The 144,179-nt window shown below is 39.0% G+C and overlaps 1 protein-coding gene across 3 annotated transcripts; it reads left to right on the top strand.

Annotated features, from left to right (window-relative positions):
* The first annotated feature begins 23,822 nt into the window (after positions 1-23,822).
* On the top strand, positions 23,823-141,411 carry sema3b (sema domain, immunoglobulin domain (Ig), short basic domain, secreted, (semaphorin) 3B). Of its 3 annotated transcripts, XM_088332253.1 has the most exons (19): positions 84,676-85,154; positions 93,041-93,142; positions 106,067-106,472; positions 110,224-110,381; positions 110,542-110,604; positions 124,965-125,084; positions 125,775-125,862; positions 126,764-126,883; positions 126,968-127,110; positions 127,996-128,110; positions 130,470-130,539; positions 130,623-130,767; positions 132,304-132,523; positions 133,182-133,273; positions 133,372-133,413; positions 133,493-133,650; positions 133,734-133,789; positions 133,981-134,120; positions 137,296-141,411. In XM_088332253.1, the coding sequence occupies exons 3-19, from the start codon at positions 106,307-106,309 to the stop codon at positions 137,797-137,799; spliced, it is 2,400 nt and encodes a 799-aa protein (XP_088188379.1). In that variant the 5' UTR covers positions 84,676-85,154; positions 93,041-93,142; positions 106,067-106,306; the 3' UTR covers positions 137,800-141,411. The 3 variants fall into 3 exon arrangements, with proteins under 3 accessions (XP_088188378.1, XP_088188379.1, XP_088188377.1); XM_088332252.1 differs by lacking the exons at positions 84,676-85,154; positions 93,041-93,142 and adding an exon at positions 23,823-24,070; XM_088332251.1 differs by lacking the exon at positions 93,041-93,142.
* The last annotated feature ends 2,768 nt before the right edge of the window (positions 141,412-144,179 follow it).

The raw sequence follows: 144,179 nt of genomic DNA, 5'->3' as shown, positions 1-144,179 counted from the left end.
GCACCTGTATGATGCAGCAGGGGTAAACCAGTGTAAGCTGTCGGGCTCTGCTGTTGAACAGAAGATTGTGTTGTGTCACCCTGACCCGAGTGACATGTCCGCTTTCTGTGTCCCGTTTAATCTATAGGGACGAAAGCTTGACCGACTTGGGTGCCGAGGTGCTTAACTTAATGTTTGGGTATTTGGGTTGGCCATGGTCAAATATTTTGTCTTTTTGCTACTTTTTTCATTTTTTTTTTCATTTTTTTTTTTGTATATGTGTTTGTCTTGCTGTCTGTCACCCCTCTCGAGGGATATGACCAGGGTAGATAGATAGATGGATAGATCTATAAATTTGCCCCTTTCTGGGTAAATAGGCATAAGCACAATAGCCCCCTTTTTTCCCCATCAGAACTTAACCCACAAAATGCCCGTGCACACCCTGTCTAAAATTTTAGGCGACACCAAAAGCAACATGTCCTTTCTGGAAGCTTCCTCGTCGAAACAATTTTTAAATGGTCAAAATGTAATTGGCAGCTACACCAATTGATTAACCACCAGTAAACAATTTATTTTTTGTTATGTTTAAAGACACTGAACTAATTAGGTTGCTAATTGCAGCAATGATTACAACAAATAATGGAATTTGAGTTTTTAGACTAATGGTCAATGATGAATCAAATAACTCTGAGAAAGGTCTGAAATGTTCATAAGTTTATTCTGTTTTTTAATATTGTACACCTGCAAAGGAGATGGCATGGAATGACAGTTTGTGATTTTAATTATTTTTTACTGTTTACATCACAGTCACTATTGGCTAATCATGTCTCTATTCTTTGATTTTCCACACCCTTTAGGACTGATCTGCTTTTGTAACCGGGGACATTTAATAAAAAGAAAGGGCGCAGGGGAGTTTTTTTTTTAGAACAGGTTAGAATTTCTTGTCCGAGGTTTGGGTCATCACCAAAATCCATTGGTGTCTTCTCTCCTTCCTTTGAGAGTGCACTAAACTATAAACTCATCAAACGTCAAGCTGAGTTTATACTAAAAGTAATGCGGATCACAAGATTAAGTACCTTTTACTTCCAATCTATATGCAATTTAACAGGACAATGTGTATTTTTTGACCACTAGATGTTGCTGTATTATGTAGCGCAGTGGTCTGACTTCAGGACTTACCATTCCACACTAGTGATGAGCTAAAACCCAAACCAAGAAAAAAAATGTCTCTCCAATTTATTCAATGAAAGGATTGTGTACTTTAAAGCGGATATAGAATATATTTACCCTTTTTCCAAAAAACAAAATGACCAGCAAAATCAAAACAATTTCAAGTACCATATATACAAATAGCCACATACTCGAATAGATTCAAAATGTTAATAAAATGTGTAATAATTAAGATTACTATACTGGCAAAAACGTTAAAATATAACATTTTTAAACCATTTACTATACTTTCCAGCAGCGCTTCAATGCCACTTGTACATCATTTTGTTTTTTTCGCAAACATTTCCTTTTTTGACTCGAATTCTGTGTCACATTTCCCACTATTCCCTACCCTTATCAGAAACTGTCTTGGGACCCATTATCATGGGAAGAAGAAGGAAATAAAGAGCAATGAAACGAGATGTGGTCCAGGGTACTCCAACATTATTCAAGCTGAGAGCTTGTTCTTGGTACTTAATTGCGCGAAGGACATCCACTTTGACATGGATTTTTAAAACAACAACTTATCTTGTACTACTTACTATGTTATTACCAGGTTAATAATTGGAAGTAGAAAGAAGAGAGAAAGAGAAAATAATATATAGAGAGAGAAAAAAGAAGAGAAAAAGAAAAAGTGAGAAGAGAGAATGAGACAGAGATAAAAAAGGGAGAAATAAACAGAGAGGAAGTAAGAGAAAAGGGATAGTGAGAGAGAGAGAGAGAGAGAGAGAGAGAAAGAGAGTTAGAAAGAGAGAGAGAGAGAGAAAGAAAGAAAGGAAGAAATTAGGTGAAAGAGAGATGGAAAAGAAAAAGAGAGAGAAAAATAGAGAGAGAGAGAGGGAGCAAGAAAGAGAGAGAGAGACAGTGAGAAAGATAGTAAGAGAGACAGAGTAAAGAGATAGAGAACGAGAGAAAGAGAGAGAAAAGGGAGAACAAGAGAGCGATAGAAGAAAGGCAGAAAGGAAGAGAGAGCGAGGAACCGAGAGAATGAGAGGAAGAGAGAAAGAAAGAGAAGAGAGAAGGAAGATGAGAGAGAAAGAAAGAGAAAAAGGAGAGAAAGAAGATGTGACAGAAAGAGAGCAAGAAAAATAAATAGAAAATAAGAGAGAAATGTAGCAAGTCGGCTAAATGGACTCATTCGACCACTAAAAAAAAATTATTTTACTGTTAATCACATCGACCCAGCACTGATGGGCACCTCAGCTGTCCTTATGGGGGCACAGAGGTGCCCACGGGCTCATGTTGGAGTACCCCGATTTAGACAGTGCAGATTGCTCAAATAGAAAAATGATGCCCCTCTCAATCTACTGTTAAGGAGTGTAATTGACCCTCTGTTTTTTCTCCTTCTCATCATTATTTTGTTAAGGAAAAGACTTGCAACTTAGTGAAAACGGGTCAGCCAGTTGAGAAACACTGGTGTTATCCACCCTAAAATGAGTGCTAAAGAGAACAAGAAAAAATACAAAATGCGAGGACTCAAAGTCTCCAACCGCAGCATTATCTTCCAATTTTTTCCACCAGCCTTTTGTATGGCTCCTCATTTATGGGAGTACCCAAGCAGCAATGACAGACTATCATGTCACCCCCCCACCTTTGAGGCTTATGTTATGTTAAACAAATGCAAATCTTGAACAATGAGTATTTTAAAAATGCAAGTTTATGGATTTTTACCAAAATCAACATTGTATGTTTTTTAATGAATATCGTTTTTTTTACCACTAGGAAGTGTTAAATATTTCACGCTATCCCTTCAAATATGATTCTTGGTATTCATCTGCTCAACGTAACGATGTTAAAGTGTGCAGGGCACACCGAATTGCGATTATAGCTTGAGGCGCCAGCGCACTTGGGTGATAATTGGAGGGTTTTTCCAGGTCCCGCAGTAAAAAAGGCGCACCTGCACTTCCTCCGGTGGGCTTCCGCTTCCCCTCTGTTTGGTTTCACTCACAAGGGGTGTGTTTGTTTTACAACAGACGAAAGGTCTCAAGCGCGCCTCTGGTGCGTCGCTGTGAAAATAAGCGAGCTTGGTCAAGAAAGTCGCTTGTAAAAAGTCTGCACAGGAAATCAACACTAAAAGAGCAATTAGCATTAAAGCTGCCGTAAAATGTCAATGTGTACATGCTGCTCCTGATATGTTTTATTTGAGGCCGAGATGTCAATTTCTTCATAAATGAACAAATAACTTACACAATTTACAGTGTGTATTATGTCGCGACTGCTGGTGGGAAAAACTACAAAACAATATTGATCTAAACAATGGGCAAAAAATATATATGAACTATCATATAAACATGCACTATTTGAAAATACTTGGCTGCCCAGAAGAGAGAGTTTTTTTTACATAAGATGAGGCTCACCTAGAGGGAGTTGACATGATTGGCCGCCATCTTGCTGCCATCTTTTTCTCCTTTTCTCTCTTTTACACAAAAAACAGGTTGATGGCCGGGATGGAGGAGCAAAGACGTAAACGGGTTCAGAAAAGAGGTCGGCACTGGGAATTAGAAGGGAAACAGGGCAAGATCGAGTCAGGAGTCAAAAAGTGCTTGCCTAACGTGGAGCTGAGGTTTCCCAGACGAACTGACAATCGTTGACAGAAAGACGGGGGTTTAAAAAGAGCTCAGCAGCCAATCAGCGTCCGAGGCTGCTGGCGCCAACGGAGCAGACTCAGGTGTCCTGCATCAGTAATCATGACAGAACCCCCCCTCAAGGGACGGCTCCAGAAGTCCAAAAAAGGAAAAACGTACCAACACCAAAAAACTAAAGTAATCTACCGAGTATGAACACCAATAACAAAAAAAACAAAAACAAAAGTAAAGTCGACGCCCCATTAACACGGGGTGGCACCAGGAGTCCCCAAAAAATATCAAACACCAAAAACCAAAGTAATCAACCGGATGACGAACGCCAAAAATTCCTCCGAATGGACCGAGGCTCCATTGTCAGCATCAGGGGGCATGGCTGAAGCAGGATCCGGAGGAGACTGGGCCGATGAGTGGGTACTCCTTGGGCGACCTTGGCGGAGGGATGCTGACGCACCGTGTAAACAGGATTCCCGTCCAGTTGGCGTGGGGCGTGAGGAGGTGCTTCGGGTGCCAGCGGACTCTGGCGGACAGGTTTGACACGGGAAACGTGGAACGTTGGGTGGACCTTAATGGTGCTGGGCAGGTGAAGCAGAACAGCCGACGGGCTGATGACCTTGTTCTCGGGGAACGGACCCAGGAACTGCGTAGCCAGCTTTCTAGATTCCACTCGGAGGGGTAGGTCCTTGGTCGACAACCAGACCTGGCCAACCTCGTAGACGGGAGCAGGTGTCCTCTGACGGTTAGCCTCCACTGAGTAGGCTTCGAAGGCTCGAAGTAGAGCGGCGACAGCGACGGGCGAAAGCGACGGGCGAAAGCGACAGGCGAAAGCGACGGGCGAAAGCGACGGGCGAAAGCGACGGGCGAAAGCGACGGGCGAAAGCGACGGGCGAAAGCGACAGGCGAAAGCGACGGGCGACAGCGACGGGCGACAGCGACGGGCGACAGCGACGGGCGACAGCGACGGGCAATAGCGGCGGGCGTTAGCGAGCGCCGATGGGCACGAGACCTCCTCCTATTGCCCGGGAAACAGGGGGGGTTGATAGTCGTAGACACACTGGAATGGAGACATGCCGGTAGATGAGCCGACCAGTGAGTTGTGGGCATATTCCACCCACACCAGTTGCCGAGCCCAGGACAGAGGTTCCTGGGAGACCATGCAGCGGAGGGCCGTCTCCAGTTCCTGGTTAATGTGCTCTGACTGGCCGTTTGACTGGGGATGAAATCCAGAGGAGAGGCTGACTGAGGCCCTCAGGACAGGTACTGGGGCTTGCTCGATCCCGGAGCGCCTCCCTGACCCGGTCCTCGATGTTCCAGGTGATCGTAGCTACCACAGGGGAAGCAGGGAGGATGGCAGCCGGGCCCCGGGGTTGACTGTCCTCCTTCACTTGTTTAGAGTGTTGATGGCCTTGGGGAAGAAACTGAAAAACAAAAATGGGGACTACAGGCATTATTGCCAAGAAAATGTAAAACAGAGAAAGTAAGAAACGTACGAGAACGTTCAGAATTTAAAAAGTATATAAAAAGAGAGAGCCAATAGCTGATGCACAGGTGCATGTGACCATCTTGTTGTCAATTCCAAGGGGAATTCTCAGCTTCATCTTGATTTCCCCCATTCGCAAGTCGCCTACTTGTCTGTTTGGTAGATTTTTGGGGGTTGGGTTTCTATGGATTTTTTGGGGGTTTTGGCAAAGTTTGGTGGCCTATCTGGCACAAATTCCTAGTCCCAACAATGGCAAGAAGCGCTCACAATAGCTGAGCCTTTCCCTCCGCCTCCGCTCCATCGCTTCAATCTCTCATCTGATCCTTTTGGCACCCGTTGTTTCCCCCTTTAGTCTGCCGTCTTATCCCCATAGTGCACATTCAACCCCCCAGTTTTACCCCAAGCATTCATCCTACCTTAGATTCCTTTTTGTCCTCCCACCCATATTTCCTCCTTTTCTCATGTTTTTGTGAGAATACCACTATATTTTGCTTCCTTGGGGCAATCCCCAAAGTTGCTAAATTCTTTCTTATGTGCCTGGCAAAACCCACACCCCACTCAAAACTCTCCGGATAAAGGAAGCTTTTCAGGGAAAATGTGCATACCTCAATAACAGAGACGGTTGTAAATCGAGGTATAGTTGCACTCGTTTTTAGGGTCGTAGATTCAAACAATGAAATCAACTTCAAGAATAAATGATTCTTGCAGGGTGAAACGTCAGAAATGGCAAATGTTACAGATTGATACAATAATAACTGAAGACTTTTAAATAAAACCCATTATAACGACTCTTACAAGCTAGCAAGATTATGAACATAATTACATTTTTAATGTACCTTATTGTTGTTAAAAAAAGTGACATGACATTGAACTGCCGCAAGACATTCCTTTTTTTCTTTATGTGGAATGGGTAATACCTTCTATTTTGCACCTTTACAAGGTGAAGAAACATGACGCTTCAAGTCCACTTCAGAGTTCACCACAGCAAGTCATTCATCATAATCACCAACCTCTTTGGCAGCACCCACCTTTTGACTGCTATGGTTATCAAAAAATGAGGACAATGAGAACAGTGGAAGTTATGAATCAAGGAAGCTTTTCAGGGAACATGTGCATACCTCAAAAACAGAGACAGTGGTAAATCGAGGTATAGTTGCACTCGTTTTTAAATGCATAGGAAAAAATTTGGCTCAAGTTTGCTATGTATCGAAAAACACTTAGTTCCATAAAAGAGCATCTTGAATTTAAATGTAAAGGAAAAGACACTGCTTTGCAAAATGTCCATCCAGTCACCCATTTTCTGCTCTGCTTATCTTCACTAGGGTTGCAGGGGTGCTGGAGCCCATCCCAGCCATCTCCAGGCAGTGGGCATGGGACACTCTGAACTCATTGCCAAACAAATGCAGGGCACCCACAGAAAGACCTAGAGACAATTTGGACCCACCAATAAGCCTGACTTGCATGTTTTTGTAATTTGGGAGGGAACCGGAGTGCCTGGAGGAAACCCACGCATGCAGAGGGAGAAGATAAAAAGTCCGCACACGGGGGCCGGCAGCTGAAGTTGAAACATGGACCTCTGATGAACTAACCACTCTTCCAACGCTTTGCAAAATGTTCTTATAGAAATTCGATAAAAAAAATACAGTCAATTTTGAATAAAGTCAAATGTTCTTGTTCTCAAATTGTGACAACACATCACTGTCAAGATGGCGAATCCCATTAACACAACATGTGAGGCGGCTCCAATACAGATGTCTATTGTAGAAGACAGGGAGTGCGCACCACTATTCTTAGTTTATAATACAAAAGTGAATCAAAATCATTTCAGCGACTGTAGAAAACTCACTGGTGATTTCTTCGTCTGCCAATTTGGCTAGTCGTCTATCTGTTATTGTCAAGTAATTTACCTCAAAAACTTTCATTTCCAAATCTATGTCACAGATTGCTGCCTTGCTGTCTTTTTACAAAGGATGTTTTCAGCAAATATCTAATTCGGATTCAATTTGAATTTGTCTGAATACATTTTGCCACGGAAGCAAAAATCAGAAGCAGGCCACTTAAAGACAATCAATACTCATGTCCCATCTTGCACATCTGGTTGGCTACTCCTCTTGCACTATTTGCGCTACTGTAAAATACTATACATAGCCATAATTATTTAGTATATTATTAGCACTCAATACTACAACTCAATACAACATTTTATTTATATCTGTACATTCAAGGAAACTGTGCGGGTCAGATGTATCGACATTTCGTTCTGTATACACGTGTACTAGAATGACAATAAAGTAGATCTGAATCTAAATCTGTTTTTTATTCCACCTGGGGCTTTCCTTTTGCAGTTTAAGCAGTCTTATCATGTCCATTTTCTCTCGTTTTTGTTCTCAAAAATCTCGTGACGGGTGCGCATGCTTCCATTCGAAGTAAAAAGCACATCCACTGTCAATCCCTTTGTAACATTAAAAAAACCGCAGTGTGCATTTGGTGTCCATCGTTCCCGCCGTATCCGATCTCGCCAAGACAGGCTGATTTGAAAAGAAAACTGATGATAATAAGACTAGACACAACTGAGAGACGAGCGTCAAGGACAGGACGCTGAGAAAGAAAGCAAGAGCGGCTGAGAGAGCTGGGAAACAAAGTACTTAGAATAACAAGAGGGGATCACGAAGGACAAAGAAAGAAACGATAGCACGGATGAAAATAAAAGAGTATGATAGTAGGTATAGTAACAATGAAAGCACCTTTATAAATCTTTTTGTGTGTGTAGATGATGAATGAGACGACTTCTCAGACTGCTCCCGAGTTTTTTTGAGGAGCTGGTCTGTTGTGTCTTGCCACTTATCAACATTGAAGTGTCCTTGGCTACCGCTGGGAAAACAAACACCATGAGATAAAAAAACTGACGAGTAAATCCTCCTCTTCTTTTCCAGTGAAAATAATTTTGCTGCTGCTCCAAAAACTTCAGCATCAAGTGTAAATATTTTCTCTCCAGTGCGATCAACGGGTCTTATATTTTTCTTTTTTTTCTTTTTTTAGGATTAGAGTTGTTATAAATACTAAAATGATGATATAGAATTAGAAAGCTTATCTTCTAGCTCATTAAGTACACGGATATAGACAAGTATGAATGCTCTGGTTTTGTCGGAAATACAGTTATGAATGAATGCTCAATCAATACCTCCCAACAACATACAATGTTAATTTATGCAACAAATGAAATTATATAAAGTATACATGAATGGATGAATTGTACCCCAGCTGTCAATGGAAACCATTCATCTATATTTTTAGTCAAAATCCCTTCCAAATATTTTTCAAACATCTTGAACGAGGCAATTGTAAATCTTTATGCATTTACCATCGTGGCCTACCAGTTTCTTCTGCAGGAAAGCATATCAGCAAATTTGAACAAAACACGAATACTCAAATGTTTCTTGAATTGTCCATAAAACTTCCAGACATTCAATCTGCTGGCCACAAACCAATTATGATGTTGATTTCTGGGGGGAAAATATCAAATTGACAACACGTGGGCGAAGAGATTTCGGCTCAACAATGCTGATTTTATGTTACTACACTGCTAAAGAATGTTGAAGAGTGAAACTATGTAGGTTTTTTTTTTCCTGGAAACTAGTTTCTTTTGACTTGTCTTTTTTGAGTTAATGACCAGTTTTAGTGTCCTTAAGCAAAGGATGATGTGTGTATATATAGATATATATAGATATATCTATATCTGTCTATATATATATATATATATATATATCTGTCTATATATATATATATATATATATATATATATATATATATATATATATATATATATATATATATATATATATATATATATATATATATATATATATATATAAAAACATCTTTTTGTTTTCTCCATTCTTTAACTATTATCTCTGGTACAGTGAATCAAAATACTGTAGTGTGATGTTAAAACAAAATTGAATGCACGTTACACATGAATACATTCAGTACTCTTACCCGCACAAACTACACTGATTTAAATTCAAACGCACCACCTCAAATGCTGGATTTACTCCTGGAAATCTCACAATACCCCCAACACCTCAAAACATTTGCTCCTTGGATCTAAACATCTCACAATTACTTTTCAAATAGGGCCGTTCAAGCCTAGATTATCTTTGTGCCTTAATAAATATAATTAACATTTCAAAACTGCAATTTTTCTTTTTCTCTGGGTTGTCTCTGTGTGATAACATTTGTTTGATGATCTGAAACTTTTGTGAGTGATAAATATGCAAAAAATACACAGATTTCAGAGAGGGGGGGAAATGCTTTTTCTCTGCACTCTAGGTCACGCTTTTGGACTTCCAAACGATGAATTTTACCTAAAAGTGAGACATTTTCCTGCCTGCTTTTTAAAATTTTGCCTGTGAAAAGCACCCAATGTCTGTGATGTACACCCCCAAAATTCCAAATGTATTTCTGTGACAAAAATATCCATCAATTAACCAGACTGACTTCTTGTTCAATGCACATTTTAGTTTAAAAATGTAATTGAAAATGAATACATTCCAACATGCGGCACTGCGGATGAGTGGTTAGCGTAGTGCAGATAATGGATGGATGGATAGAAATTTTAACATTAGCAAGTGGGACTATTCTTTCACTGTGAAATACTAAAATAATATAATAAACTTTGCCCGAGTTTGTATTTTTCAAAGAAATAAGAATTTAACATACTATACTATAATTCTATGTGTAAAAATATCCAAACAATAGCCTCTGCTGAAAATGTAAGTAATTTGTATTAGTGTCCAATAACATACAAAGGAGCAACTCCCGTCTTTTAGGGGCCGGTCACACAGCCGTTTGCGGCTGAATCACGGCTAAAATTTTGCGTTTTTTTTTGCTCGTGGTTGCCCGCGATGGAAAATGCGCAAAATTGGCCAACCCGCTGTTCATCGGTGGTATGCCCGCAAAACAGACGCCGGCGACTGTTCCGCTTCCTCATCGCGTCATTTCCGCGTAATTTTCTTGTGTGGACCACGGGTATAAAAGCTGCCGAGCCGTTGTTGTGCCCAAATCCGACTCTTACGCCGTGGTTCAGCCTCGATACGCCCGTGAAAGGCTGTGTACCCGCGCTCAAGAGAATTGAGTAGCGCAAAACTTTTTCGCGCTGCCACCCACGTGCGAATTTCCGACCGCGTGTCAAGCACTGCTGTATCTCGTCTGTATGGCGATCTCAAAGCGTCCAAACGGCTGTGTGACCGGCCCCCTAATGTATTCACTTTTTCAGCTCTTTTGATCTCCTCCGTCTTATTCTTGAAGCAACAATTGACTTATTTTTTTCCTGAATATAAAACTGAAGTAATGCAGCATACAAACTGAGTCCCAAAGCCCTTTAAAGAATTGCCTGGTTTACATCTGAGTGAAATGAGTTGCATGTGTTATTTTTTTTTAGTTGATCTCATGTAAAACATTGTATAGCGTGCCGTGCATTTCCAAATAAAGGCTCGAGTCAATTCTAAATAGGTCAGCCAGAATCCAGAGGACAACAAGTGGTCTTGGATAGTTTATCTGTCCTCTTCATATCTGTAGAAATGTCTTAGCTCAAATGAGAACCGAAAAAAGAAGACAAGATTTTAAAGTTCATTTTTTCAATAAACAGTGGACTCAATTGTATTGAGAAGACTTAAACGGGCACTCAACAGAACCAAACTCCTCGGTAAGGCCAACTCACCTGCATCACAAACATGTCCTAAATATTTCCTTTAATTAATCAGAAAGGACTTAATGCAAAATATCTGAACTTTCTCCTCTGATGGCAACATATACTACATACATATACTACATATAAAAGATACAAATACTACTTGGACTTTTTTTCTGCAATACGTCATAACACCTAAATCAATTCACTGATTTTATTTGGGTTTTCTGTCAACAGGAACTGAAATATCTTTCCAGTTTGGTTTCCTCCTTATTGAAATATTTAAATGAATGTAATTTTCAAAATTATAAATATATATTTTGCATCTGAAGAAGGCGAAGCTCTTCTCTCTCCACATAATCAAATCAACATCCGGGTCGCTAGACCGGAAGAGAAAACTGATCGCTGGAGCGAAGGAGTTTCATTGTGTTTTTTATTACAATAAAACAAATATACATGATTTAAGCTTTGTGTCCTTTACAAAGACTTCGACAAAATGGCTGACCATTGTTTTTATGGAAAATTGGTGTGGTTTGGCAGACCAAGGCATTGATATTTCAGTGGAAAATCCCCAGAACCCGATTCTCACCCGAATCCTGATGAGACTGGATCTTGCTGGATTTTGCAGGTGTTAGATAGGATCCATGTATTTAAGGCCTTCCCCTCAACAAACCTGATATACTTTGTAACAATATATAGATTGTGGGTTGTATCAATCAAGTGAATGTATACATTGAGGCATCAAGTGAATACATCAACATGTATACAAGCAATAGGAGTTAAAGTAATGATGTAAAGAATAAGATAAAAAAGCAATAAGAGAGAGAGGAACTCATACAGCAGTGACACATTTCAACATTTTAACACAGTTTTTGATATTTTATAAACCATATAGCAAATGAAAACTATTCTAAGAGCACCACTTAGTTTTGTAGTAATTTGTACTCCCCAGGTATGAGCGCCAAACAATATGTTTGTCTCCGTAGGTCAGCTTGTGGTACGAATAAGGTCACTTGCCTAACCTGTGTTATCTGCAAGGTCGCTGTGACAGACTGATTGTCTCTGGGGAGGCACACATGAAAAACATACAAAATCCAAGTTGACTGTGTAAGTGACATAGGAGTGGCCAAGTAGTGACCAGTGATGATGATCAAAATGACTTAATTGCAAAGTGCTAAAAGAACAAGTTGCAAAAGCAGCCATTAAACTGTAAAATGGGAACAAGTCCAAAGTGACTTGTGGGTGTTGCCTTTGGAATTGGAAACTGATCATTTCAGCAGCTTATGTTACAAAGATGGAAAGGATGCGTGCGAGACCTCTCACTACTTTGTACTTCGGTTATCGCTGATTCACTCCTTCATGGACTTTGAATTGAATTGTCTTAATCAAAAGTCAATTAAAATTAAAAGTAAATTAAATTAAATTCTCTTCTGAGCAGACAGCACACATAACATGCACACAAGGGGCAGGTTGTTTTCGTTTGGTGTGTCTGACTGCATGCAGAAGTGTGATAGGATGGTGTATGCTGTGATAGGATGGTGGATGGTGTATGCTGTCAGTTCAACAATGGGCTGGGCGCACGAGTCAGTGTCTCTACCCAAAACAAACTGGGTAGCATGGCTAGCTGTAAGCGGATCGTAACATAGAAAAGAAAATCAATTAAATCGGACGCTGAGGAAATTCAGAAGAGCACAAAGAAATAGGGATTACCAGGGGATTCTCCTTGGATTTTTATAGGGTCCAGGAAGCGACTAAGGGGGCATCGGGAGAGAAGGCAAGAGTGAAGCCACATGTCCGGCCTACAGCTACGGCTGACCCTTCTCTTCCTATTTTCCAGTCTGCCTCTCCACCCCCTGCCCAGGTACCAATAATCACTAGCCATTCCTCTAAATACTTCTGTCTCCCACTCCATATTGCTGGCTCGTCAAAGATATATCCTATGCAAAACATTTTTTCAGGTATTCTCCTGAAGATATTCCCCAAGTTTTTTTTCTTGACCATTAAGAATACCTCCAAGTGTCTCACCCAGGATTCTCATTCTCGGGAGTCCCGCTCTTCCATGTCAGCAGTGATTCTCATATTGTTATGAAAATAAACGCCCCCTGTTCAGGTGTGATTGCATTTCCGTGTTTGGGTCTGTCTACAATTACGTAACAGACTTGAGTGTAGCTGGAGTCTTCAACATTCACAGAACATTGAGGCTCTTGCTTTCACATTAAATGAGCAGCAGCATACTGCAGAAACGCACCATGTAGTAACGGCAGTAAAGTCACAAACTTGATTTAATAACGTTACAATACTGAGAGAGGTAATTGCGTTCCAAGACCAGCCTTAGTCCCAACACTGCTCCTAGTTAGTGCATGTCTATTTTAAAATGCCTTTTATGCACATTGTCATCCAAACCTCCAGGGAGAGAAGGAAAGAGGAGCACCATAGGAAATATTCCACAAGTTCTCTTTTTTCTTTTCCTATTTTGCAAGCATTCATCGCGGTGCTGCAGACCACTGGCTTGGTTCTGGTTTCCAGTTGACCTCCTGGCCTGGGAGAGTGGCCCAGAACTGTCTGGCTTTCATAGCTAAGCACAGGAAACACGTTGTCCTTCTCACGTCATTATTTCCTTCTTTTCTTTCCATTTTCATTCTTATTTTGTTGGCTTTTCACAGATTACTGCCTTCCATCTCAAGGAGAGATTTGGTCGTTTACAAGCATCATGACGGTTGGTTTGTAAGAGGAAAAGTGCAATGCAAACGTGGAATTGCATTGCATGCATACTCACATTTGGACACTGCCGCCACCGCTGGATACGGTTTAGTCCACGTGTACGGATATTCAGATGCATGCCCAGAATCTTTTTTTCCCGGGTTGTGTTCTCACAGAATAAAAAAGTGTTTTTGCAAAACTTTTTGTTAGGATAAGATAATAATATATATTTAATATGTAAATTAACAAATTTCATGTGACCACATGTTAAATGCAATTGGACTATTATTTTTAAAATTAAAGTAGAAGTCAACTCAACAAAAACGCACGTCCCCGTGTTGTGTTGTGACCAAACCTTGCTTCCAGTTGTAATAGTCAGCAACGACATGCAGTCAGGGGAGGCAAGTGCGTCTCTGCCTCAACTGTTCTTATGGAAATGGTATTAAATGGTTACAATTATTAAGTGTAAGTTTTTTTTCACATTTAATCACATAATCAAAAGGCTGAATTTTCACACTATGCTACAAATTCCAATAATAAGATTTGTATTTAACTCATTGCTGTGTTTAAAGTTGTAAGAGCTCGTTTTTCAGCTTTCTCCACTTGCGTACCATCAATTCATCAAACTTCAATTCTCTCGCGGCTGCTCGGTTTTCATGGTCTTCTGCGTAGCATAGAATTGAACACACCATGGCGGTCACAAACACGGAAAGCATACAATAGAGGGAAAGTGAGGTTTTATATTTTACTAATTTTTGGGGGGACAACTCGGTTCTGCATCCGGTAGCACATTGACTTTCAAATTGTTAGAAACACTACGGCGTTAGCATCCATGAGCACTTCCGCAAACATTAGACGCATTGCCTGTGAGGTCACTTGTTGTCTTCTGCACAAGCTGTACGCTTGTCGCGTTCACACAGAAGATGCATAGAAGTCACAGGAGATTGCAAGTCGTATTTAGTTTGAAGTGTGAACAATCTCATAAAAACATCGGATTTCACCTAAAAATGTTGTAAGTCTTAGGTATGACTCGGTCAATGTTTAAACCTGTTACCTCCCAGTCTGGGGGGTGGGCGCTTAACCCTCCTTTCGTTGCTTTTATGTGCGGCTTCTGGTCGTGAAAATATGGTGAATAGTGAAGAGAGAGAGGTGAGATTGGAGAGTAATCAGAACATCTAACCAGGGGTGGGATGTAAATTAGAGCCAGGAAGTGAGCGACCAAATAAGGTAAGTAAGAGAGAAAGAGTCAAGTCAAGTCAAGTCATTTTTATTTGTATAGCCCTAAATCACGAAGAGTCTCAAAGGGCTTCACAGATTGTTACACTATATTACACAAACTATTTTCAACCGACAAGAGGAGTAGGTTATTCGTATGCAATGGAGTAGAAGTGAGTTTTAAGTTTAGATTTAAACATTTCCACTGAGGTTGCAGATCGAATCTCAGGGGGAAGAGCATTCCACAGCACCGGTGCCCGGATGGAGAACGCTCTCGAACCAGCAGAAGACTTCTTTGCTCTCGGGATCATCAGAAGACCAGCACTCTCAGATCGTAGGCTTCGGCCCGGGACATAGTGGCAGATCAGATCTGAAAGATAAGAGGGAGCAAGTCCATGTATGATTTTGTACAATACTAAGAGAACTTTGAAGTCACATCTTTGGCTAACTGGGAGCCAATGCAGGTTAGAGGAAATTTAAGAGGAATTTAAACCGCAGGACTGTGACAAAAGGAGCGGTGCAACTTAATTTACAAGTTAAGGTAAGATAGTGAAAGTTTTTTTTTATGCTACAGTTTATATATTTTATATTATATTTTATTCTTGCTCTGTCAATCAAATGATAAATGACATGTAGGGTTTTTGAGCGTATCGTACTGCCTCTCGGGATACAAACCTCATCGCACTTCACCAATAGTCAGTAACATGCAATTTAGAAAATCACTTTTTTAAACAACCATGATACATTTATTCTACGAAATATATTTTACGATGTCTTAGATGTGTAACAAAATAAAATAAAATGCATTCTGTACAATAGTAATGGTGCATTTTTCCTTGAAATTATCTGGATTGACTGACTTGGGTAAACTGAGTAAAACAATCCTTATATGCTCATTTATGAAAGAATTTAACTTGATTGTGGGAAGACAAAAAGAAAAAAAAACAATATTGCTGTTTCATTGATATGTTAAGTGGATTAAGTTCATGCACGTTGCAGTCTTCGGATGATCCAACAGTTTTTAGCCGAATGTGCGCGGGCCAAATCACCCACACATGCTCAGCATTTCCATTCATTATTCAAGTTTCTGGATTCCACATACGCAAACACACACAGACGCGTGTATATAATCTGGGTAAGGTCAGGTAGTTTTCAAATCGATTCAACGGCTTGCTCTGTTGGGCTGTAAAATTATCTGCGATGCAAATGAATCTAACACAAGCGTGTGTTTTTATCGCCTCACAATTGCTTGAGCCATGCAAATGTACCTGTTTGCTCTGTGTGCGTGTCTGTGTTTGTCTGTCAACGAAAAAAAGGGTATCGTCCCCGCCCAGTCTCTTTTCCTACCCGTTCTAAAATTGAACTTTCAGCTCAGATCGAATGTGGTTTAAAAGGCAGCCTCGTTTTAATATTTATACCGAATATTACCAATGTGTGCTGCAGTGTTTGGTCAAGCAGGAAGCAGAAGCCAAATCCCCACGACATAAATCATTAATGCCTGCCTGTGTGAGTGAACTCTTTGAAGTGAATCATAACAGACCTTTTTTTGAGTCATGAAATAATAATAGGAATCAATGAAAGACTGAGTTTTACCATGTGGAGGTCAGTATTCATTAAAACTTCCTGTAACAATTTAGAATTATGTACACATGCATTTAATCATTCATAACGCATGTGGAGGTGATGATAAATCGGTATCGATTGATGGTTAGTAATGACTGCATCGCTGAACGTTTTCTTTTGAGAAAGCAAACACACATGGTAGTGACAGTCAATCATTAAGTGGAGCTTGTCTCTCGCCTCTTTTTTCTCTCCCCTTCGTGAAGAATCTGCACAGAACTTACGTTAACTCAAGACATTATTTAGATAAATAAAATAATTACCAAATGATCAGTTTATCTCCAAATCACTTAATTCAAAGGAATTTTCCTCTTCTGTGTTGGGGTAAAAGACACGCGGCTTCCTCCTTCCACCTCCCTCACGTCAGACGTCATTTCTGCTTCTTACCTATTGCTTACAAGATGTACACTTTCATTCTGCTTTTTGGCCAAATATTTCACTATTAGCGGCTTGTAATCCGCAGAATATGATTTTTTTTCAGTGCCATTTCGTTCAGTTTCACTTTCATTTTCACTTTTGTTCGCTACACAATTGATTTGAGGGAGTCGGTCCGAGGTAAACCCCAAGCTGCAGGTTTAAGCCGAAAGGTGTAGTTGGCGCTGAAGTACGCATGGCCAAGGTAATCAAGTCAAGTCGTGTTTATTTGTATAGCCCTTAATCACAAAGAGTCTCAAAGGGCTGCAAAGACCACAGATTATTGCAAACCGCCGACTATTATGACACCATCCCCTGATCAAAAACCTACATGAGGGCAAATAATACACAGATATCGTCAACATAAAATATAGGTTATTCATATTCTATATAAAGTAAAGTTTCATGTTTACTTTGGCATTAAATAATAGCGTTGGGTTTGTTTTGGGCTCGCTTATCAAATCAAGTTAATCCGGCGGGTTTGGGTAGGTTCGGGTATATATACCCTTGAATCGCAAATCACAGACTATTATTACACCACCGCCTGATCCAAAACCTACATAAGGGCAAGGAAAAACTCAAAAACCTCAACATGAGGAAAATGAAGAAACCTTGAGAATGAGGTAATCCCCCTTCAAGGATGATCAGGCTGCAAAGGATGTTGCAATAACAAATGATACACATATATTGTCGACACTAAATATAGGTCAAGTCAAGTCATTTTTATTTGTATAGCCCTGTATAGGTCATTCATAAGCTATAGAATAGAAGTGTGTTTTAAGCCGAGATTTATCACCACGACCATCGCTATTTTCACCGTCATCATCATCATCATATTTGCTGACTTCATATATTTTCAGCATAATCTATAGTAAGATTATCTATTATAATAACAATAATTCTCATTGGTGCTCATGGTTAAAACGGACTCTTTTGTGGTTTGTGTTGTCCATCATACAAAGTATCTTTGGATCTACTGCTATAGGGATCTGCCCCCGGGCAGCAGGACCACCTATTGCCAAACGTCCTGATCTGTACAAAAGACAAGACATGGCAGTTTAAGGCCAGATACCTCCAGCATCAAAAAGTGCACTTCTCTGTCCTAACTGTAAGCTGTGCATATATAAGGTTATTTTTTGATTCTCACACTCCCTAGAGATGATCTGCTTTATGTAACCATTAACATTTAATTAAAAAAAAATGGCCCAAGAATGGGTTGGAACTCTGTATTTGAAGACATCTCTCTCTGTTTTTCTTATATGTTCAAAATACATTAATGTATTCTCTTCTTGTTTTGAGTGTCTACCAAAGTTTAAAGTGAACTTAAAGTTTATGTATTGGTTTCTTACCCTGCCAATCAAATGATGAATAAGAAGTAAGTTCATTGTTTCGTAAATCTGACCTCCTTACCGGACATAAACTGCACTCCACATCACTGTAACAGTGTAATAAATAATCATAACTCAAAATCAATATTTACTCATGGTTAACTGATTTTTTTACCAGCACAATTAGTGTACTTAATCATTGTTAATTGTTACAAATATGTGTGCTCATTTGGAAAAAGTTAACTCTTAAACACACAAAAAATGTGCAAGACTACCTTGTACGTGATATTCATAAATTTCTGGGGTTTTGTACTAATTTTATTAACAGAACATAATTTTGATTTTGTTGTCATACTGAACGTACTGAACTATTGATTTTTTGACGATTAAAAATTGTTCGTTGTTATTATTAATAAATTGCTGTAGAGAAAGGGAGGATCTATCAGTTTGACCTTCATCTTGTCTGCAAAGATTTGAGAGTGCAAGGCGACAGGGCGGGACGAAAGACAGAAGAGCTTCCGTGTACTTTGGGGCTCCTGTGCACATTGCATGCCTGCATAAGTGTGTTCAGGAGATCAGACGTCAGCGTTGACAATAGCCTGCTGAGACTTGGGAGGGGGTCGACCTTGTTAAAAGAGGCCTTGAACAAACTCAGAATTGTGGTAAACGTAGAAAAGGGAAGGACGGAAGTGTGCCTTCAACCAGTCAGGTTGAAAGGGAATCAAAGCAGAAATGATGGCAAGTTTACTTTAAAACAATCAGTAAAATGCCATACTACAGTTTACCAACCTAAAAATACCTTTGAAAAAAATACATTGTCAACCAGTGAGATTCCGTGTCTAATAAAAATGTAATGGAGGCTTAAAATATGACGGAAATAACATAAAGAACACATTTTACCCGCTGATGTTGGAAGTGGTCAGATGTAGATATCAATTTGAAAATGCTATTGATGTCAACCGCAACCAATGGCAGCGAAAAAATGATCGAAATTGTCAGTAAACGAGTGAAAAAGATGTTTTATGTTTTAAAATCCACTAATAATGGTTTTAAAATAAAAAGAAAAAATGCACATAACAATAAAAATCTATTTAAAAAAATAATGATTAGAAACAGAAAGCTATTTGTTTCTTAAAAGTTCATTTATTTTTTGAATGAAATATTCATCTTAACTGCTGAAGAGGATCTTGTGATTTTATACGTACAAACACATTTTTTTTAAACTACCGATGGTTAAACAGTGATGCAATGGGTATTGTAATTTGAGATATTCAATTTTAATGAAAACGAAGTTTTCGCCCCAGTGATTTAGAATCTAGTATTGTCATAAACCGCTGCCCAGTTCCATCAGAGCGCAATAAAGTTCCAAAGGGAAAAAGATCGCACCACCTAGCATCAATGCTGCACCGCGCATCAGATTGGAAGCTGCTGGTAGATCTCAAGAAGAAGCTGTTTTTTTCTCAGGAGGTTGTGGCAACTACCCTTCAATCCGGTATAATCCCTCTTTCTAGGAGCTCAAAGTCCACCATTTAGCCAAACTCGCTCTTCCCTGGGAAGACAGGCTATCCATACCTCATTGAGTAAAGAACATTGTGGATGAGGCGACCATCGCCTCCACCCAATTTAGGATGGTTGGGGTTTACCTGCCACGACTACCTGCAGTTTCCTGCAGAAAATCGGATTTGATTCCAAACAAGTACAGAAGGCTATCAGAGTGATAACCACAGTATCAGAAAGCAGTTCCAGGGGGCTGTGGCTGTCAAGAAGTTGTAGATGGACCTCTTTTGCTGGTCAAGGCTGACCCAACCCTTGCTAACCCACTCAGGAGAGGTGTACAGGTTAAGGGGCAAAAAAAACTGTGACTGAGAGATACCTGCTGAGGATGCAGAAAGTATCAATAGGAACACCACGGCATTCCATTAGTTAGAACCTTGCCATCGACATCCGTGGGTGCTCCTGCAATCTCTGCTCGTAAAAAAGCACTTCTGGTGTTTATTTCATCCCACATCCTGCGTGCCAAATCAATCTAAATCAACCAGTTAAAATTTACCTCCTTCCCGCAATTACTTCAGAGTGTTGAGGCTCATTTCAACTGTCATTTTTGTCTTGAATAATGGTTTCAAAACAAGGTGCAAGCAAAGTTATTTTGTAAAAACGTCACAATATACTGCAAACGAGGACACCAACGGATTTACCTTCAGTGCAGACGGCGCTGTGCGAGGGGGGAAAGAGAGCACACACTATGTGTACACCTTTGCCCATTCCCACCGCTCACCCAATCAAATTTCTCTGGTTGCTTTGCTGGACCTGTTGGGTGTTTACAGTTTGTTCTGTGACTTTTCAAAATAAAGTGTTTAAACAATTAACATAATTATTTATTGAGCTTTCATATAAAGAATTTTTAGCGATTTACAGTCTGCTACAAGCCGCGTGAACTCCTCTTTCCACGATGCTTTTAATGTACATTTACGTTTTGTAGCGTCATAAATATTGTTAGCTTCTTTTGAAGCTTTCTTCTGGGGCAAAGTTTTTGGCTTGATTCCTGATAAAGATATGTCAGAGTGTGCAGTTTCCTCATGCGTTAGAAGATAAGCAGGACATTGTGGTTCAGCCTTTAAGCATATTTATTCCTCAACAGCAAGCAAACAACAACACGGCTCCATTCAATACAACATGGCGATCAACAATTAGCAAAACAAAAAAGGGTCCGTGCGTAATGACGTCACACAATGGAAAATGTCTTACCGCAATACCACGAGTAAGAGCGCTATTTAATTGACAAATCTTAACAATTCCTAACCACTTATCCATTTTTCTTGTGTTCTCAGTGCGTCTACTTTGGAAAATGATATGCAAATGCACGTCCTTATAACGCTTGGGAAAGTCCGGAAAAACAAAGTTATTCGATGCAGGCTTCTGATAGGCTCCCTAGTATGCAAATTTCCAAACAAACCGAAATTCTGAAATTTCCAAAACGAACGAAAATTCCGAAATCGGAACAAAACTTTTTATTAGTGGAAAAAAAAAAAAGATTTTTTTTTTCACTTTAAAAAGTTGTCAGCCACCCGGGCAGAGACGTTTTGAAAGTTGTACGCCCGACGTAAAAGATGCACGCCCTGGGCACCCAGGCAGACGTTATTTCTAACACGGTTATTGATTCTAAACCAAGCGGGGAGATTGATGAAGTGGTATAGCTTTGAAAAGTACTGATGGCCTGATGGGAGGATTTAAGAGTAATGAATCATTTCAGTATTTCAGATAATATAAAGGAAGAAGAATGGATAGAGGAAAACGACAAGCTCCTTCGAAGAAAGGTTAGTAAAGACTGACGGCAGAGGGGCAGGGTCAAGAAAATGTGTGCGTGTGTTCGCGTTTGTGTGTTACGGAAGCACAAAGAAACAAAGGCCTTCGCAGTTTTATTTAATGAATAAACATGGCGGGAAACCTGCTTCCTGCATGTATGTGTCCCAGACTGAATAGTATTAGCAAATCAATAACTGATGAATTAATTATGAGCAAACACTTTTTTAAAAAGGAGGATGAGCATGTGAAGAGAGATTTGTGTGTGCATGTTTCTAAGCTCCTCTGTTTGCAACAATCTATATTCCGAATATCTCTCACCGGGCACAAGAGGGCAAGCTCAGTTGGGGCATGCTCCTTTTTTATTTAATGGATTTATATTTAGGGCAAACAAGTAATTTCCATTAATCAATCTATAGTAACTGCTACCTTGGGAATGTAACAGTGTACAAAATGGAGGCCTTTCAGTATAGGTTTTCTGATTAAAAAGGAAAATAGAAAATAAAAGGCCCCTTATGAATTAACATTACGTTTTCTGAACATTGCTAATGACTCTTACTTAAAGTCGCTTGTTTAAGCTTATTGTCTTTGTCCCCAAATTTCGTCATTTAAACTTGTCAAACTTGTTCTTTAAAGATGTACATTTTATTTCAGTTTGACCACATTTTTTGAAAACAAAAAACAAAACAAAAAAAACAACATAATTTTCATGCTCAAAAAAGGTGCCAGAATTACATGTTTGTGTTCATGATTTCATACATAAGATAATTTTTGGGCAGCAAGTCATACCCAAGTTAGTGAGGTAGATTACTAAGCGATCAAAGTAGCTAGTTGTTTTTTCCACCCTAATATATGAAATACATTTAAAAATTACCTTTAACGTACATCTTAGTGACCTGGGTCTCCTGTGTAAGAACCTGAACTTAGCTAAGTGGTAGGTTGCGCTGATGAAAGCTGATTGGTTGGTAGCAGTTTGGAGTGTGCTGTTACTCAGAAGGTAAACCAGAAATACATGTTTGGTGTTAAAACACATTTTTAGGGGTCAAAGCTAAATTAGCATTGTAGATCAGTGCTCAGTAACCACCAGTGTCTGGGCCACGGATCATTTGCTAGCGAGCCGCACAGAAAGAAATGAAAGTTAACTTATATTTTGCTGCTATAATTTTCATTCTTGTATACACAAATTTTTCTTTACCAGAAGAAGTGTGGGTGCTTATCAGTCGACAATTAAGCTAACGATATTTGCTCAGCATTGGTTGCAATGGGACTCGAACCTGGATTGCGGCGGTGACAGTGCCAAAAACTAACAACTAGACCACTAGAACGGTAGATGCCTATGGAAAACACATTAGATCCTCTCTCATCATCACAATATTTGTACAGTGGCTCGTACAATGTTGAGCATTATGTGAAAAAGTTCAGCCAAGACAACGTTGTACTACGTGGTACAGTGAGTAAGAATAGTGTGGTGATGAAATAATGTCAAATACCTTTTCCTATGACATATAGATCCCTAATGGTCCAGTGATTACACCGTGGATTTAGGCTTACTATTATTACTATTATTACTATTATCAACACTGTTTTCGTTATTAATATTGATGTTATTATTATGCCAGGCTGTGAGAATATGTATACCCCAGTCCATACTACAGAAAAAAATCCAGATGGCTGATGTAGCAACGTAGCCACTTTTGTACAAATATGCCTTGGTGGATTGTACAAATCCTTTACCTGTTTATTGCCACTCTGACAGAGCCCGATCTCGGAAAGCTAAACAGGGTCTGGCCTGGTTAGTACTGCGATTGGATACCGCCTTGGAATACCAGGTGCTGTAAATAGGTCATTTTTTTGCATGTTCTGCTGCGACAGTACTGACAGTACTCTACAGTAAAGTCGGTGGAAATTTTCCCTAACAAGACCAAATAAACTAAATTCATTTTTATACAATTGATTTTTGATTGCAGTACGTGACATTTTAACACACATATTCAGTCTTCAATGGAGCTAAATAAGCCAGTGAAGAAGTCTGTTCTGTGTGATGGAGTTTTGCCAGTCTTTACAATTTATTGTTTAACCAATTCTTGGTCGTAGCACTTCTGTGGGACACATAGTTTTTTCTTTGCTGGGTTTTTGGTAAATACCCCCAAGAAATCCTGAAAGTAGCCAGTGGGAACAGGACATTGGATGTAAGCAAGAAAAAAGCAAAGGTGGAGAGAAGAGAGAAAGAGATGGAACCTGCTCCTGTGAAGCGTCCTCGCCCCTCCTCCCTGCAAGAGGAAGGACAGAGAAGAGCGAAACCTCGCTCCCAGCACAGGACTCCAGGAACTCCGGGATTCTAGGAGTTGTGTTGACTCGAACACACAAAGGCAAGTACTGTGCAGCTGTAAAAATCTCGAGAAGAGTCTGTACTTAGAGTAAAGTATTGAAGAAAGAAAAATAATCTGAATCCGGGTCCTCTTTGATTCCTCGTGGAGTATTTGGCACCTGCCGTGGAGATTCTAAAAGGCGGGCAACACAGGCAGGACACAAGCCAGAGCGGCTGCTGATAAAGGTAAGGCACACCTTCACATTTGGGCCTTTGCCCTCTTCCGCAGACTGCCTTGTGTGTCTTGTCATACAGAGGTTGGTCACTAATGACTAACTGACTAACGGAGGAAGTTGTGTGTATGTATTAAAGAGACATAGCAAAGGTGGGTGCAGACAAGTTCAATATCTGCGTTGTATTGGTCTGTCGGAACCAGTCGATTTGTAAAGTTCTGCAAAGTCGCATTCAACGTTCAGCAATGCATTTTTTATTTGCTTTAGGACTACAGTGGTATCTCTTCAAACAAGCACCTCTGAACACGAACATTTCGGAGTTCTATTTGCAGCAAAATTCTTGGTCTGGAAATTCCAGTTCACATGCAGTCCCAGATGCTACCACTACAGACCACTCACTGCTCGTGACTGCTCACTGCCCAAAGCACACAGCTCGTCCAGTTTGAGCATTGAAATTACAACAGGAAAAAAACAAAAAAAAAACAAATCTTTTTTCTAGAAGTATTTTGTTATTTTGCTTACGTATCATTAACAGTGTATTGCCCTGATAACTGTCAACCTCTGCAAATTGCTCCCCTTACTAATGGTTGCAATAACTCCTTCTAAAGTGATAACAAACCTTAGAAAATTAACGCGGCACCCATTTACTCACAGCAAAACAGAATATGTAGAATGCCACGACAATATTACCCATCTACAATGATGCTGTCATCTGCTACTGAGTGACTGAGACGATCCAGATTGGAGCCGAAATGGGCAAGACGACATTGGTCTTTTTAAAAGTATTTATTTTTCATATTTGTGTGAGTTTGGCTAAAGATCATGTGGCCTACACAATTTAAGATAACACATGAAATATGAGGAACACGTATGTTATGCAATCTCTGTCACTCTTCCTTGCAAACCTTGGCTAAGGTGACTGCTTCTCTGGTAAGTTCTCATAATAAACTCACATTTTATTTGTTAATATCATCCTTTTTATCTAATTACGGTATCTTTTTGTTATGTTACTATTTGAATGTGTTTTTAGTGATCAGGAAGATGTGTCTGACAGCTATTTTGGGTTCCCGTTGATGCTTTTGGGAAGTCAGGAACGAAAACAATAATTTTTTGATTATTTCGTACTGTGAAACATCACTCTTTACATCAGGGGTGTCAAACTCATTTCAACTCGGGGGCCACACAATAGAACAAACATTCTGTCGGGGGCCGGACTAGTAGATTAAAGTAAAAGAAAAAGCGAGATAAAGAAATAAGAGAAAGAGGGAGGGAAAAGGAGAGAGGGCGGGACAAAGAAAGAAAAAGAGAGAGAGGGAGAGAGAGAGCGTGAGAAACAAAAGAGATAAAAAGTCATGAGAGAGGGGGGAAAGAAAGGGAGAGGAAGAAAGAAATCCAAAGAGAGAAAAAAAGACAGAAGGAGAGAAAAGAGAAAAGAAAGCGCAAAGGGTAGGAGGAGAGAAAGAGAAAAGAGAGAAAAGGAAAAAAGGAAGTTAGAGCAAAAGAAGTTAAAAAGACACAGAAAGAGAAAGAGCCAAAGAGCAACAAAGGAAGAGAAAAAGAGAGACACAGAGAGTGAAAGAGACAGAGTGGGAGAAAAAGGGTGGAAAAGAAACTCAGAGAGTGAGAATGAGAGAGAGAGAGAGAGAGAGAGAGAGAGAGAGAGAGAGAGAGAGAGAGAGAGAGAGAGAGAGAGAGAGAGAGAAATACAAGTACAGTGTCTTTGTGAGAGGCACCTTTCTTTGGCAACATCAAGTTGACATATTTCAACCTCCAGCTTGTTTTTCTCTTGCGCTTCTCTGAGTGTTGTCTCGCGGGCCGGATTCAATCCCTTAGCGGGCCTGATCTGGCCCCCGGGCCACCTGTTTGACACCTGTGCTTTACATGAACAATTCGGGCTACAAGCACGATACTGGGACAAATGACCTTGCATGAGGAGACACCATTTTATTTTGAATGCTGAAAAAAACATGTAATTTGTGATGGTTTTGTGTCAAAAGTCTGTGAAAAATGTTGTTTAATGGATATTGGAATCAAGCTTTCTTCTTCATTTTGGAAGGGAAGGCAGAAGACATACAAGTAGCTCTATATCTAAAGAGCGATGTTGATACAAAACAACACTCAAAGCATGAGAGTCATCAGCATCTTTTTACATCTCAGCATTTTCCTGTGGGAGGGCTTGCAGGTGTGCATTAAGTCTGTCATCTCACCTATTGAGTCCTGTAATCCCAGGTCTTGCCTGTCTTTGGAATATTGCCCACCTTAGCCACTTTTGACCTGCAGCATAACCCTCCACTTATCATACCACACAAGCACACATTAGTGATTGCATATATTGAATGTGACTCACTTGGAAATCACTATTTTGATGAGAAAAACATGCTTGCTCAGAAAAGAATGGAGTCATATAGTGCTTCTCTGTGGACTGCACGGGTGTACCCGATTAAATATTTGTTGTGCATCGAGAAACCATATTTCCACCTAAAATTGACTTGGGGGATTTTCTTTTTGGAAAAGTGCCACAGAAATAAATCAGATAGCTATTGTTTACCTAGTCCCACCTCAAACTGTTGCAGCATACTGCCCAGAAAAATAAATGGCTCATGATGACCTGGAAAGTAAAACAATATTTATTTTCTTAACAGTTGACACAGTTTTCCCTCCAAACTTGATTTGTTTTGTTAATTTGCGTTATTACACATGCATCTATGGAATTGTGATCAAAGGTTTCACACATGCCCTGATTAGATTGTGAGACCTAGTATATTCAAATGGATTTACATTAGACTTATTTTTAAAGTTGGTTTGCTCACGTGATACGTTTATGTTACATTTTCGCTAAAGTATTGTAATAAACACAACTCTGGGATTCTCTTTGTAAACATGTTGGAAGAACAAGGTCCTACGTAGCCGGAAGCATGTGGAATTAACGCCCAAAATAAATGACTGGCGTAATCTATGGAGGATAGGCAAAATCGCTCACATGATGCATTGGTGCTAGTGTTCTCATTGTGTGCAAAGTAGACATTTATTTAACCTGCTGTGTGAGTTCAAGGTGCTTCTGCTGATAGGCCACCGAGTCCGCCAAGGTAACATTATGTTTTAGTTCAGGACTGTCAGTGATCCACCACCACACCCTGAAAGCCATTAACCCCAATCTCAACCCCTTACCTGCAGTGAAAACCCATTAACCTTCTTGCCTAACTCTCGCCTGTCTGCCTTTGAACCAACATCATGTGTGGACGGCAACGGATTTCAAGTTTCTGCATGCTTCTGTCCTGGATGCACATTTAGGCGAATTTTAATTTATTTTTTTTTTGCGACGGGAGAGACAATAAGACGGGAGAGACGGAGTAGGGAAGAGGTGAGATTGAGAGTGTGGGAGGGACAAAAAGAGGAGAAAGTGAGTGAAATCTAGGGAGAAACCTAAGCGGAGAATGAGAGAGTCATGGGCGATACAGAGGAGAGAGAAAATGAGAGATATAGAGGGAGAGAGAATGTGCAGAGGGTGGTTGAGGAACAGGAAAGAGAGAGAGAGAGAGAAACAACGGGGAGAGACAAGGAGGAAAATACAAAAACAGACCCAGATAGAGAAAGAGAGAGAGGGGGGGGAGAGAAAGAGAGAGAGAGAGAGAGGTGCAGGCTGTAGTTGAGAAAGAGAGAGAGAGGAAGACAAAAGGGAGAGAGACAGGGAAAAAGAGATAAAAACAGACAAAGAGACAGCGAGTGAGAGTGAGAATGAGAGTGAGAGATATAGATACAGAGAGCGAGAGAATTCATGAGAGGACAAGAGAGTAAATAGAGACAAAGTGATATCAAATCATAGAGGCAGAGGTGTAGCAAGGGAAAGGGGGAAGAGAAAAAATGGATGGATAACAGGAGAAAGGAAACAAAAGAATGAGAGATGGTTGAGAGAGGGACAGGGAGACACATGGAGAGAAGGAATTGAGAAAAAGGAGGGAATGTAAGAGAGAGTCCATAAGAGAGGGCAAGAGTGTGGAAATATGATAACTATAGCAAGAGTTAGAGTGAGAGAAACGGGGAGGGAGAGAAAAGGGAAGAAAGACTCATAGGGAGTAAAGTGATAGAAAAAGCAGGGGAGAAAAAGCAAAAGAGGGAGAAACAGATATGTGGCAAGAGAGACGGGTAGGGACAGGGAGAGAAAATTGAATACAGAATTTGGATTAGAGGAAAATGAGAGAGTAGAAAAAGAAGGAGAAAAGAGAGCAAGGGGGAGAAAGATGGGTAGGGAGGGAGTGAAACGGGGATAAAGAGAAAGATAAAACGAGACAATGACAGACAAAGGGAGATAAAATTGATAGAGAAAGAGAAAAGAGAAATAGAAGAGAGTTTGTGTGAAGAGTCAGGGAGAGAGAGAGCGAGAGAGAGGAGAGAATTTGAGAGAGAGAAAGTCTATTATAGGGGGCGGGAGGGGAATGAGAGAAAAGGGACAGCGAGAGAGAAAAGAGAAGAGAGTAAATGTATTGAAAAAGAGAAAGGAGAAAGCAAGAAGGAGAAAGATATAGGGGAGAGAAAAACAGGTATAGAAAGTGAGAGAAAATGAGATAGAGAAAGAAGGAAAAAGAGTGTGAGAGTGAGAGAGAAAGTGAGCAAAAGAGAGAAGGGGGGAGAGTGAGAGAAAGAAAGCAGATCGAGAAACAGAGAATGAAAGAGAGAAAGTGATTTTAAAATAACTTGAATAAGTTTGTGTGTGTTGCCTTGAAATATTGCCTTTTTTCCTACGCAGCCAGAGGGGACAGATGAAAGGGGAAGTTGTTCTCTGAGTCAAACAAAAAGCCAAACGCTGTTGGTGCATTAAAGTTTTATTGTTCTATTTAATTCATTCTACCATCGTTTAGTTAAACCTATGCACTGAGCAAATACTATTACTGAAAAAAATAATACGTTTACATTATTCAAATTGATCATACCTTAGCTCGTTGATCTGGATTGAACTCATACTCAGTGTGCGCTCCTGAATACCAAAGATTATGTCAAAGCTTGAGTGTGTAAACAAACAGGTGTTATTTATTGGTGTCCTATAAGATGAAGAATTAGGATACATACCTGTTGTATTTTGATAACAAACAAGCTGAACCTGAGGTTGGAGAAAGGGACGCAGGCAGCATATTTTGGGTGACACTTAGTTTATGAGCAGTGTTGGGTGTGTTACAGTAGTAAGTTACATTTACTTCATTTAAAAAGTAATTCCGTTACTCCCCATATGACTGACACCTAGAAGTGTTGCGTTACTCTAAAAGTAACTATTGAATTGCAAATTATATTATATATGCCCGCATTGAAGCCGGTCCACGAAAACTGCTTAAGCCCCATAATAAATGAAATACAGAAGTAGAATAAAACGTGTACAGTGACCTGTGCAAACAAACACTTAGCCGAGACACTCTTTATCCATTTTGTCTCTCGGTTTCAAACCAATCAAGTATTTCTTTCTCATTTTCTAGGAACCGTCAAAGACGTTTTGTTTCTCTCTCCAGGCATGGTGTGTTGCAAGAATAATTTTAGAAATAGATAGCACAAAATTCAGCACACTTTTATTGCAAATTCTCTGCTCATGTTCCTGTATAAGCCACACCCCCTCCCCACGCACTGCCTACCATTTGCTACTGATGACACATAACCAAATATGCACATAAAAACAGACCCTGATTATAATATTTTATTTTAGAGTTGTAAATATGGCTTAGATGCAAGTATATACTGTCGGGAGAATATCTCCATGAGGAGAAATTCGGCATTCTCGTTCTCTGTGCTCGTGACAACCTCGGCCTAACTGTTTTTGGTTTTACTTTGTTGATTAATATAAACACGCCCACCGTTCTTAAGCGTTGTTGGATGGTGAGGGTTGTATGCTACATCGTGAGAAAAGGGGGAAGACGTTCTAATTCATGATCATTTTCTTATAAGGAGCAGAGTAACGCACCATACTATAACCATGGGCATAGTTTTGGCATGAACACCAATATTGAGCAATCATTATTTTGTCCCCACCAACATTATGTGATTTCGTTAAAATAAGTGATCAAGCCTATGCCCTTGACTGTTAAGACAGTTATTTGTTAGATCCCTAGACCACTGGGGTTGTAGGGGCACCATTTCCTGAGGTGTGTCCTGGGCATGCCTGGTGGCACCCATCCCTGTCCAGGCCAAGAAATGTTTCCACCCAGTATCGAAACAGGAACCTTTCACATGTGAGGCCAATGTCCTAACCACTTCACTACAAAAACACAAAGACAGTTCGTACTAAATTGAATAGATAGATAGATAGATAGATAGATAGATAGATAGATAGATAGATAGATAGATAGATAGATAGATAGATAGATACTTTATTCATCCCCGTAGGGAAATTCACACTTCCAGCAGTCTACCCTGTTATTTATTAACAGATGAACATGATGCCCTAGGGGTGCTTGTAGCGAAGTGGATGACGTCACGCCAGTCCAAAAATTCGACATCCCTGCGGCAGATGGAAAACTTTTCTTTGTGAAAATCCAGGGATACACCACCTCGTGTTAGCAAGTCCGCCTCCTCTCCGATTCCCCCCGGCTTTCGTGTCTCTGTTTAGCGGCGTTGAAGCCGGATTGCTCCGGGTAGCTCCGGGTGGCTACACGTTAGCGTCCAGAATGCTAAACGTGAGCCACGTTTCCGCAAAACACAGCAACTGCGCTCCCTGTGCGCTTCGATGTTTTCCACCAGCACTCGATGATCTTATTTGGTCGTGAGTTCGCATTTACCATGATTACGGATGGTACCGAAGACTTATAACGCCGCTAGCCGCTTCGCTAGCTCCGGCTTTTCCTCCACGATAGGCCCCTTCATCACGCCGGCACGAGAAATCTTCAGGGCAAGGAGTTGAAATTCCTTGAATAAACTTGTGCGTTAAAACCCATGATAGAAGTAATCCATAGTGTAGTTGTCAAAACGGGAAGAAAAAACACCGAAGATAGGAGCAGACAATAAAACAACAGGGCAGCTGCTGGAAAAGGCAGCGCCGCTTTGATGAATAAAGCGTTAGTGTACTGGTTACCGAGAAAAGTAATAGGGTTTCAGGAATGCATTCCTTTGTAACGTGTTAATCCTGTCAGTGTTTATGAGTAACTTAAAGCTTGCTCTGTCCACTCCACGCATCGGCCCGGTATTGCAGTACCTCCGGGAACGGTGCATTCGCAATGATCGCAGCAAGGCTTTAGGGCTAGGACCTTAGCTTGGCCTTTTGGCTGAGAGTAAGTGTCCCGGCTCCTAGGCTTTGTAGCATATAATGAACTGACCGATAACGGATAATGGATAATGAATAACGAAGATAGATCAATAACCCTTAAAAACCCCAAACCAGAAATGTCATCACTTCAAGCAAAACCCACATCATATGAAAGCACGTTTGACGAACAACTCAAGCTTGTTAGAAATCAATAATATATTCCAACCCATTGAGAGTATCGAAAACCAGTTTTGTTTTAGCGCAGAACTATTTGGGGAAGTTAATAAGAACGAGACCTCTTGTCAACTGAAACAATGTAGACTTGCTGATCGGCCTGAGGTTAAGGTGGGGCTGAGGACACACTGGACAATCTTTCTTCACTATCAGCAGAGAAAGGATGGATTTGTTTCTTGGGGACAAGCTGCAGGGGGTTGCACTTATGAAACCTCAAAGACATGTGTCAGGTAACAAAGGCTATTAGAGAAAATTTGTTTATTCAGCTGGAAATAAAATTGGTATTATTTCTTGGAACTGTCATCATTGTTGAATTGTCAAAGACAAACAACTGTAACCCAAATTCCAAGATATGTGCTGCTAAATCAATTTCATCAGGCATAATTTTTTTACTTTAGTTAAAGGACACATATCCTGTGATTTAAAGCCCTTTCATTCTAAACTAGTGACATTACCAAAATTGTATCTTACCTTTGATTTTGATGTCTTTTCTAATAAGATAAGAAAATATTTTGCTGCATTGTAACTTAGAAGACGCCCGCCCCCGTTGATGAGAAATACACCCCTCTCAGGGAACCAATTACGTTCTGCGTTGAACTTCCAAAAACTGACATTTAGTTGAAGCTTTCAAGTATTCAAAGCGAAAACTTTTTTTTTTTTTTTTTAGTTCTAGATGTTTTGTGTCCAAGTACTTCTTAATTAGCATCATTTGATGAAAAAAACTAAAGTATCAAAATCTCGAAAACTGCTGAGAAAATAAACTCAAAGTGAAAGGACAGAAACATCATTTTGACTTTCTTTAAAATTTGCATTTCTAAACGACCAAAGTTCCCATAAAAGATTCAGCTGTTTCTGTCTTCATTAAAGGTACATTGTGTAATATTTGTCGACTGGACTGCACTGTTTTGTCAAACGTGAACGAAAACAAGTGCAAAATGAGCACAGTGTAGTATCAAGATACCAGACAAATATAGCGACTACTTATAATGGTTTTAACTATGTAAAATAAATACAAATTTCTCAACCAATGTAAATTAAAATTGGTTTGATATTTCAAGTATTTTTGGCTAATATTCAAATCAATATTTTGTTTACCGAATTAACGTTTTTTGTACCACTAGGAGGCACTAAATATTACACACTGTCCCTTTAAGCCTCCTTTGCAGTACACACACCGGAACACAAAGAATGTCATTGGTTTTACAACATCAAAGTTGTGTGAAGCAAACAATGTCATTAATTAACTTAAAAGAAAGAGTATATAGTACCTGTATGTCGCTCTACTAAAATAAATCATTTGTTTTTAAATCTGTCTTGTTATTTTTTTTCATTTATTTTTTGATTTGATTGTATATTTAAACTTGCTTTATACAAGAATATTATGATCACATTCATATAGTAGATTATCTATTTTTTTCCTTACATATCTAAATCTGGTAGATAGTTTTGTAGAACAGTAAAATATTATCTATAAGATTTATTTACTTATTTTATTACATTTTTCTTTATGGATTCCTCATCCCTTCGTAGTTTTTTTACCATCACATTGTTTCTTGAAAATTGACTTTCTGATTCCCTTTAAAAAAATGCTTTCCAAAATTGATTGAACTTAGTAGATAAAATAATACATTTAGCACAAATTATTTTAATACTGGGGCAGCATGGCGGCGCAGTGGTTAGGTCAAGAGATCGAACCTCCTGTGTGGAGTTTGCATGTTCTCCCCGAACTTGCGTGGGTTTCCTCCAGGCACTCCGGCATAGTCTCACATTCCCAAAAACATGCATGTTGGGTTAATTGGCCGGTCCAAATTGTCCTTAAGTGTAATTGAGCGATTGAGTTGTCTGTCTCTGTGTGCCCTGCGACTGGCTGGCAACCAGTTCAGGGTGTCCCCTGCCCGCTGCCCGAAGATAGCTGGGATGGGTTCCAGCACCCCTGTGACCCTACTTAAGATAAGCGGTGCAGATGGATGGATATTTTAAAACTTGTTTTCATATGTATCTTCATAAAAAAATGTACCACCTAACAAATTGGGCTTTTTTTCAATCAAGACACGTAATCGTTCTTATCATTGTTTTTTTTGATTAAATTAAGAAAAGGCCTGCTTCAAGTAGAGTCCAAACACCACCCCAAACCTTTGGAAAGATAAAAAAGAGAAGTGTTCCTTTGAGTCCGTCTAAGAAATGCACGTACTTGCACGTGCATCATAAACGAGCGGACTAAGGCTGCAATGATGAAACAAGCCAGGGGATGGCGGCAGCAAATAAGAAAGTTCCAAATTCTCTGTAGCTACTTCAAACTTGGATTTCAATAGTTGACAGAACAAGGTTTATAAAAACAATAAGCCAATAATTAGGGTATAAATCGGCAATGTCGAACATAATACAAAATACATACATGATGTTAGTGTGTGTGTGTGTGTGTGAGAGAGAAAGGGGATGGTACTGTCCCGCCATCTCACCTTGAGAAGTGACGTACTGTTGAAGGTGAGGAGGAATTAGGAAGCTATACACCGAGACGGGGAAAGTAACGAGATTTTCACTCTCCTTGTCAAAAACGTGCACACGCACCCTTGGACGCTTAATGTTACACTTAAGCAAGCACCCGCATAGTTTCACTAACTGTTGTAGAGCAGACACACACGCTTGCACGCACACATGCTCTCCATGTCCCATAGGGGAGCTTCAGGGGCTTATGCGAGGGATTTTGCTGTTCTGCAGTGTGCCTGTCAGATAAGGTGCGACGCGCTTCTGCCTCCGTTTCCTCCTTACCCCCAACTAGCCTGTCACTCAAGTCACCTGTCATCTTTTTGCAAACGCGGCACCTCCACCACACACACTCTCCACATCTATCTTTAATTTGTGAATTCTTAACACCACTGGTGTGCAATGAGGTTCATATTTGGTGGGGTAAAGTCAGATTTCCTTTGTAACTTAAAAACTTCGTTAGTAGAGGCGCATTTAGTATGTAAATGCACTCATTTGTTCCAAGCTTCACAAAAGTAACATATATATATTTATTTATAAATCATAAAAGAACATCATAACATGAAACAAATCCATGTTAAAATTAGATTAAAGATAAATCAAGGATTAAGAATAAGGAAATAATCAAAATTATAATTTACCTTTTTGCCTAGTACTTATTGAAAAATAGATCCAATGGCGTCTTTTTGCTGACTTTTCACAAGCTGTAGGAAATGTGCAAGGTGGACGTAGCGATAGCTCAACTTCAGGGGATTCCTTTCCACAAATCCAGAGACTCTAGGGAATTTTGCTAAAATGTCTTTAATTTCGTCTCTCAAATATTCCGATGACACGAAGAGCATGTTGGGAGCCCGCATGCGCACTGGGTTGACAGGCAGGTTTTAAGCAAGAGTTAGTTTGTTTACGTATGAAAAACATAAACGGGAGCAGGGTAGCAGCGCATACTGCACTGTATTTTTGACTTGGTAAATGTTCATAACTAGCGGCAATATATTTGTATGCAGAGATATTTGTAAGTCGAGGTACCACTGTATTTAGAGAGTGCCTGCACTATGTGTGCATAGTTCTGCCCATCTCTACCTCTTACCCAATCAAATTGCTCTGGGTGCTTTGTTGTCGTTAATGGGTATGGGTGTTTACATTTTGCTCTGTCGGTTTTCATCATAAGGTGTCTCAACAGGGAATATATATTGTTTAATGAGCTTCCATACAAAGGATTCCTTAGTAAAGTACAACCACGGCGGTATGTTGGCGTTACACCGTGATTGTAAACTGCAGTTAAACTGTGGCCTATATAGACTGCGCTGAACCTTCATCAGAAAAAAGGATGTTTCTAGCTTTGGCAAATGTTTAGAAAACAACAGTTGAACATTGTCAAGTTTCTTTAAAAATGTGTTTTATTCTCGAGATGAACATGACCCTGCCAAAAAGGGAAATGCCTCTCCAAATTGGTCTCGTATTTTAACGCAGGATGCATTTCAAGAAGAACTTTAATTTCTGTGCTTTTTTTTTGCATTAGTGATACCTCCAATATCCAAACAATCGTTTCCACGAACACTTTGCTTGCATAGTAACATTTTATTGCAACACTTAACTTAAAATTTCCCAGTGGCCTGATACACACTAATGAACAGCACTAAAGCCTTTATAAACTACATATTTTAAAATAAAACAAGAAAAGACGATTTTTACATATTGGCACTCAGGGACAATGTTTCTGAAAACGTACTCATACGTTTAGGCATTGAATGGGTCAATATATATTTATTTTTTACATTCCTCCTCTGACTGCACGACATGGCTTAATACTAAACCACACAAAAGGACGTTTTGTTGTTGTTGTTGAATCCAGTTAAACCTTTTTTCATTATTTTTATAAAGAGAACGTCCAACTGGCCATGTGTCAGTAAAGCAAACCCAGACCAACTAAGATCGTAAATATTTTAAACAGATGATTGACAAGTTATATAATCATTTAATCTTATGGGATTTAGTGGATTTTTGTCTTTTAACCTTCTTAAAGGATGCAAACTGCAAAGAACATAAACACATTTCATGACTCGTACCGATTTATTATGAAGGTAAACAAACCTGTGAGGTCAGAGACGTACAATTTTTTTCAGACTTCTTGAAAGATTCAAAGTTTTACACTGGAATGAATGTTAAAAAGTAGGTGTACCTTTCTATTGTTTTTAGTAATCGACTGGTAAGATCTTGTTCATGAAATTTAGAGATCACAGATAGAAAAGATAGTGATTAAAGAAAATTAGTGTTTTTTATTGCAATTAAAATTGCGACGAAACGTAAAAATTAAAACCCCTCATTTTTAAGGTTCTAATTACAGTAGTGATTTCTTCATCTGTGAAAAATTAATTCGGTAAGCACAAACTTAGATACATGCAGAGCAAAATGATATTCGATTGTCAGCTTGCCGCAGCATGGCGGCTGAGCGGTTAGTGCGTCTGCGGCACAGTTCTGAGGTCATGAGATCGAACCTTCCTGTGGGGAGTTTGCATCTTTTCTCTGTGCTTGCGTGGGTTTTCTCCGGGCACTGCGGTTTCCTCCCACATTCCTAAAAACATGCAGATCAGGTTAATTCGCCAGTCCAAACTGTCCCTAATGAGCAAGTGTGTTGTCTGTCCCTGTGTGCCCAGCGACTGGGTGGCAACCAGTTCAGGGTGTCCCCTGCCCACTGCCCGAAGATAGCTGGGATGGGCTCCAGCACCCCCGCTACCCTACTGAGGATAAGCGGTGCAGATAATGGATGGATGGATGGATGTCAGCTTGCCAGTGATATATACCTGAATTGCGTGACTAAGTTTGTTGTTTCCTCTTTTGTGTTAGCTGTGGCCAACAGGAACCAGCAAGTATGTATAGGCTACCAGGAAAAAATTGGAAGATTTAAGAAATTATGTGTATTATTTGCAAACTTCTAATGGTAAAAAAAAAAAAACTTGAATTAAAAAATAAGCAAAAATACATGATCCATCATCAAAGTCATGAAATTAGTACATATTTTACATAATATGAGCCTCACCTAAAGGGAGTTGACATAAACAGCGGCTATCTTGTTGCTAAGGATACCCCAAAAGCTCAAAAAGGCTGGGTGATAAAAATGAAAACCAGAAGGATGTGTTTTTGTCTGTTATCTGGGTCTCCGTAGTTTGTATTCTTTCTTTGCACTCATTTTAAGTTGCACTACATCATACAGTGAGATCTAGCGGATAAAATAATACACAATATCCATTTTACTCAACCATTCCATAGAAAAATCAATAAAATGTATCTGCTTAATCCAATTTTTCCCGAAAATAAATTCCACTAAACAGTTTTTCCTGTTTTTCTTTCATGGCACCGTTTTCATTGCTGTCATTGTTTTTTCACTTTTCCTTCCCCTTATCACTTAATTTCTCGGGACTTATAGGAAGTGAAATGAAATAAAATAAAGAAAATCACAATGAAGTGAGGGCAGCACGGCGGCGCAGTGGTTAGCGCTTGTGCGGCACAGTTCATGTCATGGGAACCTGTCGTGGGTTCAAATCCAGCTCCAGACTTCCTGTGCGGAGTTTGTATGTTCTCCCCGTGCTTGCGTGGGTTTCCTCCGGGCACTCCGGTTTCCCCCCACGTTCCAAAAACATGCATGGTAAGGTGAATTGGCCGGTCCAGATTGTCCCTAGGTGTGAATGAGTGAATGAGTTGTCTGTCCCTGTGTGCCCTGCGATTGGCTGGCAACCAATTCAGGGTGTCCCCTGCCCACTGCCCGGAGATGGCTGGGATGGGCTCCAGCCCCCCCGCGACCCTAATGAGGATAAGCGGTACGGCTGATGAGATGAGACAATGAAGTGAGACGTGGTACTTTTTAAACACTTTCGAGACGGCGCTGATTGAACGGGAAGAAGATAGCAGGGTACTGTCGCCATATACTGTTGAGGAGAGTAATTGACTCTTGACTATTTTTGGCATTATTTTGCAAAGGCAAAGGCGCGCGACCCACTTAAAACGGGTCCGTGACCCACCTTTGGATTCCGACCCACCAGTTGAGAAATACTGCCGTAGAGGACATTGAAATGATCACATTTTGAAAATAAACTTTGCTGATTCCTTTTTGCAGCGACTGACACCGCTATCGAGCATCCCACCCTCCCCATGGGCTTCTCTTTCCCGCTACTCAGCCTCTTGGCAGCTCCACCAGGCAGGCTAATTGACTCAGGGGTCCCAGGAGGGGGTGGGATCATGCCACATTTCCAATTTGGCTTCCCTTCCTTTGAATAAAACTACATCCATTCTTCCTTTCAAGCCCCCGCTCATTAAATTCAGCGTTTCCTTCCGTTTTATCCTCCCAATTCCGCAGAAAACACATATCAATTATTGTATTGTATAATAAAATGGGTTTCTTTCAAGGTTTTTATTGATTTCAAATCCAGTTGGTGGTATTCTCACTCAAACATGGTCTTGGAAGGAGATACACACATAATTGAATCCTTTGGGGTTCATATTCAGGGAGCACCCTCCTCCACAAACTGCACTTTGGGATGGGGGTGGGCGTATCTCACTTTGCGCTGTGTATTTTTCCTTTCGAGCAAGGTTTTGTCCTACTAAAGAGCATCCAGACAAAGAACAATGGCAGTCATCACTGTCAAAAGTGTGATGGCGGCATACCATGGGCATAAGAGCCGGTAAAGCACATTAACTACTGTTAACACATGCGCACACACACAATGCGCAAAACGACTTAAGGGTTTTCTGTCAAGGGCAGGAAGCATACTAGGTACTGTATGTGTGAGCAGCAGCTTTAGCGACCATTAGCTAGATTACATTTACAGATGCACGGATAAAGAATCCGGCCCACAGGCTCGGACGAGTCTTGTGGAAAAGACATTTGACACGTGGTAGGCTTGCTACTCACTGTGTTACTGATGGAAAAAGAAAAGAGGCAAGGGACTTATATTCAACTTCAACCTATTGTCAAATATGCTATATGCACAACATACAGTACATATGAAATTACATCCTCTTCTCCACCTGCAAACATGCAATGAATAGGGCACGGTATAGATACCAAATCGCAGCAAGAAGAAATAGAACATTTTCTTTTATCTTTTTCAGAGCTGCAACTTATAATTATTTTAATAATCAATGAATCAGTCGATTATTCTAAAACATTTCCCACTGTATTCAAATATTGAAGTTTTGGACAGACACCAAGAAACACATAAAGGCGACGAGTGCGCGCACTTAGTGTTGTTCTGGCCTGGGAGAGTGGAATGTCTTTATGGACAAAAATACTGAGTCAGCAAAACCAAAAGTGCAGAGTTCCCTTTTCTGGGCATTTATTTCACATATTAGTCAATTCTTATACAATTCTTAAAGACTGTGTTTAAATTGAATATTTTTCTGGCCTGGAAAATGGGGAATGTCTGGAAATAACTAGCATGTCAGCAAAATCAAAATGGGATTTGGAGGAGGGCGTAAACAGCCTGGATGCAGTCTGAATTGGATTTTTAAAAATGTTCTCTCTTATTCAAATATTGAGGTTTTGGACCTATACGAAATAGTACACAAGCAACAAAAGGTTCAGTAATATAAAACAATAGAAAAATTGAAGTGTTTGTCAAATAACAAGAAACCAAAGTAAATACAAAAGTATGCTATACACCTGAAAATGTGTAAGATACTCATTTCCTACCACTTTATCAAAAGATCATATTACATTTAGACTTATCTTACGAGACAAAAATTTAAAAAAGGATCAATCAAATTGTGTAGCAAATAGGGAATCCGCGAGAAAACTTTCAAAAATATACTATTAACAGTTTCGTCGTCCGCCATGAAGAAGGTGGACCTGGATGTTGGAATGCAGTCGTGGGTCAGCAAAGGGAAGACGAGGGGGCTCAGCACGCAACCATAGGGGGCCACGTGTTTATTATGACTGTGCTGGAGGTTTTGCTGCCGACCCCAACTGCCTGTGGTCTCCCTGTGAGGAAGTCTTGCAGCCAATTACACAAGGAGGTGTTTAGACTTATATTGCACACAATCTTTAATATTTGAACTGGAAAACTTTTCTTGATTATTTCCCAAGAACTGCCGTGTTTGGCTGCTGAATATGCAACCAATGAATGAGGTTTACACAATTCAATTTTTTTTTTCCCTGCAATTCACAACCAATTTCGATCAAAACCTTTAAAGCAGGGGTAGGGAAAACTACGGCCTGAGGCCATAAAGCCTAGATGGTAAGGCGCCCGCTTTGAGACTGGGAGGTTCGGGTTCGCGCCCCGGCCGAGTCATTCCTAAGACTTAAAAAGTGGTCGGCGGCGCCCTCTGTTGGCTGCGGCTGCATCGGCTCGCTACAACGGGTCAGGTGCAATCGACATTTCGTTCTGTGTACATTGTTACACAGAATGACAATACAAGGAAATTATTATTATTATTATTATTATTATAACACGCCCTTTCATGCTTTTCAACCGGGTCTGCCAAATGATAATGGTAAACTTAATAATATTATGTATCACGGTTCACGGATTCCTTAACCGCCTGGGTCTTCGAGGCACCAATGAGGACACAACTCTGGACAGATACCGTATATGTATCACGATAAGTAAAGCACTACTGAAGCACTACTAATAAAAAGTGTTTTTATGGTGCCATTCTTGTCCCCCAGTGATCAAATTTAGGGCTTAAGAACAGGGACTTTTTTATTTGAAGGAATTAAAATATTTAGGTCTAAAATGGCTGTGCACTATTTGAGCATCACTTGCGTTAAAATACGTGACTAATTTTGGGTGGCATTTCCCTTATTGGCATGGTCATTTTCATCTCGAGAGTGACATTCCTCATTGCTTGTAAAATAGAGAGTAGAATGTCTTTCTTGGAAAGCCACTGAGTCAGAAAAAAATCACAAATGCAAGGTCAGTTTGTTTTGGGCAGTTTTCACATCTTGGGTAAACTATTTAACTGCCTGTTGATAATGATATTCCATGTAGTTCTGGCCTGTGAGGGTGGAATGTCTTTCTTGACAAATGTCTTTCTGGACAAAAATACTGAATCAGCAAAACCAAAAGTGCAGAGTAAAGTTTTTGGGCCATTTATATCACATATAAGTCAATATTCCTAACATTCTTAAAGGCTTGGTGTTTAAATTAAATGTTGTTCTGGCCTGGAAGATGGGGAATGTCTTTCCTGAATAAACTTGCAAGTCAGCAAAATCAAAAGTGCTGGTTCAGAATTTCGGGGGGCATTTTTATATTAAGATTAGGGATCCCCAACCTTTTCAAGCTGAGAGCTACCTGTCACGGTTGCCATGGCGCCCAGTTGGTCCCAGCCGGGTGGCACCGGATTCTGTCGCGGTTGCCAAGGCGCCCAATTGGCCCCAACCAGGGACACCTGCTAAGATGCACTGACTGATTGCTTCTTGGCAGTAGTTAAACCCGCTCCTTTGAGCCATTGGTTGTCTGAGCATCCGTGATACTTTTGTGAAACTTCTGTGATACTTCTGTGAACCTTCTGCAAGACTCCTGTTTAACTCTGAGAAATGTCTAGTCTGTAAATCTGCCTGCGTTTGATCCTGTTTTGTTTTTTGTCCTGATTGATTTTCACTACGCTTTTGTTTGGATTTCCATCCACTTCCGCGACCATCGATCCCCGGATCGAGTGTGCGCGCCCTCCTCCTCTCCCCAATAAATTGTGAGTACGTTACGCTATTGGGTTCTTTTTCCTGTTTCCGCCCCGGTCCTTGACACTACCTTTTGTTACTAATTAGCGCAATGGGGACCTAGTTTGATATCCATTTATAAAATAACTTATCACATTATTACTGTACGTATTATTATTATTATTATGTTACTATATTGTTACAAGGGTAAATAATGGAAGTGGGTGAAATGAACTTAGTAAAGCCTAAAAACATTTTACTTGAAAATCACAATGACCCAGCACTTATGAGCTATGTTCAAAACAGGTATGTGGGTACCTCTACTGCCTCTATGCGGTACCCTGGTGCCCGCGGGCACCAACTTGGAAAACCCTGCTTTCGAGTGGCCTATGTGATTGCTTGTGAACTATAGTCATCCTGGCCAAGCTTGTTCTGGCCTTGGAGAGTAGAGTGTCTTTCTGGGAAAGATGCTGACTCAACAAAACCAAAAATGCCAAGTAATCTTTTTTTGGCAGCTTTTAATTCTGGAGTAAAATACATTACTGCCTATAGAACAGGGGTGTCCAACTCGGGGGCCACACGATAGAACAAACATTCTGTCGGGGGCCGGACTAGTAGATTAAAGAGAAAGAAAAAGAGGGATAAAGAAATAAGAGAAAGAGGGAGGGATAAAGAGAGAGGGCAGGACAAAGAAAGAAAAAAGAGAGAGAGGGAGAGAGAGAGCGTAAGAAACAAAAGAGATAAAAAGTCATGAGAGAGGGGGGAAAGAAAGGGAGAGGAAGAAAGAAATCCAAAGAGAAAAAAAAAGACAGAAGGAGAGAAAAGAGAAAAGAAAGCGCAAAGGGTAGGAAGAGAGAAAGAGAAAAGAGAGAAAAGGAAAAAAGGAAGTTAGAGCAAAAGAAGTTAAAAAGACACAGAAAGAGAAAGAGCCAAAGAGGAACAAAGGAAGAGAAAAAGAGAGACACAGAAAGTGAAAGAGAAGGAGAGTGGGAGAGAAGGGGTGGAAAAGAGAGAGAGAAAAATAAATACAAGTACAGTGTCTTTGTGAGAGGCACCTTTCTTTGACAACATCAAGTTGACATATTTCAACCTGCAGCTTGTTTTTATCCTGCGCTTCTCTGAGTGTGTGTCAAACAGGCGGCCCGCGGGCCAGATCAGGCCCACTAAGGGATTGAATCCGGCCCGCGGGCCGCCTGTTTGACACCTGTATTGTTACCACGGTACTGTAGAATGTGGTGTTGGTATTCAATGTTGTTCTGCCCTTGGAGAGTGGAATGTCTTTCTGAATAAAAATCAGACCAAAAGACCAAAAGCGCTGAGTTGACTTCTTTGGACATGTGTTCACATATGGGTCAGCCCTTCTAACTTTTTGCAAGACATTGAGTTGAAAAAACAAAAAACAAACATCTGAAATCAAATAAAACATGGAGATGCAGATTAGTGTGAAAATATGTTCATAATGTCAAAAATCCGATGGGCCGCCATCTTTTTTACACCATGTAATGTCAAGGTATCAGGTTTGAGATTGCATTGGCAGACTCAAAAACTCCAATCGCTCCGTCAATTATTCTTTTCCTCCTGGCCTGGCCTAATTTTTTAACCCAATGCGGATCGTGACTCGAAAAGCTTAACCACGCCAGATTTAAACTCCTTACAATGAGTATTATTGGGCCAAACTTTTCAAAGAAGAATGACTTTGCACACAAGATGACACATAATTGAAGATGGATCAGATTTCAATGGAACTTTTTATAATCTCAAATATTTCCTTCCCATCTCATTCAACAAACAAACCTCATGCTATGGAGTTTGGAGTCATTTAACATCACAAAGGAGTGTTGAGAGACAAGATGCGAAAAAACACCAGGATATGTTTCTAATTGCCATATGTAGAGACGGAAGTCTTTCATGTAACCGCTGACTATGAAGTGGAAAAGAGAATTGGCTTTTGTCTCATCAAACCGGCATTATATTCCCCATATGTTTATGTCCCATCCATCACTGAGTCAAACATCCGCCATATTTCTCCAAGGGGAAGTTTAAAGGAACATAATAGGTGTTCCCTTACCAGGATGACCATGGTGCAATAGATTTAGCATTGAGTAAGACTTAACAAAACATAGTGAACATCAACAAAAAACATAGGTAATATGTAAAAATGTGTCCCAAAAAATCTATGACAGCAACGGCGCGGCTTACCATCTATACCGGCTGGTCGATGCAGGCATTGACATGCTTCAGGTCCAGACGCCGGTCCGCTGACTCATCTTTATTTGTCTTTCTCCCTCGTATCATAATCATTCAGGCAGCCGATGAAGATAGGAAAAGAAAAATATCAGTTGGGCATCAATCATTAGCTATAGAATAGAAGTGTGTCTTATATATAGATCTAAAAACCTCCACTGAGGTTGCAGATTATTATTTCCGGAGGCAGAGCATTATTACTATGATACTACCAGGTTAATTATTAGAAGTAGGGTTAAATAAACTCAGTAAACCCCTAAAAAACATTTTACTAGAAAATCACAATGACCCAGCACTGGTGTGCTATTTTTGAAACCGGCCCGTGGGCACTTCAGCTGTCTCTAGGGGACACCTTGGTGCACCGGAGCCCGGATGGAAAAAGCTTTCGAGCCTGCAGACTTCTTCTTGGCTCTTGGAGTCACATGTAGATAGTCATTTTCCGAGCTTTGTAGGAACATAGGGGGGCATGAAACCCTTTGTATGTTAGTAAGACAACTTTAAGGTCACATCTTAACCGGACTGGAAGCCTGTGCAAGTTAGCTCTGAGAACAAATCATGACAACAAGCTGGACCAACAATCAATATCTCGTTTTTTTCCGTGTTAAGGCGCGAAAAATTAATTGACATTCATCCTTGTATCTCTAAGGCAGGCCTCCAAATTTCTACAACCTAACTAATTTTCATAGTATTACTGTAGTTTTATTTTTGTGGTATTTCTTTTGTAATATTTCTGTGTAGTATTTTTGGAGCATTTCTGTCAGAATATTTTTGTTTTATAGTATAACTGTAGTGGTGTTTTAGTAGTATTTCTATTGAAATGTTTTTATAGTATTTCCATAGTACATTTTTATAGTATATCTGTAGTATTTTTGTAGTGTTACTGTAGTTGTATCTTAGTAGTGTTTTTATATAAATATATTTTTTATAGAAGTATTTCTGTAGTAGTGTTTTGTAGTTTTTCTATAGTATTGTTGTGATATTATCGTGGATGTATTTTTGTAGTATTTATGTTGTAATATTTCTGTTGTTGTGGTTTCACTGTATTGGTAATAGTTCTGTACTTTTGAAGTATTTCTTTAGTTGTTTTTTTTTGTAGGATTTTTGTACCATTGCAGCATTAGCTCAGGAGGTAAAGCGCTGGTCTTGGGATCAAGAGATCACAGGTTCAAATCCCGGCTCCTCCGTGTTACATGTCGAAGTGTCCTTGGGTAAGACACTGAAGCCCCCAATAAGCAGGTTGGCGCCTTGCATGGCTGGCTGCACCGCTGCTCTTGGTGTGTGATTGTGTGTGAATGGGTAAATGTGAAGCACATTGTAACGCGCTTTAGGAAGTCTTCATTGACTTGAAAAGCGCTATATAAATGCAGATCATTTCATTTCATCATGTCTTTTTGTAGTCATTCCATCGATTGAGTTTATGATATTTCTTCAGTATTTTTGTATTGTTACTGTCGTTGTATTTTTGTAGTATTTGTGTGGTAATAATGATTTAGTATTTCTGTAGAATTTCTGTGGTATTTTGTAGAATTTCCGAAGAAGTATTTTTTGTAAACATTTTTTAGTATTTGGAATCTTAATGTAGTTGTATTCTTGTCCCATTTATGTTATATTTCTGTAGTAGTGTTTTTGTATAATAGTATTATGGTAGCAGAATTTTTGTAGTATTTCTATAGTATTTTTTCTTTTCAGAATGAAATCAAAATAATATATTAGGTTCCTTTTTTTAAAAGCATGATATTTCGTTTTGTAATATTTTCTTGGTATTTTTCAGTACTTCTGTAGTAGTACAGACACAAAGGGACAAAGTTGGCACCCAAAAATAGATTATTTTCTCAGTAGTACTTTATTTGCAATTGAACATATTGTCATTATATTTTAACCATTTTTGTGAAGAAGCCTGACACATGTGCCCTGCGGGCCGTAGTTTGCCGTTCTTTATCATAAAAGCCCAATTAATTCACTAATATGGACATTCTACATGTGGGCAAGCTATTGTTTCATTCCTTTTTTCTCCGTGAATGCAAATAGAAATGGCTGAAGTGTGCACGGCTGTGGGTGGGAACACAGCTGACTCCTCGCCAATTGAAGTGGTTCTCCTCCTCCTATTCAATTCGGCACAGAGTGAGTGGTGTCATCGTCATGGGATTTACTGGAGATAAGCACACGCTTTTTACACAATATGAACAAAACCAAAAAAACAATGCTCATTTGCAAATAATTCAAAGTTGGTTGCTTTTTCCAATGTAAGGTTATGAATTTCCATTCACAGACCCAACCTTCAATTAGAAATAGAACTGCCGTTATTGTCATTTATAACAGCATCGTATCTCTAAGTCCTGGATTTTCTTTTCCAGTTTTGTGGTGAGGATCTATGTCTTGCAAGTAAGCAGCACTTGATTGATTTCACTGCTATGTTCTTGTCCCTCTAAATGGGTTTCAACTCTTGGATGTATAAGTGGGGATAATAATGACCTCATGGTTTGTCATTCTTCAAAATCTTTATAAAAAACGGATATTGTCATATTCCAGGTATTCGTCATTGAACATGTTTATGACATGGTGCCATTAATATTTTTGTTATCTACCCCACTAATTTTCGACCCTACTCAATAAAGAGTGTATGTACTTGTGGAACATGCATCCAAGGGTTAAGTCTGGCAAATCTAGCTGTGGTTTGAGTTATCCTTTTTACTTTTCTTTCTCATCTTTGTTTTATTCTTTCTGCTCTCACCTTTTTCTTGAACTGTCTATTTTTTTTCTTTATTCGTTTTATTTCATATTCGATTGTTCTTTTTTTATATTCTATTTCTTTCTCATTTATCGAGTAGCTCAGGAGGTAGAGCACTCGTCTTGGGATCAAGAGATCACAGTTCGAATCCTGGCTCCTCCGTGTTACATGTCAAAGTGTCCTTGGGTAAGAAACTGAATGCCCCCAATAAGCATGGCTCCACGGCCGCGTGTGAGTGTGGCTGAATGGGTAAATGTAAAGCGCTTTGGGAAGTCTTCATTGACTTGAACAGCGCTATATAAATGCAGATCATTTCATTATCTTTTCCCCCCTTTTCTTGATATTACTGTTACTTTCATTTTATATGTTGTCCTTTTTTCCGTTTATCAGCTTTCCTCCCTTTTGTTCTGTTAGTGTCATAATAGTCTGTGGTTTGCAGTAAACTGTGGTCTGTGCAGCCCTTTGAGACTCTTTGTGATTAAGGGCTATACAAATAAACATGACTTGACTTGACTTGAATTGTTTCATTCACAGGGTTGGGTAGGGTTACTTTAACTGCATTACTTGCAATTACTTTTGGATTACTTCAATACCAAATATGCTAATAAAAGACAAAATAAACTAAATATGAATAAAATTATGACTCACAACACGTGGTAAGCTTTCTCTCCTGGTTTTGATCTCTTTGATCTCCGGCAAAACTAACATAAAATGCGACAGAAACAAAATTAAAATAAATCCAAACAGCTTGCCAACATCATTTTTGCCATTCCATGTATTCCGTTACTCCCCAAGCCTGCACAAAATTTAATGATTTTATTCATATTTAGTTTCTTTTGTCTTTTATTAGCATATTTGGTATTGGAGTAATCCAAAAGTAATTGAAAGTAATCAAGTTAAAGTAACCCTACCCAACCCTGTTCATTCACGAAAGACTGGGTAAAAGAACAAGGAACAACTTTTCGTTTTGGTCACTTTGAGTCTCCGTTGTTTGTATTTCTCCTCGTGCTTTTTAGCACTCATCTTGGTTTTACAACACAGCAACATATAGTATGTAAATATTACACACTGTCCCTTTAAGGACAATTGTGTGTGCGTAGTCAAGACGTCAATTACATCTTCTCGAGTCACACTCGAAAAACCGTCAAAAACATCACAGCAAAACAAACAAGCCATCGACGTGAACTTGTGATGCAAGTCTTATTACTTTGATGAATATACAACAAACATCCTGTACATAACCCTTTTTTGAATATATACACTGCCTAGCGAAAGTATTGCCCCCCAACAACATTACGTCATACTGTCCCATTTCAGGCTTTAAAACTTTTTAAAATATTTTGTAAGAATTAACAACATGTGAGACACAATCCTGAAGTAAAACACAGTTATTTTCACAATTTTATTTTATTTATAACAACAAAAATTGACAGTAAGTGTTCCAAAAATATAGGCACCTGTTCTCTCAGATCTGATGACTTCAGAATGATCCAATGTCAACCTAAATGACTGATTATGTCAAGGTTCAGGGCAGTGTTTGAGAACAAATTATGACAATGAGCTGGAACAACAATTAATCATGGCGGAGGCAGCATCATGCTCTGGGGTGGCATTTCTTCAGCAGGGCCTGGCAAGATTGCTGGTAGATGGGAAGATGGATGGAGCCAAAGACAGGGCAATTTTGGTCGAAAATCTGTGGAAGTCTGCAAGAGTACTGAGAATGGGTCACCGGTTTACCTTCCAACAGGACAACAACACTAAACATCTACAAAATCTACAATGGAATTGTTGAAAATCAACAATATACAGATGCTAGAATGGCCAAGCCAAAGTCCAATCCTAAATCCTATTGAGCATTTGTGGAAAGAACTGGAAAAATGCTAAGCACAAACAATCACCATCAAATGTGTCTTGAACAGTTTTGTTTCATCTTTGTTTTATTCTTTCTGCTCTCACTTTTTTCTTTAACTGTCTATTTTACTTTCTTTATTCGTTTTTTTCATCTTTCTTTCCCTTGTTCTTTCTTTCATATTCTATTGTTGCTGTGAGTGCAACAAAAGGAGGTTGTAGAAAGTAATAACTCAAAGCTTGACAATATTTTTGTAATGTCCAGTTTTCTATGTTTTATTTGTTAGCAAAATCTCAAAAGCTAAAAATATTTGGTTTCTTTTCACAATTGTGTCTTACATGTGGTTGTTGTTGTTGGAAAACATTTTAAGTTTTCTATGTATAGGTTTAAAGCCTGAGGTTTGGCTGTATATAAAAAGTGACAAGATGGCTTGGAATGTGGTAACAGAGGCAACAAACTAGCACCAAACCGAGAAAACAGGTCTGAAATAGTGAAGAGAGGTGGGATGTAGATAAAAAAAGGACAAGTGTCAATAAGTGTGGGTTGAAAATTAGAGCCAGGAAGTGAACGACCAAAAAAGATGATGATAAGTGAGAGGGAGAGATAGAGGAAATCAAACTGTGACAAGCCAATACTTTAGCAAAGCACTGTACTCACGTGTCCATAAAAAACTGCCAATCCTGCACTCTTTCTCCAACTTTTTACTGAAAAGCACCATTGATATAACACCCCACAGATGTCGAAATTGCCACACGTCACTGAAATCTTTCATTAGCATTTCATACACCAGAGCACTTTAACCACACTGCGGTATTTTAGGGTTTCATCTTAATACTCTAGTTTCGTGGCCATCATGTCACACATGGTGCTCTGCGGAGCTTTAAGGGTGGGGATGGCCAATCGGGTGTTGAGTGCTTGCGTAAGCGAGATTCCTCTTAAAGCTAGCCAAGCGTAGCACATAAACCTTACAACCTTCTCAATTGTGATCTCATTTGTACTTTATTTGCCCCGAATTTCCTCTCATATTTTGCCCCTTAGGCTCAGTAGCATTAGAAGTTTATTGCTGTACAGTATAACATTTATTAAAAGTTCACCAGGGTAGGTATATACTACTATACCGAAAGTCTTTTCTCATTTTTTCTCTTGAGAGTCTTCGTTACATGTTTCTCTGAAGTCCAATGTCTAATCATGTTGCATACAATGTTTCACAAGATTGATATTCATGTCAATAAAGACAATTCAATTCAATTCAAAATAATTAGAACACATCTGTATAATAAGAACACCTCATGTATTTCCAAGTTCTGATTGCAATTAAAATGTAAAGTATAATAGCGATGAGTTACTTTGAAAATTAAAAACAGAATAAAACGGCCACGAGTTGAATTGAAACAGTTTGTTTTCATTAATTGTAAATACATTTTGGGGGAGGATTTATCTTATCCTTTGACTACATTATGTTTACTAAAGTAGATGCTTTTCATTCGGTTGGGCTGCCTCATGTAGTAGATACGAAACTTGTTTTGCATAAAACATATCTAGCGGGAGTATTACTTCTTGTGTTTTGTTCAGTTTGGCAATAACATGGAAATGTTCTGCAGAAACTTAAATGTTGTTTACATCAGAGAATAAGAAGAGGGCACCATTGTAGATGTTTAATGTTTCTATAATTATAATTACTAGTATTTTTATCATTATTGATGTCAAAAAAAGAATTGAAGCCTTTAACCAGTGTCTCCTCTGGCAAATATCTCTACTGAGGATATTTTCTAGTAAGTTCAATTTTGACCCAAGTTAGATGTGATGTGTGCGAATTTCATTGAATGTCAAATTTGGTACAAAACTGCCCTGAAAACAAGTCGCATAAACTTGAGGACAGCAAAAGGATACGAGCAAGGAGTGAATTCTTCTGTGTATTAAGTTACTGGCCTTCTTGCTCCACTCATCCTGACATGAAATAATTATTAAGTGTGGTCCTAATCCAGCACAGACGTCTTTCCACATTAACTAATGTGCAATCTGAAATGTCAAAACAGTGAGCACGTGGCCAAGTTTGTGTATATACAGAATTATAGAGCAACCGTGCGTCAGTGTCCGTATGTGTGCAGGTGGGTCCGGGTTCCAGCATGTTGACGTCACGCAGTTCGCAAGACAGTGTTTCCTCTTCTAGACTCGACAGGTGCTAAATAATAAAAGCCCAGAACAAGCAAGTGACGAGGAAGAGCGTGCAGTAAGAGGGAAGGCAGAACCGCGTGAGTCAGCCAGTGGAAGGAAATGTTTGTCCTTAAATTTAAAACAGACCCAAAGCTTAGTGCATGGTCTGAGCGGATGATGGTAAGCAGGGCCGGATGGTCAGACAAAACTTTTAATAAAAAGCAGGAGACATATGGTGGCTATGTAATGTGAAACGAGCTTTAAGGCAAAGTGATGATTTTCAATTTGTCCTTTGTTCTAAATCAAGCAAAAAAATCTGTTTTGGAATTAACAATCATAACACAAAGCAAGAAGCTTGCACTGGAGAGTGTTGAGTAAAAGCACATGATTCAAATGACAGTGTGATGAATATCACAAGGCACTGTATTACCATTGAAATGTATGCAATCTATGGAAGCGTATGGAGACACAGATCGACGCAATTCACCTTTTAAATTTTCTTAAATGAAACCCCATCCAGTCTTTCACTTATGGGTACCTTCATATTCAGGAAAACATCGGATTGGAAAATAACTATTGGCAGTATTCTGATGATATATGTGCATTTCAGCAGCCTGACCACTTGTGTGCATTACTGTGCGTACACAGTTCCCATTATCCGGGATATTGTTATGCCACAAAGCACCCTGAGACTTGGAGTACAAAGGCGAATGATACACGCAAACACCCGTTTACACATAAAAAAAACTGTATTTTTTTATTTCTCCGGGGCATTTCCGTTTTTTTCTGCCACTGGTGTATCCAGCTACACCTAATGTAGGTCCACTCTTTTTGACAAGTCACGTACGAGCACATCTGGTAAGCACACGGGACGCAGCCATGGAGGTCACACAAGATAATGGCGACATTCAAAGTTTCTTCTTGTAATTTGTTCGTTTTGCCTTTGGGCCAATTGCAAGCTTCTATTCACAATCCTTGGCCTGTGACAACCTATGAGTACCTGTTTAAAAAAAAAAAAATAAATGTCATTACCAATACTACTTAAAAAAATCCAATGTGACCAATTCAAATGTGGATGGACACATTGGTTAGATAGTACAATTTCCAATCTAAATATGTACACATTTAATGTGTTTATTCAAATTAGAGCCAAAGGTTAACGTGCACAAAGCCAATCGTGATTTTTTTTACACACCATTATTACACGTAAGTGTGCCAATTATGGATTTACTTCTAGAAAGAGATGTCAAACATTTACAACTCTTTCACCATGTCTAAAAATTGGCCAAAGTTAAATAAAAGAATCCAAAATCTTATGGGCTTTGACCGGGTCGTCTTTTAACGGCCACTTTAGGAAATGCGTAGACCTACCAAGGCACTAGGTAAGGCTACAAGCTGTTGTCTCGCCTATTTTCTAGTTAATATGCCCATGCTACTCTTTTTCTGGCATTTTATTGCAAAAAAATAAATAAAAATCAGGCGAGAATAACAAGTCTGTGTAATCCAACCCAATGTTACGAGAACTTGCAGTGATTATTTCAGTTTGGCATAACACAGCAGAGTATTACCTTTCAAAAGAGACCAAAGCCGTCCATAATCTTCAAACTGTTTCAAGAAAAGCATTATAATTTATTTCGGCATATTTTGTATTTTCATTTTAGGCAAATTTTACAGAAACGGTAAGGGGTTAACCCTAAAAGACTTTGACCGGGACCCATGCATTGGTTCCGTGATATGTTATTTCCTCACTATGAAAACGTGCTCATCAGTGGCTATGGATGCATCTCTTTCAATTTCCTACCACATTACGATTACTTGTCATCTTTTATCCATCCCAGACTTGGAAACCTGGAGCTGACCTTTGAGCGCTTGCCTGCTCTCCTTTGACACTCATAAAAACATCTGCTGGATTCATGTTTTTCCACCCAGGCAAGCTAAGCAAGTTGTCGTTTAGTAGTCTACCCGGAAAATGGAGATATTCATTTATGCCTTTGTCTGTTCCCAAATCGACTACCGCAATGCTCTTTTCGCCTCTTCACCAAAACCACTTTGGATTACCCCCAAGTCATCCGAGTTGCAGACGTTTGGCTCCTTAGATAGGAAATTCCCAACAGTCCATGGTTTTTCTCTCAAACCAGACCGTAACTAACAGCCCAACTCAACTCTTAGACTATCTGAGTTTGAAGTACATTAAATGTTTTACATTTTTCTCCGTTGACTCGGCTTTTAATATCATGTTGTTGGGTTTATTATGCATACACTCAAACAGATGAAAGTGCTCCACTCAAGATTGCAAGAGAGTACATTATAACATTGTGTGCATACAACGGATTAGTTATCAGACGGTGTGTCGTTTTATCAATTTAAATCAGATCAGAGACAGATGCACGAAGAGGCCTTTCTGTAACTCAATCTCGACCCCACATCCCCACAATTGCAGACACCCACACACACACACCTGGACACAGGGAATCCTATCCCAAGGGCGTCTTTGAGCAGGGCAGCTGGGAAATGGAAACAGAGTCTAAACCGAGAGCTGAAAGTCATAAAAAAAACTTTGCTGTTTCTTCACTGCAGCACTAATACTAAATGACTGATCAGAAGCAGCTGAGCTTCGATGACTCCATGACCACATCAAAGCAACCATTAGGATAATGAACATGACTCTTAAGTAGTCGGACTATTTTTTTCCTCTGTAGGTCTCCTCCTTTCATATTGAAATGTAGCTGTCTCTTAACTCATTATAGGGACTTAACTGTAAGAAGGAAATTTGAGTTGTTTAAGGCCCTGGTATGGTTAAATAACTTGTTTTGTTATGATCTCATGAATCAAAACAAAACTGTTTTGATAATTATCACCTGTTTATACAAACATTTCACATGCGCCAAACTGCTAAAGCACCAACATTTGCGCAAACCATCCACGGGACGTGTCCTGGCTAGCTTGCAGAAATTGTAAACCACTAAAACAGGCAATCCATGGTTACCATGGTAACAAGAAAATCCCTTTGGTACAAGCAAATGTCCCGGCCAAGAGTCTTGAAGTGTTGAATCAAGTGATTTTTTTGTTCTGGTTAACTTTTTCACGATACCCTAAAAAAGGTGCTACTTCGCATATCCGATCTAACGTTCACGGATCCTTTGACCCGCGTGGTCGTTTGGGCACCATTGAAGACACTCTGGACAGTTCTCTCCACTGCTGACAGTTCCTGGCCTGAGTTTGGATTGTAGCAGAGTTGGCACCAGTCAGCCAAGTCTGGCAAGTGCGACTGTGGTTTGAGCTATCTTGGCCATTATTTCTGGTTCTGACGCTCTTCTCATAGGACAGCTCCAATATATTTAAATTTGATGACAGGTTTTTAATAATTGACAGGGATGTTGGTGGTGATACCTTGAGAGTGTTCATCACTACTTTAGATTTTCTCCTGTGCTGATTTCCTTCCCATACTGGGTTGATGCGTTGTCCAGGGCTAGGCAATTGACCAGATCCCGTAGTATAATCAGCAAAATTGAGTTAAGAGACGTTGTGTCCCCCAATGCTGACTGTACCTTCATGTTCGTCCGAGGCTTCAGTCGTTAACCTCTCCCAGAAGATGTTAAAAAAGTTTGAAAGAGAATGCAGCCTTGTCTCTCTCTTACTGTGGTTTGAAACCACGCTCCACTGGTGCCATTGCCCTGTACGGCACTACTGGCATTGGCGTAACGCTGTTCAATGGTCTGAACTAGTTTCTTGACCATGTTGTACATCCGCATGGTGACCTATAAAGCAGCTTGCCAAAACCTGTCGAATGCTTTCTTAAAATCCATGACATGATAGCAGTTTCTCTGGTGTGGTTGAAACTTCTCGCAAATAATGCGCAAAATCAAAATCTGTTCTGTGGTGCTCCTTCCCTCCCCGTATCCTGCTTATTCTTTGGCTAGGATGTTTATAACCTTTGGTTTCAATCTGTTTAGTAGAACCTTTTGCTTGTTTTTACTTGCATGGCTGATGAGACGGATGGTTCAGTAGTTTGAGGGTAGTTGGAGGATTCCCTACATTGGTAGCATATTTAATAGCGAGTCTCTCCACGCAAATGCACATGTTCCTGTTTGCCAGATATTTTTACTCTACACCACATATCAGACTACCAAATGGTAAAGGTCACATTCGATAAACTGAATATAAAACTGTATGAGTACTTTCGTCATCTTGGATGCTTTGTTTAAAGTCCATCATTCGTGTTAAAAAGAGAAAAACTTAAAAACTGCCAATGGGCAGCTACTCATCGAGTCAATTTTTTTTCTTTATATTTGCATTCTAATTCATTTTCCTTTTCAAGTAACATGATCTGAATGGAGGCAATGACTGGAATGTGTGTTTCCAAGTGTGTTAAGGGGAATCAATGGACAACTGACTAGGCTGAGTGTTGGACAAAGGACAAGAATCCCTCTCTGCATTCTTTTCGATGTGAAAATCTCTCTCTCTCGCTTTCTATTACTCCCTCTCTTTTACACTCACACACAAATACACATGATACAGCCAACTGTCAATAAAGTCTGACCCAGTCTTTCTCCCTTCCTCCTGTGTCCATAATACTTAAACGGAATTGTCAATGTATTTGTCACATGACCTGAGGTAAACATCTAATTTTCTCTGATAAACTTACTCAGCATCTTATCAAGGGAGACCTGAGGTGATATTCAGGGTCCACTATTTTACTCTTAGTACATTTACATATTTGTATACAATATTTAAAATCATCACACTTGTAAAATGTATTAATTTGGATGTCTTAAGTCTAATAACATTTCACCCAGATCAGGTTTGGTGGCATAAAGGGTTATTAAAGAAAAACACAAAAGGCCAATTACTTGTTAAAAAATACAAAAATATTGTTTTATTTTCTGTACTTACTACAAAAGACAGGTGTAACTAGAAGATAGAGTTTATTTTATGTGGACCATTGTGGGAGGGCATTTAGCTTGATTGGCAGGGAAAATTGGTTCCAGCTCAGTCCTTTTGAATTATGTATATTTACAGAAAAAAAGGATTGTAAGATTTTGACGTAGAGGTGGCCACTGCAAATGGACACTGAGTCACTACCTATTCCACCAATGATTGTGCATCTGTGTGTGGCACCGTCTCCAGTTATGTCGAAAATATTGTGTCAAAAAAGGAAAAAAATATGTTCTTTGTTGATGCCAAAAATCGGCAATCTGTTAGATACTGGAGTTTGCTTTTGTATCTCTCAGCATGGAGTATTACAAGCCTTTTAAGAAAAAATAAAATATAATAATAAGTGGTATTCAGTGATAGAACTTTTTTATTGAATTTTGTCAATGGTAGAATAACTTTTAATATGTAAATTAGTTTTGTAAGTAGTGCAGCATGCTTTATTTCAACTTGCAGTCCTAGTTAGCCTTTCACAGGATTTTGTAACATATTAGACATAATTCTTCCTGTATTTATATATTAATTCCGCCATGACAACTATAAAAGCTTGGATAAAGTCTGGCCTATTTGATTGCGTTCATTTTCTCACAAGACCTCAGGCATGTTGACACTTTCTGAAATGAAGTAAGCCGAAGATAAGGAGATTTCTTGCAAATCCCATCTGTCATCTCTCTAAATGGTCTCATATCTCAGCTCGCATGGGAGGATTATAGTTCTGTACTTATGAGATCCTAAGGATATTAAAGCAAAACTGAGCCATTTACAGGTATCTTTTTGAGTCATTTAACTCATAGGATGGTGGGGGAAAATAAATTTGTACTATATTTTTGGGATAAATTATCTAGTGTGCAAAAGACTCAAAAGGTTTTAAAACTGGAAATGAATGTATTTTCATTTGAATTGTTTTTATCTTAATGTCTTTGGCACATAAATAAGAAATTGTTATCAAAGGGAAATATCTGGAAATTCCATACAATGTGCAGGAGATCATTCATTTATGTCATTTAACATTTTCAAATCCAATCAGAGGAATTCTTGACATGGGTGTGACCACTGTAAGTAAGATCAGACAAGCCTCCAAGTTTTCCCGACAATGCGACATTTGCGGTCACGTTAACAACCAGTGACCTTCATTTCACCTACAAAGGCTTGCATTTATTTTTAGCATTCCACTCAGTTGCTGCGGGGACAGTTGGGCGACTGTGCCCTCAGCCATTTGCTTTCCATGAGAAATTGTGATCATGTTTACAGTAAACGTGAGAACACATGGGAATATTTACTGCACGGTTTGTCATTGGTATCATACTAGCGTTTAACTTTGGGCTTTTAAATTATACGTACAGCAAAAAAGAAGGCAGTTTAAAAATACGTACAGTACATAGAAATATAAATGAATAATGCTATACACACACACACACACACACACAGTCCCCCTCATGCCCCTCCTGGATGTCTACAACTCCCGCCTCATCAGCAAAGCCGCCAGGATGGCAGTTGACCCCAATCACCCATCCATCCTACAGCCTATTCAACCTATTCAGGATATAGACTGCTCCTAGAGCTAGAACAAGCAGGCTCGAGGACAGCTTTTTCCATCAAGCTGTCAGGACTCTGGACTCTCTCTGCCCTACCCCCTTTGACCCATCTGCCTTCCGCCAAATCAAAGCAAAACTTTTCTATTCGGATCCGGCAAAACATAGCACATTTTTTATTCAAAACCTTATCTAATTTCATATTTTCTATTTGCACAACTTTTTCTTTGTTTTGACATTTCTGCTATTTGTCATTTGTACTTTGTCTTCTTTATTGCAGTTTTGCAGGCAAGTAAGAGGAAATAATTTCACCTGTGCAGTATGTTGTGCATATAGCATATTTAACAATAAAGTTGAAGTTGAAGCTAAACAGGACCAGAAACTGTAAATGGATTGTGTATTGCCGTGGTGTATGTAAATTCTAGGAAAGGCTTTGCAGATTAAAAGAAGAAACCAAACATCTAAATGCAAACAAACCAAAGAGTTAACAAGACACACCTGGATATGAGAGTATTGAAAGGGTACTGATTTTTTGGCACAAGGAGCAGAGCGGATGAGACCAAGAGTAAATGCAAACCTGATGAGCAAACAAAGCACATGATAACAAGACATAACATTGAACCATTACAAACTTAATCAAAACCATATTAAAGTCTGCAAAACATGGATGACAGTGTTGTAATATTGAAAAGTATCACTGCCAATATTTAGTCATGATTGTACATTTTTTCATTTTTAATGTCTTCATCGTCTCAGTCATTTATAACTTCATTTCTTTAGTCGTAATTACATAACTTCTTAATTAAATTATTCGTGATTATACGGCTTATTTCAGTTGTTTTATTTTTTGTTAAAAGTGGCCTTGAACATCCTTATATCAGTACTTCTAAGAAGTCAAGTAAAGTCATGTTTATTTGTATAGCCCTTAATCACAAGAAGTCTCAAAGGGTTGCACAGACCACAGACCCATACAGACTACACACTACAGACTATTATTACACCATTCCCTGATCTAAAACCTACATGAGGGCAAGGAGAAACTCAAAAACCTGAACACGAGGAATATGAAGAAACCTTGAGAATGGATCGCACATGAGGTAATCCCCATTCTAGGATGATCAGGCTGCAATGGATATTGCAAGAACAAATAATACACGGATATTGCCAACGTGTGTTTTAGATTCAAACAGTTCCTCTGAGGTTGCAGATCGAATCTCAGGGGGCAGAACATTCCACAGCACTACTGTAGGGCCCGAATGGATAACGCTCTCAAACCTGCCGATCTCTTCTTGGCTCTTGGGATAACTAACTTGTGTACAATAATATTAATCTTCAATGACTTTGACATCTGCGACCATTGACTGAGATGATACAAATCAGAGCCAAAATGTACAAGACGAGATTGGTTTTCCGATATGTCACGTACTCAGAGTTCTAACATTGGAAATAGGCAGTTCAAACAAAGGCTTGTTGGACGTTTCCACTGCTATTCCTTCAGATATGTTTTCTTTGAAGTTTAATTTCTGTTTCACCTTATGGAGAAGTCTTTTGGTATAAGAATGATGTTACTGCATATGAGTTTTGAAACTTGTGAACTGAACTGTCCGTAGCTATTGTGTATGTATCTTCCCTGCCCAGAATATTCTATAACCACAACCTTCAAAGGAACTGCTCATCGTCTCAAGCCCACATTTTGATAATCTACATTTTCACTACCCGGATTTAAAAAGTTGGTTATCAACAAAAATTAAAAAAAAAAATCCCAGTTCTTCCCTAATTTACTGTCATTTGTCTCAAACCAACAACACACTCTAAATTTTGGGTGCGTGACTTAATTAGGTCCAAGTAATTAGCATGGACACCATCAAAGGACCAATTAGTATGAAACACTCAGTGTATTATGCCCAATTAGTGACTGCTTGCAGGACGGGCCCATTAAATGTGGTAATTAATTAGACAGGGTGAATAGCTATCTTTCTTTGTGCACGTTATAGTGGCGATATGATTTGTTTTGCGACGTGGAATTTGGTCCCAAGGATGTTAATATCCGGCATTTTAAATCTAAGCTGCTCTTGCTTTATTTAATCAAAACAAAATGTATGAATAATAAAACATACATACTAATACTTCAATTTTTGATCCAAGGGTGCTGTTCCCATCCGGTATCGGAGGGGCCGTAGTTATGCAAGTCTTAGATGTTTCTGTCCTCCAACAGCTGATTCTAAAAATCAAGATCGTAATCGGTCTCCTGCAGACTTTGCTGGCTTGCCTAGGATATAATACAAATGTGTTAGAGGACAGAAACATCTAAAGGACTCAGGCCGTAAGAGGCCAAGGTTCAGAAAAGCCTGTTTGAACATGACATAACAAGTTTTTATTAAAATGTGATAAGAAAAAAAACCTTTGACTTGGACTAATGCCGTTTCTTCAATCTAAGTTGTTGCAACACATCTCCTGTATCTTGTCATAATATACACCAAAAAAGGGATGCGTAATCGGACAAAATTATAAAGCAATGGCAAACAGCTGATAAAAATGTTACAACATTGAATATTTTTTTTCATGAAACAAAACCGTCGGCCTTCAAACAGAGAAGCGCTGACTGCATCAATTTTAAATCAATGTGCTCAGCTTCTCATCATTACGCAATCCTTAGTGTAGCATTGCAATAAATTGCCTTATTGGTTTTTCCACAAGAGAGCATTGAGTTGCCGAGCACAAGAAAATTACAGATTAATGAGCAAGAGAACAAGGTTGGTATTAAAAGTAGAGTTTTTCCTGTGTCATGGTACTAAAGTTCTTGAAGCTGCCACCTCATTCGTGGAGCCTGGATTTAAATGACAGTGATTTATTTTTGCCGTTTTGGGTTGCCGTTGAGAGATTTTTCAGCATAAGTGCCCACATTGTAATCTTAATTCCATGCTGTATGGAGTGGACTACAGCGTATCGATTTCCAGAAGGCAGGAAAGGTGTTATTTCATTATGTATGCAGCTTGCATCCAATTATGCCATTGAGCCAGAGTGTGATCAAAGTGTTTATACCTCAGGAGCAGTGTTGGATTTAATGCAAAGGAACACAATCCTGGAACGCAATTACTTTTCTCTGCACTGAATACTGTAACGCATTATTAATACAGTTTATTAACTTTATTGTCAGACCAACTTACTCCTACTAACGTTACTCCGCTACTATATAATGCAGAATATTGATGATAATGTCGCATGATTGTTCAGTATTCTAGCCTCATTTACGTTGTCGCATACATCCATCCTTATGATGGGTAAATCACCGAAGGGTGTTTATATTTACCTACAAAATAGAACTGGATATAGTTATGGTTGCGCCATCTTAAAGACAGAATACAAGAAGGCTGAATTTCTCCTCATGTGGATATCCTCCCTTCTGCATACAGTCACGCTAAAGCAGAATATACAACAAAAAAGTAAATACTGAAATCAGGGAAACAGCTCATATGGTCTTATTTGGTTGAGTGTCACCAATCGCGGATGGTAGGCAGCCTATTGGGAGGGGCGAGTTGCAGTTGTCAAATGACGGGAAACCAATGGAACGCAAATGTGTGCACATAATTTGCCGAAAAACGGTGCTGAATTCTGGTCTTTTTATTAACAAACTTTTTTTTAAATAAATTACGTCTGTAAAGAGGAAGAAAATATGTTGAACGGTACCTAGAGATGGAGAAAGAGATCTTCTAGTGGTTTGAAGCCCAGAGACAAAATGGATGTGGAGTGTTTCAGCTAAATGATCTTTTGCAAGCTCTCAAGAGTGATGAATGATGATGATAAGGATGATAATAAGGAGACTGTGAATCTACAGAGCCAATGTAAATTTGTATATTCGAGAGGTGTTTGTTTTATGTAAAGACACAGAAGCTCTAACTGTGAGAAACAATTACAAATGAAGTCAAATGGGTAGGATTTAATGAGCATATGCCTCTTCCTACTCCCTTTCAAACATGTAGGATAACATCGTGTGTTTTATTTCATTTTTTTGATTTGTTGTTTTGTTTTTGCGTTGTTATGTTCAAAATAAAAGGTTTATTCATTCATTGCACAAGGAATATGAAGGGTTCATTGATTCTCCAAGTTGTTGTACACGTTTTTGCCCTATCTTTATTACTATGTTGATATTTTAAGTGGTAACTAGAGTTACTTTCAGAGTAACGCAGTACTTTTTGGTGTCAGTAATCTGGTGGGGGGGGGGGTAACAGAATTACCTTTAAGATGAAGTAACTGGTAACTGTAACTCATTACTTTTTTTCAGTACAAACACTTATCACAAATTGAAAAATTACATATATGCTGGATGCTGGATAAATTAAATGGAACAAGAGGAGAACTATGTACAACAAGAAGTGTTGTTTTGATATCTCTTCCAAATGGTGTCATACATCTGCTCTTTGTGGACTGTCTCCAAATTACACATGAGTATGTTTGTGTGTAGCTTTCCTGGCTTTTACACAACTAATTCGACCCTCCATTATATTTCTCCTCAATACAGTCTCGTGCACGTATTTACTATGGCACAAGCAAGCATCAATTTTATGAACTTTTCTCACACACATGGCAAAGCGAGCAGTTTGCGGCCAGAAGCTTTTGCTGACTGATCTGGTTTATCATGTGTTGGGTTTCTTCAAGCGTTTTTCTTTACACGGGCATCGTGCTGATTTTACTTTCTGTGCTTGGAACATATTCCATAAGGGACATTTTTCTTTCATATGCTGTGGATAACTGCCGTTTCTTCAATATTCCTTCCAAAACATCCTTCCAGGAGACGCGAGCTTGCATACAATCCAAAATTTGTCCTTCTGCACATAAGCTGCAACATCCATTAGGCACACGCGCACACGAAAATACACTTTTCCTGAATGGTAATAAAAAGCTGCTGAAGTCACTGGTAAGTGTGGGAAAATGCCAGAAAGCGAAAAAAGGCTAAAAATTATCTATAGGGGAACACATATTGGCAGCGCAAAGCAAATGTTGCAGTGAAGTTACCGCAAACAATAAACAGATGAAAGACAAAATCAGACACATGCTCACTAAGGAACTGGTAATAGTTTTTATTGCAAAAAAATAAATAAAAATAAAAATAAACCTGCATGTGCCAATCATTTTTTGCGTCTTAAAGAAAACAAGAAAAAATGTTCTAAAATAAAAAACAAATCATGAAAATATAAGCAGAAATAAGTCGCTTATTCACACTAGGGTCAGAGGGGTGCTTGAGCTTATGACTGCTAGGGTTGAGGAATACTGGGATATTTGGTATTGGTCCGGTCCAAGTAAGTACAGTGTAGTATTGCTCAATACCGATCCGAGACTGTTAATTTTTACCTGGAAATGTCATGATCATTAAATAACTACTGTTTTTGTGAAGTGATCCTCTAATTTCTTGGAGCAGTGTTTATTGTCATTCGTATCACGTCATGTTTCAAGGATTTTGGTTTAGAATAAATAATAAGCAACTACAAGACCTGGAGTTACAGAGGCGAATAATTAGTCCCAGCGTATTAAATAAATACTTTTGACCTTTTTTCACAGGCGTGTTATTCTAGTGGAAATGTTATTCAGCCAACATGGCCGCCCTGCATGTATACAAGGCCATGTTGCGAAAGCTGTGTTAATAGCCCGGTGGTTTCATTTACTCAATGGGAAGGACAACAAACCTCCATGGATTTGACATAGTATTGACATAGTGGTGCAGGTGTCCGACAACGTGATGCTTGAGGAATTACTCACGCTCTGGGAAATATACAAAGAATATAAAATATTAGAATGATGAAGAAATATTTACTACTTGCTCGTAAATGAGTAATGTAATGACTTCACTAGTTAGAGAATCACACTTTTTTCCCCAACATTAAGCATACATTGTGCGTACTAGTACTACAACCACAACTAAAATGATGATAATAATGACAGCTATAATAATATTGACAATAATGAAGGGACTTTTTACTATTATTGTTTATGCAACTACTACCTCTAATAGTACCGACATTACTAAACTAAAAAATACATTTTGTGTACTACCGCTACAACAACAACAACAACAACAACAACAACAACAACAACAACAACAACAACAACAACAACAACAACAACAACAACAACAACAACAACAACAACAACAATAATAATAATAATAATAATAATAATAATAATAATAATAATAATAATAATAGTGCAGCACGGCGGCGCAGTAATTAGCGCTTGTGCGGCACAGATCATGTCATGGGAACCAGTCGTGGGTTCAAATCCAGCTCCAGACTTCCTGTGCGGAGTTTGTATGTTCTCCCCGTGCTTGCGTGGGTTTCCTCCGGGCACTCCGGTTTCCTCCCACGTTCCAAAAACATGCATTTCAGGTGAATTGGCCGGTCCAAATTGTCCCTTGGTGTGAATGAGCGAATGAGTTGTCTGTCCCTGTGTGCCCTGGGATTGGCTGGCAACCAGTTCAGGGTGTCCCCTGCCCACTGCCCGGAGATGGCTGGGATGGGCTCCAGCCCCCCCGCGACCCTAATGAGGATAAGCGTTACAGCTGATGAGATGAGATAATAATAGTAATAATAATAAAATAATGACAATACTAACAGCATTGACAATATTTAAAATAAAAAATAAAAACATTTTGCGACTAACATCCTTAATGCAATTTCGACTACCTCTACTGATAATTATATTACTGAAATAAATCAATTTTATGTACTACTACTACTTTTTGGACTTTTGGACTTCTCCGGTGCCTTCAACACCATACAGCCTCTGCTACTTAGTAGGGAACAGACAGAGATGAGAGTAAGCTCACACCTTGTAAAATGGATTACGGACTACCTGACAGGCAGACCCCAATATGCGAAACAGGGGGGCTGTACATTGGACACTGTGGTTAGCACAGGATCTCCGCAGGGGACCGTGCTCTCTCCGTTCCTATTCACCCTGTATACGTCGGACTTTCAGTACAACTCTGAGTCCTGCCACGTGCAAAAGTTTTCTGATGACACTGCTATAGTGGGATGTATCAGAAGTGGGCAGGAGGAAGAGTACAGAAAATTGATTCAGGACTTTGTCCAATGGAGCGACCTGCACCTGAACACCACCAAGACCAGGGAGATGGTGGTGGACTTCAGGAGAACTAGAACTCACCGGGTGCCTGTAACCATCAAAGGAGATTGTGTAGAATTTGTCTCTCTTTAACTCCACCCGGCGGAGTAAAGGCCCACATTAAACCACACCCCCTACATTGCATATTACCGTATTTTTATTGCAGTGTGTATTCTGTATAGCACTATCTAGATACTCTATATAACACGCTACATTGGGTATTAACACGTCACATTGGCTATTTGTGTATTGTATTCTTTTTGCTTTATTATTGTTTTGCTCTCCAGCGCAGGAATGCTGCTGGAAGTGTGAATTTCCCTGCAGGGATGAATAAAGTATCTATCTATCTATATACTACTACTATTACTACTAAAATTATGATAGTAATGAAAACATTGATACTATTGATAATAAAAAAGTACACATTACTCCTAATATCATTATCGAAACTACTAAATTTTCTGTACTGTTTCTGCAACTACTACTATCAAAATTATTACAATAGTGTCATTATTAATACTATCAATAATCAAAAACATGTTTGTGTCCTATAAACATTATACAACTACCACTACCTCACATATATTACTATTCATAATGAGAACAACTTTTATAATAATTACGATGACAATAATATCCATAACAATAATGAAAATAAAATAAAAACAACAATCCAGGTATTTTCAATTTTTTTTCCATTTTCAACATTACTACTAATAATATAATCAAAAATTCTAATTTCTGAATTTATTCACTTAAAAATGGCAAAACCCACTAAAAAAAATATATATTTTAACTACTGTATGTTTGGGTGCGGTTAGTGCACAGCCCAATCGTGCAGAGGTCCAGGGTTCAATTCCAGCCACCACAACCTCCCCATGTGGGGTTTGCATGTTCACCTTGTGCTTACGTGGGTTTCCCCTGGGAACTCCAGTTCCCACCCACATTCTACAAAAAACCATGGATGTCAGGTTAATTGGCTGGTGTTCTGCTGAGACGTCCTACTGACAACAATTCTTTTTTTCTTTCTTGTCGAGTAAAATTAGCAACTCTAAAACTCAGAATTATTACAAACAGAACTTGTACTCCTGACATATAACGAGGGTTGGCATGCATGCATTCAGTGCGGATAACCGTAGTCAACAAACACATGCTAAAAAGCTATGACAGAAAAACATGCCGGGCTTAAAAGCTAAATCAGAAAACAGTACTTTGAAGATGTGAAAGAGTCAAATAAGACTAAACCAAGATGAAAATTGTAAGTGCTCTCCATAGGAAAATCAGCCTTGTGCACATGCGCACTAGGCATTGGCAGTACGTCTCGGCACGACAGGACGTTTCGGCAGAACACCGGTCTTAATTGTCCCTAGGTTTTAATGATTTATGAGCAGTTTTTTCAGCTACAAAGCTGGCGGAAAATATATTAAGAATAACACTTCATGAGCAAAGTTATCAGCGAGCAGATCCAAAACAAATAACTCGGTCGTGTCGGCCATTTTGTACTTTACCTTTCCCCTGTCAATCTTTTGCGTGAAATACATTCCCATTACACAATGACAGAACAGTGCCAACCAATAAAGAGCCCAAGAAAAGGCGCCGCTCTATTTGTCCTGGAAAACGACATACGGCAAAGCTTCTGTTTGCATTGGGAGAGGCAGTTTAGACACTGTGGATAGTAAATAACTGTGGCACTTTAGTTCTTGTGGTTTGAAGAATAAGTAATATCTGCACAATGAATCTTGGTTATGAGCAACTGAGAATACTTTGAAAATGCACCAGTTTGTGCTCTGTGACCTGATGCATCGACGATCCCCAATAAGCCTGCGCCATCGTCATCGTCCTCAGCATCTTGAGTTCATTATTTACCATCTGGATGCCAAAATATTGGTACAAGTCCAGAATTCTGGTTGTTGTTGGGGAAAGGAATGCCGATAATGTTGCAGGGTCTTCTAACCGTTCATACAGAGTGCGGTGGCATTTCTTAAGGCACTGACAGTCAAAGAAAGTGACATTTGTGGAAGGCACACAACAATGTATAAAATTATTTATAATTATATCTTTGAGTAAAGAAGGAAAACCATTCACTAATCTGCGAGCTAAAGTGAACAGCTCTCAATCCATTTCCAAGCCAGAAAATCTGCAAGTAAAATCAGGCCAAACTTAATAGAGATAAACAACAAATGATAGCTTACAATAGATATAAGCGGATAAGTAAAATATTGAAATACACTAAAATCAGATTTTTTTTTCAGTAAAAGTTTTAGAATTCTATCACTTTGGGTACAGGCATGGAGTAGTCAAAAAAACGTGATTCTGTAACGGGACATTTTTTGCAAATATGTACACTGATATGTATGTGCAAACACATTAAAAATGCCAAGAGAAAGCTAATCTGTGAGCAGTGGCCCTCTCAATTGGCCAATTTTTGCTTGAGTCATGTCACGATTGACTTCAAAATGCTTTCTGTTATTTGTTAATGTGTGTTGAGTAATTGTGTAGCTATATCAGTAAACTTTGAAACTTCCAAGGGAGGCTAGCCCCAATAACATTTCTAAAGGAGCAAAATATAAGAATTACAAAGAATATTCATGCAAGTTTTTTTAGGCTAATAATGTTATGGATACTCAAATCTAAAGTAACTGTTTATTTTGATATCATTAATGTCATGATAATGTGATTCACCGTGCCCGCTCATTTGGTGCCAATCGCCGCGGGTTCTGATTGGCTCCCTGTCCCGACTTAAACCCAGTCCTGTCAGTCCCCTGTTGTCAGTCCGTCTGCGAACCCCAGTGTATACTAGGTAAGCCTTTTTAGACCCTGATTCCCACCTTTCCCGTTTTTGCTCCCGTCTGTCTCCGGCCACGACCTGTTTTGATCCCAACCACGTCTGCTCTCCCATCCCGGCTTATGACCTATTTTGTCCCGACTATGTATACTCTCCCGTTCTGGCTTACAACTCGTTTCCGACCCCGACTACGCCTTGTTCTCCCAGTCCCAGCTACCGACCATTTTTTTCCGTCCCTGATACCGGCATCGCTTGCTAGGGAAGATCCACTTCCGTGTTCAGATCACAATCCGAGTACGAGAGCGACTTGCTTCTCGCTTCCAGCGAACACTGGATCGTGGGCGCAGTACTTCCTCTTTCTTTCAATAAAACTTGTGGTACGTTACGCAATTGGGTCCTGTTTCCGTTCTGGTCGTGACAATAAATTCATAAAATTCCCTTCCCTTAAAAAAAATAAAATATATAAGAGATACATTCAAATCCCATCTTATTATTTTTCTTTAATGCTGCATTATTTTAATGGCATTTTACCATTGTTTTGATTTTAGGTTCCTAATTTTAAACATCCCCTAGAAGGCAGGACTACCTTCAACAGTACTGATACCCTAAATAAGAGTAGTATTTTCACAAATACAGCAAACCTGATACTCATCCTCGCCCATCCCCTTTGACACTTCAGTTACACATTAAGCTTTCAAAACATTTTTTTGTGATTTTACCACAAATTTGGCTCAGTAATCACCCCATAATTGTGTTTGGGGGACGCTTATGAAACTGTAATGGAAGCCAAAAGCCGTGCTTGTGTACAGAATCATGGACATTGTGAATTATTTTGTTAACGTAGCAAATACCAGTTTCCTTTTCAAAGAAAATGAGAGGCACGTTTTAAAATTTTGAATCTTAAAAATGTTTGTATTAATTAAAGCCTACAAAACAAAACCAATGAGCTGCAAATATAAAAGGCTGGACTTTACTGATCTTATTGTAATTCTTTTTAATGGTTAATACAAGTCAAAAACCAAGTCAATTATTGGTATAAACCTTAAGCAGAAAAAGTCTTAAAGGGCTGAACAGACCACCATGACAACCCCCTTATGATCAAAAAACACATGAAAACATGCAAAACTCAGCATGAGGAAAATTAGGAACTCTTGAGAAGGGTTGCACACAAGGTAATCCCCCTCCTATAATGAGCAGGCTGCTATGGGGGCATCATCAGACAATACACAATCATCATCAACAATAAACATAAGTAATAAGTACAATTGTGAAAAAGTCCAACTAACAAAAACAACAAGCTTATAGTTCTTGCAAAGTTACATAGATTAGAGTTCTAAATTAAATTAATATGTTGTCGTAGATAACAATGACTTAGTTTTCACAGTATTTGCCAATAGTCACCTTTTGTGCTGAGTGTTAAAGTTCAAAGCTGTGTTTTTACCCATGTTTCCTTATTCACTATAAACTGTACCTTCTTCTATTTTCTCTTTCCTGCGAAAATCCATTGTGATAGGAAAAACCAAGCTAACCTATTGCCCTATCAGGAAATCTATCCCCCGGCCTTTTGTCTCTTGTCATGCTGCTTAGTTTTACCCCATTTGTGACACGTGGACTCTGTTAAAGGTTTTTTTTGTGTGTGAGTGTGTCAGAGAAGAAGGCAAGCCAAAACGGAGGGAAATGACAGTTAGTTTGGCCAGAACAATCTAATAGCGAGTGCGTTCTAATCCTGTTCCACTTGGCCAGCAACCTGCAACCTCAAGGCGGATAGATGGAGGAAGCCAACCAACGGTGGCTGTGGTGGAGAAAATGATTTCATTATGCACAGTATGTGTGCTAAACTGCTTCGACCCGATTCGCCGTCGTATATCAAAGAAACTATGAAGTTATTCTTGAAATAAACACAGCGATCTGTTTCCATGAAAGTTTTTCAATTGAAAAGGCTCAGCTTTCAATGTTTCTGATAGCATATGTTGTTTATTGTAGCCTATTTACAGCAGCATAAACATTTCCAGTGAGGTAAAGTAACACATTGCTATATCATAGTTTCACTACTTTGTGGATTTTTATTGTGTTCTGCATTCTGAATGACTAAATAGTTGCCCTGTCCCTTTTTGCTTGTCTGCCTGTGTCAACAACATTGTGATCTGATTTGTGCAAATCCCTTTCATTTTCAACTTTCTCTAATAGCCATCATGTCAACAAATGCTCTGGACCGACAAAGCACCAGTGGCTGGACCAAAAAAGGCAGAGGAAGATGCCTTCAATCGCCAACACAATTTGAATTCCCAACCCTCTAAACATCCTCTGGAGCCACATGCAGGTCGTTGGTAATCCTTGATAAGATCCCTGGTGCTTTTAGAAAAATGTTTGATACTGGAAAAATCTTTGTATTTTGAAGTGGGACAAACAGGACAGTTTATCAACGTTTTCCAACAGATAAATATATATACAGTATGCATTTCCTTTCTTATAGAAATCCCATAAAGGCTTTTTGATTTTTGGCTACAGACATATTATATATATATATATATATATATATATATATATATATATATATATATATATATATATATATATATATATATATATATATATATGATCAAATACATTGACAAAATGCATTACTTTTATTTGCTAAACAAATACTTCAGCATATAAATTAGGTTTGTTCTTGAGTTGCTTATAAATATATGAATAGAAAAAAGTTTTTTTTTCTTCGCAGGTTTTAACTATGGCGGAATGTTTTTGGAATGCAACCCCTGCTAAAAATGAAGGGCTACTGTGAATGGTTTCGAAACTAATCAAACATCCAATGTAAAAAAGCCAACAACTATGTTAGTTTTCATTCTTACTTCATATAATATTTCGATAAAAAAGAAAAATACGGAACTTTTTCCGGTCCACTAACAAACGTAAATGAAATGTTGTCATAAAAAGTGATCGTGTTAACCTTTCTTGAATATAAGAGCTAACACCTTCGATGGGGTGACGTTGTTATCCAGGATCCTTGGTAATTCTGTGACATTTGATCATACTCGACCGCTTGTGGTGTTTTCCCTGGTTTACAGCTTGGATTTGTGTGTGTGCGAAGGACATGCTCTCTGTGTTTGGAAGCTGCTGCATGCTAATCACAGATGTAACCTCTGTGAAGATAAGGCGTGTACCTATGTTTCTGCTGTAGCCTCAAATCATCTCTTTCTTTGTTTAAGCGATTGCGTGTTTGTGTGCGTCCTTTCCACCACCTTTGTGCATATGAGACATAAAATGGAACCCTTTCAACCTGTTATTTTTAGTTTGAAAGCTTTCAAACATGACATTACATTTCAGAGAGATTCTCTGCAATAGCTTCTATTAAAACACCAGTATCAAAATTCTGGGAAATCATTTTTATTTATGTGAGAGCTTGGTTTATGGTGAATATATGCTTGGTGTTTGTAAATGTTTAATTTATGATATTTATGGTCAACAGTGAGATAGCTAATAAGGAATGATCCCTGACTGCTTTTCGAAACAGATGGAGGAGCACCAAACAAAATCGGTCCTAGACGAGTCAGCATTTGTTCTTCTATTCAAAAAAAGTTTAATCCTTGTTTTTTTTTCCTATTTTCCATTATCTAAATACTGTGTTGCCCTTAAAATTGGCAATATTCAGCATAAATGCCAATTTTTAGAAATTAAAAAGCATTAGATTTTAATCGCACACTCTATTACTACGTGCGAAACACAATCCATCTCAAGAATATTAAAAACAAACATCTTGTGCTTGTTTGTAACCAGAGGAGACAAACATTTGCCAAAACTGGAATCAAATTCAACCGCTGGAGTGGTTTGTAGTCTCGCTTCAAATTAATGCAGACGAAGACTAAAATACTAGTCTCGAGTCAAGATTTTTTGTTCTTTAAATTTGCAAATAGTAAATAACTTTGGTTGACAGATTTAAAAAAAATAAATTGGCTAGGCATTTTGAAAGAGATAGTGTTGGTAGGTATAATTCAGATTTAGTAAGGTTATGTACAATCAGGGGGATGTGTAAATCAGACGTTTGGGTTATCCATTTACTTAATTGGGTTTACATTGAGCCCAGTACATCAAATCAAGTAAATTGGTCAGGTTTGGGCTTGTTTGGTCTTCTATACCCGCGGGTCAGTGAATATAACCATTTTTTATAATCTATATCTGCATATTAAACATTGTGTGCAAACCAGGACAATCACCATGTAAATCATTGTAACCTTTTAAGCTCACAAATGTAAACTGGTTATCTGGAATCAGAAACAATATTTTGATCTTAACTCCAATATTGCATGATATTGATACTGTTGTGGTATGTTAACAAAGCACTACATAAACTAACCTTGACTATATTGAAAACTCATGGAGCACCGAGCACATTCTAGTGGTTTTTTTTTCTCCACGTGTCGAGTCTCAATAAAAGAAGAAAATCTTTAACATAAAAAAAGTCAGTGGAATGTGGGTGCTGGGTTCAACTCACAAAATGGTCTTTCCTTCTTTAGTAATACACACAATTTTCCATATTTTTCCAACTTCCTCTTTACTCCAGGCTGTTTAGCCATTTATTGGAGCGGATTCTTGGAGTGGACCGTCTGATTCAGACTCTATTAACTTTATATAGAAATCATCTGCTTGTAAATGTCTGAATCACATTCTCAAGTTTATTGGATCGTATGTACTTGATTTTAAATTGTGCTTTAGAGAAACATCATCAAAAGATGACATATACATATACACATATACATATATATATATATATATATCTATATACAGGGTTGGGTAGGGTTACTTTAACTGGATTACTTTCAATTACTTTTAGATTACTCCAATACCAAATATGCCAATAAAAGACAAAAGAAACTAAAAATGAATAAAATTACAAATTTTTGTGCAGGCTTGGGGAGTAACGGAACACATGGAACGGCAAAAATGATGTCGGCAAGCTGTTTGGATTTATTTTCATTTTGTTTCTGTCTCATTTTACTTTAGTTTTGCCGGAGATCAAATAGATCAAAGCCAGGAGAGAAAGCTTACCATGTGTTGTGAGTCATAATTTTATTCATGAGCAGTTTCAGTGAGATTCTTTTAATTACAATTACAAGATAAAAACAAATAAAACAGAATATTCTGGGATGGTGAGTACAGAACAATGATGTTATGGTTTCAGAAGTTCCCTTTCAAAATGTCCGAGAATCATTTATGTAAAATACGAATCATAAGTCAGTAAGAGTATTTCCAAATCCCAACTTCACATTAGTCCTTTGTCCAGAATAAATCCTGCAGGTGGTTTGCTAAGACTCAAAACGTCCCTCCCAAAAGTAAATCAAAACAACACTTTGAACAAGGTATAGAGAATGTAGAGATTGTGAGATGACTAAACGAAAAGAAACATTGAGACGAGGTTAATAACTACATTTGAATATTTAGATAATCATAAGGTGTATTTTTTACTAGTAAATGATTTGGCGTACTTGATTAAAATATTGATGACCTGAATAAAAAATATACATAACTGGAAAACACACAATTATGACGATATATATCGTGACACATTCTAATATTACAACAGAACATTGATAGACTGTTTGATCAAGAGCTTGGTCTTTCGACGCAGTCTTTTCTTTATTACGACAAACCCGTACAACGTCTGCATGATGGCACACTCCGCGCTGATCCACCTTTAAAGAAAATTGCCATCGTATAAAAAAGTGCCGTTGGCGGGGGAGGGCATTTAACTGAATTATGTTCTGCGCTTAAACATAATTGACCCTGCATTTATACTGCATGATGGGTATGATGCATGATGGTGCGCTTGGGGAGGAATTGCCTGTATTCATGCACATATTTTAAAAGCCTTTATCTTCACGTAGGTGATTTCCCTGGGTTTGGTCTCCTAGACTGTGATCTTTTCTGGGTTTTTGTATCACCAGGAACCATTAACCAAGAGCTCAGGGTTGATTTAAGTAAATTATACAATTACAGGGTTGCTTTGGAGTCAGGATGTGATAGTTATTTTACTCAAGACCAAATTACATTGTATGTGGCACACATGCAAAATATAAAAAATGGAAATTTAGCTTTTCACTTTAGACAGAAGGGGACACATTTCTGAGCCAGTGTTCAGTCAAGTAGATTTAATAGTGGTGGGAACTAGTGCAGAAATGTGCATTCCACTGCGAAATAGAGCTTTGTATGTGTTTGCATGTGCGTTTATGGAAGAGGTAAAGTGGCTGGTGTATTATGGAGACTTATACTGAAGAGCACAAATACACAAGTACACACACACACACACACACACGCGCGCGGTAAAAAAAGAAGAAATGATTCCATGATCAGATCAGATACACTGAGCTCTAGAAAAAAAAGGAAATGCACTGGTAGGGTGTGGTTTGATGGCTGAAAGTGCTACCTTACCTATCGGTGTGGATAAGCCTTCTCAGGTTCCTTCCCTCACGTGATTAGTCTATGCCTTGCCATAATCATCCATCCATCCATCCATTATATGGACCACTTATCCTCAGTAGGGTCGCGGGGGTGCTGGAGCCCATCCCCGCTATCTATTATATGATCTGCATTTGAAATGAAATGATCTGCATTTCTATAGTGCTTTTCAAGTCAATGACTTCCCAAAGCGCTTTACAGTGTGCTTCACATTTCCCAATAGCGGCCGTGATCTGTGCAGCCATGTAAGGCGCTAACCTGCTTATTGGGGGTAATTGGGGGTTCAATGTCTTACCCAAGGACACTTCGACATGTAACACGGACAAGCCGGGATTCAAACTGGGATCCCTTAATCCTAAAACGATCGCTCTACCTCCTGAGCTACTGCCGCCCCAGTAGCTCATTCACATCTAGGGACAATTTGGACCGGCCAATTGACCTTCTTTGGAATGAGGAAACGTTCCCAAGCACGGGGAGAACTTGCAAACTCCACACAGGAAGGCTGGTAGATGAATTTGATCTCATGACCTCAGAACTGTGCCAAAGACGCGCTAACCACTCAGCCGCCGTGCTGCCCTGCCATAATTATATTCATTTTATTATTTTACTTTTATTAGCATTTGTTTTTATTTTATTGATATTTCATTATTTTTTTGTTATTCTCTGTGTCTGTGCATTTCATATTTTGGGTTGTTGGGTGGGGAACAAGGAAGACATCGTATCTTCTTTTTGTACACCAAATGCTTTTATACGGCGACTTTGTGTTTTGTTTTTTTGTCGGCGAACTCTAGGGAAGTGGAAGCAGCAACTAAGGCAGGGTGGTCAAATTAAGGATGTAATTTATTAACAAAACCAGGAACAAACTGAGAGACTAACTTGGGAGCACAAAACAAGTAGCGTGTTCAAACAGAAGAAAACCTGACACAGTCCAAACCGAAAACAAAGACCGAACCAGAAATGGAAAATGTAAGGAACAAGGTAGCAAACAGACAAGTGGGCACAAACCTAAAACAAAACCAGATAAAGCTGGCATTGGAAATGAAAAATGAAAATCATCCGCCCACGTGTGCGGTCCAAAATGTCAATATAAATGGTCAGCATAATAAGAGACAGATGTGTGGTGATTGGACTCACTTGTGCCCAGTTACCAATTGGTGGATGGTGCCTAACCCTTTGGGTGTCAATTCAATGGATAAAAAGGGTTTTACAAATAAAATTTGATTTTATAAACTTACATTTGAATTACCAGTATTAAGTATACAATATAGGCCCGTATTTACTTTCCATGCACATCTGACCTTGCTTGGCTTACACTTATGAGTTTGCATGTTGAGTAATGGTCTTAACCCCCCTCCCTACTCCCCTCTACATGTGACCCCTGCAATCAATCGAGGTGTGACTGTGGTGCATGCCTGTGGAGGTGTTAGTCCTGTCCTTGAGCCTCCTGGCACCATCATCAAGCCCTTCTCCTTGCACCTCTATATGGCCCCACCTGTCAGCGCCATCCTTTTGGTTGGGCTTGATCACACCAAACGCAAATAGGGAGGATTACAGGTTCTGATGTTCTCAAAGTTTCCCAAGAAAAGAAGACCCTGTTTCTTTCTTTCAAACTGTAAACCTCCTTCTCTTTTCCCTGCCTTTCTGCTTCCCTACTCTACTGGGGCCCCAATAATCCCCGTGGTGTCACGGGGGTCATGGAAACCATGTCATGGACTACCTGTCACGACACATCACACAAAGCTGTAGATAACTTGCACGCTCAGTCTCGACATAAAGACGGACCACTGAGACAACGGTACATTTAGTTTACCAGATTGTAAATTTTGTTGCATTTGGTGGGCAAAAAAACAAACTGGCGGCATGGCGGGTAAGTGGTTAGCGCATCCGCAGCGCAGTTCTGAGGTCATGGGTTCGAATCAACATACCAGCCTTCCTGTATGGGGTTAGCATGTTCTCCCGCGCCTGTAAGGGTTTCGAACGGGCACTTCGGTTTCCTCCCACATTCCAATGACATACGTGGCAGGCAATTTGTGACTCTAAATTGTCCCTGGGTGTGAGTGAACGTATGAATTGTTGTCGGTCTCTGTGTGCCCTGGAAACCAATTGAGGTTGTCCCCTGACCGCTGCCCGAAGATAGCTGGGATGTATTCCAGCACACCTGCAACCCTACTGAAAATGACTGTATTTGTTGGGAAACAGACCTAAAAAATAGTATTTAAATTGTTCAAAATGTGGTATCGTATTTTCCGGACTGATTTCTGTTGCACCTGAAATCCCCCAAATGGCCAGAAATTTGTAAGTGCGCCTTATTACCTGGTGCGCCTTATATATGGATAAAATTGGCAATGCACACAGTACACAAGGTTTTACGATATGCCACCGTATTTGTGCAATGATTGATCGAAAAACAAAGTTTGTAACTGGAATCTAACCTGGAAACTTAACCACTAAAACACCAGCCACAGGTTACATTCGTTCATGGCACTGAGTGAAAATAGTGTGATGATGTGATAAAATCAAAGCCTTTTCATATGTTACCTGTATCACGGGTGGTATAGTGTTTAGGTTTCGGCACTTTTGCAGCAGTAGCCAAGAATCGTTTCTCGTTGCATGCAATCTTTTGCTACCTTGGTCAGTGACATTATTTGATCAATCGTTGCACTCATATAAGTGCAACTAGGTCGAGTAAGTGTATGAAACGGGGAACGGTTATACACAAACAACTACAGTAGCTCATACTAGAGTTTCATTTCCTTATGCCTTATAGTCCAGTGGAATTTATATATGAATAATGAATGTGGAACAAAATATTGTTTTTTGGGTGGTGCACCCAATACACTGGTTTGCTTTAAAATGCGGTAATTTAATAAACCTGTTCATTTGTAGGTTTACACAGTGGCAAATAAGAACTTTTAAAACCGTATCACATGGACTCTGACAAAAAAAGTAAACTTGAATAATTTGTAATATTCAAAAGCAAACTATGAACCTATTTTCACAAGATTTTTTGTAACACATTCTTCTTCTTTGTATTCAGTGGCTCTTTATTACCCCTTACAGGCCCGTCTTGACATTACAAGACATCTGATTTGGGTGAAGGTTCATGAATTTGACATTAAATTTACCACTTGATGTCATTTAAGATGAGTGGTAGAACATCACTGGTTATTGGCTCAATTCCGTGCAGTATGTTATTTCACTTATAGTTGTCGGGTCTGACTCTGAATGATAAAAATATCCTTTTTAGATCAGTGCTTAAGATCAGGCTCAAGTATAACTTTACACTGTGTATTTTTAGCCTGCATTGCGAGTCGAAGGGAAGAAAAACAGATCAGAGCAAATGTGAGTGTACCGCCACACTTCTTGGGCCAGCTTTACTTAAAGCTTCTGAGACGATTAGAATTATATCCCCACAAACATGTTCTTTTGGATCTTATGGAACAATTTCTATAATGTATGTGTGAGATAAGCAGTTGTTTGCTGAAGGACTGACGTAATCCAAAGTGTATGGGGATGGTGACGAATGGTACATAACTATATAGCTACATAACAAGGACAAATGTATTTGAAACATTTGTCTTTTTACTGTTTTTTTGTGTGATTTGCTAACCCTTGCTAAACTTATATAAATGGCCACAATACAAATGTGAGGAATGTATGTTCTGTCACAAACAACAAAGTTGTGATAATGAAGGGTGAGGGCTCAGATGGGTCAAAGCATGGCAAGGCAGGATAAATGTGTTTATCCCTTCTTACAAAATAGAAGCAAGTCTAAAACAAGTCAAAGCAAAACGTGAAGTATAAACTAACAGTGAGAGCAAATAAATGTATATACAGTACCTGTATAAAATGTGCTATTCTGAAGGATAACAGTAACACTTATTCCCTGATAGGGAACAAATGATGCATTCTAGGTAGACAGGAAGTTTGCAAGTAAAATATAACTAACAAAGAAAGCTGACTTCCATAATGAACATGTAAACCACAGACAAAATCGTGCTACCCAAAGACAATATTTAGGGATATTGTCATGATGAATGTTTCACAGTTTGCGACCATGGCAGTCACGATCTTAAAGCGAAGTCACAATAAAGTCGGTCAATCAAGTCTGTGGTCCTTCATAACTTGGAACTTACAGTCCCAAGGGATATTCCAATATACATTACTGGTAGGAGCTTTAAACAAGTATGCTTTCACATGTTCCTCAAATGCAGCGTAAGAACTAGCACAGTGAAAAGCCAAAAAAAAAGCACACCTGGACAAAAAAGCTGACATGTCAACCTTTTGACATTAACTCATCATGTACTCTAGTTTCAAGTGCAAAACACAATCCGACTCCAGACTGTTAAAAACAAACAAACAAAATATGCTTTTTAAAATCAGAAGTGGCAAGCTTTTACCAAAACAGAAATTTAATGCAATAGTTCATTGCGGTCGTCTATTGCAATGGTTCATTTAGGTACTAAGACTTGGTATCACTTCAAAATAAAGCAGCCGTAGACTAAACTACTTATCTCGAGACAGGATTTTTTTGGTTGGAAAAAGCTGTAGATATATATTTTTTTAAATTGTGAGGGTTTTTCTAAGGGGAGAAAAGCGGAGGTCTAACACACAAAGCAGTAGTGTTGGTAGTTCTGTGTAAGGTGAAAATGAGATTCTGACAAACAATATAATTAATTTTAAAAAATTGCAAATATGATCTAAACAAAGGCTAATCAAGTTGGAATGACAAAAAATACAACATGATTGGTGAATGCAATGGTCACTAATCAGTCTTATCCAGGGTTTGCATCAGGGGATATTGCAATTGTGGTAAAGTGTGTGTAAATGGCTTAAAATCCTGAAGCCATCTGCTGCCATTCCTATCAGTGTGGATGAACCTCCCTTGGATCCCTTTCCTGACATGGTTAGTCAGTGCCTTGCCATATCTATCCATACATCCATCCATTATCTTCACCACTTATCTTCAGTAAGTTTGCGGGAAGCCAATCCCAGATATCTTCGGGCAGTGGGCAGGGGACACCCTGAACTGGTTGCCAGCCAATCGCAGGTTATATCCCATGACCTCAGAACTGTGTCACACCACTGTGCTGCCGTGCTGCCCCTGCCTTGCCATAATCACGTTTAATTTCATTTTCTATTTATTCTATTATTAATTTTTGTTGTATTTTCACCATTGTTTGTGTCTGTGTATTAGGGGTTTGAGGTTTGTGGGGTAGGGATAAGTGAGGGTATTTTATTTTTTCATAATCTTATTCTGCACTAAATGTCATCATACAGCACGTTGAGAAGCAGTTTATTGGCTGAACAGTGCTTTACAAAAACATTTGATTTGATAATTGTGGCCTGTGCAGTCCTTTGAGACATTTTGTAATTAAAAGCTACACGAATAAACGTGATTTGACTCGACTTAGTTGCCTTTACCGAGCCAAAATAAATATGTACATGGAAATAAAGTATGGATGGATGGACTAACCACAAATACAGAGTTTTAAGAAATACTTCAAAGTTATATATATTCACCAAGTGATAAAAATCTCCCTATCTCTAGACAGTTTTTGACTGATACCATACAATGATGGCGTCATTTGAAAAATAACTGGACTTGCACTACCTACACATGAACTTTATACATTTCTAATCACCAGAGTATTTAGAGAAGGACCGCCTGGATAAAAATCAACGCAAACAGGACATAGCAGTAGCAAGGCTCATGGAAAGATTTGCAGATTACAGGCGATGGCACATGCTGGTGTTGAGAGCTTCCTACCTGATAAGCCACCTTGACTCGTGTGTCTGTTGGGTTTTACTAATTGGTGTTTGTACAAAATGAGGAATGACATCATCTTATGTGAGACTCAAGGGGGACAGATATTGTCAAGCTGTCAAACCCTGAAGCGCATCTTCCTTTTTATGACTCATTGCCATGAAGCAAGAATAATCATTAGTTGTCTATTCTTGCATTTTTTTATCCATTGATTTGCTCTGTAACAAATTGCTCTATTTAAAGCACAACGTTGTTCAGAAAGATCATGGCCATGAAAAGCGGCTTGACTGGAGATGTAGAAACTATTACCTGATGACCACTTGCAGCCCACCGACTTTTTTAGGACCCCGTAATTTATGCTGAACATTATCCTAACGTTCGGACACATCTGTACAAAAATAATTATCAATTCATTACATTTTCATTATCATTAATCATTTGATAATTTAATAACAACTGGAAAAAAAGACTTAGATTAATTGCGTTTTCAGACCACTTGATACTGGGCAGGCTTGATAAAGCAAATTAAGTAGGCATCCTCCATTTTTCAGATTCTTTTGAATATTTCTTTTTTGCAAATATAACGTAACTGGGTAAAATGAAAATTTTTATAGCCAGAGACGTAGAAAAAAGGTCCAATCCGAACCATGGGATCAATATCGAGTCTAATCCAGGCCAAAAATACTATTAAGTTCAGTTTTTTATAAGAAAAGGAACTCTAATCAAATCCGTGAACACAGGATATGTAAAGTATTATTATTTTTTTTATTTACGAGCAGGCTATACCAAATGTTCCGTGATGTTAGAAATTGAAAACAATATGGGATGCTTTAACTTGGACACTCGGTATATCACTATCTGCTGTTTAATATAAGGCCACAGCGGTTACACATGGCTTCAATATGTTTTCTTTTATGTCTGAGAGCTTTAGCCTGAGGCTAAATAATACACACGCTCCCTTTGAAAGTCCCTGAAGTCAATGGGAATTACAGCTTCTGATTTCCAGATCATAAAATGAATTGAATTGTCTTGATGTCATTGATATCAACTTTGTGAAACATTATATGCGACAAGATCAGATATGAGAATTCAGGATATACATGTAATTTTTCACGAGAAAAAAAGATAAAAGACTGTCAGGATAGTCAAAATGATTACAACATAAGTGATGACAATACTACAATGATAAAGAATAGTGCAATAAAGAAAGTGCAATAAGATTTAGCAGAAAAAAAAATTCCCAAATAAGTCACAATGTATATAGTTTCACAGTTTTGTGCAATAACATTTAGCATCAAACATATAAAAACAAGATTTGTGCGTTTGTTTAGGGTGGCAAGAAGATTTCTCTGAGCGTGTTTATCCTTGTTTTAAAGGACTTGTAGCGCCTACCAGATTGGAACAAATCAAAGAGGTAGTGGCCGGGGTGGGAATAGTCCTTTGTAGTGTTGATGTATCGTAAGCCGGAAATGCCCTCTAATCTAGGCAGATAGCGGAAGATGATCTTCTGGGCTCTGTTGATTACTCTTTGTATGTTTTTTCCTGAGAAATATAAAGATAAAACACTCCTGAAAGACTGAAATACATTTTTCTGAAGTGATGTTGTAGCTGCGGATTGCCCACTTCCACCCGCAGCGTGTTACATCACAACATTAGTCTTCATTCCATAGGCAGGTGCTAAACTTTGCCCGGCAACCCTCAAACAAACCCACAAAACGGTGGCCCACCAGGCAGGGAATGACGCTCAGCAAGAGGTCATGACTTGCACATCGGGGGGGCCGCATAGACTATGTGTGTGTGTGCACGTTTTATTTCTATTTGCCGCTCCACCCCCTGCTGTCCTTTCTGTCATAAAGCCGTCCCAATGTCTTTACGGCCAATGTTGATCACAAAGACTTTTGTCTCAAGCCCTCTGCTTTGTAATAGAAAATGAATAAACTTCCATCAGAAGGGAAACAAGTGAGTGAGTTGTATGATCATAATACAGTGGTACCGCTACTTTCCAGTTTAATTCGTTGTGGGAATAGCTTCGTCACCTGAACATTTTGTGAGTAGAGACGCATTTTAAATGTAAATGCAATAATCCCTTTCAAGCCCCGCAAAAGTACAATGTGATATTTTTTAATAAATCATAAATAAATCATAAAAGGACATGAATCAAACACATGTTAGAATTATATTACCGCACACTAGACGTAAAACGAGAAATTAATGAAAACATTAATTTACCTTTTTGGGTCATGTTTCTTGAAAAACTGATCTAATGATGTCTGCTCTTGACAATCTGCCGGAGGCAGACATTCTAATGAACGATAACCCGACTTGCCAACACTTTTTCCAGGGGATTCCTTCCACACATTTCAAGACTTCATTGAATTTTGCTTGAACGTTTTTAATTCAGCCTCAATAAATAAAGGCTGCGTCATCTTCCCTGCCATCTTACCGCAACCCCTCCTCCTCGTCTTTGAACTCAGCGACGGTGATACATGAAGCCCTTTTGTTTACCTGTGGGAAACTCTGGGAGTGGCTAATAGCGCTTACTGTAGGCTACTGTATATGTTTAGCAATGTCCAATTAGGTTCAAAGAACCCTTATCCTTTATTTTCTACTGCGCCTATCTTGTTTCACATTACGTCCATCAATGCTGTTCTGGGCGGAACACATTAAGTTTGAGGGAAGGGGTCTGTGGGGAGTGCTTGAGAGTGACATCATGCTTGTCCCCACATGTTATATTGTCATCGTGGCATGAGAAAGGTGAAATTAAGAAAAGGCCTGTTTTTAATAAAGTCGAAACACCAACCGAAAACCTCAAAGATAAAAAAGAAGAGTGTATGCGATCATGTCTAGGAAATAAAAAACAAAAACAATAAAGTACATATAAAATATTATAAATGAAATAAACCCCCCAAAAGTATGTAAATTTAAAAAAAAAAAGAACCCAAAGATAGCAGATGGCCCGAATGGAGGGACTGCAAAGACCAGCGGACTAAACGCCAACCCAAAACCCAAGAAAGATGAACAATGACTAGTATATTAAAGCACACGTGCAGTATGAATGACCTGACTAAGACTGCAATGATGAAACAAGCCAGGAGATGGTGACCATCAGTAAAGGGTTCCAAATTCCATACATCTCTCTTAAATGGCCACTAGAGGGCAGCTAATCTAGGTATTGGCTACCGCAATAGTACCGAAAGGGAATATTGGCACCAATACTCATTATCATGACTCTCCCCTTTTTGAGTTGTTTTTTGGTTATCTTAACAGAAATGAATTGGGATAAAGGTAAAATAAGAGAATTTGTATCTAAATTGCAACAGCAGAAAATCTTGTGGTATGTTATGAAACTTAAAAGGACATTTCAACAACTTTAGAAGACCACAATAGCTACCGCAACAATTGTGACAATAGCTGCTTTGACACTGAATGAACAAATGAGTTCCAAAGCGAGTGCTAAAACCCAAATCCACCTGGGTTGACCTACTGAGGTCACCGTGGCAACAAGACACGCTTGTCTTCATTACAGTTTAGGAAATAAGACTATGCCGCGATAAGCTCTTGCACTCCCAGTGGTCCAAATGAGGAGAAATGATTCGCTTCATCGATTGAGGAATGGGTTTTAAAGCCTTCAATTCCAGCTACCATGAAGTCTGAACTTTGCTTCCGTTCGGGAGATTTTCCGATGTGGAAGTTCATTCAAGTTTGGTCAGATAACAATTTAAAGGTACGGTATTACAAATTGATTTTTTTTTTTTCAATTACGCACAGAATGTGTAGGGTTCCTCCCCACAATTATCCAAATATGTTGCGAAATATTCTATGCAGCAAGGGACTTGAGCAACGTAGTGTCAAAGTTGACCCATCTGGTGCGTTTGTGGTAAAGCTGTAACTTCATTCAAATAACACAGAACTTTCAAAGCGCCAAATCCCATTAACTAAACATATGAGGCCAGCTCTGAAACAGAGAGTTTGTACAGTTGTAGTTAACTGCGATTGCATACCTCTCATTTCTGGTAGGGTAAATTGTAATTTTGCTTACCCTGTTTTCTCCTTCTTTTAGGTAGGAGATTGTGGGTTTTCATTTGTGTTTTTGGCCGTGCGTGTTGCGGTTGGTAAGATGTTGTCTGGCTAGCCCATTGCTAGCGCCAGGGCTGCTGAGGGCTTTTCTGTTTTGTTTACTCCAGGTTGATGCCTGTTGGCTGCCCACCATGTATTGTTTGGCCAGCGAGCCTGGCGTGGCTGCCAGTTTTGCCGTCTCGCTTGGTTTATTCCTGGATTACAGCTGCCGTTTCCCGGTTAGCCTGGTTGCTCACTGCATGTTTTTTGGTCAGCCAGCCTCGCTTTTTTCCGCCAAGTCCGCAGCCGACCTTAATTGATTGGTCCCCGTTAGCCCCCGTTTGCGCTCCCTGTGTTATTTTTACCAGTCAGCCCCTTTTTGGCTGCTCATCCTTTGTTGTACTGCATCCACCGGTGACACATCGCCGAGGAAATTTCCACAAAAACTGCCAACACTTCACTTAGAACATTTGTAACTTCTTCGAGTAATTAACAGAGGATGTTCCTCTGACGTCGTCACCGGTCAGAAAATGCATTATCTCAGAAAAATATTGGAATACAGTGAAACCTCTCTAGTTCGCGGGTTCAGAGCTTCGTGGGTCTAAAAATATTCAAAAATTACATTATTTTACAAAATTTGAAAACAAAATATTCAATTAGAATTAGTAATTGCATCATTTTACAAAATTTTAAAACACAAAGAAATGCACGTACAGTAATACACCCATTTTCTATACGGTATGGTACCATTTTATTCTTGTACAGGTATTACTGTAATCTTAAACCCCCAGAAATATAAATTATAAATGTTAATTTGTTGCGCAAAACAACTCATGTTAGCTAATTGTAGTGTTTGCTTGTTTTTGAAAGCTGGTAACGATAATTGGTTGTAAGTAAATTGTTTGGTAGAACAGTGTTCTAGACCCTCAATTGTTATTGTAAACAGACAGTTTTTTTTGTTATAACATTAATTTCACTCTCTCTCTCTCCACCCGTATTCTATATGGTGTACTGTATACAAGGGGGGTATACTGTATACCTGTATACGTTTTTTAAAGCATTTTTGAAGGGGCGCCGCTACTTCGCGGATTTTCAGTTTTCGCAGGTGGTCTCGGTCCCCATTAACAGTGATAACTGAGACTTCAGTGTATACCAATGGAATACTGATCGATTTGATGCAAAAACAAAGTTCTATTTCCTCACATTTTCCATGTTTAAGAATTTAAAAGTATATTTGAAAAAATAATGTGATAGTTTGTACAGTAGTGGGCAAACAAAACGGATAGAATGAACAAATACGCACACACTGAGAATGCCATAGCCCCTTTCCACTCCCCTTGGTCTTTTATCCCACCTTTCCCTCCTCCCTCTATGGCTCCATCCCACCCTGCCTCTCCCCTCTTGAATTAAATCCATTATTCCTGCCTGCTCTCCCTTGGAGCACTTCAGCGCCGCTCAGCTCCCATTTGTGTGTGCATGTGCTTGTGTGCGCAACCCGCTCACATGTGGACGTCAAGAAGACTTTTGTCAGTTTTCCAAGTGCCGCCGCTCATCAGTGAAAAGGACTGCGGGACTGGGGAGTACCAAATTTGACTTCCTGGGAAGCTTTTCTGAGATAGAAGTTGATTTTTCTTTTTTAACCTTTGAATTATCTTTTTGGATTAAAAAAAAAACAATCTGTGGGATTTATATGTATTTAAAGTAACTTTTAATAGTGTCTGACTTGCACTCCTTTAGAACTTACCTCTTCAAGTTGCACATTGGATGTGGAAAATAGAAAAGGAAATAATAGAAGAGGATTTTTTTTTTTAACACGGATTTTGAAGCTGATGCGGACTGATTCTGATTTCCGGGAGTCCAATTGCTTGTTGGGTTGCAAAGGCCAATGGACAGGTGAGTGGCATTTATTTAAGGAAATGCGCAATTCCGGGATCTTGATTTGAGATTTGTTTTGTATTGGCTCATGCCAGAAGCCGGGTGCTACATTTGGACTCACACGTGGTGCTCCTGCACGTTTTTTTTTTAATTTACTCACAGCATTATGGGCGTTTATATCAGGATACACACGAGTTACGTTTTATCATAATTACTTGAAATGACGCCCTCTTCCTGTTCTTTGCTGCGATTGTAACTAATCTCACCTTACTTTAGGTTTAATGTTGGCATCGGTGGGGGACATAGCACATATTTTGGGCGATCACAATATTGTTGGGGACAAAACAATAATTGCCCGATATTGGTGGGGAGGGGTCCCCCTCCATCGATGCCAGAATTACGGGGGTCAATTTACACTGACCAAATACTGAGCTTACTGATACACCAATGACTCCTTTTATTGACTTTTCTATTTGCTATCCACTTCAAGTTGGAAGCATGTAAGTGTCTGAAACGTCACCACCCAGGCAAAAATGTAATCTAGAAATATATATGGGAAGTGTGGTTACCAGTCAAGCTTTACAACCAGAAAATGTTGTGTTCTGTACCTATAAAGGCATTGGACATATAATTGTTTTAAGCTTTTGTCATTCATCCATTATCTGCACCGCTTATCCTCAGTAGGGTCACAGGGGTGCTGGAGCTCATCCCAGCTGTCTTTGGGCAGTGGGCAGGGGACACCCTGAACTGGTTGCCAGCCAGTCGCAGGGCACACAGAGACAGACAACCATTCACTCACTCATTCACACCTAGGGGCAATTTGGACCGGCCAATTAGCCTGCCACGCATGTTTTTGGAATGTGGGAGGAAACCGGAGTGCCCGGAGTAAACCCACACAAGCACGGGGAGAACATGCAAACGCCACACAGGAAGGTTCGATCTCGTGACCTCAGAACTGTGCCGCACAAGCGCTAACCACTGCGACGCCATGCTGTCCAGCTTTTGTCATGATTTAGTCAAAAACAGTTGAACAATGCTAACTTTTTGGAAAATACTTTCTAAGAAAAGGGGCTTTTTTTGTGAAATAATTCATTTCAGGCAGAACTTTCACTTTGGTGCTTTTTTTTTTCATTTGTGATACCTCCAATATCAAAACAATGTTTTTCATAATTACAAGGGAACTTTGCTGTCAAAATAACGTTTTATTATAACTTATGCATGAATGACGCGTGGACTTTGCAATAATTTTTCAGTGTCTGATGTTTCGGGTGACGTGATCATTTTTGGCCCTCTACACATTTTCAATCTCTGGATAGGTTATGCAAAGTAACACTAGGAAGTGGGGGCTCCTCGATGTGTGGACAAAGATCTGATCAAAGCCATCTAGTGGTGATTTATCATATTTTAAGTATTCCCAGATCGCCAAAGCCTTAAGAATATGTAATTCTTATTATTTTAAACAAACAAAAAACAAACACACATTTTTATGTTTTGGCACTCACGGACAAAGTTTCTAAAAATGCAATCTTGCGTTATGGCACGGAATGAGTTAATCCAGTTTCAAAAATTAAAGAGATTGTGTTCTTGGATATTCATGGCTATGAAATGTAAATTAATACTTATCAACTTTCCTTGAAAATCACAAGAGTGCCTTAAGGACAGTCACATCTGTTAGGGGAAAAAAACGATTTGATCCGTTATGTCCACTTGGTATTTAATTCATTTTCTAATCAGACCCACAAACTACAGGCAGAGCTCAATAGTGGTACACAAAGTGACTACAAGTCCTTTTGGGATTTGAGCAGGCACAAAAAAAGCAAAGTGAGACGTTGAGAGGCAGTAAGCCCGGCGTTTCTTGAAAGAGCCACAGAGGAGATCATGAGCGTATTTCACTACTTGCTGGTAAAAGGCCATCTGGACCACGATACGGCATGGAAACTTTCCCAGCCGCTTGCATTTGTCGGATCAAGTCAAAGTGGTTGGATCGGCAAGGAAATCATTGAGACGGATGACAACAGATCCTGTCTTAATGAATGCTAGATCTAGAAATAATAAGATGCTATTTTGGCATCATGGCACATCCATTGTTACTGTTAGGGGGAACAAAAACAAAGTGCTTAGACAAGGAAATGGGGTGAAAGCCTCTCCATAAGAGTGGATGCAATACGGTGGGTTACCCATGTATTTGATTTGACTCAGTTGGCGTATCTTTGCCTCGATGTGTTTTTGTTGCAACCTTTATCAGATAGCTTCAATCAAGCATCCCAACATGACAAGAATTTGGAGCACAGGGTATGATTGTATATTTAAAGTTAAAGTGTGTAATATTTGACCACTCTCTATGTGAATGGTGTTTTGTGCAACCGAAAACACGTGCTAAAAAGCACAAGTAAGAACACAAACTCAAAAAGTGACTGATACTCAATATTAGTTTGTTTAATTTTGGCCTAGATTTTTGCAAAGATAAAAGGGGAAACAAAAAAGGAAAATAAAAGAGATGAAAAAGGATGGAAAAAAAGGGAAAAATAAAAGATTAAAGTAAGCGGAAAAAAGGTACAACAGAATAAACAAGGAAAGAAGGAAAAAGAAAAATGTGAAAAAAAAAAAGAAAATTAAGGGGAAAAAGCCATAGAACTGGGAAAAATAAAAGAGGACAGGGAAGGCTAACAATTAAAAAGAAGTAAAAGAAAGAAATATAAGTTTCAAAGAAATGCATATCAAACCGGGTGACCTTTGCGCCAATTAGTAGCAAAAAGTAGCTCTCAGCTTGAAAGAAAGAAAAGTGAGACAGTGAAACATATCACAAAAATAATTAAAATGTGAAAAACATATCGTACAGTGGATGCATTTTTTACTGTGTTCTAATTTCTTTCTGTTTTTTGGCGCTGAAAAAAGACATAATCTAAATAAAGTGCAAAAGAAAAAACACAGGCTTTGACGATAGCCTTGGCAGCAAGATGGCGGCCGATCATGTCAGGTCCCCCTCGGTGAGGATCATCTTTTGTCTCTTTTTTCTTAACCGGCAAGTATTTAGAAAAAATACATGTTCAGATGATAGTTTTCATATTTTGCCTTTTTATTGAGAAAGATAAAAAAGAAAACCAAAAAAAGGAAAGAAAGAAATCAAATTCTGCCATTTAAATGAGTATTGTTTGTGTTTTTTCAAGTGAAGTCCTCTTTTTTTATCAACAGGACTCGTTAGATAATACACACAGTCCTTTTTAACAAGTTGGCAGGTTATACAGTCATCAGCATTAAAGTACTCTTGCACTCCCTCTTGTGGCCACCCATGCGGCTGGCCCTTTACACACTTTAAAGCATCTACTTTCAGAACGGATTAAGTTTGTTTTTAAGAGTCAGATCATACTAGTAATGGTAAAACAAACATTTGATGTTGCACTTCCTTTCCACTTTGAATGAAGTCTTTTTGATTCAATCCAGGAAGTGAGCCTGTTCCGCTTGTCCTTGTCCTTGTGTGTTTTCACACAAGAATGTTATGAACGCATTCAATGCCAAATGGGAAAAAGTGCCAGTCAATTTTTGCAATTCTGATTTATTTTTGAAGGCCAACAGAAAATTGTGTTCTGTAGCTATATCGTCATAGGACATATCAAAAGAAAGCTTGAACCACCATTTTTCATTTGAAAAAATAATATATTTTTAGCTTTTACCTTTGTTTTAATAAACAGTTGAACATTGCTTTCTTAAAAGTACTTGTTTCCAAGAAAACTTCAGGGGAAAAACGTATTTTTGTGAACTTTTCAGCACCCACTGATGTGATCACACAATTTCGGTCACTTGGGGGTCGCCCACACACTCTCAGTGAGTGGATAGAGGTAGCAACACGGGTGAGTGGGGGTTTCCTTGATGTGTGGACAAAGAGCTGATCAAAGCCGTTTCTGATATCTAGTGCTCATTTATCATACTGAAATCTTTCCTAGATGCTTGCAAGGGCTAAAGCCCTTAGAACAGGGGTCGGGAACCCGTTTGACTCAAAGAGCCATAAAACCACACCATATACTTGGAGACAACATTCAACAAAACCACTAAATCAGCTCTCCGGACAAAAGCTTATTCTTCAGCTCATTTGATATGTCAAAAATAATACTTTCAAGGTGCGAGCAGTTCTCTTGTAAAAATGTCACCAAATTCTGCAAATGAGGATCCTCACGTATTTACTTTCCGCGCAGACAGCACAGGACGAGAGACAATAGGGGTTGCTTGCGCTCTTTGCATAGCTCTGCTGGCGTTTTGGCGTAGTTACAGTTTGTTCTGTGGATTCATCATAAGTCTCTCAACAGTGAACATGGTTTGTTTAATAGGCTTGCTTATAAAGGATTCCTTAGAGATGTATAGACAAAACGAGGATTTTGGTTTGACATCTGAATGTAAACTGTAGGTTAAAAACCTTCCCCTTCTATACTGGAATGTACCATCATTTATCTCAGCCTTGGTTCGGCATTGCATGCAAATTATGTCTTTGAGCCATATGTACTCATGAAAAGAGCCATAATTGCCTCGCAAGCCATAGGTTTCCTACCCCTGCTCTAGAATTAAAAATAAAAAAGCATTTTTACGCTTTGGCACTCAGAGACTATGTTTCTGAGAACGTATTAATACGTTCTGGCACTGAGTAAGGTATTTTTGTCCTTTTTCAGAAATGAACCCAGGAAGTGTGTTCCATTCATCCTCAGTGTCTTTTCACAAAAGAAGGCAATAAGACGTTCTTCATTGCATGCTGGGAAATTTGCTTTCTCATAAGATTACACAACTGGTCTTTTTTATCTTTTGTTTCAATTCCCGCTTCTTTTGTCATGCATGCTTGCAGACTGCAGGATGCCACGCTAGGTTCTTCACGGGACTGTCTGTAGCCAAGAGTTGACAAACATAGGGCCCACAGGCCAGATCAGGCCCACCAGCGGATTTAATGTGGCCCGCAAGACCATGCTGAGAGAAGCGTGAGAGAAAAAAGAGCCAAAGAAAAACCTGCAGTTTTAAATATGTGAATCAAAGCCAGGCACCACTCTCAAAACAACTGTAGGTGTGTTTCTTTCTTTGACTTTTTATTTTTATTTCCTTATTTTTCTCTTACTTTCCTCTCTCTTTCCTTCTTTGCAGTGCTCTTTCTTTCTCTTTTGCTCTCATTCTCAATCTTTCTCTCTCTCTCTTTCTCTGTGTCTCTTGCTTTCTCTCTTTGCCTTTTATATTTTTTTCTCTCTCTAACTCTTTCTTTCTTTTTTTCTTTCTGTCATTTTTTCCCTCTCTTTCTCTTTTACCCTCTCTCACATTCTTCCTCTATCTTATCACTCCTCCCTCCCTCTCACTTTCTTTCTTTCTCTTTCTTTATCTGTCTCTTGCTCTTTCTTTATCCATCTCTCCTTCTATCTCTCTTTTTTAGTCTTTCTTTGTCTTTTTCTTTTAAATTGTCACTTTCTTTTTGTCTCTCTCTCTTACTCTTGTTATCACTCTTTCTCTTTATCCCTCTATTTTTCCATTGTAAGCGCTCTTTATCTCCCCTCATTTCCTCTCTTTTTTCTCTCTTTTTCTTTCTTCGCCTTTTCCTTTCTATCCCTCTCCTTTTATCTCCCGTTCTCTCTTTCTCAAATCTACTAGTCCAGCTCCCAGTTATCCAAATAGCATTTAAATATTTATAGAGAGTGAACTGGTTGCCAGCCAGTTGCAGGGCTCACAGAGACAGACAATTCGCTTGCTCAGTCACATCTAGGGACAATTTGTACCGGTCAATTAACCTGACGTGCATGTTTTTGGAATGTGGGAGGAAACAGGGTGTCCCCTGCCCACTGCCCCAAGACAGCTGGGATGGGCTCCAGCACCCCCGCGACCCTACTGAGGATAAGCGGTGCAGATAATGGATGGATGGATAGATGGATGGACAAATCTTTCAAAGCCTGTTGTTCAACACTCTGCAGATTTTTTTTTTCTTGTTTTACTTTGGTGGAGCAGTTGCGCCAGGTATTGGACATCTCAGGTATGAATCTCTTTGACTTCATCTGGCCTAGGACTTGTAGCTATCCCGGTGGGCAGAGTGGAAGACTAAGCCAAGCTAAGTGCTACAATGAAAGCTTAGTGGGACACCAGGCCAATAAACAACTGTGATGATTAAAACTACATGAAAATATACATTAATATAATTATTTCAGCAATATTATTTTGTATAATCTACAATATTGTTGTGAAGTGTGTAGAAGGCAGTGTTTAATGTGTATAGCGTGGTGAGCTGGTTCTGGTGTAAAACTGTATTTGTTCTAATGGTAATAAAACCAGTTAACATATTCAATGCCAAACATGAACATGGTTTTCCCAATTGTTTGTGAATAAATGTGTTTAAAAAGATCCCTTGTCATCCGCGTTTATAAATGTAGGGTGGGTTACTAAAGTAGGCTGAATGATAAAGCATAATACTTTAAAAATTTGGAGTTTACATTCGTTTAGTGATACAACCTACCTTTGGACAGAAAGTCTGGATTGGACCCCAGAGCCAAAATGTCTTTGATGTCCCTGCTGTAGGTGACGATGCAGCTAGGCAATGCAAACTACTTGTTAGCGTTTCATATATAGACAAAGATAGCTGTTTCAGTTTTCATCAATCTTTACATGGCTTTAGTTGTTATTGTAATTTATACTTTTTACTAATGTATTGGTTAAATCAGTGTTTCTCAACTGGTGGCTTAGGACCCAAAAGTGTCTTCAGTGGGTCTTGGGCCTTTTCCTTGGCAAAACAATGCCAAGAAGAATAAAACATGGAAGTCCAATTACACTACTTAACAGTAGACGGTAATGCCTTCCATCAATCAGAGTACTTGAGAGAGACCACATCTCAGTTTATTGCAATTTTGTTGGTTTTATGTCCTTTTTCAGTCTATGACAATGGATCCTTAGAAGGTAAGGGGAAGGAAAAGTGGAAAACGGTGACAACGATGATTGAGTCAAAGTAAGAAATGGTTGTATAATAGAAATGTTAGTAAATGGCTTTTAAAAATATTCTAATTTTGATTAACTACATATTTAAATAATTATTGATGTTTAGGTACAAACGTTATTAATAGTTTTAATTTATTTTAGTATTTTCAAGCAGTTTTAGGTGGTCGCTTATATGCTATGTAGGCTCGTAGGTGGTACTTGAAATCATTTTGATTTTGCTAGTCATTTTGTTTTTTTTGGGGGGGAGGAAGGGGTGAAGATTTTTTTTTATTCTACTATATTTGCTTATACTACACAATCATTCCATTGGACACATTTTCTTGATTTGCATCGCAGCTTATATTAGGGGGTAATGGTGAGACCTGAGGCAAGAACTAGTGCTTTAAATTACTTCTTAAAACGATGACTGATGTGGGCATGCAAAGTTCCCGTGTTGCTGGAATTTTTGGCTGTCATCAGTTTTCGTCCATGACAGCCTGGAACCTCTCAAAGAAATTGTGGAAACATTGGAGATCACTTTCAAAGCATTTTTTCTTTGTTTTTGTGATGGCACTTAAAATGTTGTCATTTGTATTAGCGCAGTGGCTAAGTCAAGGATCAAGTCGAAATCCTCCTGAAATCGGGACTACCTTTAAATATGTAATCTGCTAGTAAAGTAACACCAAACAACCAAATTGTGAATGCAAAAGCGTGTAATTATATAAAAAAAAGAAAATTAAAATATCTCCATGCCTCTTTTTTTATTCTTTTGGATTAGAAATCATTTTCCAATTTTGTCAAACTCATTACTTTGAAGAAGAGTACAAGGTTGAGGGATCTTATATTGAGTATTTTGAATAAAGTTTTCGGTTTTTATACCCACAACAAGATTACCTGTTTTATTTGTGTTTTTTCATGTATTTTCTGCTTTCTCCTCACAAGGTACCGTCATATAATTTTGAATCTCATTTATTCATTGCAAGGTTTGTTTAAGGGACACTGTATACTGTTTGACCACTGGATATCGCTGTATAGTGGGGTGCGGCCAAAATTGAGCACTACAAAGCACAAGGAAGAAACTCAAAGTGAGCAAACCATACCATTTTTCTTCCTATTTATTTGCCTAGCCTTTCACAAAGTTTTGTTTTTTTGGGGGGTACGCTTGGTAACAAGATGGTGGACAATGTCACATTGTTTTAAGTATTTAAAAAAAATCCATGTTTCTAGGAAGGGAGAAAACCTCATATGCGGTCCCTTCTCAAGGTTTCTTCATTTTCTTCATGTTGAGGTTTTGAGTTATTCCTTGCCCTCATGTATGTATTTGATCAAGGGAGGGTATAATATCACTTTGTAATCGTCTGTACAGCCCTTTGAGACATCTTGTGTTTAAGGGCTATTCAAATAAACATGACTTGACTTGACCTGTCAACCTCAGCTAATTGCTCCCCTTTATAATGATTACAATTTACATTATCAAGTAACAATGAAGCCTACAGACACAACGCACTATCTATTAACATACGGCTTATGTAGAATAAAAACACACAATTTGTGTGAACTAGTTTATTTCATTTACCAAATAGACCACAGAAAGCAAATTTTACACCATCAGTCTTGGCTGCAGTAAATCCAGTTTTGCTACTATAAGTAGCAGTATATTGAAAACTAATTCGTATGCAATTTTTTTCTACAAGTCAAGTCATGTTTATTTGTATAGCCCTTAATCACAAAGAGTCTCAAAGGGCTGCACAGATTATTGCAAACCACAGACTATTATTACACCATCCCCTGATCTAATACCTACATGAGGGCAAGGAAAAACTAAAAAAAACTCAACATGAGGAAAATGAAGAAACCTTGAGAAGGGACCATTTCAGAGCAAAGTCTGAAAGATATGAGGAAGCAAGTCTATGCATGATTTTGTATACTACCAACAGAACCTTAAAATCACATCTTAAGCTAACAGGGAGCCAATGCAGGTTACTAAAATCGGGGTAATGCAGTGTTCATTTTACCTGTGAAAAGTGATTGGTCCCGGGGACTCGCATGCTCAAAAATCTATGGGTCCCCAGAATTTACTGTTATCGAGGTTGAAATTGTAAATCGGCGACAAATATATAATATAAATCTATGTATTCAGTTTTAATCATCACAGTTTATTGGTAATACAAATCAGTTATCACTTCAAGATTTTTCACTTCACATCAATATTGTACATTATACAAAATAATATTGCTGAAAAAAATATATTAATGTATATTTTCATACAGTTTTAATCATCACAGTTAATTGGTAATACAAAGCAGTTATCACTTCAGATTTTTCAGTTCACAAAAATATTGTACATTCTACAAAATAATATTGCTGAAATATTAGTCTATATATTCATGCAGTTTTAATCATCACAGTTAATGGGTAATACAAACCAAGTTATTACTTCAGATTTTTCAGTTCATATATTCTTCGTGGTTTGCTGTCCCGCCACAATTGTAATGCCTTCTCAAGGTCCAATTCAATATCATCCTCCTAACAGCGTAACCAGGAATATAATTTAGTCCATTTTGGCAGAAAAGTCCTTTTCTTGCTAGGAGTAGTCTTTTGTTTATTTTCTTTCGTCGAATCATTCGCTTCATCACACGTGTTTTCCTAGCCTCCACGATCTTCCATATAATTTCTCCGCCGTTTTTTCGTGACGGAATTATTGCTGTTGTAAACACTTTCTGCATTATGTTTAGACTTATTACTGAGACTGAAGAAATTACCAATTTTGTGTTGATTTTCACCTTCCCTCGACGACAACCACCACAACAATGACGTAATCTCGAAGCAACGAGATCTTGTTGGCCGAGATCGGCGTGCAGACAAAAACTTGAACCGTTAGACCAAAACAACAATGGCGGATCTGCCTGACGAAAAGTTTGGAGTGCAGTAAATCTTTGTTCGAAAAAAAGTAATCAGTTAATAATGATAATTTTGTGTCAAAAAAGTTGCGTCCCTGGGACGGACGTTGATTTGACACTATGCGTCCCTAGCAAAAATGATGCGTCTAGGACGCAGGGACGCGGGCAAACGAGAACACTGGTAATGTGATCAAAATTTCTTGTCTTAGTTAAAAGCCTTGCTGTAGCATTTTGTACCAGCTGAAGGCTCTTGATTTTGGACTTTGGGAGACAGCAGAGTAGTGCATCACAGTAAACGAGACGGGAGGTGACAAACGCATGAATTATAATCTCCGCATCCAACTCGGACAGCATGGGGAGAATTTTGGCAATGTAGCGTACACAATTTGAAATGATCAAAGAATATAAACAATATAGCGGAAACGTATTGGTTGACAGGTATGTCATATTTTAATTCATATAAATATTTTTTTTGTAGAGAAACGTCTTCACAAGGGGGCGCTAAATAATACACAATGTCCCTTTAAGATTCTAGGACTATGTGGTCACCCTCCTTTTCAAGCTTCCTGCCGTTGTTGGCTTTTTTCTAATTTTTCAAAAATAGCTCTAGCTCATTTATCTCGTCTCTGTTCTCTGATTTTACAACAGAACTTTGGGGTCTGCAAGTTAAATGTATGAACTCAATAATTCATGCATTGTGTTTTGCGGAACTGCAGCTAGCTCTCTAACCTCAATCTCTAGATCTCAAAAGCCAACCACAACCGGAAGGCCGAGCACGCTTTGTCTAATCGACTTAAGGCTTTTTTTAATGGGACGCCTTGTCCCCCCCACCTACTCAATGGAATCAGGCTTTCTTGCTTGCTTTTTCCTTCTCCATCCACTACCTCTTGGCATGCTGCTTCTGTGTCTGTTGGAGCTGAACTGAATAAAAGTGTCAGCGTCCCCAATGGCTTTTTTCTTTTTTTATTAAGATGCATTATGGAACTAGCTGGGAGTTTGTGCGATTGTCGAGGAGTGAGTGTGTGAGTAAGTGCCGAGTGAGAATGTGTACGTGAGTCCTGAGTGGGCTCCCACAGTTACACACGAGCACACAATGAGACTTGTCGCTCTTTTAATAGCCGTTGACAATCGAGTCAGACTCCCAGAAACGATGACGTGAAATGTGTGCAAGTGTAGCGCTATACAATATGTTGTGTCAATGCAACACAATTTCCCCCAGTAAGGTCGCACGCTCATTCGCAGACAAAGGACACACACAAAAAAAAACAAAGTCACCAGAGCCAAATATAAATCACGCTTTATGAATGCATTTTTCCCACCAAAATCGCTTCCTCAGTGTTAGCAGGGAAAATGTGATGCTGTTATCATTCGTTTTTTCGTTCAATCTTGACACGCAAATGTAAAAAAAGGAAACAACACAACCATTCTTTTGTTCACTCGGAGTGCAGCGCAGTGTGGCACAGGAAGCCAAGATGTGTGTTGCTTCTTGGAGCCTTCATATATACCTTTGTCCATTCACATGTGTGTCCATGTATATGCACCAGCAGGTATTGGAGTTTTATGTTCCTGTCCCGTTGTGTTGGAAAGACTGAGCTGTGTGAGCTTATAAAAGCTGGCTTGTCTCTGTGCCTCAATAGATTCATTATTCATAAAAATGTGTGCCGGGAGCTGAGACATGCGTGTGTATGTGCACAATGTATGCATGTATGAAAGATTGTAGGGATGTTGATTCAGCGCTCGGAAAAAGTCTAAAGCCCACACAAGTTTTTCATTTTTTAACACAGTTATCTTGGCAGGCGGCAGGTCCAAATGAAAATTGTTGGAGAAAAACTTCAGAAAATAGGAATCTATCACCCTTTTCTATCTTACGTATTACCCAAAGTAATTTTGGGGTTAGCCAGAAAATCCCTGTAAGGGGCCGGTCACACAGACATTTGCGGCTGAATCACGGCTAAAATTTTGCGGTTTTTTTTTGCCCGTGGTTGCCCGGGATGGAAAATGCGCAAAATTTGACAACCCGCCGTTCGTCTGTGGTATGGCCGGAAAAAAGATGCCGGCGACTGTTCCGCTTCCTCATCGCGTCATTTCTGCGTCATTTTCTCGTGTGGACCACGGGTATAAAAGCTCCCGAGCCGGTGTTGTGCCCAAATCCGACTCCTACGCAACACACCCACCCCCCACACCCTCGCGTGAACGCGCATTCTGCTGCGATCGCTTTTGATTTTTTCATCCGCGTTAACAAACGCATTTTGTAGAATACGATCGCACTTTATTGTTTAAATAAACGCGTTATATAGACTAGGATCTCCCAATTATTATAATTAGCTCGCTTCATTGTTTTAATAAGCGTTTAATATAGAATACGATCGCTTCTGATGAAAGCGCAGCAGAATGCGGGTTCACGCGAGGGGGGAAGGATTTACCGTTCGATTACGTTCACAACAAAAATAAATACGGAATGGATCATGTTGTATTACATTCCCAACGAATGCAAGACGAAGTGGATTTGGTTATATGTTCGCCATTACATTCCCTATAAGTGAGATAAAACGAGGTAAAACTGGTTGGAGAAGCGAGGAAATGCAAATCTCGGCAGGGATGTATTTCTCGGGCTGTAGAATTCATGAACGCTCTAGACACAGTCCCGTGAATATCAAGATTTCAAGCTATGGCATCATATGTATTTTATTATCTTGAATAAGAAATGTCAAGAAATAGTAATGGGTTAAGACGAGATCACTACGCTGACGGGGAGGGTTTATTGAGGGTAATTGTTTTATCTATTTTGCTAATTATCCATTATCGATCAGTTCATAACACGTTACAAAGCTTAGGAGCCGGGACTCTTACTCTCGGCCAAAAGGGGTTTTGGGCTTTTTAAGGGTTATTGTTCTATCTTCGTTATTCGTTATTCATTATCCATTATCCGTTATCAGTCAGTTCATAATACGCTACAAAGTAGCCGGGACACTTATTCTCAGCCAAAAGGCCAAGCTAAGGTCCTAGCCCTAAAGCCTTGCTGCGATCATTGCGAATGCACCGTTCCCGGAGGTACTGCAATACCGGGCGGATGCGTGGAGTGGACAGAGCAAGCTCTTATAGGCCAAGCTAAGGACCTAGCATCAAAGCCTTGCTACGACCATTGATAATCAGATTCAGATCTACTTTATTGTCATTCTAGTACACGTGTATACAGAACGAAATGTCGATACATCTGACCCGCACAGTTTCCTTGAATGTACAGATATAAGTAAAAGTTGTATTGTATTATGGCTACGTATAGTATTTTACCATAGTGCCGATAGTGCAAGAGGAGTAGCTAACCAGATGTGCAAAATGGGCATTCAGGTTAACAAGTCTGGTAAACAATAACATTAACACTGTAACAATAACCCTGTAAGTACAATAGTGCAGAGAGCAAATGTGCAAGGAGTGGCAAGCTATAAAGAACTGCCAGTAGTGCAAAAAGTCAGATTAGCAGCCGTTTAGATTTAGGTTAACTATATGTTAGATTGACCATTTAACAGTCTAATGGCCAGGGGGACTAGACTACTGCGGAACCTGGTGGTCCTGCACCGCACACTGCAGTACCTCTTCCCAGAGGCTAGCAGAGTGAACAGTCCATGATGGGGGTGAGAGGGGTCCCCGATAATGTTCTTAGCATGGGATAGGCAGCGCTTCTGGCCAATGTCCTGAATGGAGGGAAGTGTAGTCCCGATTATTTTCTCTGCTGTCCTCGTTACCCTCCTCACACTACCCCAGTCGGTAGCGCTGCAGCCTCCACACCACACAGAGATACAGCTGGTCAGGATACTCTCTATGGTGCCCCTGTAGAATGTGATGAGGGAGGGTGGGGGCAGGTGGGCTCTCCTCATCCTCCGCAGGAAGTACAGGCGCTGCTGTGCCCTCTTAACCAGTGATGCAGTGTTCACGGACCAGGTGAGTTTGTTTGTAATGTGCACCCCTAGGAACTTGATACTGCTGACAACCTCCACAGCCTTGTTGTTGATGCAAAGTGGGGCATGGTTGGGCTGGTTTTTCGACAATGATCTCTTTAGTTTTGTCAACATTCAGGACCAGGCTGTTGTCCCTGCACCAGGCCACCAACTGCTCCGCCTCCTCTCTGTAGGCCAGGTCGTTGTCGTCCCTGATGAGGCCCACCACTGTTGTGTCGTCAGCATACTTCACGATGTGGTTTGTGGCGGACCTAGGGACGCAGTCGTGTGTCATCAAGGTGAACAGCAAGGGGCTCAGGACACAGCCTTGGGGGGAGCCCGTGCTGAGGTAGATGACATCTGAGATGTTCTGACCTATCCGCACTGATTGGGGTCTGTCACTGAGGAAGTCCAGCAGCCAGTTCCGCAGGGGGGTGTTGAAACCCAGGAGTCTCATTTTGTCTACCAGATGTTGTGGGATGATGGTGTTGAATGCTGAACTGAAGTCCAGGAACAGCATCCGCACATGGGTGTTCTTCTCCTCTAGGTGTGTCAGGCTCAGGTGAAGCGCAGAGGAGATGGCATCCCTGGTGGAGCGGTTTGTCCGGTAGGCAAACTGAAAGGGGTCGAATGAGGAGGGGAGACTGGAGGTGATGTGCTCTTTAACCAGTCTCTCAAAGCACTTCATTATGATAGGAGTCAGTGCAACGGGCCGGTAATCGTTGAATGATAAGATCTGGGGTTTCTTTGGCACAGGGATGATGTTGGCAATTTTGAAGCATGATGGTACTTTGGCTTGGTCTAGCGAGGTGTTGAAAATGTCTGTTAGTACACAAGCCAGCTGATCGGCGCACTCCCTAAGTACCCGCCCCGGAATGTTGTCCGGGCCTGGGGCCTTCCTTGTGTTGACCCCTCTCAGGGTCTTTCTCACGTCGGTTGAGTCCAGGTGGAGTGCTCTTTCGTCCTTATTTGGAACCGCTTTCGCTGCAGGGGTGCCGTTTTGTGCCTCGAACCTTCCAAAGAATTTGTTGAGGTCATTCAGAAAGTCCATGCTAGTGTCCTGCACTGTGGCGGTGGTTGGCTTGTATTTGGTAATGGCCTGAATGCCTTTCCACATATCCCTGGTGTTGGTTGTATTGAGGAAACGTTCCTGGATTTTTTGACTGTGCGTTCGCTTTGCTAGTCTGATAGCACGGTTCAGGTTAGCCCTCGCTGATCTCAGCGCCTCCTTGTCACCAGATTTAAAGACAAGGTTCCGTACTTTTAGTTGTTTGCGTATCTCAGCAGTCATCCAGGGCTTCTGATTGGCACGGGTGCATATAGTTTTGGTATTGCTGACGTCTTCTGCGCATTTACTGATATAGGCTGACACAGAAATGGCGTACTCATCTATATTTATTTTGTTGTTGTAAGTGGCAGCCGATTTAAACATGTCCCAATCAGTGCAATCAAAGCAGTCCTGTAGTGCCTCCATTGCCCCCTCAGACCACACCCTCACCTGCTTCACTGTAGGTTTTTCTCTGGTCAGCAGGGGCTTGTATGCTGGAATTAGCATAACAGAAAGGTGATCTGATGAGCCAAGGTGGGGGCGGGGAAAGATTTATTCGAAATGAAGAGAAACTACGCTGACGGTGATCCATGTTCACCCCCTTGACGTCACGAGCACAATGGTGTGCTCGGCAAATCGCGCTGTATATACGCGGAGAAAGGCGTTTGACTGTCACACGCGTAACACGCTAATTTCACGTAATAACACCGCGATACAGGCGCAGAACATGCTATTACCATGCTCCGCCCACGATTACCCGCTGAAATTTCCCGTCCTACCCATGTGTAACTACGCCCTGGCCGCGGCCAGAGCACGTCGTTCCGCGTCATTTCCGCGTCATTACCTCGTGTTGACCACGTGTGCGGCACGCGGTTTAACACGTGCTCAAACTTTTGAGCAGCTCAAAAGTTTTGAACGCGGCCAACCACGTGAAAATTTCCGACCGCGAGTAAAGCACTGCTCTATCTCGTCTATATGGCGGTCTCAAAACGTCCAATAGCGCCCAACTACATCTGCTTCACGGCCAGAAGTTTACGGCCGCGGTCCAGCCTCGATAAACTCGTGAAAGGCTGTGTCCACGCGCTCTCAAGAATTGAACAGCGCAAAATTTTTTCGCGCTGCCACCCGCGCGCGAATTTCCGACCTCGTGTTATGTACTGCCGTAACTCGTCTGAATGGCGATCTTAATGCGTCCTATAGCGTCCGCCTCAAAGTCAGAAATTTCTGGCCGTGATTCAGCCGCAAATGTCTGTGTGACCGGCCCCTAAAATAACACAAGCTTGTTTATATCTCACAGGAAGATCTAATGAGGGACAGTATAACTATACAGCATGTGCATAAGTCCAAAAGTATGTATTTCTTGTGTGTGTGCGTGTGAGTATGCCATCTAACTTTAAATCACGGAAAAAGCAGGTCATTTCTGTTCAATAAATCAACTTTTTTGCTAAGTTTGCGCATTGAAAATGATTTAGAACAGTGGTTCTCAATCGGTCTGATTTAAGGACCCACCGTTCCACCTTAATGACAAACTGCGACCCAGCAACATTTTCGAATGAAAGGATTGTGCAGTTTAAAGCTGTGATGATCAAATATATTCTCCTTAATTACAAAAAAGAACATGACCAGCAAAATCAAAGCGGCTTCAAGTACTGTCTATTCTCGCATATAAGCCTACATCGTGTATAAGCAAGCCCCCTAAAACGGCTTTAAAACGGCCACATACTAAAATAAATTTGTACCTAAAATATGAATAAAGAGTGTACATAAACATCAATTATTATTTTATTATGTAGACAATAAAGATTGATATACTGGTAAACAAGCTAGAAATCTAACATTTTAAAATAATTTACTGTACCTTCAAGGAGTGCTTTAATGGCAGACGAACACTATTTCGGATCTTCCAATCATTTTCTTTTCGCTGTTGTTACTGTTTTCCACGTTTTCTTCCCCTTATCACTAACTTTCTTAGCACCTATTATTATTAGAAGAAAAGGGAAATAAGACAAACAAAATCACAATAAAATGAGATGCGGTCCCTCTCAAACACATTTGGGATGGTGCCAATCGACTGAGGAAGAATTGAAGCAGGGTATAATTGCAATCTACTGTTAAGGAGCGTAATTGACCCTTCATTTTTTTTCTTCATAGCATTAATTTGTCAAAGCAAAAGCTTACTACCCACCAGTCGATAAATACTGATTGAAATGTGTGGTAACTTGAACAGCAATCAATTTAAAGTACTATATTTTTTGTACTATAAGGCACACTCATACAAAAATAATATTTGCCTGAAATTATAAAAGTCAAAGTATTATCAAGTGTGCCTTGCAGTCTGGAAAGATAGTAAATACAATCTGAAATGCATAATGATACAATGAAATGCGTCTTCATGAGGTAACCATTTATAAACAAATCAAGTTTAGTCGTGAAATCAGATTTCCTAACATTTATGTTCGATAGAACAAGTGTTTTTATTTTTTGATGTTTTATTTTTTGATGTATCCCTGTAGTTTTAATTCCATGCGCCTTATAGTCAGGTGCACCTTATCTATAAAATAAATAGCTCACAGAGGAATATTTTGAGGGTGCACCTTATAATCAAGTGCCTTATCGTCCCCAAAATATGGTAATTTATTATAGTAGTGGATATTTAGGTGGTGAAGAGAAATTACTTTTCTGAAAAGTAACCTGGATGATCCAGGTTGTGAGACAGGTAACTCAGGTGCTGGAGTTGAGCACTTCCATTAAGGTTTTAATTGCACAGAATGAAAATGGCTGCATGGTTTTCAGAAATGTGCAGTCAAAATATCCGCCAACCACCCTTATACTAAGAAGGCAGGGCATGATAATGACTAAACTTTATAGGTAGTGGGAAAATCCCTAGTTAACACCGCACCAATAAAACACAAAGCCTTCTCTTACCTGCAAACTAAAAACACAACTTGAAACAATATAGAGACAGAATAACAAGAGAACTAATGGATATATATTGAAGCCTAGGGATTATATCAAGAAGTAAATCATTACAAACAAATATAAAAATAATCATAAAGTGCATTAATAACAACTAAATAAGAGAAGGAGTTGTAAAATACTCAAATAATAAAAAGGTTTTACTTAAAGAACATACCTTCATTTTTATGTATATTCAGTGACACATTTCAAGATTACATCAGTAGCTTTATAACGCATCTGAGGGTACTAATGTTGACTCTCTAAAAACACACCTTGTAGTTTCTGCAAGAGTTTCATGTATTTAGGCCATTTTGAGATACTACTTAAAAGTTAAATTCGTTCATTTGTGATAAAATGGAGAATTTCCTACGAGAAACTCCCATGAACTAAAATGATTTATCACTTCATCAGTCAATAATCGGATAATGAACAGACTGTATTATAGCATCTATACGATGGGTGGGCATTTAGTCAATCATGATTGAGTGGTCAATTGCAGAGTTTTTTCAATCTGGGTCATTGTTATTTTCTGGTAAAAGTATTTATTTAGAGGTTGACTGAGTCTATTTATCCCAACTTCAAATAATTAAACAGGTAATAAAATAGTAACAACATGGTAAATACCTGATAAGTTGTTATTTCAGAAATGCATATAAAACTGGGTGCCCTTTGCGCTTAAAACGTAGCCCTCTGCTTGAAAAGGTTTGGATACCCCTGGTTTGCAATAAAGCATCACCATTTCACTTAAAATGATGTTACTAAGGCTTTGGGTAGTTGTAGAAATTGGTTGATCATCAACAACATAACACTACGAGAATGAAGAAGAATTGTGCAATGTTGGTTAGTGGCATCAATGTGGTATAATGTGATAAATGCAACTCTTTGTCGTGAAAGAAATCCTTGTGGTCAGAAGTGTGTGTCCTTCTAGCACTGTGTGTTCATGTGTGTGGTACACTGGTGTCCCAGCTGGCTCCTTACAATAGAACATTTACTTGTTCCATCCCCGGACTAGATTGGAATGACACGGTCACATTCAATAACGAATATGCTCTTTTAACAGATTAGCCAATCAATCAAATGTTTAAGTCATTCGATGCCAAAGAGCGCACCTAAACGGAAGAAAATAACGTTTTCTTGTTTTATTTAAAAAAATAACATTTTAAAGGGTTTGGCGGTACTCATCAGCAGGTATCAAACCTTTGAGAAGGGTTTCAGTATGGTAAATTACCTATAGATGGCAAGAGTTTCTTTGATCAGATTTGTCCACACATTGAGAAAGCCCCCACTTCCTAGTGTTACTTCCTTTTTCTGGCGAATGGATGTGTGTTGGCGGCCCCATATGGCAAGTAGGCGTAGTAAAGCATGCGATGATAGTTGTGACATATGGACAAATAGTAATAGTTACCTCCTCAACAGAACTTATTCCTTTCAAAAAAGATGACAAAGTCCCAATGTTATAGTCTGGTAAGAGAGGGATGACGTTTTGTGCATGTACGCAGGAATGCGGTCATCTGAAGAACTGCGATCACCACGGTGACCGAAAGTTCCTGTATAGTTCATGCATCAGTTCAGTTCTTGCGATAAAATGTTATTTTCAAAATAAGCTGTTTTCCTCTGAATTCTTCTTGGAAACGAGTATTTTCAAGAAACTTAGCAATGTTCAACCGTTGTTAAAAGCAAGAAACATTCTTTTTTCTATGAAAGATGAGGCTTCAAGCTTACTTTTGACATCTCCTATGCCTGTATAGTTATATAAAATGTTCTGAGGGCGTTCAAAAATGAGTCGAAATGGCAGAAAATTGGTTGGCACGGCTCTTCCAGTTTGAGAAAAACATCTGGCTTTGAAGGAGTTAAGAACCAATATTGAAACCATCCAACGCAAATGTTGGGTGGGTGTGGTTTATTTATTGACGGGTTACACCCAATGTTGGACACTTTACTTTTAAAGACAAGTGAGTTGGATTTTAAAGAGTCTATGAAAGGGGTAGCTGCATTGCTGTGGGAGTGGTCACAGATGGCTTCAATCATGATGAATGAAATCTTCCTTCTCTTTAAGTGTGTAGTTTATGTGAAGGATCATACATATGTTGCTAGTGGACCAATTGCTCTCTCAAAAAACATGTATTTGTAATCTAGCATACTCTTTTTCAACCTTGGTCCAAAAAAACGCACACTTTTTTTCGTACCAAAAATATTGGGGCTAGCCATATGTTGAAAATGTTTTATGTTGTTGTTTTTTTAATCAAATTAAATTATTATCATGGTTAATTTGTATATCAATATAGAGTGTTTATTTTTTGTGGCTTAGGTTATTCATTTTGGGTCGATATTTTGCTGTAAATTAGGATTTTATATAAATATATTTTTTAAATATGTTTAACCTGTTTGTTCAAGTTTTACTGTAGTCTAATTTTGTTTTGCAAGAAAATAATAATAAAATGATCTTTAAAAGTAGCAAAAAGTGGGCAATTTCCTGCTGCTTACTATACAAGGTCTTGTGGCACATGGGTTGTACTCACCAAAATTACCACATTACGTGTTGGACTACCGATTTTTACCCTTAAAAGCAGACTGATTAAAAAAAACATGCCTGCATTTTGAAGTTCAGACAACAACAAAAAACCTAGGCTTGAGACCAGTATTTCAGTCAACGACTGCTTTACTTTGAAGGGCGACCTCGTCTTTGTGCGTAAATCAACGGCTCTATTGATCGCATTCGATTCTGCTTTCAGTAAAATTTGGCACTTACGGTTTTAAAGAAGCACTTGTTGTTGTTTTTTTTAATTTCAGGGTTTGGATTGTGTTTTTAACGTAAAATTAGGGAGCGCGATAAAATCTGCGGCTTCTTGATTAAAAAAAAGGTTTGCATTTATGCTAGTATGCCTTGGCACACTGGTTTCAAAGCACAGATCCAGCACATTTACGGCTGTCTCTACATTCAACACACCAAAGGTACTGGTTAAATTTGATTTTTGTTTTTTAGAGACAATCAGAGACTTTTTATCGTTTTAATTTTCTTTCAATTTTGATTTCCTGCTTGAATACAAGACCAGGTGTCCCAATACTTTAATTCAGATATTGTACCCTTCGTGTGTGTATGCGTGCAGCAAAAATAGATAGTCTGTCACCGTCCATCTCTGAATCCTGCCTTTCCTTTTCTATTCATAGATCTGGATTCGCCCCGCATGTGACCTTTTCATCTCTTCTTGGAGGTGAGAGGTGAAATCTGCCACTTTGGGGTTGTGCCAAGACACCGCTTCCATGCCAACACAGCAGATCCAAAAGAATAGTGGAGTTCCCACCTGAAAAGTCCAGACTCCACTAATGGACTCCAGTTGAATATCTGACCTTAAGACTTGTGTATCTTCAAAAACCCGTTGTGGACTCTTAAAGGCAGAAAGCGACACAATGATGACCATGATGATGATGACAGTGGCCATGATGGTCACCTGCAGCTCTATTTTCCTTTTGGGATTGGCCGCTGCTCATGCCTCCTCTTCCAGCACAGTGACACATTCGTCTTCCGCTTCCTCCTCCTTTATGTCATCGCCACGTATGAAGCTCTCGTACAAAGGTAAATCAGGCAGATTCTGGGAAATTTTCAAGTGTGGTAAAGCAGTCATGGGAATGTTCTCTTGATCTTGCTATTTTCTGTTACCACGCATACAAACACAGCACAAAGGTATCATGTTTCATTTTTTGACATGACACTCAAGGCGGCGACCATTTAAACCAATGATCTCTTATTTCCATGGCAAGGACTCACCAGCTAAGAACGTGATGCTCTCCACTTCCAATATTTAAACCCCTCTGCGAGCTCATCACAAGGAGTTGAGCAACACTTTAGGACAAAGGCCAAAAGGGAAAAGCTTTTTTTTTTTAAACGAAAAACACATCATGTTGTGCTGTTTTGATCGGTTGTTTACTTGACAACCCTATATTATAGTTGGAAAAAGTAGAATTGTTTTTGAATTCTTAAGTTCATTTTTGATGCCTGTGAGACAATGTAATGAGTTTTGTGCTTAATTGTGTTTGTCCGTCCGTATTAGTGGTAAGATCATAAGCCTGACTCCGACCCAAGACTGACCAGGGCCTGAAATGTGAGTCAATGTGTGTATCTACAGTGAAAAAGAAACCAAGGACAATGATGAGTGGATAATAAAAACAGTCAGTCCTCATCCTCACAAGTTAAAAAAAAAACGTCACAAATAAAATAGGAACATTTGGGTATGCTCCGGGCTTGGTCCTGCAAATCTAGTTCAATGGTCGAGCTCGGTAAAATTTCAATACCTTTTAGGCTGGGTTGGGTTGGGCTGGATTTTTAGGCCATATCCTACCCCTAATCTGTATGTCATTTTTATCCGTTTTTTTTTTCAATATGTGTACTCATAGTTCCTATCACGTAATCTATATCAGGGCAACCCAAATAAGACGGCCGTACTGGAGGGGCGTAAGTGTACCCTGACTTTCGTAATATGGCGATCAAAGCTCTAGTTTGGCTCTTGTTTAGGGTTCAAATGAGGCAAACCCAGATTCACATTTCAGCTGACAACTTGCTCACTATCAACAGAAAGGTGTTTTAGAGTGCTCGGGCCATCCTCGAGGTGTTCATTGCATTCATTCGCTTCTCTCTGCCCGCCAGTTACCGGATAAGGGGGCACTTTTTTTCGGGTAGGTTTCAGGGACACCCTGGGCTCTTTTGAAGCTAATTTCAACCAGGAAACAGCGCAATATTTTCAACGCAGGTTTATGACCTGCTCCAACTATCTCTGAAGGACCCATTGCAAGTGAATGTCTTGCTCTGGCCCACTTAAAATATGCAGTCACAAAAAATAACGCCTTATTCCGAATAAGGTGTGGGCCAATGAGAAACCCTGGTCTCACTACTGCCATGAGTCAGGAGAATTGTGTGCCTCTTGCTGCATCTGCAGATGCTTGGCATAGTAATAGATTGCATAATAATTGTATTGATAATATTGATACAGTAATTTGAAAACTCAGCTATTTTGAAAAAGAAAATCACCAAATTGTGTAGTTAAAAGAGGAAAAACTTCAACACTTAATCGATTTAACCATGAATATATGTTAATGTTATATTTCCACGATAACAGGTGAGGCACAGCTAACACAATTAAGAAAATTGTCACGTGGTGTTAGACAGACCTAAAGGGTGGGCACAAGGGTAACAGAAAACAAGGGATGTGGTCAAATCCCACGTCATGAACGTTTATATAAAATCAACGACAAAGAAAACTTTACTGGCGAGAAGGGGATGTGGGACCGGGACAGCTGAGGAGGAGATCTTGTGAGGGAGGCTTGCGAGGGAAACTTGGAAGGGTGTCTTGGGGTTAAGAAAAAAAATCTAGAAGTGGAGATTTATGAATTACTTTAAGAAAGAGAGCTGGGGTGGACGATCATGGGACAAAGACGGAACCTGGGAAGTAGGTTGTGTGGCAGATCTTTAAGTAGATGAGACTGGAACGAGGAAAGAATTAAAGAAGGATGTCTTAGGAGATGACATTGAAGACACGAGTGAAAGTCTTCAGGAATCAAAACGGTTCAGCAAATTGAGGTTAGAGCCCATGGTTAAATCACAGGGGTGTCTGATTGTCCCATTGCGAATATCTGGGGAGAGGGAAAAGTGAAGGGGGCTAGAAATTTGGTACAAAACTGTAGAAAATAAGGACTGCAGGCACCAAACCATGACAAAAATTTCGACTGAGCTTGTGTGCCATGTACGCATCTTACATATAACTCACTTTTGAGAAATGGTACAGAAGTTTTAAAACATTTTAGAAGTACCGTGCTGCCCCCCCATTTATAACCCCTTCTCAAATCTTACATAACCACTATAAAATCACTAATACCAAAATGACTGAATATTTCCCAAAAAGTGTTGGAATGGTTCAAGAATATGATGAAAAAAAAAACACTCTTTTCATCCAATTGTTTTGTGTTTAGCCTAGGGCTGCAACTAAAATAAAATGCATATCAAATGAATAAAATGGTAATAAATTTAGTCAACCACATGACTGGAAGCACCATCCTCATATTACAGGATGGAATTTTCTGTCTTTTTTAGTTGGTGTTACCTTGGGTCACTTGTTTAGAGCTTGAATTAGATTATTCTGTACATTTGCACATAAACATGATTGAAAGTATAATATACACATTAAAATCAATTTAACCTTTATACGTATAGCTATGGATAATCTGATAGCATCTACAAGGCCCTTATTTAGTCTGATCCAGGACAAAATAACATTTTCGGTCAGAATCAAGTGTTTGTATTGGGAAAGAATATCTGTTGCCATCCTATGTATGACGTATTCAAATGTTTAATATCCTTCTCATTCAGATTTCCCCCTTTTTCAATTTCTTTTTCATTTAACTGACACTGTCTTCTTTATGTTCTGACCACAAAGTCGAGAGGGGCTCAGTTGCGCATGTCTCGATGATGGAAACGACAGTTTCACTATATTTAATTTAATATTAGAGGTCCAATAAAAGCATATTTCATCATCATTTTATTCTTAACTTTCCTGAGAAAGAGAACTGGTAATGATAACTCAAAATCCACTGCATCCGTATTTGTAAATGGAAAAAAGTGGTATTGAGCCATGTTCTACTTATTATAGGGATCAACGTAATTTGCCTTATTTTTAAAGTTAAATATTAAATGTCCGAAACTATCACTAGCGTGGGGCTTATTAGCATATTTGTTGCTGTAATTTCTCTTGAAGATGTAACCTGAAAATATAAATGTTGTTATTCTGCATTCAAACGTTGCAGTGGCTGTTCTAATACCTAAATGCATCTCATAACATACCATAACCTTGTTTATCTATTAAACAGCAATTAACCAATGAAAAGAGGGACAATTCAAAATTTGAATTTATTTGTAAGCATCAGTTAGTTGGATGAACTTAAATTAAATGGATATGTCTGTAATCAAAGCTAAATTAGCAGATGATATATGTATTCATGTTTGTGGTTCATGGATTAGTACTAATCCAATTCCAGGCTGTTTTTTTTTTTTTTTGTGGGGGGGTGTAGGGGTTTGCCCCCTCACATGAAACAGATTCGTAGTACTGGTTTCCGTGGTGAGTAGTGGCATGTGAATCCATCTGATATTACTCAGATAAAGCACCTTTATCATCTGGTTGATGTTGTTTTCGGAGTGGCATGTGACAATACAGATACGAGATCCTAAATCACAGGGTGAAAAACAATTTTGTTCCGAAATTTTGCGGATCACATCACACAACACGCATTGCAACACTTATTAAGGATTGTTAATTTCCAGTTTTTGGTTTTTGTGATAGACTTGCAGCAGTTGAGTGGAGTGAGGCGCTTTGAGCTGGATCGTTCATGTTGCTTCAGTGCCCTGCTGTTGGACGAGGAACGGGGCAGACTCTTCGTCGGGGCCAAGAACTTCCTGCTGTCGCTCTCCCTGGATAACATTGGCAAACAGGAGCACAAGGTCGGAAAACAATCTGCATTCTGCAACCCATATTGCTCTCATTTTACAATCAAAGTGGATTTTAAGTAGCCAATAACCCCAGTGAGTTTTTGTTGTATGGAACCAATTTGCAAGAATGTAGTAATGGAAACTAAAAAAAATGTTGTTTTGTTTTTTTTAGATTCACTGGCCTGCCCCAGTTGAGTGGAGGGAGGAATGTAACTGGGCTGGAAAAGATATCACAGTAAGTTACATTTTTCATTTTTAAAAACATGTGAAGTATTCACAAAACAAGACAAAAATAAAGACATAGGTGTGGAAAAAAAAATGCTGCTTAATCCTTTCTATTGGAATTTTTTGGGGGAACTTCCCGGGGTTACAAGGTGTATTTAATATTTTGCAAGAAATAGAAAACAAAAACTTTAAAAGGGAAACCTCGGGCTAAGCATCATGACTGCCACATGATTTTGTCAACAGAGTCATAGAAGGAATTAGAGCAGGCTTGCCAATCTCAGTCTCGCTCGGGAGCCTGATGCAGGCTTTAGGATCTCAGGTGGGCCGGATCAGTAAAACAATTTCATCGACAAATACTGTTTTAGCTTTGTTTATCAGTACTATGCTTTGCCATTCATTTGAAGTCTACTCTATAAATTGCATTCACGGATACTAAGGGATCTTTTCGAAGCACAACACATTAAAAACATAAATTTCATGTTTGGCATTGAATGTGTTAAAACTGGGTTTATTTGAATAGTTGAATAAATGCAGCTTTAAATCTAATCCAACCCAACACAAACACCACAAACATAAGCAAACTCAATTGAGAGCTATGAATATAAATACGCTTGCCTCAATCGTCATACAAAGGAATGAAAAAAGACAACAAAATAAAAATAAGAGTTTTAGCAGTAAACAAGCAATGACATAACATCACACTACAGTTGTCCCTCCATTTTTGGATTTAATTTGTTCTAAGAGCAACCTGAAAACTATGTAAGTAGAGATGTATTTTGTATGTAAACACTCTAATCCGTTATAAGCCCCCAAAAGTAGAGTATAATGTATTTTTTAATTGATCATAAAAGAGCAAAGCCGGTCCAAATTGTCCATTGGTGTGAATGAGGAAGTGAATTGTAGTTATCTGTGTTCCTTGTCACTAGCTGGCAACCATTTAGGGTGCCCCCTGCCTACTGCCTAAAGTTGGCTAGGATTGGCTCCAGCTTGACCCTAATGAAGATAAGCGGTGCAGAAAATAAATAGACGGATAAAATGGCATCAGAACATGAAACAAATACATGTTAAAGTTAGATTATTGCACAATAAACTCAAAACAAGGGCCATACAATGTAAAAATGTGAAGAATAAAGAAAATAATAAAAATTGATTTACCCTTTTGCCTCGTCTTTATTGAAAAACGGATCCAATGACGTCTGCTTCTGTCGGCTTTTAACATTTCTCGGGAAATGCCCATGTCAGACGTACCAATAGTCAGACTTGTTAACACTTTTTTCCTGGTGATTCCTTTCCACAAATTTTGAGACTTTATGGAACCTCGCTAAAATGTCTGTAATTTGGGCTAATTGAATGATGGCTGCGTCTAGCCGGAACCCCTCCTCCTCTTCGCCTCTGACGTCAGAACTGTGACGGTGACACAAAGAGCATGCTGGTAACACGCATGCGCAGTGGTTACCAGGCAGATATGAAGCGATTTGTTTACGTTACGTTTGTTTACGTTAAACAGCGAATTGCAGCGTGTACAATAATGTATTTTTCCCCCCTTGTAAGGCAATCGTTGAAACAAAAAGGCTATATTTTCCCGTTCATGTACTTTGTAACCTGAAACTTTCGTATGTAGAAAGATATATAAGAAGAGGTTCTAGGCTGGCCATACTAAGGCTTAGGGAATACTGCAAAATATTGTCTTTAACATAAAATGAGACTGGATATCAGCTCTTTTGCACCTTTACTTCCCTCCAGTGGCAGGATGGAGTATTTAGTTTATATCCATGATAGAAATGTGTTAGAGACTTGCTAATTTCTGACATACACATACAATTACAGCAGGCAGAATGAAATCATCCAATGGACCGGATCCGGGCAGGCCGGATGTTTGACATGACTGAATCAGAGGCATGTTCAAAAGCGAACTGATATCTTTTGTTAGAGGCAGAAGCCAGTTAAGCAAACGCTCGCTTAGCTAACACTTTTGTCTACTATTTGGCTTCAACCTTTATAAAGGCTTTAATTGAAGTTCATTAGTGAGGGAACTCTGTTTGAGCATATAGCAAAATGCTGGACCGCAAGGGCGAAGTTTTGGCATGGAGACAGGGGATGTGTTAATAATGATCAGTTAATAATACACCATATCCCCAACAACCATGACAAATCCAAACCTATGCCCTTGATGAGATTATTGCATTTCAAAATTAAGAAATATTCAGGTATTTATATTTCCTTTTTTCCCCTTTCCTTTTTTGTAAAACAAAAGTCAACATGTCCTAACTATTTCAAACATTCAAATTGGAGTTTGAATTTTGAGAAGCCGTTGCAATAGTGATACAGAACTGATTTCAAAGTCTTGTCAATAAAAATAACCCTTACCCTTATAATAGCCTAACCGTCACCCCAGGGTGGATCGGCTTCCTTGAGTAAGCTTTGATTTAGTGTCTCACGAGGAGCTAAAGAAAGAATCGGAGAATTCCGCTGCTGCCGATGGATGAACTCAGGCTTTGGGTTTTATGCCTTACACTTCCTTTCAACAGAACTTTGTCGTGTCTTTCTAGTAGAAGCCGGCAATAGAAACTGATTTATTTTTCATGGCTGTGCCACATATACAACATGTTAAATGTACACGATGATTTTGTGTCTAAATTAGGTTCCCATAGACCACACAGATTCAGTTGCCTGACCTTGACTGTGCATTGTGGAGGACAATATTTCACATTTTTTTTTTACCTCAAAAAATAACTCAAAGTCTAAGTTCGAAGTCCGTATTTGGTTGTAACGTGGTTCAAACCCGGGTTGCAGCGGTGAGACTGCGGAACTTTTACCACCAGACGAAAAAGATATCAAGTAATCCATCGGTTATCGTGGGGCAATGAACCCCACGCAAAACATGAAAATCCACTGCGCAGCGACGCCCCTTCCTAAAAGCACCCAAGGGTCAAACTTACCGTACTTTGATATGACGTCCTTACCGAATAAGTGTATACAACTGTAACAACTGTAGATTTACAGATAAAAACAGAACACAGAATTGCAGTTGAAATAAGTGTTTTACTGTCATTATACAAAAGTACACCAAAATTGGAGGGCTTCTCTCAGTTTAAGAAAGCGATTTAGAGAGCCGAAGGTTATCTGCTGGCTAGCATCGGGTATTGAGTTGAGCCAGGTCTCCGCAATGATTAAAATCCAACCATTCAGAATGTATTTGTTTCCTACGAGTTGTCGCTCCAGGTATCCGTTTCATGGGTAATGAATTTGGTGTTCGTGAAATACAAGCTACACAGGGGTAGGTTCAGATAGTTGTTACGTTGCCCAGTCGTGGCAGTAGGCTGGACCTGCAGCACGGCTATTACCTTCTCTCCCGACACAGCCTCAGTCGCTTCCCTAACCCGATAATAATCTACAGAGCACCCGCTGTTGATCACCATTTCTTTACACTTTTCTGACTTTCTTCAGATTCCTTTATAAGTGAAGAATTTATTTTCAAACTAATGAGCCACTAAAAGCTAGTTGCAGTTTGTTTTGGTGGCTAAACTTGTGCACATGCCCTGCTGTTTGACTGACAGCATAGACCAGCCTATCACAGTCGTACACAGTTGCAGTCACGCCCACCCAGCACACACACACACACACAAATCCTGCCCGCGTGATAGCATTTGCTGACTGCTGTCTGCCACTAGAACACAATGAACAATATGTTGATATCAATGGCAATACAGACTGTTCGATTCAAAGTCTGCAACGCGTTGAACCACCAATGACCGAAACGCGAAATAGCGAGGGACTATTGTTGATGAAATATGAAAAGGTTTTCGATTTTATGACATTATCACGCAATCTTTAGTCATGGTACCAGAGAGAAATTTTGTTGTGCATTATACTCATGTGAAGCACACGGAAAAATAAAAGTGTGTGTCTTGTACCGTCACTAAACATTGTGTGATAATGGGATCAAATCCAAAGCCTTTTCACAAGTCATCTATACCACTGATCTTGGACCTGTCAATACTGTACGCAGCAGAATTTATGTTCCTGGGCCCACAGAGTGTCATTGGGTTATTTTTTACAAGCAGATATGGCCGAATCAGTTGTTTGGAGTGGTCGGTGGTCAGGAGCTGCAGTACCCAAGGTGGCAGCCAGAGGTCACTAGATACTCCACGAAAACACATATTAATGGGTGTTGTTGGCATTTATTGAAGTTGCAGCTGTGTCAATTTAAAAAAAAAAAACGGTTCTTCCGTTTTGGAGCCTATAAGTCACATACGAATACAGACACACACGTGCACACAAATTGGGATTCATAAAGTACCGTATTTTCCACACTATAAGGCGCACCTAAAAGCCTTTATTTTTTTCAAAAGCTGACCATGCGCCTTATAATACAGTGCGCCTTATATATGGATCAATATTAAGTCGCAAAGTCTTGCTACTAAGGCAAGCAGCCGCCGACTAGATCTTCCCCCGAAGGCGAAGTAGTCCGCGGTGTATGCTGGGATTTATATACAGGCGTTTCATTTCCTAGCCAATGTGTCAATCATCATTTGAATCAGTCACTATTGGCTAAAGTTATTCGGAGGTGAAGGGGCCGTATCCTTTTTATCATTTACAGGCTTGCATAGGCTAAAGGGGCGAAACAAAGCCTGCAAGTGGCCGAAAAAGATGAATGTGAATCACACGTTGGGTTGCACTACGGCATAGAGAAAACATTTTTTACTATTCTGTATTTGTACATTATTGAACGTGATGGCTGCAAGAGAACTTAGGTGAGCTATGCGGCTTTATATTTTCCCGGTATCTTGTTTTAGAACGATCTTGATGTTTCTGTGATGAGTCTGTTTTTAAACTAAATTAAATTCAAAGTGTTTATTGTCAAATGCACAGTAAAGAACCCCGTTTCCCTGCACAATAAAATTCTTACTTTGCTGTCCACACAGTTGCCAGCCAAAAATAAGATGGAAACTAAGAAATGTTTGGCATTTCTTGAATCCCAAGACTTTGACCTTCCGAATGATATTTGGAACGATGCATTTGAGTGATTGGTGACATCGTACAGACACTGTTTCCGTACATATCTGAGACACGTATTTGCTTTTTTGCAAGCTTTCGGAATGTTAAGGGGGTAATAAGTTTGACTGAACTATCGGACTGTTTTGTCGACGTTCCTATTGTAGCGCCTTATAATCCGGTGCGCCTTATGTATGGAAAATATAGGACCAAAAACTATTTTTGGGAGGATGCGCCCTATAACCCGGTGCGCCTTATAGTGCGGAAAGTACAGTAGTTTAGATTTAATAAATAGATTTATTATGTATTTTATGACTAAAGAATCAAGAAGCGTTATTTGATTGTGGCTTTTTGGAAAAAAAACTAAACATTTTGGCTCTCCTGCAATCGTCACACGTTTTATGTTATAAAAGCACCCCTGCCCCTCATGAGAGAAGGGAAATGTTATGTGGCCCTCAATGGATGAAGTTTGGGGACCCCTGCTTTAGGCCTTTGTTTTGTCACCAGCACTTAAAGTACTAACCGAGTTGACCTTAGCTTGTTGACCCTAATTACCGGCAAGCGTGTTTCTCTTTACGAGGGGGTGAATGTCTGCCACGCTAGTGACCGTATTCATATTAGATGTCTTGTTTTTTTTTGTTTGACTAAAAGAACAACATTGGAACAATGTCTGCTGTGTTGGCCTACAAGATTTGAGCTGAACTCAATCTCAACAATCGCACCGTTGCTATTTTTACTTTCCTATTAAGAATAACCATTTATAACTACAACAATATTTTTGTTTAGGAAAGTGGCATAGACTGTCCAATTATCCATGAAATCGTTATTCCGGGCGCTTCAGCTCATTTTAAATCACAAATTTCTTAATCTGTTGTGTAGTGACAGAATTTTCCAATGGGTAATCACTTGTTCCGGTGTCAACATTTTTCCATTCTAAACATTTTTTTTCTAAAGATAAACAAAAGGCCAAACAATAAAACCTCTAAAGCAGGGGTCGCCAACCTTTTAAAGCTAAAAGTTACCTATTGTTACTGATTGTCGTGAAGGGCTACTTGTTACATATTCATTTCCTAAAATAACATGTTATAACTATGTTGTATGTCAAAATCGGAATCACCTTTTTTGTTATCGTATTGTTACAACAAAATTAGGGTTGCAATCCAGTCGACAAGTATACAATATATAAAAAAATAATAAATAGAAAAATATAAAGTATTCACCTTTAATGTAATTTATTCTCATCTAAAATAAAACTATACACAACCAGTATATCACACTTAAAACTGGAATACTGCACTATGTTCCAAAACATTTGGTTTAGTGTGTTGATAGATATCCCTCAGTCACAGTTGTTATTACTAAGTATTATTGCTGTTATCATAAGGTTGTAATTATTATACATGAGAATAGGATCAGCCAACCAACAACCATCAAGCCAGTTAGAACTATAAAATTACAGAGACCAAAGAACCAGACTGCAGACTGCTCAGGTGGTCTTAGGGGGCTACCACCTATCGCGGGCACCACATTGTCGACCCCTGCTCTAAATAATGAGTAATAGGGTGAAATAACAAAGTCAACTTTCACCTAAAATAAATGAAATAAGAATCAGGCCTAAGAAAAAAACTGTATAATAATATTGGTAATAATAATAACATTCATTATAAGACAAATAAGAAATAGAAATCATATTGATGATAATAATAATAATATGTTTTGGAAGTGATCGGAACATCATATCCAAAGAAAACTCTTATTAACGTTATAAAACATTTAATTAGGATACATTTAATCCAAGTACAAGCACATTTTAAAATGATCCAGACTTTCTGTTTCTGTTTATGAGTAACAAAAGCCGACTCCATATTTTCAGCTTTGCTTTTCAGAATTTTGCCTAATCATTCAGTTTACATTAGTAACCTTACATATTATTATCACAAACAATGTGGGATGTTTTAGAAACAAAACACATTTATTAAAAAAAACAATATGGAAAATATTTTAATGTTTGGCATTGAATGTGTTAGCTGTTTTCTTTTAAAAGTTGGGTGGGTGCCAGAGAGAATTCAGTTTGCATTTAATTAAAAAAAAAAAACAATCATAACTTTTGATAGAAATGAATAAAATCAATCAAATGTGACCCGCTAGTAATGTTGACCATCTCATCTCATCTCATTCGCTGCACCGCTTATCCTCAGTAGGGTCGCGGGGGTGCTGGAGCCCAACCCAGCAATCATCAGGCAGTGGGCAGGGGACACCCTGAACTGGTTGCCAGCCAATTGCAGGGCACACGGGGACAGACAACTCACTCGCTCAGTCACACCTAGGGACAATTTGGACCGGCCAATTCACCTGAAATGCATGTCTTTGGAATGTGGGAGGAAACCGGAGTGCCCGGAGGAAACCCACACAAGCACGGGGAGAACATACAAACTCCGCACAGTAAGGCCGGGAGCTGGATTTGAACCCACGCAGGAGGTTCCCACGACCTCAGAACTGTGCCGCACACGCGCTAACCACTGCGCCGCCGTGCTGCCCATGTTGACCAGAATAATAATAAAAAAAACAAACAAGATGTACCATTTCATCACCTTTTATCCCACCACATTTCTGACATAGCGATTCTAAATAAAGAAAGGAAAGTTGACCATGAGGCCCACTCCTTGCAGGACAAGTGGAAATTGGAGTATTTTTACACTGGAATCCAGAGTAACTGTGTGTGCCCAATTTGCTGAGAGACGGTGGCTTTTTTCAAATGATTTAATATCAAGAGTCACTACCAGACAAAAAATGATGACCACACAAAGCTAACTGGACACAAAAAAAGGTGAAGCACTTGTTATGAGACCCCTACGAGTCAAATGAAAGTGCTACAAAGTCGAGCTAAGAGTTTGGGAAGCTGATCGCGAAGCACTGCAAACTGTGAATTCATCAAATATTTTTCAAAGAATGCTAGGCTGAATAGTCAGCCCTCACACATTTTCAGCTTACCAGTCCTTGCCCGCTTTCTGAAAAGTTTGGATACCCCTGACCTGGACACCTGCTTCTTTTCTTTTGCAAACTCAAAGATTTGCGCTCCACGGGTTGTATATCTAAAGATTGCTTTATTTACATTAGTTCATCCTCAGTAATTATTCTAGTTAAAAAAGCTGTGATTCGAAAATTAAAGGACTACTTGTGGATCGCACTGTGTTTTAGAGAAAACAAAAACGGTATCTGTTCTCATAACAAAAAACTTCTTGAACTTTTGGTTAGTTTGAGTGTATTTATCTGAATTATCTTGGATACTTAATCATTTGATTGTCCTTCAGCTTTGCTATGTTGATCCTGCCAATTTAGAATGCGGCCTCGAGCATAGCGATGGTTATTGGCCAGATTATGTTGAATGCCAAAGAAAAAAAATCATCCTGGCTTTAAAAGACAGGATGACTTTAATAATCAAATTCAACCGAAAAGTAAATATTTGTGGGTATAGAAAAAAAAACAATATATTAAAAGTTGTTGAAAGGTTACCTCCGAAATCAGGAGGATCCTCACCATCATAATGGTTTTAACAAGATGATACAGCAGGAATTATGCTGATTTATCATTTGGAAATGCAAAACAAAATGAATACAAAATGAATATCCTCTTGTTACTCAAGTACAAGCAGTTCTGATGTTACAGAGTCATTCATATTGCTTAGGGAAAGTATCGGCCCCCCAAGAACTTTTGTCATATTGCCACATTCCATGCTTCAAACGCAAAGCTAAAAAACTCAAAATATTTTCAAAGAATCAACAACATGTTAGATCCAATCCTGAAACAGAAACAAACAATTTCAATATTTCATATTGTATTACCCCCAAAAAACCTAAAATAAGTTATTGCAAAAATACTGGCCCCCTATTCTCTCAGCTCAGCCAACTGACTCCAGAATATCGCTGACGATTTCCTAATAATCCAATGACTAACAATGAGAAAGAGTGCAAGTTTGTGTCATTAGGTCTCAGTTTGAATACACCTGCTCTATGATGGGCTCATAGGTCTGTGAAAGAAAACCTTTTTGATTGGACCCCATTATGAAGACCAAAGAGCACACTAGGGACATAAGTGCGGGATAAGTTATGGAAAAGTCCAAAGCAGAAATAGGATGCATGAAGATTTTGCAACATTTCCACATCTCCCGGAGCACTGTTCAAGCAATAGTATAAAAACGGAAAGAGCATAAGACCACTGAAAACCTACCAAGACCTGGTGTCCCGCTAAACCGTTGGCCCAATCGAGGATAAAACAATTCAGAGAATCAACCATGAGTCCCATAACCACATTGGATGACCTGCAGGCATACACAGCTGTGGTGGGACAACCAGTGGATAAGACAACTATTAGTCGCATTCTGCATACATCTGCCCTTAATGGATGAGTGGCAAGTAGAAATCTCATTCTGAAACAATATAAATTCTCTTTTGTCATTTGCAAGAAGCCACAAATAACATGTGGAGCATGTTACTCTGGTCAGATGAGACCAAAATCAAACTTTTGGGGCTGAATGCGAAGCGTTAAATTTGGCTTAAGAGTAACCCTGAAAACACCATCTTTGTTATCAAACCTGGTGGTGGCAACATCATGCTCTGGGGTTGCTTTTCTTTAGCAGGAACTAGCATGATCATTAAAGTGAATGAGTAGATGGATTGACCCAAATACAGGATGGTTCTGGTAGAAATGGGGCACAGGTTTTCCTTCCAACAGGACAATGATCACAAACAAAGTAAATTCTACAACAGAACGGTTTAAAACTAACAATATGAATGTCCAAAGTCCAGACCTCAACCCTATAGTGCATTTGTGGAAAGATCTGGAAAAAAAGTCAAGTCAAGTCATTTTTATTTGTATAGCCCTTAATCACTAAGAGTCTCCCCATCAAACCATGAGAAACTTTAGCTGTTTTGTAAGGAAGAATGGGCAAATAGTTATGTTTCGAGATGTGCATACCCAAATTGACTTGTGGCTGTTATAACAGCAATTCAGGTTGTATAAAGTATTATCTTAACAGGGGAAGATAGTTTTGCTACTTCTACTTTTAAATTTTGTATTTGTTATAAAATCACGAATAATTTGGTTACTTTTACCGAATGTGTCTCACAAGTTGTTAATTGTTACAAAATACTTTGAGTTTGAATCTTTGTTTGAACAATGAAAGTTGGCAATATGTCAAAAAGTTCTTGGGGGCACAATACTTTTGCACAGTACTGTAATTTGCTGTGCCAGAGCAATACGGCTCACAAATATGATTTCGATTTTTCAGTTTTTTGCAGGGTCATTATTCAATTCTTTGGAGTACATTCCTCGTAATGTGAAATAAACATAGATCCCATTGCTTTGGGTCAATTGTGTCCAATTATCAGCACACTACACGTTTAAGCACCCCAAGAAGAAAATACACACGAGACAAATTTCGGCAGGTTTCGCACTCTCGGGTGAGCGCAAGCGATCAAAAGCATTCCTGAGCTGTTTTGTGTATCTAAAGCTTGTCCACTGGACGACTGCCACTGTATGCTCAGCCAGACGTTCTCAGGCCTCAGCGATGTTTCCTGGATCATCGGGAAGGCCGTTCTCACAGTGCCGTACACCCTCACACAGTCAAAACAGAAGAGCAAGACAAACATTGGAGCTATTTCTATTCAAGCTTTTGTGTGGCTACAAATCGAGTGGAAGCATAGGCTGAAGCATGTCCTCGGAAGTCTAGCGACCTCAGATTATCTGCTTTTCATACCCGATAACCAGTGTTGGGCGCGTTACCCCCAAAATTACTAACACAAAAAGGCAGCGTGTTACTCTGAAAAGTAAATATTTAGTTAAAAAAATGCAGTACGAAACTGGCACACAACTCACTAAAACTCTTTTTAAATAGCCACGCAATAAAATGAATAGAATAAAATGTGTACACCAACCTGAGGAAGCAGTGAACCCTTCATATTCCTTCGGTTGTAAAATATTGACCGCTTGCAAACAAACACTTAGCTGAGACATCCCATATCAATATTGTCTCTTGGCTTCAAACCACTTGAAAATCTCCCTGTCGATTTGTGAAGTTTTCTTTTTTTTCCAGGCATGGAAATATTTTCACAAGTCAATTCAAATCATGCTTATTCATATAGCCCTTAACCACAAGAAGTCTCAAAGGGCTGTACAGGCTAAAATATACCATTGCACAATCCCCTGATCTAAAACCTACCTGAGGGCAAGAAAAAAACTCAAAACCTCTGCATGAGGAAATGGACGAAATCTTAACTTTGGGTGATATTATATTGGCCAATCTTCAGAGCAGTGTTTGAGAACAGTTTAAGGCATTAAGAATAATTTACACTTCAGTCTTTTCTGTGTTGAGGCGCAATAAGTTAAGGGACATGCATCTATTTATCTCAGGCCTCACTGAGTTTTCCCTACCAATTACAGAACTGATAAAACTAAACGGTATGGTGACAAATGAAAAGACAAACATTCTGCACACTTTTACCGTAAATTATTTGCTTTTGTATGCCCCATTGACCTTCTTTGGGTTTGTTGTTCCTGTTTAGGCAACACCCCTTCCCCATGTGCTGCCTTTCATTCACTACTGGTGACACACAACTAAATATGCGCATTAAAGCTCATTTTTTTTAACTTAAATTTTCATGTTGCGTAGATTGACAGTATAAAGTTGTTCCGATCATCTTGGCTCGAGAGGTAAAAGAGGTATTTTTCATTTTGGTTAATTCTTTTGCTGCAGTTTGGGATTGTACTACATTTTTAACATGCTTTTCAAGTCTTACAACATTTTTCAGCTTTTTCTTCCAAGTAGAGAATAAAAATAAGACTTCAAATGATCAAAAATTATTTGCCGGAGCAACCCAAAAATATTTTACTAGGTGCGATTTTTTTTTTCTGTCGTTTTTTTTTCATTTTTAGTAAAATAAGCTATTCAAAATCAGCATAATTATGTGCAATATTTTCACTTTTTTGTCGTGCAATCTTAAACAGCTTCGTCAAACATAATCATTTATTTAATATATAAAGCAAATATACCGAAAAATTGGATCATTGGAATATTTCCTGGCGGCAGAATAGACATTGTCTCGCACTACACTTGTGAGGCGCGACACACTGGTTAAAAAACATTGAAATAGATAATGGCTTAAGTGGGGAATTGTGATACACGAAATAGACAAAGTAAAATCAAACACATAGCAAAACAGGAAAAAGTAGCTTTAGAAAAACCTAAGAGGAAAAAAAAAACACAGAATATTTGAGGGCACGGCATGAATTTGGACCTTTGTCTCAGCTAATGAGAGTTCGAAGGTCAATGGAAATGACTCCTTGAACACCCGGCATCTATAAATGTGTGCTTGATGTTAAATGAGTCTTCAAATCTGGACTGAAGTGTTAAAATTAGAAACAGTCCTTTCTCAGTCCATAATAGTTAGAATATGTTATAAATCTCATATTTGTATACAGTGCATGCAGTTCATTATCAATGATGAAGTGTGCCAATCATCTTGTGAGGTTCTTGCAGTGAAATAGCTCCAAAATAAAGACATAAACGCTGGGAGGCAAAATGGCAGCCATGGAATTGATAGCCAATGTGGTTGGGGATGTTGAAGAATCCAATCTAAGCCAGATGTTTTTGTTGGTGGGCCTTGTCTTAAGTTTTTCTGAGGTCAATGTTTTGTTTTCTGTTCACTGATGCATTGTCAGAACTTCTTTAAAAAGAAGACACGGTCATTGTTTACAACAATGGTGGGCAAACTACGGCCCCTGGGCAACCGTCGGCCTATCAGGCTTTTTCATCGGGCAAACCGATTGAAAATGGTCAAAATATAATGACAATGTATACTGTATATAATAGTTAATTAAGTTATAGTACTTTTTGTTGCCAACTCTGTCCCCATTGTCTCGTTGGTACGTCTACAGTAAAAATGGTATGTCATGGTTGGATCCCTTAACCACTAGGGTCGTAGAGGCACCATTTCCTGTGGTGTGTCCTGGCCAAGTACAGTAGAGCCTGGTGGCGCCCATCTCTCTCCAGGCCAACAAATGTTTCCACCCTGGAAAAAAAATCTTAAAAATAAATAATCTAATTTAGTGCTTAAAAGCAGGGACCTAAGGTAATTAGATTCTGAAAAGGAAAAAAAAGAACTATTATAGAAATACTACAAAAACACTACTCCAGTAATACTGTAATACAAAGTGTTACCACGGAAATATTAAAACATAAATAGTAAAAAAACAAACTACAATATTACAAAAATCCCACATAATACAGAAATACAACACAAATACCACAACAGTTACCCTTTAATAGAGAAATACTACAAGATAAATCTTATGAATTATTAGAAAAATGCTATGAAAATGCTCCTACAGAAGTATTACAACAGAAATACTAATAAAATACTACAACAAAAATGTTCTGACTCAAATACTACAAAAATACTATTACAGAAACATAACAGCAGGAATATTACTTAAGTACAACTACAGCAATACTACCAGAATAATACATATGAACTACAAAAATTATACAATGAAAACACTAAAAAAATACTACAGAAACACTACAAAATTAGACTAGTGAAATTTGACAAAAATACAGAAAAAAAGATACAACTAAAATTATACTACAAAACTAAATATCAAATGCTTAAATTAGTGCTTGAAACCAGGACCTAAAAAAAATATTTCAAATATGAGTGGTTTCTAAGCAATATCATGAGACTCTATTTAAAAACAAACACAAAAATAAATATAACATGTAGGCATGGCAGCAAGGCGGCACAGTGGTTAGCGCGTGTCGGGCACAGTTCTGAGGTAATGAGATTGAACCTTCCTGTGTGGAGTTTGCATGTTCTCCCTGTGCTTGTGTGTTTTTCCTCCTGGCACTCCGGTTTCCTCCCACATTCCAAAAACATGCATATCAGGTTAATTGGCCGGTCCAAATTGTCCCTAGGTGTGACTGAGTGAGTGAGTTGTCTGTCCCCGTGTGCCCTGCGTTTGGCTGGCAACCAGTTCAGGGTGTCCCCTGCCCACTTCCCAAGGATAGCTGGGATGGGCTCCAGCACCCCTGCAACCCTACTGAGGATAAGTGATGCAGATAATGTATGGATGGATGGATGTTAGCATGTTTATCTATTTATAAATCAAAAAATGGAAAAGGTCTCCAAGCCCTTTTTAAGTCAAATAGTTGCTCATTTCTGGTTTACAATCGCATGTATCCCACAACCTTCTCCATTCCACTACCCAAAAAGTTGATGAGAACCATTTAAGAAAGATCTTAAATCCCCCAAAAGTCAAATCATCAAAAATAAACAGTAATATATTTCTATGCTGATTTTTCTATCTTTTTCTGCGTTTCAGTCTGACTGCGTAAACTATGTGAAGATCGTCCACCATTACAATCGTACCCACTTGTACGCCTGTGGAACTGGGGCCTTCCATCCCACTTGTGCCTTTGTGGAGGTTGGCCACAGGATGGAGGTAAATACATCAAAACGGGTGTTCTTTTTTATATCATTAGTTTTTGGGAGATACAGATGTGAGCTGGGGCCTACAACAGATGGAAATCTACAGGGACGGGATCCATTGACGGAACCTCCGCAAAGAAACACACAACAATGCTGGATGGATAATTTGAAAAACAAACAAACTGAGAGGCCCAAACCCAAACGTAATGATTGCCATTTTAGACCTGACCCCTACCCAAATTTGGGGTCAGGTTCTGGATACATATCTTACCTATAAGTTGCGTTCAGGATGGAATTAACTCAACAAGAGTAAAGTAAGGTTTGTGGGTCGAATTGGAACCATATCTTATTATGATAAAGCCTCATGATGAAAAAACAACCCACGCAATTAAATAATACAAGGCGTGCTTCAGACTGAAGGACTGATTTTGATTAATGACTATGTACATAAACTTCTTATACAAAAAATCTAGCATTATTACACTTGGTCACAGCACAGGGGAGAAATATATATTTTGAAATACATAGAGCACACATTAATTGAAACATACATTTTTAAATGAATATAAAAATGTATGAGACCACTACAAACATGAAATTTAAAAAAAATGTACTGGTAAAACCGAGGGTACTCTTTCCAGTTACCCAAAACAATTATAAATTCTTTGTGTGTAAGTCTTATTCCTTGTGTTTTCCCCGACAGGACCACATTTTCAAAATCACCAACATAGAAGATGGCAAAGGGAAAAGTCCATATGATCCTCGTCATAATGCTGCATCCGTACTTATTGGTATACTGGCCCTTTTTTTCACATGCGCTTTTGAAAAAGTATTTTATTTTGAGTTTTATGTCTTAACTCATTCAATATCAGACGTTTTTCACAAATGGGATAGCCGGTACTAGCCAATGTTGACTCAATTTTGTAAGCCTAGAGAATATTTTGTTCTGTAGCTATATACGAACAAAAACTATCAAAAGAAAGCTTTAACCCTAATCTTTTATTAGAAGAAAAAGTGTGTTTCTAGCATTTACTATTGTTTAGAAAACAACCGTTTTACATTGCTAATACTAGTTTCCCAGAAAACCTCTGAGACAAAGGGCTTTTTGTGAAAAAAAAATGCATTTAAAGCATGCAGAATAACATTTTATTGTGAAAAAATGAACTTCTGCATACAGAATGCAAAATTCTCTCTTGTTGTGTTAAATGTCTGTACTTATCAATAGAAATATATATGTTTCTCTCACCACACTGCTTCACTACGCCCCACTCTCCTTATGAGACTACCTACACACTCCAATTGCTGGATAAAGGAAGCAACACAAGGATATTGGACTTCCACTCCTGCCATCTAATGGTGGTTTTTCATCCTGAAATCATTCCCATAGGCTTGATACCTCATGATGACCAGCGCCAAACCTTGAATAGCATTTTTTTTTCAAAACAAAAAAACAAAAAAAACAAACAAACATATTTTTACGTTTTGGTACTCGGGGACAATGCTTTTAAAAACGTGTTTTGGCCTTGAATGAGTTAATATGTCACCAATATGATGACTAATGCAACTGCACACAACTTATAAAACAAATTACATTTTTTACAAATAATTAAATAAAAAAAAATGATAGGTAACACAATAACAATAAATTACACAGATCTTTATGAAAAAATATGTATACATTTTGTTTTCAAGGTGATGAGCTGTATGCAGGTGTAGCCACGGATTTAATGGGAAGGGACTTTACCATCTTTCGAAGTCTGGGCAGACGTCCCTCCATCCGCACGGAGCAGCATGACTCACGTTGGCTCAATGGTTCGTTTTCGCTCCAACGTAACCATCTTTTGTGGAAAACAAACTGACCTTGACTCACATACATTCTTCGGTTTTGTTTACAAGAGCCCAAATTTGTGGGTTCATTTTGGGTGCCAGAAAGTGAAAACCCTGATGACGATAAAGTCTTTTTCTTCTTCCGGGAGTCGGCGGTGGAGGCCCAAGGACTGGGAAAGTCCACCTTCTCCCGCATTGGACAGCTCTGCAGGGTAATCAAATCCAATCAAATTTCATTTGTATAGCACTTTTTAGTCAATTAATTGCCATCAAAGTGCTGAATAAAGATATTCAGCATACAACAAAAACAATCAAAAAGCCACTCCCTTTACCTCACCCAACAACCCGTAATAACAAATAAATGGACACACGCTATTGTTAAAATAAAATTGCAAAAAATAATTACGATGTATGATGTTAAAACACCCGGTGAAAAGATGAAAGGGAAAAAAATACATACATATATATAATAAAAATACTATGTTCTCTTTTAATTTGGACATGAGTTTGGTAATTTAGGTTATTTTCCCATTTAATGCTAAATTTCTTAATGTTCCAAGCCCTATACGGCAAAAAAACAAAACCCTACAACACAAAATATGAAAATGCATGCTTAAACCCATCTTCCATCAGAACAATTATTTTCTATTTATTGTACAAGTGATTTTTTTTTGCATCTGGAATCTCGTTTTAAATGTGTATATATATGTAAAAAAAAATGGATAAAATTAAAAAAAGGAAGCTTCAATTTAGAAATAAGAGAGAAAATGTTGGTAGAAATGTATTTATTTAATTTGTTGAATAATAATAAAAATCTAGGGAGGAATTGCATAATAATCTGCCAATAGAACATGAAATTTTACACAGAAAGGTATTTTTTCTGTTATCGATAGATAGATGGATAGAAAATTGGTTAATTTAATTCAAATTTTGTTTTTTATAATCTTTGCTCTTATTTATTTTCTTGAGTTTTCCAGGGTGAATTTTCAAAATAAAATCAGAGATAGATAGCTAATATGAATAGGCTACATTTAACCTTTTACGTGTGATTTTATTTTATTGAAAGATTTGACTCTCAAAACTTTTCATGGCAACAGAACGACATGGGCGGACAGAGAAGTTTGGTGAACAAGTGGACCACGTTTCTGAAAACCCGAATGATCTGCTCAGTACCGGGGGCAGATGGCAGCGACACGTACTTTGACGAACTACGTGAGTTTGACTCATACAATGGTTTTTTATTGACAAGATAGGAATTTATCCTTTCTCTTTAATGAAAACTTTTTTAGAGGCTAGAGTCATGTTTCTGTTCAATTTGATAAATTGCTTTTAGACAAATGTATAACCACACATATCTGCAGATTGTCCTCAGGGAAAAACAAAATGTGAGTCAGAGGGTATTTGGACCTAACGATTTGTCTTATCATTTACAATATCCAATTACAAGATAAAGATAAATGTACGGCATTGTCTTTGTAAATCCCTTACCATGGATGGAGATGGATTGGACATGCGACCATCCTATCAGCATTGTGTAAGACTACTCATGAAAACCAGATCGCAGATACTAAAATAACACGGAAAACCCGGATATAGTATTATGTCACCATATTTTTCGAATTAAAACTCAAATAAACACAGATATCTATGTAAAACACTTTTTTGTAAACTTCTATGCGTTTTGACCCTTGCATTGCGATTTAAACACAGTACTGATTTATTAAAGAAAAATAGTTGCAGTAAGGGCAACACGAGTACTGTAGGTGGAGGCGGAAACAGGGATTGGTCGTCTACTCCATCACGAGAGATCAATTCCACTTATTTTAGGATATACTAATGAAATATGCTTAGATTCATGCCTATGGGCTGATTTTTACTTCAAAGTATTGTTTTCTGGATTCAAGCATGTCATAGTTGGAAACACACGCACGTATTTGTACATGAGGCCCCTGATCAGTGAATTCATTTGCAGATTGGTGTAAATTCATTAAGTACTACATTACAAAAGAATATAAATAATTCATATCTAATTTGCAGAAGGTTTATATTTTACTTATAGATTTTTCTTGTTTTAAGATGTTTTTGTTATTTCTTGAAAAAAAACAACAACAAAAAACATCCTAAAAAGAAAAATATTATATGTACATTGTAGATAGTTTCGCTCATTTTAAAAGGGACATTGAGTTTTATTTTGCCCCTCCCAGTGGTAAAAACAACTTAATTCAGTAAAAAAAATATTAATTGGAATAATAAGCAAAACATATGAACTGTAATATAAGTGCAAATTTTTCTAAATACTCATATGTTGGGTAATTTGTATTAATTTTACATAACATGAGCTCATTTAGAAGGAGTTGACATAATTGTTCACCATCTTGCTGCTACGGGTACTAAAAATCTTGTAAAAGGCTAGGCAAAAAAACGAGAATAAAAATGATGAGGTTTGGTCACTTTGAGTATCAGTAGTTTGTATTCTTCCTTGTGCATTTTAGTTGAGTGACATAATACAGTGACATCTAGTCATGAAATAAAACTTACAGTCCTTTTAAATGAACAAAAACAATCTACCCTAGAAAGTTCAATGGGGTTTCTATGTTATAAATGTTCCTGCTTTACTATTAGCGGTTCAAACTAAATAAACTATTTTTTTTTTGCTAATCTACACCGTAGAAGTAAGGCCTTAGAAATTCAGCCCTCCCAAGTCCGCGGTTATTAAAGCCTGAACCAGCCCGAGCTGACCAATTAACTTGATTTGAGGGAACAAACCTGAAGCAAACCCAAAGTTTCTTTTTTTTGTGAGGACTGTGTAAGTGGCGGGGTAATTTGGGCCGAACTGTATTTTTCATGCAGATTCTCTTACGCATGGAACAGACAAAGACACAAAGAACAATTTCGGGTGGATAATTAAAAAAAAGGAGAAGGCAGCGAGAGAGAAGCCCAGCCCAAACCCGAACGTAATGATTGAGATTCCAGGCACAAGACAGAAAATTCCCACTTTTGTTGTAACATTGAACTAATAACTCATCTACTTTCCCCTAAAGCTAAAAGAACCAACCATCTGATAGACTCAGCTGTATATTGGACTTTATCAGGCTGTATCTTTGGGCTAAAATGTGATCTTTCTCAGTATTTGTTTTGCTTTTCAAAGTTGAAGTAAAAAGCTTTATTCATCCATGGGTCTTGTCTGTTTATAACCGCAAAGGACAAGGAGTTCTCATCTTTCAGACCATTCAATGAATGTTTGCTCAAATTTGCTTTAATCTGGCTGTTTCCAGCTGACTAGCAATGCCCTTTTCAAAATATCACTTTACTAAACAGACACCTGATATTTAGAGAAGTAGCAGGGGTAAGGGTCAAAGTGTTCACTCAGGGCTAAATAGGTGCACCTGTTTTTGTTTATGGCACACAAGTTCTATGTTAGACCATCTGGATGATAGAGGTGTATGCTTTGGGTCAAATATCACACTCAGAAGTCTGAAAGAGTTATTAAGTCACTGCCACGGGGCCTTTATCCTCGTCTTGACTCTTCACCCTCGCAACCATCTTTGAATTAGTGTGCGTCTTTCCTCAGGCGATGTATTCCTGCTGCAAACCAGGGACAGAAAGAATCCTCTGATCTACACAGTTTTCTCGACTTCCAGGTCAGATTTCCTTTGGTGGACGTTTTTGTGTCTGTGCGTGAATGTGGATGATATCAAACCTAGCTCTCCCTGTCCCCTAGCAGCAGTGTGTTTAAAGGCTCAGCAGTGTGTCTTTACTCCATGAATGACATCCGGAGGGCCTTCCTGGGGCCCTTTGCTCACAAAGAGGGGCCTAACTACCAGTGGGTCCCCTTCCAGGGAAAAGTGCCTTATCCTCGCCCAGGAATGGTATGTCTGTAAAAGCATGCTAAAAATGAGACGTTTTCTACAGACACACTATATAAATACATTGATGTATTGGGTTCATCAATTTGGCCAAGGGGCATGGAGACCTAATAATTATACATGCATACATCAACATGTTATGTATATATTTTTTGTTTTTACTTAAATCGAATTTGATTCAAAATGCTTATAATTAAAGCAAAATACAATATTAGGTCCCTGTTTCAAAAACAAAATTTCATATTTAGTTTTGAAGTATTACTGTAGTTGTATTTTTAATTTTTAGAATGTTTGTCGTGTTTCTGAAGTCTGATTTTTGTAGTATTTCTGTAATATTGTTGTAGTGTTACCTTTATTTCTGCAGTAGTATGTCTGCAGTAGTATTTCTGTCGTACTTTTGTAGTATTTCTATGGAATATTATTTGTACTGTATCTGTACTATTTTTGTAGTATTACTCTAGTTGTAATGTCTGCTGTAATATTTCTTTCTGTTTTAAAGTCTTTTTGTATCATAGTATGACTTTTGCGGTATATTTATAGTTTTTTGTAAAAGTACTTTTGAAGTATTTCCACAGAGTTTTTTGGTAGCATTTTTGGAGTTTTTCTGGTGTCATATTTTGTAGTATTGTTATTTTGTTATAGTAGTATGACTGTAGTAGTATTTTTAATAACATTTATGTAGGTTTTCTGTTTTTAGAATAAAAGCAAAACAATTTTTAAGTACCCTGTTTCCAAGCAATAAATTAAATATTTAGTTTTGTAGCTATTTTGTAATATTGTTTTGTAACATATTGGATGTAGACACACAAAGGACAAAGGGGAAAAATATTGTATACATACTATCATATATAAAATACGGAACAAGATTAGAAATGGCACCCCAGGTTAAAGATGTAATGAAGCCTTTAAAGAGAAAAATATGATTAAAAAACTTTCAGGATAAAAAGGGAAAAAAAAATACAACGCAGTGTTTATAGATTGGTCAAAGTTGTAATAATAGTGCAACGAAAAATAGTGCATCGTAACATGAGTGCAATGAAAAATAGTGGTGGCCCTTGGGGAAAAATCATCTCTGAGCCTGTTTGTCCTTGCTGAAGGGCCTGTAGCGCCTACCAGAGGGCAACAGGTCAAAGAGGTGGTGGCCGGCGTGAGAACAGTCCTCTATAACGTCAATGGCTCTGCTGTCGTATCGTAAGCCAACAATGTCCTCCAGATATGAATTTCTTTCAGACTTTTGCAGGGCCCTCGTTGCTTGGCATGCAGATTCAGCAAGATTGAATAATGCTGCCTCACGTATATTTGGCAACACTTGAGCAATTGTCGTTCATTTGCCGCAGATATGAGAGTAAATTTGACTTACGGTCTCATAATGAAGCTGTTGTCTTATACAAACAGCTTTTACTATTGTACACAAGGACTCGCCATACTTATTGTCTGATACATTTTCCGAATTTAACTTACAGGTTCAAAACACAAAAATACATTCTATTCTTTTTACTTTGAATGAATATATATGAATGTATTTTTTATTTCCAACAGTGTCCCAGCAAGACTTTTGGCAGTTTTGAATCCACCAAAGGTTTCCCGGATGACGTAATTCAGTTTGCACGTCACCACCCTCTAATGTACAACCCGGTGTACCCCATGACCAGGCGGCCGGTCTTTGTCAGAACCAACGTTGACTACAGCTTCACACAAATCACTGTGGACAGGGTCAACGCTGCTGATGGACAGTATGATGTCATGTTTATTGGCACAGGTAAAATCTTTTGGTTCTTTGTGAACAGTTGGCTGTAATATTCAAACCGCAAAGGTTGGACCCACCATATTTTGATTGTAACACAAAAGAGAACAGCAGAACATCTTGTGGTTTCTTGACACAGATGCATATCTTTGTTAATTTGGTCTAAAACAAATTTTAAAACTTTGAATGATATTAAACATAAAAGACTTGATATATATATATATATATATATATATATATATATATATATATATATTTAAGGAATATTTAAAGCAACAAGTTGAAAACTTGTTGCTTTAAATATTCCTTAAAATAATAATAATAATTTAGTTTTAATTGATGTTCTAAAAATATTTCATTTTCTTAAGAAAAAAAATTAAAATTGAGACTTCGATTTTATTTTGCTACAAAATAACCTCTCTAAAATTAAGTAGGCCGTAATAATAGAGGAGCTCTCAATAACATAAATGGGCAGTAGTTTAAAACAGAAATACCCCAAATACACACAAAGAAACCGAAAAAGATTTATCAAATTAATCAAGTATGGAACATAAATCTATCAACTTCTGAAATGCACTGTATCAAATAAGACAAACGTCACGCTAATTAAGTGAGAAGTCAAATGATCCCGTTTATTAGAATGTGTAGAAATGTTTTGTGCCTTATTGTTCAGACAGAGGCACAGTCCTGAAGGTCATTAATGTTCCTAAAGAGAGTTGGAAGAACATGGAAGAACTTCTGTTAGAAGAGTTGGAGGTCTTCAAAGTAAGAATAATTAAGACAGATGAACTGTACATTGTCTTTGATCGCTTCAACATTCCGTGACTGGCTCATTTCTTATCTCAATTTCTGCCTCTCCGAAGGATGCGTCGACCATCATCAACATGCAGATCTCTTCAAAGCGGGTCAGTACAATCGAGCTTCTGCTTCAAACAACAATCGTCTAAAATGTTTCTAATCCCCATCTTCGTTGTGTCACCACAGCAACAACTATATGTGGGCTCCAAGACAGGAATCGCTCAGGTGCCCCTCCACCGATGCAGCGTATATGGGAAAGCGTGCGCCGAGTGCTGCCTTGCCCGAGATCCTTACTGCGCTTGGGATGGGACGTCCTGCACTCGCTATCTTCCTAACACCAAAAGGTGACGTTTACAACCAAAGAATTGCTGCCAGTGTTGATTTATTCGGAGCTGTATTTCCTTAACAAAGTGATTTCTTCCCTCAGGCGATTCCGTCGTCAAGACGTAAGGAACGGTGATCCCAACACCCTTTGCTCAGGAGGTAATCATTGACAGTAACATGCACTAATAGAAACTGCAGGGGATTGTACCTTTACTAGATTGGAAAGCTCTATGTTAAGCCGACTCATGCCCATGTGCCATTATCACATTCTTAGCTCAATTTCTGTCGTTGACTACAATTCGTTTTTTTTCCTTTTTGGGTCAGTAAATGGTTTCTTTTGCCTTTTACAGACCACCACAAGCACCACGTGGCTGAGAAGAAACTGTATGGTGTGGAAGGAAGCAGCACCTTTTTGGAGTGTATCCCTAAATCCCTGCAGGCCCAAGTCACTTGGACCTTTCAGAAACAACGTGACAAGCCAAGAGAAGAGGTGAGAATGTCAAATATCTTGTGATAGTCTGGACCTAAAAGCTTGCCTTTTGTCATTCTAGTTTAACCAAAAGGGCATATTGTATCATAATTTGGGATTTGGGTGTTTTGAAAAAAAAAAAGCCAATGTACTGTACTTACTTAAAAGATCTGAAAATGTCACCTCTATAGTTAAATTTCACGATGTTGCAGCGTTTCCGGCTGGCTGGCAACCAGTTCAGGGTGTCCCCTGCCCACTACCCGATGATTGCTGGGATGGGCTCCAGCACCCCTGCGACCCTACTGAGGATAAGCGGTGTAGCTAATGAGATGAGACCGTGTTTCCGATTCGACAAATAGATTCAAACAGCACAAGGGCAAAAAAAAAATCCCTTTTGGACCGATTGACTCCCATCCTAATTTCACGAAGTATTTACTACGATTTGTATAAAGGCATTATCATGATTCTCAAAGCAATCATTCCTTCCTCGGGTCAATTTTCTGAACATAGAGCAAATGTGAACCTAAACATCTTAAGCCCCATTTGAGAATTTTGCAAGATTCACGTTAACATAAATGGCTTCTGTCCAATGTTCCCTCTAAGGTGCGTGGGTGCACAATTGCACACTGCCCAAAGTGTCTCAGCACACAAGAAAAGCCATCATATGCATAAAATTCCGAGCTCGAAATTATGAAATTATTTTACTAGCAAATATTTCCAGAATTACAGTGTATGCAAGCAAAAACAATGCAGGTTCCTTCTGCGGTGTTTTAAGCGCGGTCTTTTGAAGTCAATGTCAGCACGAGATTGAGAAAAATAAGGCAAGGCTTCGTATTTTTGTGAGAGAGGGATAGAGAGAGATAGAGAGAGAGAGGCGGCGGGGGGTAGGGGAGCAGCTGGTGGGTGTGCAATAAGCGGGGATCGGGGAGTTGGAAGAGTTTGCTTTTTTAAAAAAAAAACAATATATAATTTCTATGGAGAGACAAGTGTGGTTTACTTTAATTATCGCATGCACAGACAACGTGACCGTTGTTACCTAAGTGCCTACATCAATGTTGCTGTGCAAGTTTCCATCTTTTTAGAGAAGCGGGTCTTTCGGCTCGGCTCAATTAAAAGAGCTGTCTTTTCGGCACCCAATCTGCTCTTCAGATTTTTGTTGTTGTTTTTATCCTCCATATATTATCAATGTATTTTGTAAAATTATGCACGACTTGACATAAAAGGGAGGGGAAATAAAGCTAAAAAAGGAAACTAGACAAAAATTTTAAAAAAAGAAAAAGAAAAAAAACACGAAAACATTTTGAAAAAAGCCAAAGGAAAAGCAAAAAAATCACAAAAGAGAAGTAAAAAGCTAGAAAAAAGAGAAGTAACAAATAAAAGAAAAAAAGGAAATGAGGGAACAAAATAAGAAAAAAGGCGAGAAAACATAAGTAAAAATACGGGTTTGGTAATGATTTGGTTGCCACACGCAGGAGTGATGTCGCTTGCTGTTATTTCAACCAAATGCAAGCTTTTGAGCAGACATCTTTCTGGTGTCTTTGAGTGCATATGAAAATAAATCCATTCTGCTCATCTATCTACCTACCCTGGTCATATCCCTCAAGAGGGGTGACCGACAGCAAGACAAACACATAAAGGAAAAAAAAGGGGAAAAGTAGCAAAAACACACACAAACATTTTTGGACCAAATACCCAAACACCCACACAAGTTAGGCACCTCGGCATCCAATTTGGTCATGCTTTAGTCCCTCTAAATGAAACGGGACACAAGTGAGTGGCCATGTCACTTGGTTCAGGGTGACACAAGTCAAGTCAAGTCATGTTTATTTGTATAGCCCTTAATCACAAAGAGTCTCAAAGGGCTGCAAAAATCAAAGACTATTGCAAACTATTATTACAGACTATTATGACACCATCCCCTCATCTAAAACCTACATGAGGGCAAATGTTACACATATTATCAACATAAAATATAGGTTATTCATATGCTACAGAGTAGAAGTGTTCTGTTCAACAGCTAGTTTACCCCTGCCGCATCATACAGGTGTTCGGCCCATCCCTTAGAACATGTCCAAACATCCCACTATCCTTTCACAACACCTCTCCACTCATTCCTATCACCAACAAGAGCTCTAGCTTCCATTATATTTAACCTCTTTCCTTCAGTGAACTCATAACACCATCCATCCACCTCAATCGCGGCCTTCCTCTTGGTCTCCTTCTATTTACTTCTGCTCTGTAGATCCTCTTTAACATTCGCTCCTCATCCATCCTCTCCATCTGTCCAAACCAACCGAGTACTCTCTTATCCTCATGCTTGCTCAGTTCCACTACTACTCCAGTTCTGTCTCTCACAATTTTATTTCTCTATTCAAACTTGTCACTCCTAACATACTCCTCAAATACTTCATCTCAAAAATATTTAATTTCCTTCTAAAATATGCGTTCAGGCTCCAAGTTTCTGCACCATACAACACAGTCGGCACAATCACACTCTCATACAGTCCCCTCTTAACATCCATACTCATACTCTTGTTGCTCATCACTCTCCTCAGAGCACCCAAAACCTTGCTTCCTTGATTCACTCTGTGCAATACCTCACACTCCATTCCACCAACGGCAGCCACATCACAACCCAAGTACCTAAAGCAGGGGTGGCGAACACGTGGCTCAAGAGCTGCATGCGGCTCTTAGCCAATAAGAATGCGGCTCTGTGCCTCATCATATTTTCTATATACTGTGGCTCTTTGCCTCGTTTCATGTTTAGTTTTTTTCCCCCTCTTAAAACACACTTAAATCCATCAGAGTTAATAAATTTCGGCTCTTTGTGTCAAACTTGTTCGCCATTCCTGACCTAAAGCTTTCAACTTCTTCCAGCACCTGTCCATGCAACCTTATTTCTAAATTTTGTTCCTGGCACAACAAAATGTAAACGGAGATTCAAACAGATAAGAAGAAATCAGTAGGACTTGAACTGACTTCATATTGCAATTGCTGAGCTGGTTTTAGGCTGAAATGCCCGTAGGCACTTAAAAAAATATTAGCAATCTGTCAAAAAATATATTGCTAGAGTAGTAGGTAGACGTCCCAAAAAGTGTTCAAAGAGCTGAGTAGATTGTTTTTGTCTTTACCAAATAGTCCAATACTTGGGTTCTAGACTTCATAGGAGCATGCATGTCTCTTGTATCATTTCTAGGTGCGTCTGGACGATCGTATCCTGCAGACCGACAGAGGCCTCCTGATCCGCCGAGTCCTGAGAAGAGACATGGGGATTTACCAGTGTCACGCCATGGAGCACGGCTTTACCCAAACCCTACTCGGCATCACTTTAGACGTAATCCAGTCCACTTCATCTAACATGCCCTCCGAGGCCCCTTTCCGTGCAGAGCCTCGCAGTGGGGGAGGCCCCCTAGTGGCCAACCCAAAGCTTTGGTATAGGGACTTTATGCAACTGGTGGACCATCCAAACCTGAGCACAGTGGACCAGATTTGCGAACAGGTTTGGGCCCGGCGCAATCCCAGCAGTGACTTAATGGAGAAAAAGGTCCTCGCTCTGGGGAGGGACTCAACTCCTCCTCGCCCCTCGGTCCGGCCCGCCAATAAGAAGTGGAAGCATCTTCATGAGCTGCGGAAGGGGAGGAACCGCCGGACCCATGACGGAAAACAGAACCCTCGTGCGCCAAGGAGCGCGGGGGAGTAAAAACAACGAACATGAACAGAACTGGTAGAACTCCATCGCGTCGTTTTGGAACTGGGACAACTTTTGGAGGCGTTGACACATACGAACTCTGACACACATACGGCGCCTCCTCTATTGTGTATATTCGTCTGTGGAGTTTCTGCATGTGTTGAGTTGCGTCCCACTTTCATCCTGCACGATCCCATCATAATGTGCCGTTATTGTCGTTTCGTGTACAAACAGGTATGCAAACCATTTGACAGCTACTGTATAAATCAAAGTACACACTTTTCCCATAACGGACACCTTGTAACAAACATTTGTTGCTATTACATTGTTGTAACAATGTCATGACATTGTTCTTACAGCATTGGATGCTATTTACATATTCTAGAGACGATAGTGTGAACTTGCCACAAAAGGATATCCAAAACCCATAAACTCGTGCCCTTTTTCACCCTTTGTGGCGTGGAGCAAAAGTGGACACAACCGAGTTTGGAAGATACGACTGGAATATACTTCTATAACTGGAAACACATGCATGCAGAAAGATGGACTATTTTGTTCATGTTTTCACAAGACTTTTTCGGCATTTCTTTCTTTTTTTTTCTTACCGCAAACATGTTTGTTTGGAGAAAAATGCAGAGAAAATTTTTGTTTTTAGTCTATTTTTGGAGCCTAACAAAGTACATCTGTTATGTGTGTCATGTCGTGTTATCGGAGTAAACCACAGCAGAGTAAGAAACTGGTGGTAAAACTACTGTTATCAGATAGTGTTTATGGTATATATCAGAGTGAATCTAGGGAGAGTAGGAGGGCCACAGTAGGCAGAGAAATTCTATTAAATACTGATGCTTTCACATCGTTAAAGTGTGTGGATGAGCCCAATGATAAACGGCAGTATTTTAAAGTTAAGAAGTTGCACCTATCCCTTTTCTTTCCTATTTATCTTAGACGACAAGCTAACCACACCCTGAGTTCATTGAAATCACCCATGAACGGACACGCAATAATGTGACAGTGACGGCTCCTTTTTTCAAGACCGGTTCTAATCTGCTGTTTGATGTGGCACAAATCTGCATTGAAACTTGTTAGACTTAGTGACTTTTATTCGTCGTATATTTCAAAAGGGGTTATTGTCCGTCTTGTGTTCACGCATATCTCCATTTCCTGCCAATCAAAAATGTCCCTCCTATTTCCTGCACAGTATGCAGCAGTGTGTGCTAGTGTGCTTTATCAACACTCCACATGAGGTGCCCCATCTTTATATGACTTAAAGTCTCCACATTATGACAATAAACACAAAAAAGCAAAATATGCCCGATATTAGATTAGGCCTCTCAGATATTCAATACTTCAAAAATTTGAGTGGACCTGCTAGGTTTGCTTTGGCATCTTATTAGCTAAAAGCTCTCATACACACATTATTCAGTTTGACTCAGTTAAGACCATTGAGTCTCAAATAGCCCCATTGAAGAGGCCAGTAGCACCCCCTGCTTCGGTGGGCGGCCTAGACCGTATAAGACTAGGCACTCTTAGATAAGACAGACGTCTTCCGTGACATGCTAAATAAGCTTCACGGCTCCGTATTTAATCTTTCTGGCATCCAGTAAATAGTTAGAGAATATGCAGTTGTTATTTCTAGTTCAGACAACATCTATGATATAAGGAACTGGGCTTGGGTTCAGGCAAACCTTTCAATTAAGGACAACTGACTAAGATTCTCATCATCTTAAACCATGTTAAAGTAATCAACATTCCAATAATATTTTTCTTGTGGAATTCCTACTCTTCCTGAAGCAGCAATTGATACACTAAATTGACAAAAAATAGTATTGAGACGCATTGTTGTGACATCCAGTTTCTGCACTTTTTCCTGTTGCAATGCAACAGTGTCTCAAGTTGAACCCAGCACAAAGATGCAGCTGCTCCAGCACAGCAAACTAATCCATGCCTGACTTTTTTCCTGTACACTAGGGGGAAATCATGCTAGAACAGGGTCTTAACCACTAAGCAAAATTTTGTAAAAAACAAAAACAAAACAAAAAAGATTATTTAATGAGGGGGGTTAGTAGTGTGTCTCAATATATACTGTGTCTCAAAAAGGTTTACACATTTTAGCTGATAACTCATTTAAAAATAAAAACATTTGTGAAGTAGAGGCCCAAAAAAATCCAGCCTGACCTGACCCGTGGGTATTAAAGCCCTACCCTGCCTGAGCACGATAAATAACCTTGATGTAAGGGACAGAGCCAGAAGTAAAACCGAATTTCCGTGCAGACGCTGCCTCATTGGCGCAAGGGGGGATGGAATCCATCACGCGGATCCTCCAGAAAGGAACCAAGAACAATGACGGGTGGATGATTTAAAAACAAAGTCAGCAAGAAAAAAAGTCTGGCCCTATCCCAAACGTAATGATTGACATTTTAGACCTGAACCGAATTCAGGTCGGGCTTAAGATCTTACCTCTAGACCGAACCCGTTAAACTGATTGATTGCAGCTAGACTTGACTTTGAAGAAAGATAATCTATTCTAAAATGCTACTTCTTCGAAAATTTAAACGGACCGGCTAGGTTTGCTTTAGCATCTTACTATCTAAATAGAACCACCAACAAGAGTTACTGTGACTCGAATTTAGAGATAAGTTTGAAGCTGATGGAACAGTTAAGGACGTCCATTAAAAGCTTTTGTTTGGACCACGTACATCGACAAGCCTTCAAAACGAAAGATTACTGAAAACGTTCAATGAGAGTCTTCGCGTCAAGCTAGTCATGAAGTAGTCATTTCTAAATAATCCATCTGTTGCATCATGAAACATCGTCAACATGCAAAATTTCCCGGTGCTGCTGCAGTACCCGATTTGGCTGCCAGAGGGCATTAAAGACCCTATCAAAGCAGACCACACGGAAGAAGATGCTGATTGATTTTGTTGGTATTTTTGGGGCGGGCCTTGAGGCCAAACCTAGCTAAAGACACCAATGGAATCCTAAGGTACTACTGTTTTAATTTTCGCAAAAATTGGTTGAGCCGTTTCGGAGCCTATAAATCACATACACACACACACACACACAAATCAGGATTTATAGAGTAGTTTAGTTTAGATGGAGAGCATGTCTTAAGGACGTCTTGAACAGTTCCATAAGATTCTAACTTACCTCTTATTCGAGTGATGGTAACTCGAGTGAGTGGTTCTTTCTACCCCCAAATTGTCTGCACTTTTACTGCGTTTTTATACTTTCAGTAGTGTATTATACCACATGTCCTTTCTTCAATGTCAAGTCCTGTTACCGTCACTCTGTCCAATGAGTTCAGTCTACAAAGAAATAATAAATATTTGAGGTATCGAAATGTGTAGACATTTTGGGGAAGCCCTGTATTCTGCCTAAATAGTGTATGCCTCATCGTAGCAACATTGTAAACCTCAGTCTTATTTATCTTTCTTTCATTTCTCTCAACTGTAAAATGACAACTCATGGTTGTGGGCTATCGTACATTATCTCCATTAACTTTATGATTAATATAATTATATTTATAAGTGTGGCAATACTGTTGTTTTTATTTCAAACGGTACTCATTGGCCTTTTTTCTTGTTGTTGCATAATTGTGATGAATTAAAAAAAATACAAATCATATATGAGACAATGAGTGTTTATCAAATTGATACTTGTCGAATTGGGAAACTTTGGGCTCTTTCACCCTTAAGTTAAACCTTTGCACCATTTCACAATCTTGTAGCAAAGGGGTGCTCTTTACGTAGATCATGATCTACAGTCGGTTAGTACTAGTAGATCATGGGAAAGTGTATCCAGTGCATAGGATTTTTTGGTATATGCTCCTATGGAGTCGTCAAATGTAGCATGTGAGCATGAACGTCAACATTGCTCATGCCGCAGTACAAAATTGGACGTTTCCTGTCACGACCAGAACAGAATCAGGACCCAAATGCGTTGCGTTAACCACAAGTTTATTGAATAGAAAGAGGAAGGGCAGCACCCTGACCCGGTGCTCGCTGGACGTGGGAAGCAAGTCGCTCTCGCAATGGGATCGTGATCCGAATGCGGAAGTGGATCTTCGATAGCTGGGACAGGAGAGCAAAAATGTGGTCGGGATCAAAAACGGGTCCTAAGCCGGGATGGGAGAGCAGACGTGGTCGGGATCGAAAACAGGTCGTAGCCGGACACAAACGGGGAGATCATGAACAGACAGGTGCAAAAACGGGTGCAAAAACGGGACAGGCGGGAGTCAGGGTCAAAAATGCCTGCCTTGTAACAACAGAGGTTCGCTGATGGACTGACAACCGGAGAGTGACAGGACTAGGCTGAAAAAGGGACAAGGAACCAATCAGATAACCCGCAGCGGCTGGCGCCAAATGAGTGGGCACAGGTGATCCAAATGAGTAATCATGACAATTCCAAATTTTGTAGAAAGGTGTAATCTATTACAATTATAATCATATTGATTAGTATTTCATGATTAAGAATTCAAATGAAATGTAATATTTACATTTGTGTATCGTAAAAATATGACAATGGGGTTAGTATTAATGCCTACAAATCATTAAAGAAAATGTATGTTATTTTATTTGTTATTTAAGTACATGTGTGAATTTCGATTATTAACCACAAAAATAAGTATTGTAATTGCCTAAATTGAGTACAGGGTATTTAATATGTTCCGATAAATTGATCTGCACTAAGGCGGCACGGCGGCTGGATAGCTAGCTATGCAGCCCCATGGTACAAAGGTTCAGGGTTTAAACCCAGCTATCACAGCCTCCCTGTGTGGAGTTTGCATGTTCTACCAGTGTCTGCGTAGGTTTCATCCGGGCACTTTCACATTCCAAAAACATCGGCCGGTCCCTGGGTGTGAATGAACGAGTGAATGGTTTTCTGTCCCTGTGTGACCTGCGACTGGCTAGCAACCACTTCAGGGTGTCCCCTGCCCACTGCCTGAAGATAGCTGGGATGGGCTCCAGCACCCTCGCGACACTTTTGAAGATAAGCGGTGCAGATAATGGATGGATGGATCTACACTATAGCAAAAAATGTTACTTATTTCTCGAAATACTATAATTGGATACAAATATTGACAACAACAAAAGTTATTTGATTTATTTAAGCGTGCATTGAGGAACATTGTGAGCATTCAATATGATTAATAAGTGGTGCTTTGTTAAATGCTAGACTGCTCTTGTATCTACATTTTTTTAGGTGGGTGGAATATTTGGACCCGTTCATTTTGTAAGTTGCTGAAAAATTGTGAGTACGTACCTGTTGTAGCACATCCCAAAACTCCAAGGACAGTTTCTTTGCCCTAAATGTTGTTTTTTGCTGTCTCCTAGCGGCCACTATGGATGCTCGCCATTTCCAGATCTGTAATCTTTCCCCGTATACTGCTTATGGCTTAATGTAAACGTAAAATATAATTTATATGTTTTTTTGTTGTTGTTTACTTTAATAAAAAATAACCACGGGGTACGTAAAAACGGATTATTGCTATAGCAAAACTTTATGGAGTTTCATCTTCTTGATCTTGCCTACAATAATACAGCTAACAAGCCTACTCCTACAATAATAACATCATTGAATTGAGTCTTCTTTATAGTCATTGACAACAACGTAGTGAACATTGTGTGGAACGAGATTAGACATGTTACTCCAGGGTAAATCTGTAATAAAGACTTAGAAGAAGGAAAAATAAAATAAAGAATGATAAAAAGCCAAAACAATTTAAAAGGTGGTGATTGGAGACTGGCCAACGTTGTGATTATAGTGCAATGAAAATTAAAATATTCATAATAATAAAACAAGTATTGCATTTATGAAATTGTATTGAGAATAAATAATTAAATAGAATATGTATCTTGTGGATGTCATTTATAAATGTATTGAAAGAGTAAAATAATTTAACCCATTTTTAGCGCCATTAAATTTTGCAAAATATACCTATTTACCACTTAGGGGCGCTATCATCAAGAATATAACTTCTTACAAAACTCACAATGCACGAACATGTAAAAAAAACGTACAGTACATACATTTTTGAATACCGTAGTCTTTTTTTGGAAGGGGGGGGTACTCTATGTGTCATTTGTATTATTAATGAGATAAATCATATATATTGGGAATTATAATACATATTGGTTTGGTCTCCTATTGTAAATAAATGTAAATTTGAATTGAAGTAATTTTCAAATAATTGAAACAAACAAAAATGGCGAAGCCATTCCAACACGATGGAAGTGAAACAAAAAGTGTAGTACTATTTACCTTTATCATCCATTTCACTTTCTATTACTGCTATATGTGAAATGCTACAACGGGTCAGGTGTATCGACATTTCGTTCTATGTACATTGTTACAAAGAATGACAATACAAAGGAAATTATTATTATTATTAT

This window comes from Urocampus carinirostris, chromosome 3, assembly GCF_059441175.1.
Source record: "Urocampus carinirostris isolate Australia breed hairy pipefish chromosome 3, RoL_Ucar_1.0, whole genome shotgun sequence".
Lineage (NCBI taxonomy): Eukaryota > Metazoa > Chordata > Actinopteri > Syngnathiformes > Syngnathidae > Urocampus > Urocampus carinirostris.
This window is presented reverse-complemented; position numbering and strand designations above follow the sequence as displayed.

Coding starts and splice junctions, on each gene's coding strand:
- sema3b (XM_088332252.1), top strand. CDS start 106,307: ATGATGACCATGATGATGATGACAGTGGCCATGATGGTCACCTGCAGC. Junction 133,274..133,371: donor AAGAGTTGGAGGTCTTCAAA/GTAAGAATAATT, acceptor GCCTCTCCGAAG/GATGCGTCGACCATCATCAA. Junction 133,790..133,980: donor CAACACCCTTTGCTCAGGAG/GTAATCATTGAC, acceptor TGCCTTTTACAG/ACCACCACAAGCACCACGTG.